Source organism: Leptodactylus fuscus, chromosome 10 (genome assembly GCF_031893055.1).
Source record: "Leptodactylus fuscus isolate aLepFus1 chromosome 10, aLepFus1.hap2, whole genome shotgun sequence".
Lineage (NCBI taxonomy): Eukaryota > Metazoa > Chordata > Amphibia > Anura > Leptodactylidae > Leptodactylus > Leptodactylus fuscus.
The window spans coordinates 34,077,448-34,199,343 of record NC_134274.1 but is presented as its reverse complement, the minus strand read 5'-3'; the positions used below and the strand labels follow the sequence as shown (position 1 = coordinate 34,199,343).

Sequence of the window (121,896 nt, the reverse complement as noted above, 5' to 3'; positions counted from 1 at the left end):
ACTTTTAGCAGCATTTATCTGTGGATGACACATATTCCCATTTTAATATATTGATAAATCCTAATGACAGCGATTATAGTACTGGTCCATACAGCATAGTGCTCAAAACTGACATGTAAGGGAATGCAAGGGGTTTTATTTATTTTTTGGCTAGGTGCAGTTTATAGAACTTGACCTAAAACTCATAATCCCCTCCCCGACCATAACTGTGCCATACCACTACCACTACTGTTGTATTCACATCACTTTTTTTTACATCCAAAAGGGATGGCCAGGATTAAAAGGAATAGCGGTGTCATTTATAAAGTGTATGCCCAGCTTTAGGTTAGCCATACACATCGGACTATAAACCCCAGCCTCCCCATAAAGATGTATATGGAAACAACCTGCGGACAGAGACTACAGACAGCAGCTCATCACCCGGCAGTGCAAAGGATCATGTCTGCCAAATCGGCCAGAATGACTCCATACACATTAGACTATTGGTTGTATACGCTTTCCAACTTTCTGAGACTGCCCCGGTAGAGCCGGCAGATAAGGAGTGCTGAACCACATTAAGGCACATTGTACATCACAAATCTACATAAAGAAGCTTCCTGGGAAAAGGACAGATTTTCCAGCTTCCATGTTTTGTCCTCCTATGCACTGCGTCACTGATAAACATATATATATATATATATATATATATATATATATATATATATATATATATATATATATATATATATATCCACGTGTATCAGTGATGTCTCACAATGCGGCATATATCTCCAGACCTAGAACGGAGCAATGTGCCCTCTCCGGTCAGGATTTTCACAGATGCCCTACTTGGATACACGATAAAAATCAATGCTTATCATCTGAACAGGCGCCAGTGAGAAGGAACGGTGCCGATCTAGAACACTGTGTACACTAGTGAGATTTCTATCTTTATGACTGAATCCTTTTAATGGTGAAGTTTCAGTACTAGGTGAAAACTGAATTTATTACTGGGCTTGGGTCACTAGATTTGTGAATAAGGCTCAATATATAGAAAATAACCATCATGCTTTTTGTATAAAAGACATCAGCTGGTAAGGGAAAACTAAAAATAAGGTGAAAATAATACAGAGGGTGCTAAGCATAAGTATAAAGAGAACGAATATACAGCAAGTGATGTGATGTGGCTCTGTGGAGGTACATAAGATGAGGACTACATGGCAGGTCCTAACGTCACATTACAACATCGCACCTAGTGAACGTGAACATGGTTGATTTCTGACCCCACAATTGTAAAAAATCCAACCATAATGACTAGGCCAGTCACATTTGTGAGATAACTAGGTCTTAACTTCACCGTGTAGTCTTAAGGATCACTCCTGGTCCATCTGATATACTTGTGTTATGCCTGGTACACGGCCTTAGGGGGGAATTCCAAGAACAACCCTGCAACAAGCATAACTAAGACCCGGGGTGTTCCTTTAAGGTGATGTGCTTTCTTTCCCATTTACAAAGATTTTGGAAATTAGACTAAAACAATGGAAGAGAACAGAATTAAATATAAATAACACCATTATTGAGTCACATTACTGTCTAATGTCGGAGGAGTGAGGACAAGTGTGCTAGGAGTGACGACTGGTGAAAGTAGTGCATAACCCCTTACCAAAAAAGGGGGAAAAACGGCATCTGGGCATCATTCCTCCTATAGCTGGCAGATGTTCCAAAGCCTGCCATTATTCCCACAGAGACATGCATTTGGTCCTCTGCAGACCTGAACGCACATGTCTACGGTCTATCGGTACCAGTAGGTTGGACCAGGCTGCAGTTTGATGTCTGGTAAAAACATTTACATGGTTACCAAAATGGAAAATAAAAAGTGCATGTTTTTTGTTTCTCTATGTATTCTTGAAAACTTAGTGTACCGAGTAAAAGGTCCATTACAAAGGTTTATTGCATTAAATATTTTGTTTGTATATTAAATATTACCCATGTCTTGCGGAAAAAAAAAAACCCTCAGTGTCCTCCGGAAAACAAATGCACAGATTTGGGTTTAATTCTTAATACTGACGAGAGAAGGACCGGTCTGCGTTTATTCCCCGGCGTTAAGGTCGATGTGCAATTCCCTGGGAAGGATCCTCAGATTATACTTGTCTGTAGTGGTTCTCGATCCTAGGACACAGAGTGTCGCTCTGCTTGGTAGAGTGGTTTCATGTAGTCAGGAAGGTCTCATTGGTTAAGTTTTGGATGCAGGACTATTTTTGTCACCTTCTTTGTAATCCTTCATTAGTGATGTGAAGACCTGCAATACAAAATGGTTTCTAATCAGAACCTTTGGACTGTGTCGTGCCTATGCAACCAATGAACGCGGATCCCCTGTAACAGACCCCCAGGCCTTGTGCTGTCCATGAAAGGCTGAAATGAGAATACCTGTGTAAGGCTAAGGCCCCACATTGCAGAAAAACTGCTTTTTTTGTTGCAGATTTCGCTGCTTTTTTTTATTTTTTTTTAGTCAAACCCAAGAGTGGCTGAAGCAGGAATTGGAAATATCCAGGAAGATGTTCTACCTCTCCCTTATATTCAATCCATTCCTGACTTTGGCCCAAAAGACCACAGCAAAATCTGCAAAAAAAAAAAAAAAAAAAAAATCAAAAAATAAAAATCACCTTTTCTGCAACATCGAGCCTCAGCCTAAAGGTTTTTCATTTCACCTTTGATTCAGAACAGCACATATTGAGTTAACAGTGGGAGGATGATGCCATCATACCCATACCAACCCAATGATATCACGTGATCTGTACTATATTGTCCATCGGTCAGTGTAAGAGCAAAATGGACACTTTAACCATGTAGAGCATCACATACTGACAAACCTTTAAATAGGTGAAATAGAGAGATTGAATTTTAACCCCAACGGTTCTATAAAAATGTTCCTACACATGCTGTCACTTGTAGTCCTACAAAGGCCTGTGCAGGTTCTCCAACATACTGGACTGCCAATGACCTGAAGATGCATATCCACAGTGGATGGGATATTCAGATTTTTTTTATCCTATTTTCTTTGCTGCTGCTATTAGAATTCAGGGATCAGATAGATACAGTAGACACATGGATTGTATAAACCTGGACACTGGAGATGTTCATTGACTTTAGGATCATTTTGGGCATGCACTGTGACTTGTGCAGAGGTGCGGATCCACTACACACACACACGCGCATATATATATATATATATATATATATATATATATATATATATATATATATATATATATACACATATATATACACACACACACACATACACACATATATGTATATATAAGAATTCTGCCTGTGATAATGAAATCACTGCTGAAAAATGATCCCGTCAGAATTCAGAATTTGTAAAATCTAGACCGTGACATGACAAATAAAAAAAAACAAAAAAAAAAACACGAGAACAAAATACCTTAAAAAGTTCAACACAATTTCTGATGACACATTCCCTTTAACAATACAGTGTGCATAGCTTACAGAGACATTCATGGGTGTAGATGAGCGGGGCGGGTGTACAAATAACCTTGTGGTAGCAATTACAGATCTATTGTGTTCACATGAGGACACGCTTATTTGCAGTACTTATTGTACAATTCCTTTTAACTTATTTTAGCATCTTAAAAGAAGATGGGTCAGTTTTGACAAGTCTGCTTTAGTAAATTTTATTCCCCCTGAAACAGCAGCTTTGGAGCATCTTTTACTCCATTACTCCTATTTAATGGGGAATCCATATACTGAAAAGTACAACACATTATGTACAGTAAACCCCCCATTCTTCCACTGACCTGGGTCCACTTTTTATTACTGTTTTGCATTTGGATGGCCGCTATGCAGCTGAAGAGCTTCTCAGATGTAATGTCGTCCGGCAGTTTTGTAAGGAACTGTGCTATATGAATAAAGTCCATCTGTAAAAGGATATCTTCATACAGCCTCAGGATTCCCAGAGCTGTCCTAAATAAGAACTCCTCGCCATCCCTGCAGAACACATCCCACACTCGACAGGCAAGATCAAGTGGCAGCGACTTACTGTACAGCGTGAAAATCCTACAGGCAAAAAGAAGTCAAGCACATTCATTCACACCAATCACTGTATAAAGAGAGCAATGTATGAGCAAAACTAGTGCAATGAAGGGCTGGGACACTGTCAACTGCGCTGGTTGTATTCTAACCCCATAGCTGAGGATTCCGGGACGTTACACACATATGACAAGCAGATAGCACCGTCATATGTATATGGCTGACATTGGAGGCTGCACAAGGAAAAGGGTGACCGTAAATTTACCGACATATGTGACTGGTTTATCTAAAAGATGGAGAAGTTTTTCTACGTCGTCTTCTCATTCATAAATACATTTCTCATTTATATACGCGAAAGAGGATGTAAAAGGATTCTCAGGCCTCCATATAACGTACCAGTCTATCAGGTAGAGGTCTGGTGTAAGACTATAGGAATTGAAGTGCAGGAAAAGTTTGGGGAGATTCTCTTCAAAGAATACTTCAAAAGCTGCAAAGTATTTCAGCATCTAGAAAAAAGAAAAGGAAAATGGAAGATAAGGGTTTATAGCGAGGAGCTGGCGGTCAAACACAATTATTGAGCCAAGGCATGTGATCATATACTAACCTATAGCGCTAACATATACTGGAGAACAGTCAGTCATTCCACCACTATATCAGCCCTGCACCACACAGTGATTTTTCCTTATTAATTGGTATCCCCATTGTTGAGATATTGCCGTGTTTATCAATCTGGAGATGAGCTCTTTAGAGAAATCAGGATGTAGTCCCTTATTTCTAAGGTTGTGGCCTCATTACGGAAACGTAGCTTTTTTTGTTGTTGCAGATTTGGTGCGTTTTGTTGAGCCAAAGCCAGGAGTGGATTGAAGAGTAGGGATAAATATAAGAACTTCCTATATACTTCCCATTCCTTTTGTAAATTCTTGGCTTTGGCTCAAAAAACCGCAGCAAAATCTGCAACAAAAAAAGCTGCGTTTCTGCAACGTGGGGCCTTAGCTCTAAAAACCTCATTTGCGTATTGCCGAAACAGTGGCACCAATGCAGGTGACCCTAACCTATCTATCTGCAGGGCTCTGTTGATATGCTGGGGTCTCATAATAGACTCCCTTTAATGTTTTTAGTAATGTCAGCAAAGCAGAACTCCATACAGTGTTGCCCCATTTTAACCAGTGATTGGCTGAGCATTTCTTTAGTGTCAAAAAGGTCCAGGAAGTCATGGGGTAGTTTAGGAAGGAAGAGGAAAGGACTCTGTTTGGTATTGTTTATTTTTTTAACCCATCGTGAGCAATTTCTGATGGACAACGCCTTTAACACATCTTCATTACTCACTAAGTCCTATGCAAAAACAAACACCCAAAACAGAAATAAAATGTAAAGGGCATAATGCCATTTCGATATCCGTATGGGTTACATTATTGATAAATGTATCATCGCCAGCGTTCGGATAACAAATGTATCAGCAATCAGAGAAATTATTTTCCTCGGAATCACAGAAGACATTGTGTCTTAGTAAAAGGCTCCTTTATCAACCCTGCCAACTCAGGAAGCCAAAGAGTCCGCTAGGAAGAATGGCTCTGTGAGTGTGTATCACATGACGGAGATATTGGTATGGCGTACCATGCTGTGATCTACCCGGAAGAAGGCCAGCTGGCATGGCTTATTGAGGAGATTTGCAAAGGCGATGAATGCATCAGCTTCTTCCAAGTTAAGAATGAGCACTGCTGCGATGAAGGACATGCCCTGGACCTGCACAGGGAAGAAGAAAAGAACAGAAGTGCTTCATTAATAACAAGCTACGTCATACTAACCCGGGCGTGCAGCTGTACAGATTATGTAACCACTCCAATAGATAGGAATGATGGCTGTATACTGTAAACAGGATGCACGTGTCACAACTACACACTTATTATGTAACTGGTAACAAACATTCAGCCCTATAGTACCCCTGCAGCAAATAGACTGCTGATAATCTGCAAGAGAGCGATAAAATGCAATGGGCCAAGGGGCGCTACGTAGTCAGGGATGAAATTATCTTCTCTATAACATTTAACATCTCAGGCAGATTGCAGGGAAATATATACCGGCCCAGGGATCGGCTCTTCATCAACTAGCTGCAGACTAGGATTGGGAACCAGCTAACTGGGGGTCCAAACTGCTGAAGAAAGCAAGTCTGGGGTCTTCTAAAGTCTGTCGAGCCAACAATGCTGTTAACACCACAAGTGATCTGTTATCAGTAACAACTTAAAAGCAACATGTCATCAAAAAAATCTCTTTATTAATGTTAATTATTTCTGGAAGTATAAAAAATTTTTATTTTTTTTTTCATTTCCCGCCCTTGGCCACTAGAGGGAGCAGCGTCTGTGTACATAGGAGTGTTAGGCGAACCCCATCTCCTATGCGGTTACATATCCAAGGGAATTTGTCAGCAATAATTTGTTATAAACTTAATCTCTGTTTTCTGTAGAGGGGATTCTACAGTTTCCAAATATGCCACAGTTATTTAGTTTTGCAGCCCCATTTTCATGTAAATCATGGTGTTATGCATATGAGGGAAAAATTGCACTGGGGCCATGTCTTATCTTGCCTTCCCTGGCCTAATATAAAATGTATTTATCCGGGACAACCTCTTCACGCTCTGCAGTGTCAGGCAGGGGGCGACTCAGAGCTCCAATCAGAGGAAATTAGAAAGTGAACAACTGCACCAGATTCCTACAGGTCTGAAAATAAGACTGGCACATGTGCATGGCATGACTGTCCAAAATCAGATGCCAATCTCTGCAAGCTCGCTCCTGGAGACAAACTTGCCCTTGTCTAACACCCGCCCCGAGTTCTGTGATGCTCTGTCTGTGCCACCATTGCCATCCCAGACTTTGGGTTTTTTTTTCCTTCTTCCTGCCACTTACGTAATTTTTCTGCTCTAGCATCATGGTACCCCCCCCCCCCCCCCCCTCCTCAATGGCTCCCAGGCATTGTGCACACTCCGGACATAGTGCCAAAGCCTGCATGTGTGTATGAACAAGAGTACTGGATAAGATGCGTCATTACGTGGCGATGACAACTTGTATGTATGGGCAGTCCAAAAACCCTGCCAAATATCTTCAGTTTTGAGGCTTGCCGAAACATTTGCAGAACATACACTTGTAATGGATATTTTTATCTATAATGTTTTTTGTGGACTGTGTTTGGCAGAGCTTGAGAAAGGCCTGGACTGACTTATTAAGTAAAATGTTACATCTTATTAGCCAGTGTACAATCTGTATACGTTCTATTCTCTAAGCTATGTACAGTCAGTGAGGTGAAGGCCAAGTTCTTTCCTCCAAGGACTCCACTTGACAACAGGGAGGGGAGGTGGAGGGTTGGGGATGAGTTTGTTTCATAAGAAATCTGTTTGTGCAGCCAACATCAAACAGATTTATAAAGAGAGGATGAAAACTAAGAATAAATCGCTCCTAAAACCAAGGGGATAGTTCAATTGCTTACATAAGCAATCTGTCAGTGGCTTTCTAGCCACTAAACCAATAACATCACCAGGTAGGGGTAGATGTGGGGATTCTCTTAGATCACATACTTTACATGCCAGGTCAGTGGTCTTAAATACTGCAAGAGCTCAAGTTCACCTTACTAAACCAGGCCGCATGCACCCCACTGAGTGCTGACTTATGGCTCTGTCCGTGCCCGACGTGACCCTTTTTGGCACTGGAATCTCAAGTTATTGCTGCACAATCCTGGGGCAGGACATACACAGTACTCTCACTTATGTAGTCAGGTATTGCACAATATTTGCACAAGGTTTTAGTGCCAAATGGAGTGGTGTGCAGCAATGATGGAGTTGCAGAGCGCCACTAAGAGGGTGCAATGAAGAAGTAATCTACTTGTGTTTTCAGCCATTTCAGGCTGGGGAGTGGTTGAAAAGGCTCAGTAAATTAGCCCCTGTTCATTGCCCAGCAGTCAAAAAAAGGAATAGATGTTTGTTTGCCATTGATTATATGGCACTGACACACACAGCAGCAGCAAACAATGGTTGGCTACCATTGGTGTGCAAGGTTTTTGACTGTGTATAGTTGCTGCAATGTGTGTCTGTACCATTACTTTGGCTATACAAGCAGATATACTTCAGACAATAATGTAATCTGTATGAGAGGAGGGGAACAAATGATCACTGAAAAGTGTACGTGATAGTAAATGTGCGCCAATTAACTGTCCTATAAGCCAGGAGTGGGATCAAACCACTGAATCTACTCCTGGTTTTGGCTAAAAAAAAATGCAGAAAAACCTGTAGTAAAAAGGAAAAAGAAAAAGCAACAAAAAGTTAAATGGTTTGTTCAATTCACATTTGTGAGAGTAGTATCAGTGTATTGAAGTAATTTAGTACAATTGGTATATGAGTGAGCTCAGAGAATCCCATTTACATCTATTTATGTAGCCAATATGGATTCTGCTCTCTAAAGGTGGATGGGTGAGCTGTAAATACATTGTATAGACAAAGAGAAGGGGCGATAAGTAGAATTACCATAACATAGGTGAAGTCTGGACAGTGACTGAGGAAGGAATGTAAGATGGTAAACAGACACAAAGCTGCTACCCTCCACACATTTTTATTATTTAAAGAGGACCTTTCACCACCTGGGGCACAAGCGGTGTAATACACTGCTAGAAAGCTGACTTTCACGTTTTGTGCCCCCATGGAAGAGGTATCGGTGCCGGTACTGTAGCTCTTCACTGTCAGACGGGCGTTTCTGAGAGTCAGTAACGCCCTTCCTCACAGAAGTGTTTATAGCACTGTACTTCGAGAGGGGGCGTTGCTTCTTGCCCAGTGATGACACTAAGCAGTGCCCACCAGTACTTGTCTATGGACGAGCACTATTAGGAGGGGAGGAGGCGTTCCTCACCACTCTCACAGTACAGTGCTATAGGCACTGCTGTGAGGAAGGGCGTTCCTGACTGACTGTGAGAAACGCCCTACTGACGGTGAAGGGCTACAGTACCGGCACTGATAGCTCTTCACCGGGGGCACAGATCGTGAAAGGCAACAGTGCGTTGAATTCAGCACACTGTCAGCTTTCTAGCGGTGTATTAAACCGCATGTGTCCCAGATGGTGAAAGGTCCTCTTTAATAGTGCTGCTCGTGGGGCCATGAAGATTACAAACCACTGGTCATCTCTCTCCAAGCCTCCTTTTCCAGCAGCGGCAATTATTCTGTATTTCTGTATTTGTGTGAGGGGGAATACAGCAGCCAAGCACAGGCCTCAGTGCCAACCTCTTCACAAATGGCACATGACTACTGCAATGTGTTTTTTGTAAAGAGTCGACTGCTGGCACAAACAGCCCAGAGACCTGGACTCAGATGGGCGAAGCTGCCGCCACTGGGTTTGAAGGCCAGGCGCTATTTAGTAATAAAAACACAAGATGCACAACCCCTTTAATGTGAGTGTTCAGCTTTTTTCACAAAAACACAAGCGTAAAAAGAAGTGACAGCAAATAACACAGAAAGAAAATTCAGCAATAAGGGTTAACTCAGGGAAGAGGCGCTGCCAAAATATGAGACACACACATACTTCATATAAAGACACAGCACAATAGTAGAAAAGCTAAACATACATAGCCGACATCTGGTCTGTAACACGTGTAGGCCCCCAGCACACTGTGCAGCAAGTCGTGATACGGTCCCCCCTGCAACAAGAAAGAAAATTTGGTCAACATGCCTTTATTTCATTTTTTCATAGAAGTATTCAGTACTGAAAGGTTACGTTCCTTATCTAAGCCAGAATAAAAAGAAACACAAAAACAAACCAGAGTAAATCAAAGCCTATTCAGACAGCACAAAACCAGACTGACACATCCTTACAGGATGGGTGTGTATTGTGAGCAGGAATAATTCAGTTCTCTGTGTCTGAATACAAAGAATTTGGCAAGACGGGACTTGGGTTTACACACTGACAAAAGGTTACTGGTCCTTGTAGCTGCAGGAGCCTGTACGCTGGCGATAACCTTATACTGTGAACTGATCCAATATTACAGGCAAGGGAAACAAAACAAATACAAGACCGTAAGATTACATTATGTGTTTGCTCAAACTTCTGAGGACCCGTCTACTCTCCTGCCAGCGCCAATGTCATAAATACTTGTATTCTCCACAAATTTAAAGTGGACCTCCAGTTATTAAACAACTTTGTATAAATGAATAGTCCAGGTGAATATAAGAAACTGGGTCATATAGCTTATTAAGGAAATAAATCTTCTCCACTCAGGTTGCGTTAATATCTACATAGCCTTTGAAAAGGGGAGGGGGGGGGGGGGGGTAACCAAAAAGAAAATACACTGATATTGCTGGTACTACACTATGCAATCCTGAGCGCTTTTAATACTACTAGGTTGTAGATAAGAGGCTACTAGTGAATAGAATGAGGCAATAAAATCAATTAAGCAGCAGCCTCCTACTCCCCCCCCTTCCTTCTCCATAGAGATCTTTAGCAGTCAGACTGAAGATAAGGAGAAGGGGAACAGCTTAATAAGCGGTGAAGGAAACAGATCTCCTTAATCCTACTAATATTATAAATGTGAAAGTTTGTGTGTTTGGATGTTTGTGAGTTTGGATGTTTGTTCCTCAATCACGCTAAAACGCCTGGACGGATTTGCGTGCAATTTTCCACAAACATAGTTTTCCCTCAGGATTGAGTCACAGGCTACTTTTGGTGCCACTAAACAACATGGCTTCCTAGCAGGAGACTCACAAAAGTAGGACTCTTAGCCCCAGCTATAGACTCACATACACTGCCTGGCATTTCCTGCCTCAACCTGCCTGCACACTCCTTACTGTCACCTCAGGAGTAGCCCTCACTCTACTCACTCACATTTACATATAGCTTTCCACTATACATACACAATACAACACATCACATTGTAATTACATGCATCTCCTATCACCGCTATATACAGTACCTAATACATATATACTCCTGTACACAGGCTGTATATACTATATAATTACATGTATTACCTATCACTGCTATATACAGTGCCTGATACATATATACTCCTGTACACAGGCTGTATATACTATATAATTACATGTATCTCCTATCACTGCTATATACAGTGCCTGATACATATATACTCCTGTACACAGACTGTATATACTACACTCACCGGCCACTTTATTAGGTACACCATGCTAGTAACGGGTTGGACCCCCTTTTGCCTTCAGAACTGCCTCAATTCTTCGTGGCATAGATTCAACAAGGTGCTGGAAGCATTCCTCAGAGATTTTGGTCCATATTGACACGATGGCATCACACAGTTGCCGCAGATTTGTCGGCTGCACATCCATGATGCGAATCTCCCGTTCCACCACATCCCAAAGATGCTCTATTGGATTGAGATCTGGTGACTGTGGAGGCCATTGGAGTACAGTGAACTCATTGTCATGTTCAAGAAACCAGTCTGAGATGATTCCAGCTTTATGACATGGCATTGCATTATCCTGCTGAAAGTAGCCATCAGATGTTGGGTACATTGTGGTCATAAAAGGATGGACATGGTCAGCAACAATACTCAGGTAGGCTTTGGCGTTGCAACGATGCTCAATTGGTACCAAGGGGCCCAAAGAGTGCCAAGAAAATATTCCCCACACCATGACACCACCACCACCAGCCTGAACCGTTGATACAAGGCAGGATGGATCCATGCTTTCATGTTGTTGACGCCAAATTCTGACCCTACCATCCGAATGTCGCAGCAGAAATCGAGACTCATCAGACCAGGCAACGTTTTTCCAATCTTCAATTGTCCAATTTCGTTGAGCTTGTGCAAATTGTAGCCTCAGTTTCCTGTTCTTAGCTGAAAGGAGTGGCACCCGGTGTGGTCTTCTGCTGCTGTAGCCCATCTGCCTCAAAGTTCGACGTACTGTGCGTTCAGAGATGCTCTTCTGGCTACCTTGGTTGTAACGGGTGGCTATTTGAGTCACTGTTGCCTTTCTATCAGCTCAAACCAGTCTGGCCATTCTCCTCTGACCTCTGGCATCAACAACGCATTTCCGCCCACAGAACTGCCGCTCACTGGATGTTTTTTTCTTTTTCGGACCATTCTCTGTAAACCCTAGAGATGGTTGTGCGTGAAAATCCCAGTAGATCAGCAGTTTCTGAAATACTCTGACCAGCCCTTCTGGCACCAACAACCATGCCACGTTCAAAGGCACTCAAATCACCTTTCTTCCCCATACTGATGCTCGGTTTGAACTGCAGGAGATTGTCTTGACCATGTCTACATGCCTAAATGCACTGAGTTGCCGCCATGTGATTGGCTGATTACAAATTAAGTGTTAACGAGCAGTTGGACAGGTGTACCTAATAAAGTGGCCGGTGAGTGTATATATTACATGCATCTCCTATCACTGCTATATACAGTACCTGATACATATATACTCCTGTACACAGGCTGTATAACACATCACATTGTCTGTATCACAACATACACAATATAACACATCAAATCACATTTGCTAGCCCACCAAACTTTTTAAAGCACTTTTACAGTTTCACACATCTGTGTCCGCCCAATACTCAACTCACCGCAGACGAAGTCGCGGGTAAAAGCTAGTAAGAAATATTACAAAGTTTCTTAGGTCGACCTGCAGCATTCATTTATGAGAAGTTGTTTATAACTGGAGGCACGCTTTAATCTGGAACATCCTATCCTATACCCCTACCGTTCTTTTGTTACTCCTACTACAAATTTAGAAACAAATTGACAACTGGGTGTTAAGAGCACTACTATGCTATTCCATAGGGTAAGAGACAAAGTCACTGGGACATATAGCAACATTGGTTGCTAGAAACAACAAAGACAATTTTGCTCTTAGATTTGTAAATCTGCACCTGGCTAGTAAAGGCATGTGGCTTAGAGGAAAAAGGGGGCATGTTTTATAAGAAAGGGTGCATCTAAAAATGTACCATAATAAATGGTCTAAAGTAAAGCAAAAGGAGTCAGATTTAGACCAAATCACAGAGCTTGAGTCATTTGGGACATCGGATTGAGTTCTAAGCTGTGTAATAGTTAATACAGTAAAAGGCTGTGTATTGGGCACATAAACCGGCCCGACCACGGCTCAGCTGAGCAAATACAACGACAGCGTTTCCTGGCTCAAGCACGACTCTGAGAATCCAACCTTAAAGCTAAGTCCCCATATAGCAAAAAAACAACGCAAAACATATTGCCTCCCCCCCAGTGTTTTTGTAGAGGGTTTTTTTTTCCTTCCTTCCCATATTAAAGCTATAGGGAGAACACTTACGACTCACCAGCTAAAATGTGATTTTCAAAAGGCAGCTTTTCTGCAAAGTGTGGATGGGATTAACCAAAATCTCATTCACTTTGCTGGAACTGTAAAGCGCAACATTTTTTTTTCCAAACAGCCAAAAATGCTGCATTTCCTCCACAGGGCATCGTAACCCAGGGCCGGGGCTCCGTTTGGCGTAAACTCTGTGGCAAAAACCGGAGTGATTTACAGTCCCTGCAAAGTGAATGAGATTCTAATAAATCCCATCCACACATCGCAGAAAAATACCTGCAATGGAAATGTTATGATCTCTGAAACAGTCACGTTTTTGGAAACCGCAGCATGTGAATTATACCTATGGAAACAGCAATGGCTTCCCTATAGGTACAATTGAAGCAGAAAGTCCGCAGGGGAAAAATCTGCGGACCTTCTGTGAAAAGTAGTGCGGGGAAAACTGCATTGCATTTCAGCCGTGGTTTCTCCTGCAGTGCTTTTTGGCTGCAGCCTGCTACATGAGGTCTTAGTCTAATGGGGTTTTCCAGGACATTTAACACACTGACCATGGGGGATCATTAATTGAAAATCACTGAGGATCCAACACCCTGGAGCCATGTGGATCACCTGTTTGAAGAGGCGATGGCGCTCTCTGAACATGGCTTCCACTGTTATTTAAAAAAAAAAAAACTTAGAAAATGGGCACAAATTCCATAATAAATTCCCCTCCCCCCCATGCTCTATTGAAATAAAACTGTTTAACCCATTAACAACCAGGCTACAATTAAAAAGAAAGAAAAGAAAAAAAAAAAAAAAGAAATGAATAGGAAACAGTTACCTTCTGGAAAATATACAATGACGGGAATGTTCGGGATATGTCTAGTTTAATTAGCTCTAGGCTGGCTTCTCTGTCAGCGACCGACACCCCGGCATCTAAATGTAACACAGGAAGACGTGTCACTGGATATACATAGGACAGTTCACTAAGTCAAACGAGCATATCAGTGCAGATTATTAAATGCTAAATAAATCAATAGCTCCGACGTCTCATACATCAGTGGCGGGATCGCTGGATTTATCTGCCTTAATGTCGGATAAATCAATAGCTACAAAGACACAAGTAATTCATTCCAAGGGTAAAAGACTCGCACTGAGCAGTCGGGGCAGAGATTGATCACTCTATAGTCAGAATTAAAGCAAGTGGAAACACATGCCAACAGTATTTCTAATTTTTTCACTTGCAAGTGGCATTTCATTGGCACCTCAATAAATACAATGCACTAAGAACTATCCTAAAAGGAGAATGCTCGCCTTCCAAGCCTCTTATACACAAAAGCATTACATGTGATAGATACCCTGGGTGGAAATCCAAATAATCTGAGACCATTTCTAATGTAATGCCTTTTCTGCAGACTCACACAAACCATAAGGTAAAATAAAAAATCAGGAAATGGACATACACCAATGGGCTAGATGAGGAAGATTATTATTATTATTAATTGATTACCTGATTGGTGATAAAGGTTAGACTGGTGGGGGTCTGACTGCCGACAACGCACGGCTGTTTCTGTCAGTGCCATAGACTTTCATCAGAGAGTCAGGGTACAACAATCTCTACTATCGCCCCATTTATACCTCTTCTTGTTATGATGAGTGACCCCCAAGGACTGAATAAGGCATTTGCCATTCAGTGGTGGATAACCGCTATTAGGTGGAACACCCCCTTTTAAAAGGAAAAGTCTTCCATAAGCCCTGCTCATATAAAGAGGACATTTCACCAATGCCAGTACTTTAAATCCTTTAAAAGATACCACACCACTGATTCCAGTGAAGCTGCAATGTTTATGTAGCCCCCACCGTTCCCCAGCTTGCCGTGTAGTTAGCTTTGATGCCTAACACACCAACTAGACAATTTAAAGCCAAGTGGGTGGTGTCTGGCAGGAGCAGACAAGGGGGTGTGACTCAAAGGTCCAATCAGAGGCACCCCAACATGTCTGTCCTGCTGGACATCACCCCCTAGACGCTGAGAGTCTAGTGAGCTCATCAGGCACCGAAGCCAACTGTGCGAGTATCAGGTGACAGAAGCTAATGAGAGGATGGTGGAGCTGATGAAAGGTCCTCTTTAATGTTTTTAGATAATACATACTTGGTTACATAACAGTAAATTCACCTTCAGATTCATTTTCAGAGGTTGTCTCACTGAAGCTTTTCCAGCGCTCCTTAGCTCTAGAGAGAAAGATTTCATAAAGTTCTGGAAATCAGAAATAAGAGTTAGTATAAAGGAGAACCCCTCCTGCATTCACGAGAAACAACATACAAGAAAGATGCCACCCAAGGGTTCAATACAATGGATATGCTCACCGGGTGTGATATTCAGCTCATTCCCTATAGCCAGGCTCCACACTTTGCCACGTACACTGGGTGGTAAGCCTTGCCACCAAAGGTCTCGAACTTTCCTTGTATTTCTCCTGGAAGAAAAGAGGAAACGAAAGATACAGTCATTAACCCAGATGTTCCATTTAATGCTGAAGAAAGCTGAATTCAATGCCTAGGAACATTTCTCACACATGTGGTTTCACAAAATCTGAACAAACATGAGTTTGCTGTCTTACAGAAACGCAGTTACTGACCCACAATTTTTTTTAAAGGGATTCTATCATTAGAATCCCTTTATCTATAAAGTTCACATCGGAGTAGCCTTTAGGAAAGGCTATTCTTTTCCTACCTGTCTTTTTCTGATCTGCACTGCCATTCTTGAGGGCGGTCCCGTGCTCACCGAAGACGCTCCAGGGACACTTCCGCCTTCTTCTGCTTGACGCCTCTCCACTGCATCATCAGCCGGCAACTGCGCATGTCAGGAAAATGGCCGAACTGACATGCACAGTCGCTCTGCCGGCTGACAATGCAGTATAAAGGCGTCAGCAGAAGAAGACAGAGGCGTCGCAGGAGCGTCTTCGGTGAGCACAGGGGACGCCCACTGTGCTTTCTGAAGACTCATTTGCATAAGGAATAAAAATGAAAATTCTCAGGAATGGCGGCGCAGATCAGAAAAAGAAAGGTAACAGAAGAATAGATTTTCTTAAGGCCATTCCGGCGTGGTCTTTGTAGATTATAATGATACAATATCTTTAAGCACAATTTAAAAAAAAATAATAAAAAAATTAATTAATTTGGAAAATGAAATATTTACCGATCTTCACATATTAACAATAACCATAATCAAATAACGAAGAAAAGATATTTCTGGCACTCAGTGGAAACTTTTTATGTGTTTATTTTAAGCATCCAGAGTTATACAAATACATAGACGTTTCGGTCAGCAGACCTTCCTCAGTACAACGGATGCAGGAAGAGTGAACACATGGTGTTTAGGAAAAGGTCCAGTGTTCACTCTTCCTGCATCCGTTGTACTGAGGAAGGTCTACTGACCGAAACGTCTATGTATTTGTATAACTCTGAATGCTTAAAATAAACACATAAAAAGTTTCCACTGAGTGCCAGAAATATCCTTTCTTCATTGAATATGGCGGTGAGATGCCTTCTCTGAGCACCTAACTTATTGAATACCGAGTGACGGATCATTATATTTAAACATAATCAAATAACATTATAGAGAGTATGGGTGGTGGTTTACTTTGAAAAATGCCATAAATATTACTTAACACACCACTGAACCTACAAAGGAATGATAGACTAGAAATAGAATTTCCCTTGCTGTTTGTCAGTCTACAACATTTTCGGCAACATCCTAAGAGTGTTAGAAATCCTGTAGAAAACATTAAAAAAAACCCATAAGGGTTAATCTCCTGCTAAGGGCAATGGCTTAGTCAAGGGGACGGGATTCCATGTTCCATTTCACTGACCCATACACTTGAATGAATGGGTTGAACCACAAAAAGGGACAGGTATAGGACCTACTCCATATTTTGTGTCTCTTCTACAGCCTGGACACACGTCTGTAAAAACATTGAATGTGTGTATGGGCCAAACACAAATTAATGGACCTGCAATTGCGGATAATATATAGCAACAAACTACTGTCGTGCAGATGGAGCTTTAGGTAAGTAGTGTTCTGTAATGTGTCCATTGGCCGATGTACACCAATGGATGGCTATACAGTGACAGTCAACACATATACATGTTGGGAAGCATCCTGGTGTATACTACTGATAGACAGATCAAATTCAATGGAAAGAACTCACTAGTGGAGAAGACAAGAAAAAAACAATGTTTGCTGAAGTGACAGTAGCTAGGCCGGCGAGCTCAGGAAGCGTTCACACTACCGTCGGTGTCCGACAGCTAGTGTCCGATGCTAATGTCCGCGCAAAATCTTGCGCAGACATTAGCATCGGACACCGACTGTTGTGTGAACGCCCCCTTACTTACATAACCAGTTACTGTTCCAGTAGGCTTCCTTATTGAGTAAAAAATCACTGACTGAAGGAGGAAACCATATTATAAGTATTATCTAACACCAGCCAGAAAATGATCGAAAAATGGTGACAAATAACTTGTGAGTAGAGAATGTGAGGTGTCTATTTAGGGGGCCGCTTTCACAGCCTGCCAAGATGCCGACCAACCACGACGATTTACATCACTTATACAAGGTCAGACGCTCTGTTCAATGTGGATATCATGGAAAAACTTACATCGCATCCCAGTTTGGCAAGATTTCAGTGTTCCAGACAACCATGGCACTTGCAATATTTTCTTCTTGCTTGAATCTTTCCTTCATCAGTTTCTTTCTTCTTTGTGCCTCTTTAACCTCTGCCGAGAGAACATAATGGGGTAAGGTTTTATCACAGGGCAGATGCTACCAGATGATATGGGAGATATTGTTGACCATCAGCAGGGGGGCAGTACCGATACTCCTTTCAGCATTTCATAACTGCTTGCAACAAGTACAAGGACGGCAGTGAACTATGAGACAGCACTTAAATAGTCAATAACTTTTAAAGGGATCCTATCTTTCAAACACATTTTTTTCTGAGTAACACGGAATAGCCTAATGAAAGGCTATTCTTCTCCTACCTTTTGTTGTCTTCTCCGCACCGCCATTCCATAGGAATCCCAGTTTTTGTTAGCATGCAAATGAGTTATCTTGCAGCACTGAGGGCGGGCCCCAACGCTAAAATAGCACTGGGGGAGTCCCCAATGCTGCGAGAGAACTCTCTCCAGCGCCACCTCCATCTTCATCAGCAATCACCATTTTCTCGTGGCCTGTGGGTATGCGCAGTCTGCTCTGCCTGAGGACCGAGGCCTAGAAGTCTGAAACCTGCGCCGGATGAAGAGGCAGTTGCTGACGAAGATGGGGGCGACACTAGAGAGAGTTCTCTCATATCATTGGGCCCGCCCCCAGTGCTGCAAGAGAACTCATTTGCATACCGACAAAAACCGGGATTCCTACGGAACGGTGGCGCAGAGAAGACAACGAAAGGTAGGAGAAGAATAGCCTTTCTTACGGTTATTCCAACGTGTTACTCAGAAAAAAAATGTGTTTGAAAGATAGGATCCCTTTCAGCAAACTTTGCTAAAATCATTAGTTCAGGTGAATATAAGGAACTTTGTAATATATTTTAATCAGGGAAAAAACGCCCCTTCTCCACTTATTTGGCTCTTCCTCTTATGCTCCCCCACCCAAATGACTTTCACTCTGAAATCTCTGCTGAATCATGTCATGTTGTCCTGAAAGAGCTGATCTGTGGGATTCCTGGCTGCAGGATACCTGCAGATCTAATATTGCTGGCCTAATATAGGGAGCTGTATAAATAGAGATTCCCTAACATTTTTATGCTCAGAACTTTTAGTAGAAGTAGAAGCATCTTGAAAATCATGAACGCCAAGGGAATTTAAAATACGTGCGAACCAAAGGAGAAATAAACAGTCTGTATTATTGGCTCCATAGACAGGATATGGACTGAAGTAAACATTTGTCTGCATTCTGCTCAAGGAGTTACAAGGCAAGGTTGCCAGGTTAAGCAAACCAGAAGTTAAAGTGAAGTATCTTCCTCATGTAATTGGAAAACCTTCATTATAGAAAGGGGCTAATGGAAAGCAATGTACAGTATATACTCGAGTATAAGCCGAGGCCCCTAATTTTACCACAAAAAACTGGGAAAACTTATTGACTCGAGTATAAGCCTAGGGGGGAAATGCAGCAGCTACTGGAAAATTTAAAAAATTAAAATGGTTTTTGGATGCAGTAGTTGCTGGGGAAGGGGAGGGGGTGTTTTGGTTGTCTGTCTGCCCCTTCCCTGAGCTTGAGGACTGTTTTTTTTCCCCCAACTTTGAATTCAGTCTGGCTAAATATAGGGTATCTGCAGTGCGCCTATTAACCCCTTCCCGACAGAAGAGGAGCAGATCCCCTATATTCAGTAGCCCGGGCACTTTCAGACACAGGGATACCTAATGTGTTTTTACAGTCATTTTCTACTTTTATATGTATTCCAGGGAAAGGAGGGATTTAGAACTTTTATTTTATTTTTACATATTTTAAAGCTTTTTTTTTTTCTCCACTATTTTATCGGAGATTCTATATATTACTATTGCGGCTGGTCATAGACCCCCCTCCTCCCCCCCCCCCAAAAAAAAAAAATGTATTTTTTTTTTTTTGCTTGACTTGAGTATAAGCCAAGCGGGGCTTTTTCAGCACAAAAAGATAATATATATGCAATGGTTATGGTTCTGTTAACATGCCATTCTCTAAACCCCTTACCATTTTTTTTTCACATTTTGGGTGCAGCCCTATTAAACAGGCAATCCACGTCTAGAAAAACACAGCTGTTTTCTTCCAAAAGCAGCACCACACCTGTCTATGGACAGTGCACGGTTTTGCATGTGAGCCCATAGAAGTAATTGGAGCCAAGCTGCAATACCACACACAACCTTTAGACAGGTGTGGCATTGTTTTTGGAAAAAACACAGTCATGTTTCTCTAATCCCTTTAACTTCCCTTCATCTCGAACCTTCAGCAATTTCGCTGGTAACATGATCTGAAAACCGTACAATTATCTGTAGATTCAGCGAAAATATATTCCTTATAAAGGCAGCTGAAGAAACCCTGTCATTTCCTCCAGCGCTGACTCATAAAGCAGTGCCGCTCTAACAGGCAGGGAATACATAAAGCAGATACGTGAGCTTTCTGTAAATGACATTATTTGCCATCGCCAGGCGGCCCCGTGACAGCTCCTTGAAGAAAGGCTTTGCGTTCTGTGTGGGCAGATCGCGCTCGCCGACACTTAGAAAGAGACTTTTAATCAAAATAAATTTCTCTGTTAAGTAATAGCCCCTCGGAGTGATCCAGAAAATAGAAAGGTCAGTGAATATTTACCCATTATGATTTATTTCCCTCTTCTCCCTGTTCCCCATCATTACGTTTTTATGAACTCTGCCTGTAAGATGCTCTACCGCTGGGTGAGGATGATGAACTAGATCGAGCAAGACATGGCTCCCAGCAGAGCTTCTCTATGAAAGCCACATGGGGTGGACAGGATTTATATTAGTGCCAATTGAGTCTTCAGCTGTGTGCTGTAAACAGTCTCTACCCAATAACGCTTTACCCATCACAGTCTCTAATTCCAGCTATATTTCTTCCTTTTAATGTCTCCCATTATTCCGGCGCCATGCACGGTGTGTGGAAAGCGTCCTCCATATTTATCTCAATAAAAAAACAATGTCTTGATAGCAAAGTGGAAAGTAAAATGATGGGGCGAAACAGATACAGTCAGGCAGTGCTAAATCTAATACAGAGTAGAAATGGTGATAGGAAACACAAAGACATCGCAATATAGTTAAACAGGTTATGCACCTTCGGAATACTGATGGTCCATCCTTAGACTAGGCCATCAGTATTAGATGTAAGGGACACCCTGGACCCCTGCAGATTGGTTGTTCCCTCCCCATGCAAAGCATAGCGGTGGATTTGGGCAATACGGTGCTGTCCCATAGACCTCCACAGGAATGCTGCAATACCTAAACCCGCCAGGTGCAGGATGTGAGGAGGTATATGTGACATCACAGGAACCACTGCTGGTGATCATGTGACCGCATCAGGAACAGGCGATAGGGGGCTAATCCGGTAATAGCCGTATATTACAGTTGCTTCAGATGGCATGAATATTTAGCTGGTGCAGTATACAGAAAATGTCTGGGTCCTGGACATTAGCGTTATCCAAATGATTGGTGGGGGTCACAAGAATGATGGACTTCGAATAGCTTCAGCAGTCCCATGCAAGTCAATGACGCAAGTCACCTTTGCTGACCACTGCTGCATTCACATTAGCGAGCAAAACACCCTCAAATTCATGATCGGTGGGGACCAATCGCTGTTGCTTGGCGAAATAAACCGTGTAAAGCAGGACATTGAAACGGATAAAAGCAGCCATACTTACTGATCTCCCCAACACTTCTAACTCAAAACTTCCAGGGTCCCTACTGGTCTCTATTTCCTAGTACAGACTGCCAAAGGAAACGGCAACGCTGCTTCTTGTGTTTGATTTCTGCCTAATCTCTGTCCTTTGTCAAAACTTTTTCACCGCTAGACAGCAAAGCCGCATGAAGTCTTTACAAACAGATTAAAACGCTATACAATAAGATGGAGTAATATTTACCTTACCAGTCCTCTGCCACTCCTTGTTTACTGGGCATTATTGATGACCTGCCGCTCTGACTTGTGAAAACTGTAGACAAATACCTGCTGTAACAGCGACACGATGACAGAAGTATACGGAGAAATGTCGGCACAGGAGTGGCAGGGGATCGGTAAGACAAGTATTATGCCTCCTTTTCATATTTTATACCAGCTATCTGAAAAAACAATATGATCTTGGACAATCAAAGGGGTTGTGAAAACTTCAGAAGTTATTGCCTGTCGATAGGGCGAGGGGTAACTTCAGAACTGGTGGGTATCTGACGGCTCAGACCACCAAACTGATCCCAAGAACAGGGGTCTGGTTTCACAGTCCTGAGCCAGAATAAACTCTCTACAGAAGTCCCAAAAGTAGAGGTGTGCTGTACTCAGCTATCTCCGGAACTCCCATAGAAAGGACTAGGCCTGCCGCTCCATGAGGATGGGGGAACCGGAACCCCAGTCTTGGTGGGGGGGGGGGGTTCTGAGTGTTAGGAAATACTGCTCAGCCAATCACTGTCTGAAGCGAGTTACCACAAGGGTCCCTGAATGTCGAGAGGGATGGGGAAGAAGAAACCACTGGGAACTTCAGTTGTGCCTCTTTTATTAGGGATTCCATAGCATATATTCAAGAAACATGCAGCAATCTCCATAAAATAGTCTACCCAACCAGTAAATAACTTACCCCGTACCTAACAAATTTCATCGTTCTACTGAATTTTCTGTATTGCAAGAGAAGTACTAACAGACAAACCGTACGTGTCCACAAGCAATGCGGCAGATTATAGAGCTGAAACAAGCTCAGCGTGAAATGAGAACAATTACCCGGCCTGCAGTCAGGATAAAGCAGATATCTAGTAGCTGGCCTTTGGTCTTGGAAAGTCTGCTACATTAGTCTCAGTGCAATGCATCTGCGGTGGGTCGTATCAGAGGGGCTGGAGCCCAGAGCTTTCATTTCATTAAATACTCTGCGCCCATCAATACACAAGGCATTTATTACAGCCAGTGACCTGGTGACCCCGTCATGGTAGTTAGCAATGTTTCTCTATCGACCCGCGAGATAAGAGCAGGCGGTTCAAATGGTGAAATCCAAAATGGATGACAATAAAGCTATTTATATGACTGCATATTGTATAAGCCAGAATTACAGCGATATCCCCTTCATGTAACGAAGAACAGGCCATAAAGGAAAGGTGTACAGAAAATTATGGCAAAGCTATTTAATTTTATTCATCTCATATAACCTTGCATAAAACTGAATAGTAAGGCGGATATCGAGGTGTTAAATGGTGCTAGTAATAAAATATGAGTATTGAAAATGACATTTTATAACTCGTAGTCTCTCCGGTCCTGTATACAGTTAGTCTATGATCCTCTACCGCCTCCAGATCTGTGGTGGCAGCTAATACAGTTTAATGGGATAGGTCTCATTGCCGATTAGGGTCTAGAGCTCCCCTATTCCTTCTCATTGAATGTCTGCAATGAGGGGGAGTATGCACCGTGCTGCTCCATTCAATGTCTATTGGGCTGATGGAAGATACCAGCCGCTGTACTTGGCTCCAACTTCGTAGGGCCCATAGACATTGAGTCGAGCAGCACTGAAAGGCTCCACTAATACATACAATCCAGTCAATACATGAGAAGGACTGGTGGGATGAGGACCCTTCTTCCTTGTACTAGTGACTGGACCCAGCGATTTATCTGGAGAACTGGTAATAAATGTCCTTTAAAAAGGCAAAAAGATTGAAATTCCCTTTACATTGATAAGACAATCTGGTCTGATACACACAAGTGTCTATTTAGCAATGGTGCCTAGCCACTATACCGTGTACAGTGCCACCTGCCTTCATTCTTTGCACTATGGAGTATGCAGTTGCAAACAGCGGATCTGTGTGGGGGCTGGCTGGCAAACCTGAGCCGATCAGATATATATACACCGTAATCTATCCTACAAAAACAGTTGTACAGAGTAGTAGTACAGTGGGTGCAAGTTCCAAGTGATCAGGCATATGATCACATATAGATAATGCAGCAAATGAACAGCACTCCAAAAATAAAATTAAAAAAAGGTGACGATTTGTTCCATAGCAACGTTTCGGTCCAAGAAGTAAGAAAGGTCCTGCACTTCTGGGACCGAAACGTTGCTATGGAATAAATCCTCACTTTTTTTTATTTATTTATTTATTTTTGGAGTGCCGTTCATTTGCTGCATGATCTAGATAACAGATAGACTCCATTACTTTTTGGGTCACAGCTTATTAGCTAATATAAGCAGTAATACACAGTTATTATTACAGGGAAAATACTACTTTAATTTAGAGACACAAATGTGGAAAAAAGCAAAACAAAAACAACTTTAAATAAAAAAAAAAAAAAAAAAGTCCCACCTCTTTTCTTTGCTTCTGCTACCATCTCGTCATACTCCTGTCGGTGGCGCATGGTTTCGTGGACGGATTTTGCTGGAAGATTTCTAGAAAAGCAAAAGTTCTGCTGTAAATAAATCTTAAACTACTCTTAGAGTGATATTGTACAATGACATTCCCCCCCCCCCCCCCCCCGTTAATACTGGTAAATTCAGGCCCTGTCCACATCAATGCTTTCTGCTCCGCCAGTATCTGAACACAATGCAATCTGGTATCAAAAGCCATAGAACACTAATATAAACCTGGCATCCATCACAATACAGGGAGAACGGTCCGAGGAGGGATCTAGAATATCGGTCATGGTACTAATAAGAGCAGCGGTTATGATGACAGAGAGTTAAAAATGTGGTCCTATGTGCAGAAGGGTAAGAGAGAATGGAATAGATGGCCTCCCGATTGGTGGAGACTTGAATGAAGGCGCAGAGGTTTAAAGGTAGTCTGTCACCAGATCATATCTACGCCACCCTGGTATAGGTAGGGCTCAGTTGATATGAATTTGTGTCTCTGAAAGGGCTCGTCATCTCCCATTGAAGTGAATGGGAGCCTTTTCGCAGGTGGATTTTGAGTCAGATTCTGCGTCAAAATCCGCCTGCAAAAAAACTGTGTGTGAACACACCCTGTCGTTGATTGATGGACTCCATTGACTATAATAGGATCCTCTGGGTGTCTGTGCTTTTAAACTGCTGTATGAAAATGATTGCCTTTCAGCACTTTCTCGTCTGTCAATTTTCGACAGTCACTGCGATGGAGACTTCAAACTCAGTGCAGATGTGAATCCGGACTGAGACAGTCTTTCTTTTAGACAGTTTAATAAATCTGCCACGGAGTTATTACAGCAAAAAATCTTATACTCACGCAGGTCGATCTTCTAATATAAGAGCTGTTGTAGAGAGTGGTTCGATCTCAAATTTTTTACGCCTTGCGGATTGGGTTGGGACTTTGCAAGTCCTCCCTGTGCGTGCTTCATATTCCTTCAAAGAAAAGAAAAAAATGTATAGCTAGAAAAAGTAGAAAACACAAGCAGATAGTGAGGGAACACAGACACGGGAACAAACAATACTATTCGGGGCTGACACAATCGTCGCACTCATTGACCCAAACACACGTGTCCAATATTCAAATGTCCTTATGGTCAAAGAAGGGTCTGAGAGTCCCGACCCAAAGGTCCCTTTAAAAGCGGCTTACTTTCCACAGAAAACCATACAGCTATTGGAAAGCGAGCAGTCCTCTGATGACATCACACTTCAACAACTTAATTTCACCCGTATTTAATTGAAATGAGCAAGCGCTTTCCAAAAGGAAGGACAATTTTCAGTGACTCACATCAAAGCGATTTTAATCTACTCTGCCGATTAAAAGCTGAATGTATTCTCTTTCACAGATACAAAATGTTCCCTCTTTTTCGGCATTCGCTGTGTGTGATTTCCTGGTATAATTATGGAGCCTAAAGGACTGCAAAATAATGACTGCAATGAGTTACTGCGGCTTCTATAGAGGTTTGTACCTAAAGGGGCTACTGCACAATATAGAGGATGGTATATCACAATTTAGCAGATTTTTATGGCCATTTCCCCCCTAGGCTGTCTGATATTCGCTTGCATCTGTTCAAAACCAACTGGCGCACATGTCAAGCATAGTCATAGTGCCCAATGGAGGCCATTGAAGTTGTTTACATCAGTTTGCTTTAGGGCACTGCAGAAAAGTGTACCATACAATATCCCACATATACTGCCGTCCTGGGGTATATCTACAAGGGGTGCAGAGGTAGCAGTCGCTACCGGGCCCTGGAGCATGAGAGGGCCTCACAGGCCTCTGCCACCATCCTCTATAGCATAACGTAGGTTAGGCGTGCCATTAAAAATTTTGCATTGTGGTCCGGGAGCGGTTTTGCGGCGGACAGGTAGAAGATGCACATGGGCGGTCACTTTGCAAACCCATTCAAGAGAATGGGTTTGAAAACTGACCGCCGGGTTTCCGTCTCCTGTCCAATTTCTCGGGGCAGAAGACGGGAAGCCGCCAGATTGGCTAAAGCGGAGACTGGGCGCAGATGTGAACCTGCCCTCATCATCCCTGCAGCCATCTTTAACCCCCTGTGTTACAGCACAACCCCATCCCTCGCAGCCTCACAGTCCCCATTCCCCTGCTTGTACCAGCTCCTCACGACTCCCCCATCACTAGGCATTCTTCCAACCACTTTCTGCAGGGTCATTTCTTCGTCTTCATGTTCAACAAAAACTATTATTTGCAAGAAAATCTGTTTGTACAGTGTTACAGAGTAGGTCTGTAACAGATCCCATTCACACAAAGACTCCGAGCACTATTTCCATAGCAACATTCTGGGATTTCTGCCAAATGTATGGTTAAATATTTTCTAATATTTAGGCAACATTGTCCAGAACATGGAGAATATATATTTTTCCTTTCTGTGAAATACACTGAACACATCTATGACAAACGTATCGCACTGAACGGTCCCTCAAAGAGTCGTGTATGACCCCGGCCGCGGCCACATGTCAATTCTGTACTTTTAGTATCGTAATCCCTAAAACCGCATTAGGAAGTGTCTGTCTGTCTGTGTGTCTCTCTCTCTATATAGAGTGATATATAAAAATAAACAATATTTCAGCAAAAAAAAATGCCTCTCTTTCAGTTCTTCGTTTTCTTTGTCCTATTTGACCAGGGGGATATTCACATGATTCTATTACTGATCTGTAATTTTGACAGCCACCATACTTGATCCTGCTCCCACTTATGACTTAGCAGTGACGGCTTCTATACACTTCTACCCAATATGTATGGCAAACCATATCCTACATGACTCTATAGCAGGGGTAGGGAACGTACGGCTCTCCAGCTGTTGTAAAACTACAACTCCCAGCATGCATACTGGCTCTGCTGTTCTGGGAACTCCCATGGAAGTGAATGGAGCATGATGGGAGTTGTAGTTTCACAGCAGCTGGAGAGCCAAAGGTTCCCTACCCCTGGTCTATAGGATTGAATTTCGGCAACATAAAATTCTACTATTTGGTCTTTCCCTGTCATTCCTCCCGTCATGTCCGCTTTAGTATACATTTGCATTCCCCATAACATAGCAAAGCCAGGACAGATTTTTTTCATACACTATGCTGCCATTTCTATGTAACGCCTCCGGGAAATATGTATATATTGTCAGAGACCGTAACCATAGCCTCTGGGACATGTCTCTACACAATCTGACAATGTTCATTTAGGCATGAACAGGTCTTATTGACAAGAGGATGGTAAACAAGCTTACTGATCTTGATTTACATTACCAGGGGGGATAACTGAGGAAAAACACAGTGCAAAATTCTAACCAAAGACGCTCCAACCCTGCTATTCCATGAGGAATCCAAGTATGTACTAAACCATGAGAGGTGAAAGTGGAGTACGGAGCTGACAATGTATTGCGGCCTCAGGGATGACAACATTAACATTCAGCCAGGCAGACTACTTCATTCTGCAATGTCCTTGAATGCAGTTTGTTTAATCTTGTATAAATCACAGTCCTGTTCCCCTTCTTGCTCCTGGCAACACAAATATGATGTCCCTGGTTTATTAGAATGAGGCCATTAGGGAGGCAGCCAGAGGTCAAGTGGTCCCTCCCTGTGATAGATTCGGCTGGGATGAGCTCATTCCCGGCGTATCACAATAGGATTCACACTTTCCAGGCTCGGAGGGGCGAGTCAAGTCCCAGCTGCAGCGAGACCCATCACTAAGGATCAGCCGAAAAGAGCGTGCAGGAATCAGTAACTCCTCAGAAGTCTTACCTATGACAGGTGAAGAGGAAATGAAGAAAAAGACAAGACTACAAGCACATGGGCCTAGCTCCGCTACAATGCAGTATCATCACAGACACATGGATACTTGCAAGAAGTTTTCAGTATTGGTAGCCTCCTCTGAAGACTCAATTTCACAAATGGGCAGACAACAATGTGAATTAGGCTCTGTACACACTGCGTGGTAGTCAGTAGCCTCTTTGGCCTCTGTTGTGTGACTGCAGCCCTTTGGATATGTCCAGCATATATTTCATCAATTCTATGAAGGGGATATTGCCAGCTAACAAGTTTGGATCTCTGATTATTTACCTGAAAGCAGGATTTTCATTTTATGCAAAAGTGCATATTAATACTATAAGCTTTCAGAACCCCTCCCCCCCAGAATAAAATGCCATTTTTAGAAAAAAAAAAAAAGACTGGGCAATGAATGGTGGCTATGATACAATTCAGTTGACTCAGTCTGTCGCCAAGTCTAAAAAGCCCAATGACATTTGATCTTTAAGTCTGTTCAGTCATCCCACAGATATAAGCCTATTAATTGTTGATGCACATTAAGGTTTATTAGCCAAGTGGGCAGAAACATTGTGGTTTCTCTGGGGGTGGGGTCTGTGTGTACTGTATGTCATGCAGTATTACCATCCACTTGGCTAGTATACCCTAATTGACTAAAAGGGCTTATATCTTTGGAATGGCTGAACAGATTTGGATACACAAAAGACCAAAATTCTCAGGGTGACCGCACCGATCAAATGAGGCATGTCACTGGGCTTTTCACACCTGGTGACAACAGATCTGAAACCAACAAATACTAAGGATTCTGGACTATAAAATGTTCTCACCCCACCATCTCCAGACTGGAATATGAGGTTAATACCTAGATGGAGGTTTCCAGGTCCCCGATATGAATGTTGCTGCATACTCCTCTCTTTTGTAGGTTGTTCTGTATAGGCAATATGTTTGTTTGCTGACCTAGTATTATTCTGTACTACACTGTGCGACAGCTCTTACACATCTGTATACGTCTTCTAAAGTCTGTCATGAGGGCAGCAAATTAGTAAGTGTGCTGTTAATGCAATGTATTCCATAAAAACATAGGCCCATATTACTGTCCACACACTCAGTTATGTACAGTCCTATGAAAAAGTTTGGGCACCCCTATTAATCTTAATCATTTTTAGTTCTAAATATTTTGGTGTTTGCAGCAGCCATTTCAGTCTGATATATCTAATAACTGATGGACACAGTAATATTTCAGGATTGAAATGAGGTTTATTGTACTAACAGAAAATGTGCAATATGCATTAAACCAAAAATTGACCGGTGCAAAAGTCTGGGCACCTCAACAGAAAAGTGACATTAATATTTAGTACATCCTCCTTTCGCAAAGATAACAGCCTCTAGTCGCTTCCTGTAGCTTTTAATCAGTTCCTGGATCCTGGATGAAGGGATTTTGGACCATTCCTCTTTACAAAACAATTCAAGTTCAGTTAAGTTTGATGGTCGCCGAGCATGGACAGCCCGCTTCAAATCATCCCACAGATGTTCAATGATATTCAGGTCTGGGGACTGGGATGGCCATTCCAGAACATTGTAATTGTTCCTCTGCATGAATGCCTGAGTCGATTTGGAGTGGTGTTTTGGATCATTGTCTTGCTGAAATATCCATCCCCGGTGTAACTTCAACTTCGTCACTGATTCTTGAACATTATTCTCAAGAATCTGCTGATACTGAGTGGAATCCATGCGACTCTCAACTTTAACAAGATTCCCGGTGCCGGCATTGGCCACACAGCCCCAAAGCATGATGGAACCTCCACCAAATATTACAGTGGGTAGCAAGTGTTTTTCTTGGAATGCTGTTTTTTTTTGGACGCCATGCATAACGCCTTTTTGTATGACCAAACAACTCAATCTTTGTTTCATCAGTCCACAGGACCTTCTTCCAAAATGAAGCTGGCTTGTCCATTGTGCTTTTGCATACCTCAGGCGTTTGGGCATGCTTGCAGAAACGGCTTCTTTCTCATCACTCTCCCATACAGCTTCTCCTTGTGCAAAGTGCGCTGTATTGTTGACCTATGCACAGTGACACCATCTGCAGCAAGATGATGCTGCAGCTCTTTGGAGGTGGTCTGTGGATTGTCCTTGACTGTTCTCACCATTCTTCTTCTCTGCCTTTATGATATTTTTCTTGGCCTGCCACTTCTGGGCTTAACAAGAACTGTCCCTGTGGTCTTCCATTACCTTACTATGCTCCTCACAGTGGAAACTGACAGGTTAAATCTCTGAGACAACTTTTTGTATCCTTCCCCTTAACAACTATGTTGAACAATCTTTGTTTTCAGATCATTTGAGAGTTGTTTTGAGTAGCCCATGATGCCACTCTTCAGAGGAGATTCAAATAGGAGAACAACTTGCAATTGGCCACCTTAAATACCTTTTCTCATGATTGGATACACCTGGCTATGAAGTTCAAAGCTCAGTGAGTTTACAAAACCAATTTTGTGCTTCAGTAAATCAGTAAAAAGTAGTTAGGAGTATTCAAATCAATAAAATGATAAGGGTACCCACATTTTTGCACCGGTCAAATTTTGGTTTAATGCATATTGCACATTTTCTGTTAGTACAATAAACCTCATTTCAATCCTGAAATATTACTGTGTCCATCAGTTATTAGATAGATCAAACTGAAATGGCTGCTGCAAACACCAAAATATTTAGAACTAAAAATGATTAAGATTAATAGGGGTGCCCAAACTTTTTCATAGGACTGTATGTGAGGAGGATCTGCCAGTTCTAGGTTAGTAAATACTAGTATTACCAATGAAATCATTCTGGAGCATCTTTTCCCATAGCTCTACATTCAGTTTACACTCGGTTATTCCTACGGATTAAACAAGCAACTGGGTGTTAGCATTCTCCCTGTCAATATGGCGCGCCCCTACAGTGTCTGATCGGGTCAGTGCTCATTGGAAATTGTTAGGATATGATGGATCCGACACAGTGTTACAGCATATGACAGAAGAATGCCTTAGTGTGTGAAGAGACATGTCCTATGACAAGGGGAATGGTAATGTTAGCTCATTCATAAACATCTACTAGAATGGGCATGTTAAACATGGACAAGTCCTCTCTAATATAGAGCACAAGTCTATGGGAGTTAGATCGAAACTCTAATCCACTTACAGTACATTAGGAGTCTGGCATTATGCTCATACAGTAAACACTGGCCCGGATTAACTATTGTGGTTACAATTAGATACTGGCGGAAACGTGGCAGAACTTTAGACGTGTGTTTGGCTTGTGTCATAACATTCTGGCTCACAGTAAGCCAACTAAAAGATGGTATATACGTAGACTAGATAGTCGAAAGATTTATCATCCAGTATTTTTGACTTTTTAGTTCCCCTATTAGTAAATCTGAGCCATTGTGTGCATTTGAGGACCAGAGAACTGGTCAGTGCCTCAGTGGGGAGCACATAACTTTACACTAAAGCTGTAGAATATACACAGGCAAAAAAGGGAACCCGTTAGGTCTGTTTAGGAACATAAAATCCCCACAGGTCCTTATGAACCAGTGTCCGAGTGTCCAAAATAAAGCGTACAACCCTTACCTAGCATCTATACAGTTGTTCACTGAGGCCAGAGCAGTACACCTCAGATTCAGTGAGCATGCATCAGACCTCAGGGACATGTACAATAAAAACTAAGGTGTACTTCCTCAGCTTCAATGAACAACTGGGCAGACACCGCAAATAAGAATCATCTTCCTCATCTCTATGTAAATATAATGAGGGGGGGGGGGGGGAGTTCCCCACTGCAGCATAGAAATAGTTACAACAGGGCTATGGCACATTAAACTACCGATCTATAGGGAACTGTGGCTGTTTTAGGGTCTCAAATCAACTGGACTGATTCCCTTTAAAGAGGACCTGGCAGCTTTCCTGAGTCCTGACATGTCTACTATTCCCATAATATAACAATTCCTGAGGATCCATTCTTATAGTTATACACTGTGCTACTCTATTAACCCCCCCCTAGAAATGTAGGACTAAACTGACACCCGGGTGTTACCAGCTGCACTCACTGACACTCCGATAAGAACTGCCAGTGCCAGGCTGTGAAGGAACAAGGAACGGTAACACTCTACTGTCACTTTATTCAGAACACAGGAACAGCACAATGCAGTATTAGAATAAAGCTAATCTTTACTAAAATAGTTCCCCCAGGATTGGTGAACGTTGTGAAGCTTTGGATCCACACTGTTACTTACATACGACCTTCCCTTTAATTTAAAGCATGTGCATATAATAACACTACGATTTCCCAGGATGACCCAAACTGATAAGAGAGTAACACGGTGCTAACACAGATATAAATGATGATCTGGATATACACTGGATCCTAATGCACTGGCTGGAAGTGTCGTCATAGGAGCAGGGGAACTGTATAGTATACCCCAAGACTTCACACTTCTGGTATTCTTCCTTTATACAATATACACAGAGGTGTAACTTGAGGGGGCTCAATCACACCCGGGCTGAGGAGCTTTAGGGGGGCCCATAAGCACTAGTATAACATGGTTCATAATAATAATGGTAATAATATAATAATATATAATAATGTAATAATGGTTCATCTATCACTGGGTCCATAAGCATGGGGGTGCAGAGGTCACCATCACCATACTAAGGCTGATTCAACTTCTTTGATCACCTTCTTGAATTCTTCTCATCACTGGCAGTTTGTGCATTGTAAATTTATTACCCCTGTCCTCTGGTGAACTGGATTGAGAAAATTTATGATACTTAGTCTTCCTCTGTCAAAAAAGAGAAAATTAACCTTTTCATGCCAAAGGGAGCAACTGGTCAGAGTATAATTAAGGATGGCTACTGCGGAGGGAGAACATTTCTGTGGGGGTCCCCCAAGCTGGACTTTCACAGCAGGGGCCTTAAGCCTCTAGTTACGCCACTGAATATACATAAAGGTTTTACAGGTTGTATATAAAATACGTCAATAGGTTTGTATAACGAATAAAAAAAATTATAGCAATACAGTAAACCTATAAACCTATTTATACCAAAACTGATATTTAATAGTTACCTGTAGTATATGAAGAGCGCGATGGGGGACATAACATACTAACCACATGAACATCCTGCACAGCTGCTAGCAACATTCATATTCAGACATGACTCTGTGTCAGACATGTAATATGTCTCTATTATATTGTAGTGAAGACTATATACGCTAGGTATATCATATGGAACGGCATGATGCACCATGGAATTAATGGTGCTATATAAATAAATAAATAAATAAATAATAATAATGATGGATGTTTGTTAGTATGGCTTTGATGGATTGGAAAAGTAGTAAACATGCTTAAGTGAACAGTCCATGCACAAGCAAGACCCGACTGTCAGACAGCCCATGCATGGAGCAAACAGTGACTAGGAAATGAATATATTAAATTCCATACCCCTGTGTTTAATAGATTTGGCGTGGAGACTGAAGAGAGACTGCCAGAACTGTCATCCTAATGAGAAAAACAGAATTCAAGCCTTAGTGACACCAAACATAGAAGAGGAAAAGAAACACAGACAAATCAGGAGATCCGAAATCAATGCTCACATTTCTAAAATATTGAATGCACATTACAACCAATAATAGGGTGGCTTCAGTACCCCCTCCCCAAACCCTGAGATGGCATCAAGGGCTATTCTTGCTACTGGATGTCATCCACTAACCCTGAGGTTCCCAACTTGTGGTACATATAAAGCCTAAATTGGGTCTGTGTGGAAAGACATTCATCTTAAAGGGGTATTACCATCTGGGCATTTACAGCTATATCCACATGATGTGCACCATAGATGGAGGCCCCAGCTCTGGCACCTGAATCTATTGTGAGAATGGTGAAGAGAAGCTTACTTGTATAGCACCATCATATTCCGCAGTCACTGTCCCCATATAAGGGGAATCCACAGTCCCTATCAGTAAGTCTTTGGAGTGTGGGAGGAAACCCACGCAAACACAGAAAGAATATACAAACTCCTTGCAGATGTTGTCCTTGGCAGGATTTGAGCCCAGGACTCCAGTGCTGCAAAGTTGCAGTGCTAACCACTGAGTCACTGTGCTGTCCAAGATGGGCGTGCACGCCATGGGGCTTTGTGCTGGACTATTTTCTGAACTCCCAAACCATTGAATAGAGAGAACCTTGTTTTTCCCATAGACTTTGCTACTTGTAAGCTTAGACCTGTCAACACTTCTGAAATGTCTGCTGTCAGATAACACTTGTCCTCTCCATCTCTCCTCATATCTGTAATGTGCTGTTCCTCTATTGTTCCTCCTAGAAGTTTATGAATGATCTGGGCGTTTCCATAGACTGTCCAATCAGAGTTGAAGGAGTCTGACCATACAAGGACAAGAAGAATCGTAAAGCCCAGGTGTCAGTATATTTCTGACAGATTTATGAGAGAAGATTCTCCAGAATTGTTACTTCATGGCAAATACAAGTATTCACCTACAGACACGTCAGGAGAGCTGACAGAGCTTCTTTAAGAACCTGTAATATTACATTCAGGTCTTACCAATATTCTCTACACCTGCTGTAGACAAGAAGTAACAAGTCCAATATTCGCTCCACAGGGCTCTATCCACCCAATGGCGGATGCAAAAGGCAGTCCTTTAGGTACAAGTCAGTCTAGTATAGTTTGATATATCGGTATATTTTATTTTCATGGTATTACATGGCAGCTTCCTGTTTTTGACCCAAACATGCTGATCCAGCAATGTTATGTATAGTAAGTATATTGCTTAATCGGTTCCCAGACTTGAGCTGAAAATGGAAAAGCAGCATCACTTCTTCTGAGAAGACGATAGTATATAGATACATTTATATCACCACCTGTGTCCTTGTATTGTATTAATGTTCTTATTCCTCCATATGTGATGCATTACGGTAACATTGGTCTCCCCCTTCTTTGTTCCTTTTACTATCTGCTATTTTTATCATGTCATTTTATTGATATCATTAATACATTGATACCATTGTATAACTGGTGCTTCTGTTTTTTGACAACGTGCTCTCTGGTTAATACTGAATACACCATACATATACGTTTGTAGCCGGTTAGCATTGTGTATTTTGTCCTGTTTATCAATGGTGGGGTTGATAATAGAGCACGGTGACTAAGAGAAGGGATGGTTACGGAATAGTTTATGCAATGCATTAAAAAAAGTTGATAGCAAAATTGAGAGACGCAGTATGGGGGGGGGGGGGGAGAGAAATAAGACCTCTGCTACTTTTATAGAAGGACTGTGTTACAAGCATCTGTCCCTTTGAAGACCTTTATAGGGACCAGCCCTGGGACACTTGAGATGCCTCTCCCACTCTTCGGACACATTCCAAAATTCACAATCATTTCCTTTCCAAGCCCTGAGTGAAGCTGGAAGAAGTTAAAACCTGTCACATTTACGCGTCAGTCTGAGTTTCGAGCTGCTGGTAAATATTTTCTGTCACAGCAGGGGGGGGGACCCCTGAAATAGAAATAGCACCGAGCGTATCCTATAGAGCTGGATAATATTGTACAATGATAAGGAAGCCCCATCATAGAAAGGACTGCTGGTATCTACATTAATTCCCATCTAAGTGGGATTATTAAAGCGCATTACTACAAGCGAACGGGCAGAGCGGCCGGCTACTTACTGCAGCGCTCATGGACAGCGGGCTAGCACAAATGGTTACCACTTCTTATTAATAAAGGATATATATATATATATATATATATATATATATATATATATATATATATACCATTAACTGAATGATTTCTCAGTCTGTAGCACTTCGTTCTTTCACAAAAGCTATAGGCTTAAAGGAGTTTTCTGGCCAAAAATTTTTTTTTTCTTTTCGAAAGGTCTGTTAGTGCTAGTAATGGGTTAATAAGTACCCCCAAATTCCTTTAGCAGTGTTTGAAGTGATTTCTGAGCGACTCTGGGAGCTGCTGCATCCTCTGCATTTGTTTACATGGTGTAACTTAGGAGGAGGAGAGGGGGTTTAGTTTAGGGGTTAATTCTTCGTTTACCATGGGCAACCCCTTTAAGCCCTAAGGCCCACAGTGTGCAACACCTAGTGTGCAGGCCGAGGCTCTCCAGAGGGGGTGTGTGATTATAGAGCAGGTCCTATGCTATTCCGGGACATCTGAACAGATCAGCTGGCCCTATAGACATGAGCGTATTAAGGAAGAAACTCAGGTGACAGAGTGCACCCCGCTGCAAAATCCCATCCAAATTCTGCTCTGAATCTGCCTTTTTTTTATTTAATGGGAGGCAGAGACCAGAACAGTAGGCTGAAGATAAGATTGTCCTGTCTGATCTTGTGGTGGATTCTGCGGGGGAGAGACGCTCTTGCTGAAGAGCCCCATCCATCTAAGGCTGGTCAAAGAGTAAAAGCTATGATGGAAAGCCCAGGGCTGGAAAGTAGAGAGGAATTTATGTTGGAAGACCGTCTCAAATTCCTCTTCTTTTTCCAGCGTGTGAATTGAGTCTTATAGTCTTTTTGAATCCAATTTGAAGAAGGGACATGAAAGATATTGTTGGACAAGAAGATAAAAGGAGGGGGTCGACCCCATGAGAGTCCAGGCTGCAGCTTCTTGAGGAACACACTGTCTAGGGTTGGATGGACAGACAACTGATAAGTCTAGACAAAAATAAAATAAAGACTTCATGTACTGACTGCACATGTGGATATTGTGGCAGTGGGATTTCGCTTTTTGGCTGGGGGTATTCCTTAATCGACTACAGTTCTACTCACTAACCAGCACCACATGTTGGTCAGAGTGCTTTGATGTTCAAGTGAATGGAAGGATCATTCACAGGGCATATGGCTGTGCCAGTATGTACTAAACACGCAAGTGCGGCTTGATGGCGTTCAATAAGCAACATACCGTATGGTCAGTCAGTATGCAACGTCCAGAAAAGAGAGGATAGAAGGTAAGGACAGGTTAGGATTATGAAGGACACCATAGCCTGTTTATTGCCTTTACATAGCATTATGAGTATGATGTAGAGACTCTTGTGTATACTTTTTTCAGCTGATGCACCATTTAAAGGGGTTGTTCAGGACACTGATGCTGAGCTCTACTTCCTCATCTCAGGCCAGTGATCACATGGCCACAACGCGGATGTCTCCGCTCTGGATCAGCCAGTTTAGCTGTTGATGGTTCATACAAATGATCCCACAGTCGCATCACGGCCGCTTTTTATCAGGGAAGGTGATGCAGCTTCAGCCAAAAGCCTCCTGATGGTGGTTTGTTTCTCCTTGTTAGCTCTTACAAGCAAGAGGCCTTGGAATCAGCATTCCCTTGTAAGAACCAACATGGAGATGTCACCAGATGTCACCTGCAGATTGATATTATCCAACATATCTGAACTTACCCTAAAAACCAAATCCAGAAAGCGAAATGAAAAAAAAAAAAAAAAAAAAAAGGAGTTTGTGGGAAAAAAATGCAGATGGAATATATCAAGACAAAGCTTGGTTAAACAACGTGTTACATGTATACATTTGTAACGCACTTCTGCCGATTCCATCTTCTAGATACAGTCAGATAATAAAGAGGAGACATGGATAGTGTCAGCATTTCTTACATTTACTAGACAGGAGGCCGCTCACCTGCTGAATGATTTTACAGTCTTTCTGAGCATTCTCTCTAGGAGGGACTTTACCAAACAGCTTCCAGCCGGGAGCGCTCGCTGCTGGGGATTTCAGGTCCTTTGATCTTTTAGAAAAGAAGTTCCTGGAAGGGGAGGAAAGAAACAAAGTAGTTTAAAGGGCTGTTTTAGTCATCCACCTACATAAGACATCAATGAAAGCAGTATACACAGATTCCACCAGTCAGGATGCTTCACATAATACAATACTGTAAAGGGGGTAGCCAAATAGAAAATAACAAGAAAGCTCACATCTAAATAGAGATCGGCATCACAAGATAACTCGTCAGTATCTGATCATCGGGGGCCGACACACAGACCTGCACCGATCACGTAGCATCCAGGCTAATGTACAGGATGGGGCCATAAGGAGATAACCTCTTACTCAAGTAACAAGTGCAGCGCCACACTGTATAGCAGGGACACAGGAGTACTGCAGCTTGGCAACTATTCCTCGTTTTGCTTCCACCCCAGTCCTATCCAGTATCCTCTAGTCTGGTGTCCAGATGCAACCAGTTCAGCTGATCTGTATGGGACCTGTATGCAGGACCCCCACCAATCAGATACTGATGAACTCCTTCGGAAATAAGTCATCAATATTAAAAAACCACCTGGGGTCCAGAAAACTCCTTTAACACCCATTGTTTCACTTCCCTGCCAAGAGTGTGACCCCAGCCTCAATCTAATATTCACAGCCTTTCAGAAGATTTTTTTTCTCCTTTTTTCAATCGAGCCGCACATTAATGGTTTATTCATTACCATTTCCATCAAGTGTATCTGGACAATGACAAGACAGCTGCTATCTTTCAGCATGTAGGAGCGTCTTCAGCTAAAACTCTTCATGGGGAACAGTCCTTCAAGTGATTCCTGAATAGGCCAGGTGTCGGGATTATTTCTTCTGCATGAAAAGTACGCTACGCCTCTACTTTCTGCAAATATACACGTAACCACCAAGGTGACATTTTTTTATTTAGGGCTAAATGAGACATTACAGAGTCTCTGAGGTAGAGGGGCGGCACAGGAGGTAGCACTGCTTATACGGCGGTCTGGCCATTTTTAGTACTAAAGGTTATTTTAATGAAGGAACATCTCCATGGACCAATTCAAAGATGTGGCCATAAATATTCAGCATGTACCATCCCATCTCAGATCTGGTCACTGTAATTACTGGACTAACGTTTTATGATGTCTCGCTGGAAATTCAGGCTAACAAGTGCTTCATTAACCAGTTCTGGGTCACACTTCAGAGCTGCAGTTCTTCCAAGAAATAGGTCATCAAAATGATGAATTGACTTTTCCTCCTTGCTGGAGAGTGGTATGTGTTTTCTTCCCAAATCCTTGTGATCTACCACAGCTATTTCCTCTATGAAGTCTGAGTGAAACCATGTGTCAAAACATCACCGTCCCATGAAGTTCTGCAGAAAGTATGTGGCGCCCGAGGCGAGCCCAGAACGTATCCACACTTTTTTTTTTCATTATTATCTCTCCTTTATCTTGTCAAATCAATTATGTGAATTTCAGAGCCTATTCACACACGTCTGACCCCCTCGCCACTATTCCCTCCGGAATAGTACAACACCAGCAGGGAAAAGCTGATGACAGAACTAATATCTAATGTTTCCTAGTTGGTGTCGGACAGATAAACACAGCATGTAACTTTCTCTGTCACTAACGTAACGGACCAGATGCACTTTCCACAAGCACCGACCAAATCCGTAAATCATCATCTATCATCATGTGTATGGGAAATGTATGGGGAGGATTGGGCATATTGGTTTTAACATGTCCATTCCTTGTGTTCATAAGTGGGATAAGCTGCTGTTGCACCCCCCCCCCCCCTTCCTGAAAACACATACACACTGGTCAAGCATGGGTTAAACTACAATATGGCAACTTATAATGAGTATGGCCACCCTAAAGCAGCACTCCAGTGCAGACACAGCTTTCTATCACTGCATCCAATATGGCTGGACAACCTCTAACATGCCCATTGGTCTGCAGGTAGGGTCTTATAGATCAGGAGGAGCTGAGCAGATGCCATAACATTTTGTGGGAACATATCCAGTATAAGGCTAGCTTCAAATCTGTCTAGGTGCAGTCTGTCTGATATCCTAGGAGAAGTAACGGAGATGCCAGGGGACACTGAACAGACCCCATTATAAGCTGTGGGGGGGGGGGGGGGGGGTCATTGGGCATGACTTGGTGTCCACCCTTAGAAGGATCTGTCTTACTGTTCAGTATGTTCCTACGACTGCAGCGAATAAAAGACTAACATAACGCTGATGTGTACTGACTCAATAATTCTCCCGTGACTGACATCTATCTCTGTATGTATACGGAACCAAGATGGCCGACTGGACTAAGAGGGGACAGGAATGTGAATGAACGAACTAGAATTTATACTAAATCTTTCCCCCATACTATATACCAAAATGACTGACTGTGGCCGGACCGTATTCTGACATCGCACGAGATGTCCTGCCAGGATAGACATCTGTGCAAATAGGAAAAAGAGATGTCCTGTATAATCTTGTAATGAATGAGGCCAGTCAGAGGATATGACACGGAATAATAAAAATGGACGACTTCTACACAGGTTGGGCCGCACATTTCTGGAAACCTGCAAAATACATTTCTAATAAAAAACAGCAACGTTTATTGGGCAAGTCCTGGAAGACACAAAAGGGAAGCGATTCGTTCTTCACTGGGACCCGATAAGAGGTGAACTATGAGAGCGAGGATACAGGGTTGGATCGCTTGCCCCACAGTTTAGATAGTCTTGGCCCCTTTTTCTACAACTTCTTATTTGACTGGAGAGGGCAGACCAGGCAATTCTGCCTAAACAGAAAACTCACATTTTAATCTTGTTTTCAGTTTTTTCTTAAAGGGGTTTCCAGGACTTTCATGTGATAAATGAAGACCTGACACCTGGGACCCCTGCCGATCAGCTATATAAGGAAGCTGCGGCGATCATGAGTATGGCAGCCACATCCCTGGCCAATGACATTCATCAGTCACATGGTACAGCAGCAGCTCAGTCCCATTCAAGTGAACAGGTCTGAGCTGCAATACCAAAAATCCTACGTTTTGACGCCGCTGTGTTTGAATCCAGTGAAGCTCATCTGCGTGGGTCCTGGGTGTCAGATCCCCACGAGGTCATCAATATTTAGCACTTCTTTAGGCTACGGCCTCACATTGCAGAAACTAAGCTTTTGGGGGGGCTACAAAGGGAATGGTAAATATAAAGGAAGCTTCTTATACTTCTACCTTCTGCTCAATCCACTTACTGCCACCCATCTACTGACTACAGTGAGCAAACTGCTAATACTACCCTATGGAGAGTTCGGGAGGGGTAGGGAGATCACAATTCTTTTTATAGGTAAATTTACCACATGCACTTAGAGCATCATCAATGGTTTATACAGTAATAACTTTAGAATTAATTTTTTTTGTAGACCTTGGGAATGGTAAAATATTACAATATTTACAAATATTAAAGGGGTTGTCCAAGGCAAAATGGCTAGGACATCAGTATCAGATCGGAGAGGTGCACACCTGGACCACATACTGATCAGCTCTTTGGCCATCACAAGCTGTATCTAAGGTAACAGCTCCTACTAAAGTGAACAGGATCAGAGATGCAGATTCCTGGCGCCACTGCCAACGTGTATGTCTCCATTGGCAGTGGCGAGGACCTTCAGCTCAGTTTCCATTTACCTAAGTAGGAGCAGAGCCTCTACTGGATGTATATACCCTGTGTGCAGTTTCTGGTAGTCCGAAAAAGCTGATCGAGCGGGTCTGAGTGTGGGAGCCTGGGCCGATCTGATGCTGATAACAAATCCTGTGAATAGGTCTGCCTGTTCTATAACATGCAGCCTGCAGGTCAATCACAGAGCAGTAGCACTAAAGGACCTCCCCCTTCCAGTTCCTTCCAGTTTTCTGTGCTCCGTAGACCCTGTCTCGTGTATAAGCCGAGGAGAGCTTTTTCAGCATGATACTCGAGTATATACGGTATATATAACATATAATATATATAGATATTTGATCCACCATGTAAGATTACAGAAGAAGGGTCCGACCGGATACATTTACACAGCTGTTATGTGCTGCACTACACAGCAATGTGCCTTTACCATTGTGTATTAGTCTAAGATTAAGTTATCACATCATGGATCTGCCCTTGGAGTGTATTTACATGACAACCTGTAGAAGACATTCATGGCCAAAACTTAAGATTCCTGACCTGGATATGTTGCAGATCAGCACCAACATTATTCCAATTTAATGATTTTCCACATAGAATCCAGAACCCAATTTTTTCCCACAGCTAGGACAAAAATCTGAAAAGGGATATAAGAACCCTGAACATAAGAATAGGCCCGCAGCACTGAGACACATAGGTCAGCGTAGGAGCTGTGTACACAAAACGGGAGGATGATTTTTAGTAGAATTACTAAATGTGCTAAGTTCTATTTTAGATAAAGGAGAGAAATAGTAAAGCCTACAGATTTAGAGACACTATTAGTCTAGGGCTCCACATCAACTCTGGGCACGTGACCAAAGATCACCATTTTGCCCTATGACTCCTTCACCAATGTAAGTCCGACCTAGTCCACACGTTGTGACTTCTAGGTCGACCACTGTTCGATTTTTTTTGCAACAACACCCAGTAGACTGCAGTGTACCTCCATTGACTTAAAGTAGTGAAAGAATCAAAGGCGATTTTTTAGTTGCCTAATGGAAGTTGTAGCCAAAGTCGCCATGTAGCTCTAGCCTTAAAGGGATTTTATCATTAAAATGACATTTTTTTCTCACTAACAAGTAGGAATAGCCTTAAGAAAGGCTATTCTTCTCCTATCTTTAGATGTCTTCTTGGCGCTGCCGTTTGGTAGAAATCCGGGTTTTCTTCGGTATGCAAATGAGTTCTCTTGCAGCCCTGGCGGTGTCCCCAATGCTGCAAGAGAAATCTCCAGCGCCGCCTCCATCTTCATCTGAAACGGCCTCTCTCTGTCTGCATCTTCTTCCGGTGCTGGGTTCAAATTTCAACGCATATGCAGTTGGCTCTGCCATCGGGTCTCGGACAGAGCCGACTACACATGCTAGCGGCCATTTTTTTGTGGCGGCACACAAAAAAAATGGCTGTGGGCACGTGCAGTTGGCTCTGCCCGAAGCCGCGAGCATAAGCGGCCACAAAAAAATAGCCTCAGGCATGTGCAATTGGCTCTGCCGAGGCCCGATGGCAGAGCCGACTGCGCATGCATAGAAGTTTGAACCCAGCGCTGGAAGAAGACACAGAGAGAGGCCGTTCCAGACGAAGATAGACGTCGCTGGAGATTTCTGTCGCATGGCATTGGGGATGCCCCCAGTGCTGCAAGAAAACTAATTTGCATACCGAAGAAAAACAGGATTTCTACCAAACAGTGGCGAGGAGAAGATATCTAAAGGTAGGAGAAGAATAGTTTTTCTTAAGGCTATTCCTACACGATAGTCAGAAAAAAAGGGTATCCAATGATAGGATCCCTTTAAAGTTTATTGGCAGCAGCTTACAGATGGCACCTGAGGAATAAATCACATAGCTGGATATATAAAGACATATAAAAAGCATATGCCAAGAGACTATCTGAGTATTCCTATGGTCCTCGCATTTTTAAGCTAGAGCTGAGCAATAAGATTATTATCTGGGACTGGGCTGCAAGTTGTTTCTATGTAAAATAAGCTTTAGGTATAATACTAGACGTAACCCAGCACAAAGCCGATTTACAGACAAGCAAATCTTCATATACGAGACACTTTCCAATGTGAATAGATGAACAATATATCTGCATGGCCAGACAGGGCTTATTTCTCTGGGAAACTCATTTCTTTATCGGCGGGATCTGTGAATGAGGGGGACTATGTCAGTGATCCCTTTCCTGCTACAAACAATGGAGAGACTTATACACAGTAACACACCCTGACAATATCATTCCAAGACACAGATGAATTCTAAATATTATTCCAGAAATGTCCTCGAGGGCTGAACCGAATATTCCTTCTCGGCTAAACAATTACTTCTATGACACACATCCCATAAAAGAAAGGGATTTCTCATACGGAAGAGGGCACAATATCTCTGCTTGTCTGAATGACTATATATACTGTATACTCCCCCCGGGTCTTCTAGGATAACTTGTGAAATGGTAGTTACATGTTCATGGGCCTGTCTTGTGACTCCATCATTTTGTACGCTCAGTGGACGCTCTATGAGATGTCGGAGAAAATTTAGATCTCTAGTAACAAATGGTTACCCTCTTCACCCCAAACCAAGGCAGTCATATGCAATCCACAGAAATCCCCTTTAAGAAGAGCCCCAGATTTCTGGCTTTTAATCTAAATATGATAAAATCCTGCTTGGGGAGAATACTTGTGTGGTTAGATAGTGGCCCGATCATAACCCAAGAGATATTCAATTATTCTGCAACATTTTATTAGGATACGTATAGTGTTAGAGAGAACAATAGTCCAATTTGGAACACGCAAACTCCATGTGTAAACTCAACGGACTAAGGCCAAATAACAGAAAACGTAGATGAATTTTGTTCCTTGCCAAATAGAGATGTGGCGGCTTTCTCCAGATAATGTGATGGCTGTGCTTGTCGGGCTCGTGTATTCGGCCAATCTTGAGCCATTCAGATGCCTAGACTGTATTCTATCAATTACAGCTATACTGTCAGCGTCTGAATGGGACAATTTGCAATCCATTTGGTTTTATCTTTTGTAATTTGCAAATCATAAACGACGAACAACCCATTATAGAAATGCACAACATGGAGAAAGCAGTAACTAACAGTGAATGGAAGAATGACAGGAGAAAACAAAGCGCCGAAAGCGATTTTAAAGGGAACCTGTCTGCTCCTTTATCGACCCTAAATCGATCACAGTGGCTGCTGCATCAAGCTCTGTAATGTCCCCAAGTCAGTTCTCTGCAAATTTACCTGAACTAGTCACGGCGGCTACTTCGGCTTTCTAGTCACGCAGCTTGCTCAGTTATCTCAGAGCTATAATACACCCACAAGACATGACCAGCAAGCTTCCCCCTCGTCAGAAGTCTCCCTCCTCTCTCGCTAACTGTATCTGAAATCTGGCGCAGGCGCAGTTACGGTGATGTCTGTTCGGCCATTTTACTGTGGCCGCTTACAGGCACAGTACGCTCCTGTAAGCGACCACAACAAAATGGTCAAACAGACATGCGCAGTCGACTCTGTCCAAAGCCCGGTGGCAGAGCCAACTAAGCATGCACAGGATTTTGATCCTGAACGCAGGCTCGGCCGGGAGATGACGTCGAAGATGATGCAGCAGAAAGGCACAGAGGAAGAAGAGAGAGGTGTTGCTGGAAAGTCTACAAGCAGCACAGGCCTGTGCTGTTTGGAGACTTATTTGCTTACCGGAAAAAAAAGGAATATCAACGGAACAGCTGCGTGGAGCAGAATTATAAAGGTAGGGGACGAATAGCCTTTTTTAAGGTTATTCCAAAGTGGCATTACCTCAAAAAGGGATTCCAATGATAGAATTCCTTTAAAGACGACCTTTCATGTCCTTGGGCACATGCTGTTTTATATACCGCTAGAAAGCCGACTGGTCTCACCAGAGTCCATGTTATGCCAGGACATTGCCAGCAGAGAAATACTACCATGGAGCACCAAACAAATGCCACTGTGCAGTGCACATAATATAGCCTGCACCTCACCAGTCACAATGCCAAGTCTTACCAGTTAAGTCCACCTCAATCTCTAAGAAGGATAGGTCATCAATACAGAAATTGTGGACAAGCCCTTTAACTTTGGAATCCCCTCTTAGCAGATAGACCCAAAGTGTGGAGGAAGTGATGGTGATTCCTAGAGATATGTCACCATTTCCTATAGTGGGGTAACTACTTGGGCAAGTCTATGTCCACACATGGTGGCAGAATTCTGACAAGAACCTGTAGTAAAGTCTGTATGGGTCACAAGCAAATTGTGCCAGGGATTCATTGTGAATTTTACTCCAATACCTCTAAATAATTAAATCCATGGTGAAAACTTGCAACAAATGAAAATGCTGTGGATGCCGGAACAATCACGGGCACAGTGCGAGGAACAACTTCAGTGCCAGCCCAACTTGAGAGCTGTCAAAACGCCAGAGCAGCTGGATCATCAACGCCAACAACACAATCATTATATGGCGTCCCAGTGAGCTGCTGAGATGCCGGAACAATCACAGGCACGGTGCAAGAAACAAGTTCAGCAGCAGGACAGCTTGAGAGCTGCCGAAACACCGGAGTAGGCAAACCATCGACGGCAGCAATTGGCTAAATTTAGGCGGATCATACACACCAACAACCGACAGACGAAGTCGCGGGCAGAAGCTAGTAGCTTATATAACCGAGTGTAATCTTTTTTAACTACATGTGCATAGAAAATGCTCATTCATGTGAATAGTTCTGTAACGTAATCCGGATATGCAGGGCACAGTCCATACATAGCTTCTATACCAAGAGAATATTTTTAATAAGGAAAAAACTAATAGAGATCGGGCCCAGAATAATCTATCTTTCTGTGACACAAACAAAACCGCAAATTTCCACAAAATGCCTGAAGAGTCAACCCTGGAAATTTCCATCTGCACAAAGAGCGATGATAGAAGCAGAACACACAACTTTCCCTGCTCTGGTAAACCTCAGGGTTATTTTCCAGCCATGATAACTGCTAAGGACATTGTGGATGTTCTCCAGTGTCTGCCAGTTACAAAGCCCCAGTCTTCTGCAAAGCAGGATTTTTATTTAGTGTCAAACTGCAAAGTAACAACGTAACAACCTCCAACTAAAAACAGTTTAGAATATAAGATACAACAACGTAACCACCACCAGTTTAGAACATAAGACAACAATGTGACAACCTCCAAATATGGCTCGCTTCACAACTGCGACTTGCAGTTACCCATTCCACATGAAAAAGGCGAAGAGAAAAGCGTTGCAAGCAGCACTTTTCACTTTCCCCATGAAAGTCTATGAGGTCCGCAGGTTTCTGAAGGCAACCAATTTTTTATTTTTTTTGAGCAAATTAGGTTTCCATTTGGGGAGTCCCCAATAGGGCCCCCCAAATGTAAACCCGAACACAGACGTGAACCTAACGTATAAAACAGTTAAGAGTGGGTTCACATCTGCGCCTGGTCTCCGCTTTCGGGTTTCCGTCTTTTGTCGAGAGAAACTGGACAGGAGATGGAAACCTGGCGGCCAGTTTTCAAACCCATTCACTTGAATGGGTTAGCAAAGTGACCGCCTGTGAACGCCTTCTGCCTTTCGGCGGCGAAACCTGTTTTTTTTTTTTGTTTTTTTTGTTTTTTTTTAACTGGACACAAAGTCCTACATGTCCGACTTTGTGTCCGGTTAAAGGGATTCTACCACTAAAACGCTGTTTTTTCTGCTTTAGACGTCAGAATAGCCTTTAGAAATACTGTTTTTTACCGGTATACTAATGAGTTCTCCACAGCAATGAGGGCGGGCCCAGCGCTCAAACGGCGATGGGGGTGTCCCCACTGCTGCCCGAGACCCTCTCTCCAGCGACGCTTTCTTCTTCACCTGCATCCTCCCCTTCTCTGTCTTCCTTCTTCGTCAGCTCTGACGCCTGCACAGTCGGCTCTGCCAGCGAGACACTGGTAGAGCCGTCTGCATATGCCGGCCAGCGGCCATATTTTCGAGGCCACAAGGCAAGACTGCGCAGGCGTCAGAGCTGATGAAGAAAGAAGACGACAGAGAAGGGGAGGATGCAGCTGAAGAAGAAGGAATCGCTGGAGAGAAGGTCTCGGGCAGCAGTGGGGACGCCCCCATCACCGTTTGAGCGCTGGGGCCCGCCCCCATTGCTGCGGAGAACTCATTAACATACCGGTAAAACACGGTATTTCTATGGAACGGCACAGAAGAGACCACGTCTAAAGGTAAGAGACAAATAGCTTTTCTAAAGGCTATTCCGACGTCTAAAGCAGAAAAAAAACAAAGTGTTTTAGTGGTAGAATCCCTTAAAAAAAAAAAAAAGTTTCCCCGCGGAGAAGCACAAGACGCACACGGGCAGTCACTTTGCAAACCCATTCAAGTGAATCGGTTTGACAACTGACCACCGGGTTTCCGTCTCCTGTCCAGTATCTCTTGGTAGAATACGGACACCCGAAAGTGGAGACCGAGCGCAGGTGTGAACCCACCCTTACAATGTAATGTAACAATGTCGCAACCTCTGGAGATAAAACAGTTTACAATATAATGCAACAATATAAACAATCCGAAAACTACAAAACAGTTACAAACATTTAATGCAACAAACTGGAAAATAGAAAACGGTACACACCGTATTGCGGTACACACTCATACTTTGTAATACACTACATGAATGGGAAGTAGTTACAATACAATACCACACATGGCCTATGGACAACAGTGGAGCAGAAGATGTTTTTGGGTTTTTTCTTTTTTTAAGTGCACTTCAAACAACTACTTCAAAAGGATTTTCCAGCTTAATGTACTTAAGACACGTTCAAAGTCATATGCCTAATATATTTCTGTTTCAGACCTGCCCAACTTGTTCCTTCGGCCCCGTCCTAGTCATGCACTACTGACACATTCCCACAGACACAGACTTTCATGTCTGACTCCCGGCATGTGTGGCAAGTGGATCAGCCTCTGCCAGATCTATAACATGCACAGTGGAACAGGAGAGTATATAAATCATTGTGATGGACGAGACAATATGGCCACAACGTCCTCTGACTACACAAGTATGGACATATAGATTGGCTGTACCAGTAACTGCTTACATAAAACAGGATCAGATCACACCTGCTTGGAGGGTCTGACTTTGGAGCTCTGTATAAAGTAGCCATATATACTGCAGCTCTTTCTGAGACTCTGTTGAATAACCAATGGTGACATGCTTGCAGACACAAAAGAAGACCAGAGTGGTCACCAGTAGAGATGAGCGAACACTGTTCGGAACAGCCGTTCCGAACAGCACGCTCCCATAGAAATGAATGGAAGCGGCCGGCATGCAGGGGGTTAAGCGGCTGGTCGCCGGCAAAGTCTGTGTGCCAGGTGCTTCCATTCATTTCTATGGGAGCGTGCTGTTCGGATCGGCTGATCCGAACAGTGTTCGCTCATCTCTAGTCACCAGCATTACAGCATAAGTGGAATAGCAGACCTCCAGATTAAAGAGGATCTTTTACCACCACCAAGTCCAGATCTTTACATAAGGTTCCACTTATTCCAGCACTGTTAGAATTTTTTCTCTAGCTCCCACCATTCAAGAGTAATCAATGCTGTAAGTTTTGGTGCCCGATATACTATTTAGACTCTGTACTGTCAGAAGTGTGGAGTCAGGCAGGGAGGTGACTCTGACCTCTGACACTGGCTGCCTCTGATTGGAGCTCTGAACCACACCCTACATCTGACACTGCCCTTCTGACATTACAGAGCTTACATAGCACATCGGGCACTAAAACTACCTGTGTTTGTTGCTCAAGAACGGTGGGGAGAAAATTACAACTGGCGCTAGGTTCACACCTGCGTTCACGGTCTCCGTTCTATGGTTTCCGTCTTCTGCATGCAAGAAGACGGAAACCATAGACCGGGTCCGGCCGTGAGCGTTTTAGGCTCTCTGCCGCGAAACCGGATTTTTTTTTATCCGGACACAGAGTACTGCATGTCCGACTCTGTGTCCGGATTATAAAACCCGGTTTCGCGGCGGAGAGCGCAAAACGCCGAACATCTCTCTCACCCATTCAAATGAATGGGTGAGAGAGACTCCTGCAGGTTTCCGTCTCCTGCCTCTGTTTTTGGCAGGAAACGGAAACCTCAAGTACGGAGAGGGCAACGCAGATGTGAACGAGCCCTGTGCTGGAATCAGTGGAGCGGTGACTATTAAAAACTTAAATTGATGGTGGTGAAAGGTCCTCTTTAAATCTATTGTTCTAAATCTTAAAAGGATCTGCTGACCTATTAAAGGATAGGTTATCAATATCAGATCAGTGGAGGCTAACATTCTGGGATTCCTACTGATCAGCTAATATACAGAGAATGGAGCAGAAAGCAGACAGAACAGTTCTCAGTGTAGTGGCTACTACTATTCGGGTAGGCTAACAATATCATATAGGTGAGGGTCTGACTCTCAGTATCACTGACAAGGCTGCAGCGCTCCGCCCCATCAATGTTTCCATCAGTCCATCAATCTGTAAGTCACCTTCTTAGTAAAAGTGATGGATCAATGTGAATAATTCAACTAAAAGCAATGTAGCGTTTATGGCCTTAGTATGGGTCCAATTCTTGAACTGAGCAGCTGAATGGCGTGTGGCATCCCTCTGAGGGTCACTTGTCCTTTATTGTTTACCTATGTATAGAGCCCACAAATACAGTTTTGCAGCTCAGCCCCATTCACCTAACATGACTCCTGTATTCAACTGATCAGAGTCCCAGAAAAAAACATATAAATAAATTATTCTCAGCCCTCATGAGCCTGCTTTTATTGTCATTTTCAGTCAATAGATCAGAAACGCTGTACACCAAAGGAGTTAACAACTCCAACCAGGGAAAGAGAGATAAGTCAGGAGAAGTGATCAGCGCTGCGGTCACCCGGACTCTTATCTCAGCCACTACTTGGTTGGCAGCAGAAGAAGAAACAACAGGGCAATGAATCGCTTTTCCTGGCATGGCATGAAAAACAAAAGCGCTGAATGTTATTCCCTGATAGAGAGCGTTAGTCAAACACAAGCAGCGAGATTTCCTTACTTCTACCTGTGTCAACTACCCAAACTGATGCCTGAGTGACAGCGCATGGCACGGACAACAGAAGCGCGACGCCTTGATGTAGCGTTCATAGAAAATACCATTGGCAGGTTGGTAATGACTGACGGTTTCTTCCCTGTTCGAGATCTAACGCTTCTACTTTAGAAACAATACTATTTAGGTAACGCATCGGCATAGAAAGGATTCCATAAGTCCATAGACATGGCGGGAGAAATCCCAGGAGTCAGGTCATCAAACTACACAAAAATGCACTGCTGGCCGTTCTTGAGGGCTTTTTCCTCCATAAGAAAACAAGGGGAAATACTTTTACGTGGACAGACAATGACCTCAAATGTCTGCTATCAGATTAAGCCTACATTCACATCTGCACCAGTGTCGCTCCGGCACAGAGTCTAGCTGAAACGCTCCCCAACAGGTATCAGAATAGTTGGATTTCAAATGGTCTGATCCTATTATTTCTCATGATATAGTTCGCCACAGATTCTTAACAGATGCTTGCCACAAGAAACATGGCGGCTGCCATGAGATCATACAGCTATATGTATTTGGAAAAAATATCCTCCTCACTTAATGGTTAAGATATTCTCCATATGTTACGGCAACGTCATTGTAAGAATAGTTAGCAGGCATTAAGGGGTGCTCTGCACTACTTGTCAAGCGTCCCTGTCACAGCTGCTGCAGCGTTCCCTCCAGGGTTTTTCCAGAAGGCTATGAACAGCGCCAAAATATTACAGACACTTTCTGAGCCCACAACCCAAGCCGAAATACCAGGCGGCATCTGTCCTAAACCGGGTTTCAATATCTAAGGGGGTTTATATGAAATTCCTTACACAGTTATTTGCTATACGTCTAGAGTTAATGTATTTCTCTACTAGGCTCATCCTTCTGCTCTATGAATTCGGTCAGCGACTAAGTTTTAACTGGTGACGCGACTTGTACCGCAATAACAGCCAGAGAAACAAAAATGTGACAATGATTGATATACTGGTATGTCCCCGCCGTCAATAGTCGCACTTGTTACCTGCATGTAGGATGTGATCTGTACGCATCGGCACAATCCTCCGACACAAATCTGCTCCACCACGTGCCCTAATAGGGAGATGTTCTCACCTACAAACCTCACATAGTGTACCCAATAAAAAATACTACAAAGCTGAAGTGACCTGTAGAGGGAATTTACTAGGCCCTGGACTGTGCAGTGACGTTTTGCATCTTCAGATATTTTATGAAATGTTTCGCCCCACTCGCTTCCCTTTTGAAAAGTAGATGGGAAATTGTGCGTGGTCGCCCTAAATAGGCGTACATCAGATTTATCGAATATGACTGAGGCTGAAGCCCCACATTGCGGAAACTTAGCTTTTTTGTTGCAGTCTTTTGAGACAAAGTCAAGAATGGCTACAAAAAGAATGGGAAATATATAAGAAGTTCTTATACTTCAACCTTGTGCTCAATTCACTCCTGACTTTGGCTCAAAAAAATAAACAAAATCCGCAACAAAGCTGTATTTTCGCAACGTAGCCTTAAAGACATTGGGCAGTGAAGCCATGGGCGGACAGGGACTCCTATCATCAGAGATCACTAGTACAAGTTCACTCATTGGGTTTGGACAGGGATATCTGGTGGACGTACGTAATGGATTTTTCAGCCCACGTTTCCTCAAGTGCATGGGGTGGAAAGAATAAATTTATGGGCAGTGGAATTGTATAGACTGAAAAAACCATTTGCTATTTATTGTGTAAGCACAGTCCTACAGGGAGACCTGTCCATCACCGAGTAGGACCGCCCACTGGACTCCTAAACATAAAAAGAGCAGATAAAAGTTATACTTCCCATAAAACTATATATCAGCCAGACCAGCTACTCCATGTACAATAAGACAGGTTCCTAGAATGTGTTAGGCTGGTCTTACACGGCCGTAATGCTGGTCCGCAATTGAGGGTTTTCAATTGCGGACACATTATATTCAATGTGGCCTCTTACACCACCGGATATTTTATCCGTGGTGTGGCCAGGCTGCAACCGTGGTCCGCAATTTATAGAACATGTCCGTAATGGCCGTGAATTGCAGCACTGCACAACTCGCCCATAGAACTCTATGGGCGAGTGCGGCAGGACACGGACGTCTGCGGAGTCTATGTTGCCAATCAGCAACTTGCAGATCGTATATTCAATACGGTTGTGTAAGACCAGCCTCGTTTGTAGATGATTTACACGTCAAATTTACTGTAACGTACGCCATAAAAGTGGAGGGAGAAAGGCTACACTCAGACAACCAACGTACAAAACTGCCATGAAAAAAGTCCATTTGTAATACCCATCTTGCGCCCGTTTTCACGGAATTCTATACATTACAGTGTATGGCTAGATTGGTGTAAACGGACAAAATTAGGACATGTCAAAACTGTAAAAACTTTTCCCAGACAAACGGACCCAATAAGATCAATGGATCCACTTTTAATTTGATGTAAAACAGACCTGAAAAACAAAAAATCCTTTTTTTAAAAAAAAAAAAAGCCATTACCCATGGAATGGGATCTGCCAGGTTTCCATCCAAAAATGGGGAATGTAAACTAAGTGCTAGTGTGAACCTAGCCAAAGACTGTAAGAGGAACAGATACAAAAAAGCCCTTACAAACGGATACGGCTGCTAGGCAAAAACATCACTGTCATGTGTATAAGGTCTACCTGAAAGCTACACCAATCCCTGACATGGGACATCCCACAGTAGACTAGAATTACTACAGGGAGTCTGTCAGCAGAACCCAGCCCCACAGATAGATTTATTCAGGTAGCAATGTTTCCTCCTTGTGATTCGGGGCCTCTGTTGCTGAGCTATCAGCAATTATTTGTCCATATGCAGATGAGCTCTCGGGATCACTGATGCAACACCCTTGTTGCTCCATAAAGCTCATCTGCATATTGACATAAATAATGCTATCTCGGCAGTGGAGGCCTCGAGTCACAAAGGGAACACCATTAGATGTAGGCGACTAAGCGGTCTATCTGCGGTGCTGGGTGGATATGCTAGGTTCTGCTGACAGACTCCCTTTCCAAGGCCACAGCCTCTTAATAATGCTGTGCATGTGAATAAGGCTCGGTGAGGTAAGACCAGCGACCACTTGTTAATTCTCATATTATCCGTATCTGTCACACGCTAATACACAGATATTCCTTCCAATGTCACACAGTAGCTTGTACAACAACGGAGTATCCTTCCATTAATATTAATACCCGTGGTATAGCCCTTCCGTGAAGGTCGGACCCGCGAACGTCAAGGGACCACTGTAATACACTAGCTATCAAAATTATGGGAACTACTACTAAATCCTGACAGGTGACACCACACATTAAAGGGTTTTTGTGATCCATTGTATAACAGATACAGCACAGCGCTATCCTTTCTGTTATAAATAGAAGACATAGCTCTAATATGAACAGAGCCCAAGGACTGTATTAGGGATCAGTATGGTACATATGGTGTCCAATGTTCTGGGGCCATACTGTACACTGATTTAAGACTTTGTGTACTGCATGCTGTTAATGGGAGCAACTATAAAGACACCCCCTGTGCAGGTATACAGGGCCTATAAATACTGCACTGAAGTACATATAAGCTTCCTAACATTTGTACCATTATATGGGAACAGATCCCACCACTAGTGAAAGTTACCTAAGGACACTCGGAATAGGAAGCTTATGAACTCACAATGCCGTAATAGGGCACAAGGGCACGCTGCCAACAGAGATGAGTAACTTCATTACCCACCCTCAGCGCTGGAGAACTGCCATTACACCCGGATCGATATACTGGAAATCAACAGAGGACAATACAGCCCACCCAGTGGGCCCAGTACACACTGTATACAGTACTGTCACTCTACGCCCAGGCACATGACCGTGACCACTCAGATATCCTCACAGGGTGAACGGATACTGCTGAGAACTTCCCACAGGGATACAGAAGTGACTTACATTATATGAAAATCTGTATCTACAGAACACTGCTGAAAATCACAGATCTTAGTTCTGTTTATTGGAAAGCTGGGTGACACTGGGGATAAGGGGGTAGGGTCTGATGGCTGGGACCCCCCAGAGATCACAAGATTGGCATCTCTGACACAACAACAGGTCATTGTGCCAGAAAACTGGCATAGATGTGATGATGAATAAGGCTTGGGCACAACCCCCCATCACACGACCCTAGATCATCAGATTGTCCTGCAACTACTTTACCAATGTAAGTCACACTGTGGCCCCCAGGTCGCTGCCACTTCTAGTCTAGCGCTGCTGGATCGTTTCTGCGCCTAGATGTCTTAGTACTCTGGAGGTCGCAATGTGACTCCATTCACTTACACTGGAGGAAAAGTCACCTATTGTGAACAGGGGAGAAGAGTTTTCGTACCAATATAAGCTCTGGTGTTGTCACCCAGCTTTCCTAGAGCCCTGAATAGCAGCCTAAATCTCTTGTAGGTGAACCACTCCCATCTAGCACGGTGACAATTCATCCACAGTCAGGGCTCACACTGGTGCGGTCACCCAGCTTTCCTAGAGCCCTGAATATCTGCTTAAATCTCTTTTACATGAACCACTCCCAACTAGCAGGGAGAGACAACTCCTCTACAGTCAGGGCTCACACTGGCGTCACCCAGCTTTCCTAGAGCCCTGATTATCTGCCTACATCTCTTATAGGTGAACCCCTCCCAACTAGCAGGGTGACAATACATCCACAGTCAGGGCTCACACCGGTGCGGTCACCCAGCTTTCCTAGAGCCCTGATTATCTGCCTACATCTCTTATAGGTGAACCCCTCCCAACTAGCAGGGTGACAATACATCCACAGTCAGGGCTCACACCGGTGCGGTCACCCAGCTTTCCTAGAGCCCTGATTATCTGCCTACATCTCTTATAGGTGAACCACTCCCAACTAGCAGGGTGACAATACATCCACAGTCAGGGCTCACACTGGTGCGGTCACCCAGCTTTCCTAGAGCCCTGAATATCTGCTTAAATCTCTTTTACATGAACCACTCCCAACTAGCAGGGAGAGACAACTCCTCTACAGTCAGGGCTCACACCGGTGCGGTCACCCAGCTTTCCCAGAGCCCTGAACATCAGTCTAGATCTCTTGCACATGAACCACTCCCAACTAGCAGGGAGGGACAACTCCTCTACAGTCAGGGCTCACACCGGTGCGGTCACCCAGCTTTCCCAGAGCCCTGAACATCAGTCTAGATCTCTTGCACATGAACCACTCCCAACTAGCAGGGAGGGACAACTCCTCTACAGTCAGGGCTCACACCGGTGCGGTCACCCAGCTTTCCCAGAGCCCTGATTATCTGCCTACATCTCTTATAGGTGAACCCCTCCCATCTAGCAGGGTGACAATCCATCCACAGTCAGGGCTCAGACCGGTGCGGTCACCCAGCTTTCCGAGAGCCCTGATTATCAGCCTACATCTCTTGCACATGAACCCCTCCCATCTAGGACGGTGACATTTCATCCCCAGTCACACCGGTGCGGTCACCCAGCTTTCCCAGAGCCCTGACGTGAATGTCCCCGGATCTGTCCCCCCGCCTGACGCCTCCTCCTGTTACCATGGAGACACGGCCGGCACCTCACCTGGAGAAGAAGTCGGCGATGCCCATCCTCCAGGGTCTGTCCCCATCTTGCTCCTCGGGTACCGGGCTCCCCCCCTCGGCGAGGCTCAGTCCGTCCGCTAGATGGTCGGGGGCGCTCTGCCGCCGGCTCACCTCGTACGTATTCCGGGAGCTGAGAGTCACATCCAGGAAACGGAAACGATCAGCGTCGGCGGAGACGAAGTAACCGGCCACGGTGTGAGCGCTGAGCGGGGAGGAGTCGGAGCTGGAGGAGCTGACAGGCGGGGTGCCGGGGGGAGCCGATGCGGAGCAGCACTGCCGGTGACAGGCACAGCCCGGGCTCACTCCACCATTGGGCAGCTTGACATCCCGTCCGCCGCCGCCGCCGGGCTGAGGAAGGTAGCCCAGGTCTCCGTTGGTCAGTCTCATGCCTGGGGCGCTGATGTACGGCCCGCTCTCCTCCTCCTCAGCTTCTTCCCCCTCCTCGGTCACGTTCTCCCCGCAGCGGCCGCCGGCATCCTCCGGCCCTACCATTTGCTGCGCCCCCCCGCGGCCTAGAGGAGCTGCTGCTGCTGACTGGCCGGCCCCCGAGAGCGCTGCAGGGGCCGCCGCCGCCGCCTGGTCCCGGTGTAGTGCTCCGTGGTGGTGGGCGGCTACCGACTGCTTCACGAGTACATCCCCAGCCCGGGGGTCTGAGAGGAACGGCCCTGCTGCGCAATGTCGTCACGTGATACGTAAACACGGAAGTCCTTGGATTCCCCGGCTCCGGAGCAGTCTGGGAGTTGTAGTTTGTTATGGCCGGCAATGTCTGTGCTCAGGACTGGAGTCTGCAGTGTTGTCCCCCGGCCTGGGCTCTCTAGTGTGAGCATTGGGGCACAGTTATAAAGAAAAGTATAAAAGCAGAACGGTCTTAGTCATAGCAACCAATCACCGGGTAGCTTTCATTTTGTATTCTGCTCTTGAAAAATGAAAGCTGCATTGTGATTGGTTGCTATGGGCAACTAAGATAATTTTGCTTTTAAACTATTTTAATAATTCAGCCCTATTGTGTTATGTCACATAACTTACGTGAAGAACATAGAAGAAATAAAATCTCATAAGAAGTCTCTATTCAATAAGAAACAAAGTAAAAGTAAAGCAGAAAAAAACATTTCCCTAAGGCGCTCAACCAATCATGTCACACCTTTCATTTTCAAACCTGCCCTAATAGAATGAAAGCTGAAGTCTGATTGGTTGCTACAAGCCATGTGTTGCAGAACCAGTAGAGTGTCAATAAAAATGGACACCTATTTATTCCCATCAAAACATTTGACAAAAACAGATGATATTACTATAAATTTCGCCCACAGAGTTTTGTTCCTCCGGCACCAGTCGCAGTTTAGGCATTTTTTTTATGTAAAAAGTAATGGTTTTAACTCCCTCATGTTTTTTGTTTTTTTCTTCTCTACCTTCGTTTTTTTATTTTTCCCTCAACATAGTGAAAGCTTGTTTTTTGCAGGATGAATTGTATTTTTTAATGCCACACATGTAACTAGAAGTTGCTGTGCAAAATCTGTAATAGGGCTATCACTTACCATGTCCTATGTATAATGCTGGTGTCTTTGTATGTTGTAGTAAAGCCTTTGGGCCCCCCCCTCAGCCTCCAGGGCCCGGTTGCAACTACTACGTCTGTACACTCTATAGCTACCCTTATGCCACTCTGTAATAGTTCATATAACTTGTTGAAAAGCTGCAACAATATTTTTGTGGAGTGGAATGTGAAAAAGCAGCAATTTTGGTGTTTCTTTTTTTTTTTTTTTTATGGCCTGTGCCTTGCTGTAAAAATGATGGTGGGTTAGCAAGATTCTGGCAATATCATCACCAATACAAGGGGGGGTCTGTCACCAGAATACCACAGATACAGGTTAAGTCGGACCATTCATGTCCTCATGCATATGCAGTTTTGTATTCTGCTAGACATGTAGGCTGTCCCAGAATGTGCCCCAGAGATGGAGGTATCGGTGCCATTAGATTCAGCACCAATGTCTTGCCACTGTCAGAAAGGCATTCATAGCTCATAGTCATCGCTGGGCGGTAAGGGACGCCCCCTAGGACAGTCCAGGGCTATGGATGAGTACTGCCGTGGACGGGGAGGCGTCCCTCACAGCCCAGCGATGATACTAAGCTATGAAGAACACCCTTCTGACAGTGGGGAGATATCGGTGCACCGATACCTCCAGGACCGGGACACATACTGGTAAAGACGACAGTGCACTGAATTGTTGGCTTTCTAGGGGTATATAACATCGAATATGCATGAGGACGTGAAAGGTCCTCTTTAAGGGCACCTAAATCAAACAGTGTTTTCCCCTTGTAAATCGCTGCCTCCATTGCTAGATATTGCAGTTGTTGTCAATACAGTCTTTAGAGTCATGAGAGCATTGTCACTTGCCGTCCCTGTTTGGAGCATCAGCAACTCCCTCATTGCTCTAGACAGCGATGGACGGCGATCCTGTATAGATTTCATGTTTTGCTTAAATAAATAAAACCTTACTTCGCCATATTTTGAGACTCAGAACTTTCTTCCCATTTTGGTGTTTGTTTGTTTTTTAATTTAGATTCTCTTTATTGATTTTCCGAATATAAACAGGACAAAACAACTAAAAACACAGGAGGGTGGACCAATAGCCAAGCCCTGGTAAAAGAGACAGACATAAGTTGTCCCTCTTCACCCACTTTTCTAACAGGTTTAACAAATGTGGCAAGCATTTGTAAAAAGTGGACTTGTCATGTTTTGCACCCTAGATTCAGTGGTGATGATCCAATAATACATTTTTCCCTACTGAAAGTTCTCATTCTGATGATCAATATGGCACCATTATAAGCTTTTGTGTGATGCTTCATGGTTGTTTCTTACACCAGGGGTTGGCAGATGCCTTATATGTATTCACATCCACTTGGATCACACTTGATAGATTCTACATCTGCTGTATGATCACAGCGACAAGGGATTTTCTGGTAACTCTGAGTCACCCATGAACACTACAGCACCTGCTAAGAACAATTGTGCTGGGGGATGAGACATACAGAACAAACATGTGTTCTTGGTTTGTGATTCCCCCGTCTCTGTATTATTTATAAGCTACGGACAGACCGCCACCCTGGAATTGGGTATATACATTCCATGGAATATTAATATTGTAGATTATAAGCACAGTGTTACGTATAAGACAATGACTTATGTACACTACTGTATTACGTCTATAGGGCCTTTGCATGACTGTAGATATGGTAAGTCCTCGCTTTCTATAGGCTATCATCATGTTTGACTTCTATTATGAGGATGACATGAGTGTTCACCTTATTTCCCATGCTGCTGTGTCCTAATTTATTTGCTGTGTTCTATTTATGATGACGTGTCATGTGTTTTATTCTGATGATGTCACTATTGTTTAGGCTAATCATTAGGTAGGGTTTTATTGGGATGAGGTCATAATACTCCATGTCTTGATTTGCTGTTTCAGCATTGTGCTATTGTAAGGACATCACTATGATTCACATCTTTATTCATAGGCTGTGTTGTATTGTGATAGTGTCACAATGGATACCTTTTTCTTTTAGACTGTATTCTGTTTTAATGATATCATCACATTGTGTATATTACTAGGATACCATGGCAGCGCTGGAGTCCTATGTTAAAATCTGATCAAAGACATCTACAAGGAGTTTGAGTGGATATCCTATGGGCACTGGTGTAGCAAGTGTCTTGTAGGCCTGGGTGCAAAATTTTGTCACCTCCCCTGGGCTAGTATGTATAGCGGTCGGAGAACTAGGCTTTCCCCGACTGGTGTCATACTTTTACAGGGCCCGGCCATCTCCAGCTGGCCACGGGCCCCATACCTTTCCGGTCCCTGCGACCATGATCGTTACGCCCCTGCATCTGGGTACCCTAGTTTCCTTCCACAAGAAATACTGATAAGAAATGTAGATTGTGAGCTCTATGACTGATGACGTCTGTAAAGCACTGCAGAATGCTGGTGCTAGAGACATAACTTAAAACTCCTGGGCCCCAATGCAAAATCTGGCTCCTGCCTACCTTGTGCCATTTAGAGTAGTGGTATACTTTATGTGGCAGTGGACCTTTGGGGGTCCAGAGCTGAGGAGTGACTGCTACCGTTGCACCCCTATAGTAATGCCCTGGGTGTTGCTATACAAGTGCAAGAAAAACATAAATAATCTTACCACTGTGTTTTCTGTTTTCCTAGACTATCATCCAGGATTCTGTTTAAATCGGATGGAAACCCGACGTTAGTGTGAACATAACCTATGTCCTATTGTGATACATCTGTGGTGGAGGCTCCATCGAAGATGATGCAAAAATCCCAAATGAAGTTGCACAGCATGCTTTGTTATATTGTCTAGCAAATTGTCCGCAAAGTTATTCTAGTCAATGGGATGTAATAGATCCTATGATGTAATACAAAGCTGACCTGCCAGTGAACCTAGTCTTACTTGTTGCTTCATTCATATTTTATGTCATGGAGTAGTGTAGAGCATAGGCCGAAGACAAGAGTGAGGTAAACACCATAATGAGCTTCCCTCGTTTCTCTAACAAATACTTCACCGATGTGCAAATTTATCTGGCTGGGTATCAATAATGAATAATCAACCCTTACATGGAATCTAACAGACAATAGGAGGAAATGGATGGTTGTAGCCCCTTTGCTCATAATGGTCATGCAGCTGCATAGGCTGTACATCAGGCATGTCAAATATGCGTCCTGCGGGCCGCATGGGGCCCTTTGCAGGCATATCTGCGGCCTGCACAAAAGTCTCAAACTTTGTCTCTAAACTTTACATGGTATTAGTGATCAGTCCCCTAGGCCCTAGCCATTAGCTGCTGTGTGCGGCCCTCGCAACAACCTCTTGTTACTCATGTGGCCCTCGGGGTACCTTGAGTTTGACATGCCTGCTGTACATAATAAAGTGCACATATAAAGGGGAGACTGTCAGCAGAACCCAGCATATAAACACAGACTCACAGATAGGTTAGGGGCACCCATATCAAACATTGTTTTCCTCTTGTAAGGCCTGGTTCACATCTGCGTTTTGAATGTCTGTCTGGCCATTCCTTGGGCTTGAGGACTGTTTTTTTCCCCACCCACTTGTAATTCTTGCACTTGGGGGTTAATAGGGGCACTGCAGGCTGGAATGCTCCTATTAACCCCCAAGTGCAAGAATTGCAAGTGGGTGGAAAAAAAAACCAGTCCTCAAGTCCAAGGAAGGGCTAGACAGACATCCAAAAGCCCCCCTCCCCCTTCCCCAGCACCCCCCTTCCCTGCACTCCAACCCTTCCCCAGCACTCCAACACAATAATGGTGTCTGCCAGCTTTGACTGTGGCGCCATTTTACCGGCAATCGCAGGCACCCGGAGCAAGCTTCGGGGCCTGCATCCGTTTTTATGACAGCCGGGAGCCTTCACCAGCCTGTCATTCTATACTTTCTATTGTAGGCTACTCTATGTAGCCTGCAATAGAAATGCCGGATTTTTGCGATGCATTGTATTATTGATCAGACCCCTAGGGGGTCTAATAATAAGTACAAAAATAAAATTTAAAACATTAAAAAATAGAAAAAAATTTAAAAATAAAAAGTATTAATTCAAATCACCCCCCCCCCCGTCCCTAGAAGACATATAAAAGTATGTAAATACTGTGAAACACCTACACGTTAGGTACCCCTGTGTCCTAAATCGCCCGCTCTACAAATCTATAACAATATTTTTCCCGCACAGTAAACACCATAGCAGGAAAAAAAAGTCAAAAGTGTCAAACTGATGTTTTTTTTACTGTTTTGCCTCTAATAAAAATTTGAATAAAAAGCGATCAAAGCAATAAACAGTCCCCAAAATGGTAGAACTGAAAAGTATACCCAGCCTCGCAAAAAAAAAAAAAGATGCCCTATGCATCGTACATGGAAGTATAAAAAAGTTACAGGTGTCAGAATATGGCAACGTTATATAGGGACTATTGGGGGAATTATTAATACAAGGGGGTATTATTAATAAGGGGCACTATTTAAAAAGGACCTTTCATCAGTTGGGCACAAGCGGTTTTATACACTGCTGGAAAGACGACAGTGCGCTGAATTCAGCGCACTGTCGGCTTTCACGATCTGTACCCCCCGCTGAAGAGCTGTCGGTGCCAGTACCCAGTGCCGCACCTCACATGAGGCGACCTGAAGCGACTGCTTCAGGCGACGCTACACCAGGGTCACAGGGAGGGCGGCATTTTTGTCCTGGACTGGCTTAGGGTCACCGTCATTGAGCGGTGGATTGGGGAGGCCGCTGGAGCAGCGCTGCTCCAGCGGCCGCCCCTCACGCTCAGGCAGAGAGCAGGTCCTCCCCCTGCCTGCTCTCTGCCTGCTAAAGACGATCGCTCCGTTTGGCCCTGCCCCCTCTGCTCGGCACCGCCCCCTCCGCTCGGCCCCACCCCTCCGCTCCGTCCCCTCCTCACACTCACTATCTGCACCTCACACTAGGCCATCCATTAGCTCCGCCTCCTCCAGTGACATCCCTGCTCTCGTGGCTCCGCCCACGCTGTGCTTCACGTAGTTGCCTCCATCAGCCAGGTCATCTCAGAAATGGAGAGCCCTGATACAAGTTACAGTGGGCAAAACTCCCCCTGTCTGCCCAGACTGGTCCTGAAGTCTCCCTCCTCTCACCCCAACTACTGGTCATCTGATCAAATCCTGAAGCCTGGAGTCCTTCCTGTGCCCACTGGTTCACCAGCTTACTCAAGTAAGCATCAATACTATGTAACTATGAATGCAAGGAATGGTATAAGATGTATTTATCCTCTATTTTTAGGAGCGAGGATAATACCTGATTGGTCGGGGTCTGACAGTTTAGACCCTCATTGATCCTGAGGACAGGGGTCTTTATCCTTCTGCTAGGAGCTCAGCCTGACTACAGCCAGCCTGAATATAGGAGTGTCACCCACGTTCCTATTCTCTTCAATGAGAACGTCACAGATAACTGAGTAACGTGGCTTTGTATATCCACCAAGTGATGAACCTATATTCAGGCTGGCTGCAGTCAGGCTGTATTCATAATGGGAATAATGGTTGCCATAACCGTTAATCAGTCCTTAGAATTGGTAGGGGTCTCAGCGGTCAGACACCCATCTATCAGGTATTACCATAACCCCTAACCAGTCCTTAGAATTGGTGGGGGTGTCAGCGGTCAGACCCCCATCTATCAGGTATTACCATAACCCCTAACCAGTCCTTAGAATTGGTGGGGGTCTCAGTGGTCAGATCCCCATCTATCAGGAATTACCATAACCCTTAACCAGTCCTTAGAATTGGTGGGGGTCTCAGCGGTCAGACCCCCATCTATCAAGTATTACCATAACCCCTAACCAGTCCTTAGAATTGGTGGGGGTCTCAGTGGTCAGATCCCCATCTATCAGGAATTACCATAACCCTTAACCAGTCCTTAGAATTGGTGGGGGTCTCAGTGGTCAGACCCCATCTATCAGGTATTACCATAACCCCTAACCAGTCCTTAGAATTGGTGGGGGTCTCAGTGGTCAGATCCCCATCTATCAGGAATTACCATAACCCTTAACCAGTCCTTAGAATTGGTGGGGGTCTCAGCGGTCAGATCCCCATCTATCAGGTATTACCATAACCCTTAACCAGTCCTTAGAATTGGTGGGGGTCTCAGCGGTCAGACCCCCATCTATCAAGTATTACCATAACCCCTAACCAGTCCTTATAATTGGTGGAGGTCTCAGCGGTCAGACCCCCATCTATCAGGTATTTATCCTCTATCGTAAGAATAGAGGATAAGTACTGTATTTCTCATGGCATAAACTCTTTAAGGCTACGGTCCTACGTAATGGGCCGCAGTGAAAAAGTGTTGCCGGAAAAACTGTGGCGGAAATGCATCATAGTTCATAGTTTTTCCCACCGCACTTTTCACAGAAATCCCACAGAGTTTTCCTCTGCAGACTTTCTGCATCAATTATACTTATAGAGAAACTGTTTGCATAGGTAGAATTGACATCCTGCAATTTCCAAATCCACAATGGTTTTGGACATCACACCTTGGGTATTTTTCTATAAAATGTTGTGGTTTTTGCTGTGACATTTTCACTGCAGCAAAGTATAGCATTGTGGAAATGCAGCTTTTTTTTTAGCCAAAGTGAGGCGTGTATTTTTTTTATGTAGATTGTGAGCCCCACATAGAGCTCACAATGTACATTTTTCCCTATCAGTATGTCTTTTTGGAATATGGGATGGAAATCCTTGCAAACACAGGGAGAACATACAAACTCCTTGCAGAAGGTTTTTTGCCCTTGGCGGGATTTGAACACCAGGACTCCAGCGCTGCAGTGCTAACCATTGAGCCACCAGGAGTCTATTTAACAGAAGGGTATTGTCTAAGAACTTCCTATATATGGCTCAAAAAAAAAAAAAAAACGCAGCAAAATCTACAACAACAGATGCAGCATTTTCACAACGTGGAGCCTCAGGGGCTCTCTAACTTATGTAAAGAGATGTCCCTTTGCTGCAAATAGTAGTAGGGAATATTTGCTTGTTCCTTTCTATTCCCAATCCCTCCAGATGTTTTCACATGACTATTCTGTTTGTGTCAGGAGATCACTGCAGCCAATGACTGGCCTTAGCAATATAGTGGTGGCGACCTCTATGGTCAGTAATTGGCTACTGCGGTCTACTGACACAGAATGATCATGTGCTAACATCTGGAGAGATGGGCAATGGAAAGGAACAAGTAGTGGCCACTGAACCCAGAGGACCAAGGGAATGTGACTACCCCCCCCCCCTTCCCCTACACACTATTTACAGAAAAGTGGCATCTTTGTAATAGAGTCGGACAACCCTTTATTCACAAAAAATGTATGTTGTTGTTATTGATAAAAAAAAAAACTCCGTCTGAACTAGGGTATGTTCATATGGAGACATTTGGAACGTATTCTGCCTCAAAATCAGCTCCATATTCTATCTGAAACCTACCTCGCGTTCATTTCAATGGAAGAAAGAAGCAGAAATGTTCTGGTGGCTACATAGGAATCCCTGCACTAGCTAAGTTTCAAGGGTTATTCCTTGCCAGATTCAAATGAAGCCACTGAAGTAACTCACCATCAATATGCCTGTGAGTAACCCGATTGCATTGAAGTGTTAGATAGGGGTGGGGGGTGGCAGGGGGAAGCAGGAGCTACTGGGAAGCCATTGGGATTGACAGACAGTTTTTTTTCTCGGTGTCTCTCCATCCTTGACAGACAGTGAATGTGCGAAAGGACCTTTCTCCATAATGGGTCCATGTATGGTCTTATTTTTTTTGTCTGAAAATGAGCCTGTATGTAGTACAATGTTACTGACAGCTTCACTGTAAAGTTATTTAGTAAGTTATGGTCTTCCCTCCATAGCACTGACCTACTCTCAATTTCTGGCATGAGATATAGAACATTTAGTGTGGGATGATAGGAGCATGTGAAGCTACTAGGATGTAAACTCAAAATGTTATTTATTTAATTGTTTTTTTTTTTTTTTTTTTTTTGGGGGGGGGGGGCGCCTTTCTATAGTCCGCCTCAGGCAGCAGAGAGGCTAGGTTCACCCCTGCCCTGGCGGTATTATATACAGCTGAATTCAGGGCACTGTCAGCTTTCCCAGCATGCGTCCCAGTGCCAGAGATATCGGTGCACTGTCACCTTTCTAGCAGTATATAATATCGCTGGTGCCAGAGAGTGTGAAAGGTACTCTATAAGTTCCAACCACTTTAGGTGGCCAGCTACGCAAGTATTTTCATCTCAGCCAAGTCTGGCTAAACTTGGTATACAATACTAAAGAACAACCAAAAATATTCTTTGCACATTCCATAAGCCACTGCTGTGTGCTTGAGAAAAGGGCCACAGATCAAAACATTGCTGGGCATGTTTGTTCACACAGACCTCCTGCCACATGTAGCATCTGTTCAGCACCGGTCTGTCAATTATTTTAATGGCCATTGTGGGACTATGCATGAAGTCTAGAAGACAACAGGTGACTTCTTAGAACAACAGTGGAGATCTTAGATGATCTCATTGAAAAGAATGGGAATGTGGATTAATCCGTCTACCACTGACACCCCTACAAAATACATCTGAAGACAGATTGAATACACAAGGAAGGGGGTTAGTTAAAAAAAAAAAAAACATCGATCGGCAGAGGTCTTAGGGTGCATGCACACTACGTAACGCCGGGCGTGTATGAGAGCCGTACACGCCGGCATTACAGCAGACTGCCGAACACTTCCCATTCGCTTCAATGGGAGCGCTCGTAACAGCGGCGTTTACGAGCGCTCCCATTGAAGTGAATGGGAAGTGTTCGGCAGCCCTGCTGTAACGCCGGCGTGTACGGCTCTCATACACGCCCGGCGTTACGTAGTGTGCATGCACCCTTAGAAGTCAGACTCCCATGATCAGGTATTTATCCTGTGTCCTAAGTACAGAAAATTAATAGTTTTTGTGGCATAATCTCTTAAAAGTTCATGAGGTTTTTTTTACTAACCACTATGTACGTAATCACATTGCATGTATGGCACTGTTATTTCAGTAGAAACACGTCTTTGTTGTTTTGAAGCATAAGTGATTTACAAGCGATTTTAGTGGTGGTAGGATCCCAGCGCCCTCTCCACTGTAATTTGTCGCATTGCAATTTGGAAGAATTTGATAGACTTTCCCTCCTGATAATACTCGTCTATGGACGAGCTGTGTGAGCAGAGGGAGGGGGCGTTCCTCCCCGCTCCACAGTACAGCGCGATAGGCGCTGCTGGGCAGAAGGACGTTCCTGGCTAACAGTCAGAAACGCCCTTCTGACACTAAAGCGCTACGGTCCCGGGACCGATAGCGCTTTACACCGGGCACGGATCGGGAAAGCCGACAGTGCGCTGAATTCAGCGCACTGTCAGCTTTCCAGCAGTATATAAAACTGCATGTGCCCGATTTGATGAAAGGTCCTCTTTAAGGTTAATAAACTGCATTACCCTAGTGCCCAAATAATCAGATCTCCCCCCTCTCCACCCATGGGCACCATTACAAATTTCATTCACTGTGGGAGTAGGTGAAACATATTTATTAATTCATTTTTGATTATCTAAATTCCCAATCTAAGCTAGGTGAAGATCCAATTACTTAATATTTACTAAGTGCTTTGGTGCTTTAGAGACCACGTGTGAGCCCCCCAAATCTTCTAAACTTAATGCCTTCTATCTACTGCATTGGAAAAATGCTATATACAGTACTGGATATAAATGACATCACTCATGAGAGTGCAAATATTGTTATAGAACAGTACTTGAGCGCCACCTAATGTAAGAGAAGGATTCATCAAGGTAAGATTTAAAGCATAACTAAATTTGCAGACAACTTTGGCAGTATTTGTGTCATTATTACATATAATATACTTTATTGAGAAAGTTTGACTCCTTTCTTTGAAATAATGCATTTTTTCACTCTTTATATGCAGCTGTATATTGTCACATGAGCGACTCTTGAGATTTTTAACCAGGGATAGAGTCAGGTGCCAATGGCAGGACCTGGTGGAGACTATCTGGGATGTCAGGTCAATCACGATAGAAGGTGAGTGGCCCCAGTAATACATCATAAACCAGTGACAACCCATCCTCTGCTGCATCGCCAGAGGGATCTACTGAAGAAGGCCTTCTGTTACTTCAGATGGTGTCAACACCAGAAGGAGGATTATGATGGTGTTGTATGCTGGGTTGCGACGGAAGGACATATAACCTGCCTTCTCCAGCTCATAAATACCCACATCAGGCAAGAGGCGGCTTCTCTGTCGGTGTCGCGAACAAAAGGTAGGGAGGCATTGCCAGCACAACAAGATCCACTTGTTCTAGACATTAAGGGTAAGGCCGGGTTCACACGGAGTATTTTGGCTCGTAATGTGGTACGTAGACGCCGCGGGAGCTTTTGCGGGCCGTATACGCTCCCATTGTTTTCAATGGGAGCCGGTACCGTATACGCGGCGCTATTTTGGCCCTGATTTTGCGGCGGCCGCAAAATAGCGCCACGTATACGGTACCGGCTCCCATTGAAAACATTACGTGCCAAAAGACATCGTGTGAATGCACCCATAGGGTGCATTCACACTGAGTAAACACTAGCTTATTCTGAACGTAAAACACGTTCAGAATAAGCGGCGTCTAAAGCAGCTCCATTCATTTCTATGGGAGCGGGGATACGAGCGCTCCCCATAGAAATGAATGGGCTGCTTCTTTCACTCCGTGCAGTCCCATTGAAGTGAATGGGGAGTGCCGGCGTGTACGCTCCGGCATGAGCAGAGCTTGCCGTACACGCCGGCACTCCCCATTCACTTCAATGGGACTGCACGGAGTGAAAGAAGCAGCCCATTCATTTCTATGGGGAGCGCTCGTATCCCCGCTCCCATAGAAATGAATGGAGCTGCTTTAGACGCCGCTTATTCTGAACGTGTTTTACGTTCAGAATAAGCTAGCGTTTACTCAGTGTGAATGCACCCTTAGTTCACATGGCAGGAGATGAAGAGAAATTCCTCTTTATTTTCAGCCGCCATTTTCTGCCTGCAAGTGGAAAACAATGGGAGGCAGAATCTGTGTGGCCTATGCCGTGGATTTGTGGGCGGAATCCACCCCTACATTTGTGGCAAATTCCAACAAATATGGTTTCAGCAAATAAAGGTTAGTCATTGTGTAATGAAGAAGTATGTCACTTTCTAATATACAGTATCAATTCTGTATCAATTATTCATGGCTTGGAAGATCTACTTGCATTTATTCTATAGGAACCTTTATGGTTATGCAGCATCTCAGTGGATGTTACTAAACTGTTTTTGCTTGTTTTAGATTATTTTGTGTGCGCTTTCTGTATATAATTATATATATGTTGTTTTGTATTGTGTTATGTGTATTTTGCTATTTTGTTATGTCCCCCCCTTAAACTATAGGCCTAGTGCAGCCCCCTGCTTTAGAGGACTTGGTTCATCCCTGGTCAGTCAGTCAGTGGCCTGGACTAAGCTGTGGTGACTGGAAGTCTCCAGAATCCATTGGATTAGTTGTGTGTTAGCAGCTGTGCAAGCAAGACCATACACTGAGCCTACTGCAACCTCTGAGGGAAAGAGAGTGAGACGTCAGCTACAGCCCTGAGACAGGTAAGAAATATTGTCAGCCCCATAGAGTGGTAAGGGTGCATGCACACTACGTAACGCCGGGCGTGTATGAGAGCCGTACACGCCGGCGTTACAGCAGGGATGCCGAACACTTCCCATTCACTTCAATGGGAGCGCTCGCAAACGCCGCTGTTACGAGCGCTCCCATTGAAGTGAATGGGAAGTGTTCGGCAGTCTGCTGTAATGCTGGCGTGTACGGCTCTCATACACGCCCGGCGTTACTCAGTGTGCATGTACCCTAAGAGTGCACATCTCCGGGTTTCTGGTCTCCTGGAACTTCATTGATTCAGCACCCATAGTTAGCCTGAGTTCACATGGAGTTTTTTGGTCAGGAATTTGGTCATGAAAAATCCAATTCATGAGGCGTTTTTTTGAGGCAGTTTTTGAGGTGTTTTGAAGTCAATGGGAGGTGGAAAATCCTCTTGGCGTTTTTTGAGATTTTTTTTTGTCAATTACGTGTAAAAAAAAAAAAAAAAAAAAACGCCTCAAAAAACACTAGCAGTTTTTCCACCTCCCATTGACTTGCATTGAATTCCTGAGGCGGAATCCACCTGACGAATGGACATGTCTCTTCTTTTTTCCGCTAGTGGAAAATCCACTAGAAAAAAAAAAAAGCAGATAAGGGGGAGTTCACACTACCGTCATTGTCCGAAATGTAGTGTCCGCTCCAAATCTCGCACGGACATTAGGAGCGGACACTAGCTGTGACCGTGACACTTTTCATTCATTTAAATGGCTGCCAGTGACAGAATGATTTTTTTCAGGCTAAATATCCCAGTAATATTCTTCTTGAGATACATAATTGACTGGCATACGCAGTACAGATACTGTAGCTCTATATATGCCAGTACATGTATGTTTAACCCTTTCCCAACATCCATTTTACTATTACGGCGAATGCTGGGTATTTAAGTATGGCATCAAGCAAAGACCCAGCGGCCATGCTCATCGTGGGCGTTAATCCCCCACTTTAATTGAAGCTCCATTTTCCTGGTGATTCATAGGTGCCGCCATTTTGGGGTGGATGGCTGGCGCCGGGAGTGAGATTTGTTATCTTTTGAAGGTTCCCAGGCTTGTCATTGTATGAAGTTTACTACAAGCTTCTCTATACAACCTGTAATAGAAGCAGTACTAATTTACAATGCAATGCAATGTGATGTATTAATGATCAGACACGGTGGGGTGGGGGTGGGTATAAAAATGGCAGTAAAAAAATTATTTCTGTAGAACTTCAATAAAGTGAAACACATACACGTTAGGTATTCCTGTGTTCAAAAACTCTTGGTCCACAAACCTATGAAAATATATTTTCCCCTATGTGGATGAATGCTGTAACAGGAAAAAAGATCAAAAGAGCTAAACCCACGTTTTTTTCATTTTGTTTCACCATAAAAATTTAATTAAAAAGCAATCACAGAAAAGACACCTTATGCATCTCCTACATGGAAATATAAAAAAGTTATAGGTGTCAGAATATGACAACTCCAAGAATTGTTTTTTGTTGTTTTTTTTTTGCAAAAACTAAAATATTCTTCTGGCTGCCTGAGCACACTTTACAGCAGTAAAAGAGTTCAATTACAAATTTTACGGCAAACAGCTGTCTTTCATTTTCTTAGCGTATGTTCACATGTTTTTTTTTTGGTTTTTATAAATAGACATGAAAATATATTCATGACTTTTTACTGAAAACCAATAGCAAAAAAAAGCTGCAAAAATTGTCACTATCAACAGTACTGTTATACAACACCAGGAACATATCTATAGGGGGTGCAGGGGTAGCAGAGGCTACTGCGCCATAGACCTTGAGCGGTCCCCAAAGGTCCCTCTACCACTATTCTAAATATCACAAGGTAGGTAAGGGCCCCATTACAGATTTGGGTGCAGATTGGGGTGCAAAAGCTTCAAGTTACATCTCTGAGTATACTGGGTAAATGAAGGTGTAAGAAGGCATGTGATGACTGTCGCACAATCTCTCACGTAAACCTGGAGCTGGCCCCGGCTGGAAAGTAAAGCTTTCAATATTCTGGTTTGTTTTTGTTTTTTTGGTCAGTCAATGAAATGTTGAATTATATAAGAAGAAAACTAGAAGGCAGGAAACTGCTGAACAGATGGCAGGTTATAATGAACACATTGCTATGAGGATATTATTTCCGGTAAGGGACTGTGTTTGCTTTCCTTGGAGCAGTAGTGGTCATGGTTGTAATTTGGAGTACGTTATTCACTCGGTTTCCATGAAATTAGACCTTATGTATGTGCCGTAGGGAAATTAGATTATAAGGTCTAATGGGACAGGTCAAATAAATTAATTCTTTCTCTGTAAGGCCGAGATTTCATTGGGAATATTGAGGTCACACGATTTGAACCATAACGTGACCAAATAATACATGAGAATACAAGAAGATAGTCTCCATTACGTCCACCATGACGGCTACACAAGGAGGTTGACCTCTGACCCGCTGTAGGGACAGGAACTGAGAGACTCGTTAAATACACCACTCTCACCATCATTCACCAGTGTTTCCTGTCCCTACACAGGGTCGGGATGAGAGGCTCTCCTCCGTCTAGGGGATAGGTAAGTATTACCACCGTCCGGCCCTCGGTCGTAGTCAAAGGCGCCTGCCTCCCTGGGCCATTAAGGACACGGGTGTATCGCTCCGGCCTGCCCCCGGGTGGAAAACTCCCCCCTTCCACCGGTCTGTTAGGGATAATGCAGGGGGTAGAGTGGATTTCTGCTCTGGCCAGCACACAGGGGAGGAACGGCCAACCTATGGGTATTGGCGTTCCAGGATGTGGTGTACATGAGGCCGGGCGCAGTGGCGTGCATCTGTATTCCCAGCTACCTGGGAGGCTGAGGCTGCAGGTTCACTGGTTTCCAGGAGTTCTGGTCTACGCAAGGTGATGTTATTGTATGAATGCTGGGCAGTGAGTGAACGAGACAGCATTCCTGCAAGGTATGTGGTGTATCACTGTATGCTCCAGCATGTTGCTCTCTGAGGCACGGCTGTTGATCACAGATCCCCTGGCTGCTTCCAGCTCCTTTGGTGTTATGAGTACTTGGAACAGCTGCTCTGTACCTGAGGTTTTTTTGTGTTTTTTTTCTTTTAATGGGGCAGAGAGTAATTTGGGCTTCCTTTCTCCAATTTTAAGTAGAGAAGTTCCCATAGGAGCAAGGGTGTATCAAAAAGTCCCAGGAAATGTCCACTTTGTAGGAATGGTAGGGTAGGGTATGTTATTATTCAGTCTACCTGTTCTGATAATAGAGTGGTATTATACATTTTGCCTGTTCTGATAAAGGTATATATACATTCTGCCTATTCTGCAGCTGGGGCAGTGTCCAGATCCTTTCTAGTGAGAGAAGGTTCTCATTCTATCCTTCCTGGATTCTGAGCAAAGGGTTATCAGTTCACAAAAGAACATTGAATTGGTAGCTTTATTGGATCGCTTTCTCCTCTGCTAGGCACTTAGGGGAGATTCAGTCCCCCTCTATTAGGGAACCTTATCTTAGAATCAAGAGTGACAGGATTCTTTAAGGCTAGATCCAAATTTTATGCCGAAAGCAGTGTCCGAGTTCCTCAGAGAGCAGGTTATAGTCCTCCCTCCAGAGAGGGAGTGGCAGGCTATGGACGTCAGACGGGCAGTGGTCGCCTACTTGTAAACTATCTCCTCCGGGAGGAAGGACGTCAATTTATTAATTAAAATTTGCGGGCAGAAAAAAAGGTAATGCTTCCAAAACTACCGTTGCAAGGTAGATTAAGGTGACAATCCCACAGGCTTTCCTTTTAAGGAATCTACCAGAGCCAGGGAACATCAAAGCTCACTCAACTAGGGCAGCTTCCTCCTCTTGGGCTCAGAGATGGGAAGCTTCCCAGAGGCTGCCACTTGGGCTAGTTCGCAGACCTTTGCTAAACGCTACAGGTTAGATTTGTGTTCGGTAAGTGTTTTAGCCTTTGGACATAAGGTCCTTTCGGCGGTAATCCCGCCCTAGAGGTTGTAATCTGGTATATCTTCTTGTGTAGCCATCATGGTAACCGGAGTTAGACTTATTGGTAACTCTGTTTCCATGTAGTCCACCATGACGGCGTCTTATTACCCTCCCTAGTTAAATACAGTCCTATGAAAAAGTTTGGGCACCCCTATTAATCTTAATCATTTTTAGTTCTAAATATTTTGGTGTTTGCAACAGCCATTTCAGTTTGATATATCTAATAACTGATGGACACAGTAATATTTCAGGATTGAAATGAGGTTTATTGTACTAACAGAAAATGCGCAATATGCATTAAACCAAAATTTGACCGGTGCAAAAATATGGGCACCTCAACAGAAAAGTGACATTAATATTTAGTACATCCTCCTTTTGCAAAGATAACAGCCTCTAGTCGCTTCCTGTAGCTTTTAATCAGTTCCTGGATCCTGGATGAAGGTATTTTGGACCATTTCTTTCTACAAAACAATTCAAGTTCAGTTAAGTTTGATGGTCGCCGAACATGGACAGCCCACTCTCAAATGATCTGAAAACAAAGATTGTTCAACATAGTTGTTCAGGGGAAGGATACAAAACGTTGTCTCAGAGATTTAACCTGTCAGTTTCCACTGTGAGGAACATAGTAAGGAAATGGAAGACCACAGGGACAGTTCTTGTTAAGCCCAGAAGTGGCAGGCCAAGAAAAATATCAGAAAGGCAGAGAAGAAGAATGGTGAGAACAGTCAAGGACAATCCACAGAGCACCTCCAAAGAGCTGCAGCATCATCTTGCTGCAGATGGTGTCACTGTGCATCGGTCAACTATACAGCGCACTTTGCACAAGGAGAAGCTGTATGGGAGAGTGATGAGAAAGAAGCCGTTTCTGCACGTACGCCACAAATAGAGTTGCCTGAGGTATGAAAAAGCACATTTGGACAAGGCAGCTTCATTTTGGAAACAAAAATTGAGTTGTTTGGTTATAAAAAAAGGCGTTATGCATGGCGTCCAAAAAGAAACAGCATTCCAAGAAAAACACATGCTACCCACTGTAAAATTTGGTGGAGGTTCCATCATGCTTTGGGGCTGTGTGGCCAATGCCGGCATCGGGAATCTTGTTAAAGTTGAGGGTCGCATGGATTCCACTCAGTATCAGCAGATTCTTGAGAATAATGTTCAAGAATCAGTGATGAAGTTACGCCGGGGATGGATATTTCAGCAAGACAATGATCCAAAACACCGCTCCAAATCCTCAGGCATTCATGCAGAGGAACAATTACAATGTTCTGGAATGGCCATCCCAGTCCCCAGACCTGAATATCATTGAACATCTGTGGGATGATTTGAAGCGGGCTGTCCATGCTCGGCCACCATCTAACTTAACTGAACTTGAATTGTTTGTCCAAAATACCTTGATCCAGGAACTGATTAAAAGCTACAGGAAGCGACTAGAGGCTGTTATCTTTGCAAAAGGAGGATCTACTAAATATTAATGTCACTTTTCTGTTGAGGTGCCCATACTTTTGCACCGGTCAAATTTTGGTTTAATGCATATTGCACATTTTCTGTTAGTACAATAAACCTCATTTCAATCCTGAAATATTACTGTGTCCATCAGTTATTAGATATATCAAACTGAAATGGCTGTTGCAAACACCAAAATATTTAGAACTAAAAATGATGAAGATTAATAGGGGTGCCCAAACTTTTTCATAGGACTGTATGTTTATATAAGACAGCATACTGTAGTTTATATTTCGCACCTTTCCTTTGTAATTTGGTAAACACTGATGAATGGTGGTGGGAGTGGTGTATTTAACGAGTCTCTCAGTTCCTGTCCCTACAGAGGGTCAGAGGTCAACCTCCTTGTGTAGCTGTCATGGTGGACTACATGGAAGCAGAGTTACCGGTAACGCTGGGTTCACACCTGCGTTTGGGGTCTCCGTACTATGGTTTCCGTCTTCTGCATGCCAGAAGACGGAAACCATAGACCGGGTCCGGCCGTGCGCGGCGGTGAGCGTTTTGCGCTCTCCACCGCGAAACCGGATTTTTTTATCCGGACACAGAGTACTGCATGTCCGACTCTGTGTCCGGATTATAAAACCCGGTTTCGCGGCGGAGAGCGCAAAACGCTCACCGCCGCGCACGGCCGGACAGCTTTCTCACCCATTCAAATGAATGGGTGAGAAAGTCTCCTGCAGGTTTCCGTATCCTGCCTGTGTTTTAGGCAGGAAACGGAAACCTAAGTACGGAGACCGGGCCGCAGATGTGAACGAGCCCTAAGTCTAACTCCAGTTTTAGAATGCTATGTATTCTGTTATTACCATGTACCACTGGTGCACCTTGGCTTTCCGCTGCCTGAGATAGAAAGTGAAATGGAGCTTAGCCCCGTTTCCCTGAGTCTGAGCGAAGTATTTTCATCCTAAAGCCATTTGCATTTTGCCTATTTAGCAAGATAGCCATCAGCATATATAAATAATGTGACCTGGGAATCCTCTGAGTTTGGAGTCCGGTCACAACTGCGACCAATGTCTATAGCTCAGCACCTCTTTGAAATCCATCAAGACTATTGAAAAACCATTCCAGGTGACCACCTCATGAAGCTGACTGAGAAAATACCAAGAGTTTACAAAGCGATAGAATGAAAAGGTGTGTCCATACTCACCTACCCACAGTCCTGGGTTTGGACAATTAATCCTCTGTTCCCTCTGGTTCTCAGACTGCTTGGGTCAGAAGTACAAGAATTCAGTTGATTAGCTTTAGACTTTACTGGTTGGACCGCTTCATGCCTCCTGATCCTTTGACGTGCACAAATTTGTGCCGTGTCAACTAAGATGCCATTATGGTTTGGCATTGTACCCAACTTCATGTCTAATGAAGGGGTTGTAACCCAAAACGTCACATTCTGTTCTTAGATCTACTTGAACAGTGGTGATACCTTTGGATAAATACTCACCGATCTATGTGATCTAGTAAAACAAAAAAGCACACTGAGTAGAGAAATTCCTGGTGTGCGGTTCCATTCTTTCTTTAACTGGATACTACAGGTAGCAAGGCCATATTTGTATCTTTATCTGCATTTCTTACCTATCAATATATCTGGTATTTCCCAATGTAATAGCAAATAAGTAGATTTTAAGCAGGTATATGTGCCCAGATGTTTCCTGGGAAGACCAGTTAGCTTTCCTTTAGGTGTACCAAACCCAAGTGATGTGTCCAGAAAGGAGATATATAAAGGTTTCCTTTATGCTTCTCTCTTTTTATTTATCCTCAGACCTGGTTCACATCTGCTTTCGGTATTCCACTCGGGGACATGGAAACGACACAGACCCCTAGACTATAATGGGGTCCGTCTGGTTTCCGCACGGTGTCCGCACGAAACATACGGAGAGAAAAGTACTGCTTGCAGTCTATGGGGTGTGTGTGGTTTCTTTGCTAACCGCTTTTTAATGCGTTCGTTATTCTGTTAAGGAGCTCCCTATGTGGACTCCCCAAATGGAATACCGAACGCATATATGAACTGGGCCTCACATACACGCAAACTTTCTTCTAACATGTTTGCTAAAAACGTATACTACTTGTACCAGTAGAGGGCACTAGAGTTTCATTCAATAAGATTTACCAAGCCGGACTGATTGAGCTGAATACTTTCTAGGGCTTGTTCACATCACCGCCCGGTCTCTGTTCATACAGGTTTCTGTTTCCTGCACAAAATAAAGCAGGAGACTGAAAGCTGCAGGACTCTTTCATACCCATTCATTTGAATGGGTTTGAAAGATGTCCGGCCGTGAGCACCGGTGAGCGTTTTATGCTCTCTGCCGCGAAACCGTTTTTTTTTTAAACCAGACACAGAGTCGGACATGCAGTACTCTGTGTCCAGTATAAAAAAAAAAACGGTTTCGCGGCAGAGAGCATAAAACGCTCACCGGTGCACACGGCTGGACCCGGTCTGACAGGTTTCCGTCTTCTGCATGCAGAAGATGGAAACCTGAAAACGGAGTCCGGGCACTAGTGTGAACCCAGCATTAGACGTATTTCTCCTACAATAATATCTTGTGAATTAATAACAAACACAAATAGTTGCAGCCCCCCAAGGCGCCATGCATGTCAGAATCAGATTTCCTACTCTGACAGATGAGAGGAAGGTTTGATGGTCATTGATTCCTATTTTAATGAAGTGCGGGGCTATTATTGATCCCTAAGTTTTGGATGAATGACTGCATCTCTAATTAAATAGTCGTAACCTTGATAATCCCAAATAAACATTCATGTAATTCTGCAAATGCTTCAAACCTTCTATCTCCAGATATGTGAGAGGAGAATCACACACCGCTAAAGCTGACACTATAGGTTGGGAACGGATCAGAAGGCTGAATATCCATCTGGATCAATATTCTTCAAAGACTCCTAGACTATCTACTGATGTGACCGGGTAAAATTAGGCAGCCACACATTCTCTCCACTATAACCATGAATGGACAACTGTGTACTACATGACTATACTGGATCTGGCGCTTCCTTAGCGATGGCCTCACTGTTCAGTCATGGCTAGTTATCATGAATAAATCGGGCCTGATAAGTACCTCATTATGGAAAATTCCAGATTATTGGACACTAGATTAATATAAAATCTGCCGCCATGATTGTGTGACTAATTTTTCTGTTTAGGTGTTTTGTGCTTAGTCTTTCCGTCCAGTCTACTGAGACTACAGCTCATTGTAAGGACTCTCACATGAATGCTTTGTCTATTCGAACATTGTCTGTAAAAAAAAAAAAAAAAAAAAATTGGACAGCACAAAGTTAGAAAACTGAGCAATTCTAGTGAATAGCTACAAAATTGTTTTTTTGTTTTTTTTTCTTCAAAAGACTTATTGCGTTCTTTTTTTTTTTCCTCTTCTCATCTCGAACATTGAACTCTATGGGGCCGTGAAAAAAATGGACTGCACATGGACATCATCCATTATCCACTAACTTAGCAAATCATATTGACATGGAAACTCAGAACCTTATTGCTCAGGCACTTTCCAGTACGAGGATCCAGAGACTAGAGGTAGGAACCCGTCCCTGCGATGAGGGGGAACAGCGTAATGGGAAGAGTACAGATAATGATTGGGAGTGCTGAGCAGTGGTGTTGGTGCCCACCGGCCTCCTGCACTACATGATGCATTACACTGTGCCCTTTTAACATAAATAAATGGGCTGTCCGTGTAAGGCAGGACTAGATTTGGGTTCGGCTGATTTTCATCTAATATGTGTGGACAATATGTCTACCCCTAAACAACAACTCCAACAACAATGTTGGAGCCATTCAGGTTTGTAATTTCCCTATTTTTGATGTCTGTACACACTTATAACATAGGTTATCTTCAAAGAACATCTGTATCAAATGTCGCCAACAAATGTAATGCATATGGTGGAACATAGATGTGAAAGAAATGCCTTTCAAGTCACGACTGTGTGTCAATAAGAGATGTTGAGTGTTTAGATTGCTGTCATCTGTACTTGTGAGGAAATTCTTGCTACATTTCAGCTGTTATCTGTACTGTCAGCAGGACTTTTTATCTGAAATGCAAAAATATATCATGCTGAAATATTAATAACGGAGTGTAGAAAATATAAAATAATAGCTAACTCGTAACCATATCTAGTTAACCATATATGTCCATCTATGAGATTAGCATGTCCCTAGAAAATGGAATAGTCTATTTCTATTCTACTAATGCTTTGTTTTCCTAGATGTTCTGAAATCCCATAAAAGCCATAAAGGACTAAATATTATATAGCAACAGGAAGCCAATTATGCTTTCTTACTTTGCCAACAAATGAGGCAGCTGTCCAAGGAAATACAGGTGCGAAGTTAAATATATTCCTGACAGCTGTCCAAAGCATTGGAGATGTTACCAGATCCTGGAATTCATTTATAATTGAAGATCATTTCCATTTGGAGCAGCCAATGCACCTTATATAGAAAAGTATTCTATTAATATATGCTGAATAACGTACGTCACAGAGGTTATTCTCTTCAGGACATGTTACTGATGTACTTTTTATGTATAGATAGCAAATAAAAGTCCCTATAGATCTACCCTGCGTGTAGAGACAGGGCGTAGTTATAGTTCGTGCAGAGGTCGCTATGGACCCTGGAGTCTAGGGGGTCCAAGGCCTTTCTATCACACCAATGTTATACACAAAATATTGTTAGAGGGGTCCTGGTACAAATTTTGCACTGGAAAGCATGGGTTTCAAGCTATGCCTTAGTATACAGTTCAATATAAGCCGGTCTTCAATAGCGCTTGCTTCATGATTGTATGCGTGTAAATAAATGAAGGACGTGTATATGACACGAGATCCCAACTACAATCTCTTTTGAATGCCCATTCCTCTTAGATGGACATGTCCAAATATGTGTGACATAAGATGACCAGCTTTGCAAAACAACATTGTTTTGTGATATTCTGTCACAAGAAGTCTATCTTATATATCCATGAGTGGCTACCCAATGTTTTTTTTGAGAACTTTGTGAAAATTAGGCATAACTCTCGCCTTCAATTGATTAGGATTGAGGGTCATTGGACTTTTAGAGTAGTGCTAAAGTTTGCCTGATGTTAACTATCTCAAATCTGGCACTACTAAGTTGTTTACAACCAGGCATCTTTTGCAGGGATCAGCTTGTGTGAACATGTGAGTACATATCCTGTTTTCCATCGTTTTTGTTAGACATTTCTAAAGGTGTGTAGAATTCGGAGAAGTCATTAAATAGAACTCCTAAATAATGCTCCTTTCACATAAGGACAAAAAGATGCAGAACAAGAAGTCTCAGGGTCAGACTTTAAATGAGTGAAAGCTATTTGCAAACTGGTTGCCAAGAGAAATTGAGTGCTTCAGTAACCCAAATTATTTTAGACAATTCCCAAATATAATGCAGGCAAGATAAAAGACAACACCTGTATTTCATTCCTGCATTACATTTAGAAATTTCCCTATATTGATCTTTAGCTGGAGCTCCTTCATTAAAGGGGCTCTATCAGCAAAATTATGCCGTATGAGCCCCACACATGCCTGAATAGCCTTTAAAAAGGCTATTCAGGCGCCGCTTATCTTATTTTAAAAGCTCCCCCCCTTTTTAAATAATACCCTATAAACGATTATTAAAATCATACTTACCCGTGCACGGTAGGCGGTTCGTGCACTGGTGGACGTCATCTTGCTGGCACGCCTTCCTCTGTGTCTTCTTCCAGCGATGTCCTCCTGGGCTCGCTCTTCCAAGCCTTCATCTTCTTTTTTTTCCAGAATGAAGAAGTTCGTGAGCGTACTGCACACGCTCCGGTGCCATTTTTGTCGTAGTTCTAAGTTCCTGTACGGGAAGTACGCTCATGAACTTATTCATTCCAGAAGAAAAGAAAATGAAGGCGTTGAAGAGCGAGCCCAGGAGGACGTCGCTGGAAGAAGACACAGAGAAAGATGTGCCAGCAAGATGACATGCACCAGTGCACGAACCGCCTACCGTGTAGGGTAAGTATGATTTTAATAAACGTTTTAGGGTATTGTTTGAAAACGGGGTGGAGCTTTTAAAATAAGATTAGTGGTGCCTGAATAGTGTCCCCAGTGCTGTGAGAGAACTCTCTCCAGCGCCGTCTCTGTCTTCGTCAGCAACGTCCTTTTACTTCCGGCGCAGGTTTCAGACTTCTAGGCCTGGGAAAAGCAGACTGAGCATGCCCACAGGCCATGAGAAAATGGCCGCTTACACAGTATTTTAAGCGTCCATTTTCTCGTGGCCTGTGGGCACAAAAGGAGGAGAGAAGAGACAGCATGTGTGAGCAAGAGGGGGGAACTGGGGGCAGATGTAGAGGGCAATTAAACTGAAGGCAGATGAAGGAAGCTGGTGGAAACTGGTGGCAGATACAGGGGGACATTAAACCGGTGGCAGAAGAAAGGGGACATTAAATTGATGGTAGATATAGTGGGCAATTAAACTGCGGGCAGATGAAGGGGGGCATTAAGCTGGTTACAGATAGAAAGGACATTAAATTAGTGACAGTTGAAGAGGGACATTCAATTGGAAGGTGAAGGGGTATTGAGCTTTGAGCAGATGGAGGGGAACATTCAGTCCAAATCCAAACTGGTGGGAAAATATTCATGAATCGATTCTCAAGGTTCCTCCATCTTTAACCTTCGTATGCCCACTGCAAGCAATCTCTGGCATCAAAGGCTGCAGTAGTCACATGTCAATTCATGCTATCAACCTTTAAGCCAAGATTGGTGGGTGGCCACTGGAGCACTGACACCTGAGTGGCAGGGTACTGTAGAGGTGAGTACTGATTTTTTTTTTTTTGGTTTTTAAACAATTGGATGATCACTTTTAAAGGTTACTTATAGATAGAATTACATAAAATATTATTATGTAGATATGTTGCTTTATTATTTATACCGATCCTCAGCTGAAAATTTTATTATAGTACAGAGCTGTATTCCCAGTTCTGCTGGCCATTATTGGAACAAAGGAACCCTCCATGCCTAGGTTTAGCTGGAGTCCTAGCATGCATTGGGGCGGTGGTTAGGCCTGGTTCACATCTGCATTCGGTAATCCGTTCGGGGAGTCCGCATGGGGACCTCCGAATGGACTACCGAACGCATTAGCAAGCGGTGTGCAGTAAAAGCACAAGGACCCCATAGACTATAATGGGGTCCGTGTGCTTTCTGCGCGGTGTCCGCACATAACTTGCGGACAGAAAAGTACTTTACGAACTACTTTCCTGTCCGCACAGTCTATGGGGTCCATGAGCTTTCACTGCACACCACTTGCCAATGCGTTTGGTAGCCCATTTGTGGGGGTCCCATTACCGAACAGATTACCGAACGCAGATATGAACCGGGCCTCAGGGTAAAGATGACATTCCCAGAGGCCACTTTACAGCAGGCGTTATTCTGATGATTGACTATTCATGGAGTCACAAGTGTCTCTATTCCCATCAAATATAGTATATATGTTTATGCATTATAAATGAAATGTATCATTGTACCTTTGAAGTGTGTTTAAAGAAGAAAGAAACCAATGCAAATTCAATATACTGTGTGTGAACAGCTTTTATTCTCACACCTCAAGGAAACCTTTCCATATGGATTGTTCCTCAGATCCACATGGAATAAAAAATAAACATAGGCTTTAAGAACCAGCACTGTACTTGAAAGGATCCGCCATTCTTTACATTTCTTTTATCTGTTGACCATCGAATTTAGGGTTTAAAGTTCAGAGTATTAAGCTGTATTTTTCTGCTTGAAGAAAAGGGCACTGGATATTAGCAAGCATCTTACACACGTGGACAAAATTCTTGGTACCCCTCAGTTAATGAAAGAAAAACCCACAATGGTCACAGAAATAACCTGAATCTGACAAAAGTAATAATAAATACAAATTCTATGAAAGTGAACAAATGAAAGTCAGACTTTGCTTTTTGCTTCAACAGAATTTGTTTTTTTTTAATTAAGCTCATGAAACAGGCCTGGACAGAAATGATGGTTCCCTTAAAGGGGTTGTCCAGGATAATATAGCATTGTAACAGGAGACTAAACACCTCCCCCCACTTATTTTATAAATATTTAATATATATATTGCTGGAGTGGTCATGTGATCGACCCGGGCACATATTCAGGGGATCTTGTGATGATCCATTTAACTGCTTCTGAAACGGAGCGTCACTGGCTGTATCCCTGCCACCTTCCTTCCTTCCTTCTTCAGCCTTCTCTTCCCGTCCCCCACCCTTCTGCAACCCTCCCGTCCCCTCACCACACCCCGCCCCAACATACCTGCCATCCCTGCCGGAAAGGTAAAGGCTAAATACTGTACTCAAGGGCCTTATGATGTCATAAGGTCACATGACAGGGTAGGCATGTCTTTACTTGTAAGAAACTTCTTCCACATGAAAAAGAGTTGTATTCTGTGCAGTGGAATAACATGAAGAGATGTAGGGTGCAGGGTGTACTGTGTGTATGAGTGAGAGGTGTGGGGTGCAGGTTGTACTTTGTGGGGGGAAGAGATGTGGGTATAAAAGAGTAAAGTAATATATGATGTGAACCTCCTACTCCTATCTTCAAGGTTTTTCTCAGGCTGCACCAGTTCTCTAGAATGTGCTGTCCCAGAGAATCAGATAAATTCTCAATATCCTCTTTTAATTATGGTCTGAAAAAAAACTATTTTCTAAATAGGTTGTTATCATTTTTAATTAATTGACTTAGCATCTCATCCCTTTAGCATCTCATCCCTTTATTCAGCAATATTTCATATCTACATGATCTCTTACAGCTGCCACCTCACTGACGCTCTTGTCAAACATCTTCTAGTCAGGGGACAGATGAATTGAAATGAAGGGAGAAGCTTCCATCACCAGTTTCATGTGACTATATTGACATGCCTCATAAGTTTCAGAGGACAGAAAGAAGAACAAATGGTGCAGTGTGCTGTGGCAAATGTACATCTAGTAGACCAGCCCTTCAATCCCTCCCACGCATGCCCTCTTTGTACCCAACACAATAGAATGCCCCCTCAGTGCCCCAATACATAATAATGAAACCTTGAGTGCCTCCACATGAAATAATGCCCTCTCTTAGTGCCCCCACACAGGATAAAGCCCTCCCCCCCATGGCCCCACGTTAGTGTTATGTCCGCACATTAGTGTTATGTCCCAAACAGTAACATGCAAAAATAAGTCCCTTCTCCAGAGATGTCCGTAGGTCCTCATAGTGTCTGCTCTTTTGTGTAGTGACTTCACTACATTAAACCTGACTGCATTCAAGCCATCACCAGCAGAAATGGGGGAATGGTGGAGCAGAGATCTGGTGACTTCACCATTGTATTCTACACTTTCTTAGGATCCAGGTAGAGTTGAAGTTGGAACAGGACATCCACCTCAAAAGGCAACACCTGCAATGTGGGACTCCGTCACTATATCCAGAATAGTTCGGAGGTCTGTATTGGATCTCATTGCAGCACTATTTCTTAAATAGTTAATATTCAACACTAGTTGCTATTACTCCTATTACAAACACTGACTTGTCATTCTCCTAAGACAATGTTCTTGTCTGTTTTATGTTGGGTTTCTTATCTTTAATTGATTATTGCATTGGTTTTCACATTTTCTCGTTGAGCTCAATTTACATAACATGTGCAGCCATTTCAGCATTGGCTTATTTGCGGCCGCCCCTGAGACCAGGTATTTGCTTTCTCTGTTTATACTGGTTTAATAAATTCCCAATACAAGTTTATTAGAGCATCGATCCGACTCCCATAGAGCTGTATTGCGAGTTTACTGACCTTTTTATACAGGAAACACTCAGTTCATCAGATGAAAAAAGAGGAGGTCAGTGCTCCAGAGAGGAACACATAACTTCATATTAAACCTGCCAGGAACAATTGTCTTTTTACTGAAGTTCTTGTTTAACTAAACTTTCAGACAACCTTTCATTTTCTGACAGTATTTGTATCATTAATACATTTTGTAATATACTTTATTAACAAATTTTGCCTCCTTTCTGTGAAATCTTGAATTTTTTCGCTCTTTCTCTTGTTTCTATATTGAGATCTGTTTCAACCTCTTACTGAATGTTACTGTGTACGAGGTTTTATAAGATATAGAGAAAATGAGGGTAGGGGAGTCCCAATTCAAACAGATATATCGGACATTATAAAACATAGAAACTTGCTTTTGGTGTCATATGAAAGAAGAAATTCTATTTTTTTTTTTTATAAACTATTTATATGCAGCTGTATAATATACATGCTATAAAAATCCCAATCCAGATTGTGTTTTCAATCAGTGATATCTCTGGAAATAACTTAGCTAGCACCGCTACCTTAGTGTCATATGAGGAATCTCCCCTTTCACTCTCCTTTTTAGTACTACGATCAGTGAAAATGAGCCGATAGACACAGCACAATGAGAAACACGTTTTTTTTAAACATGAAATAGAGTTTGCAATGGAAATCAGACTGTACGACGGACACACATTGCAGAGGGATTTTCTTTGTATCATGCAGTGATGAATGAATCATTGAAAAAAATCTGAAGGACTTTAGAACTACAAATAAAAAAACACATACGATTAATGCAGACAGCAAAATTACAGGCTCCGCTATAAACATTTCCGAACTTTTCCGCTATGATTTAGTACGTCTTCAAAATGTCAAATACAAGGGCAGACTTCTTTCTGTATTTGATATATTATGTGTCACTTTTTGTGTAGTCTATTATTAAGCTGCAGCCAAATAATGTTACCATCCTGGACTCTCATGCTGTAGGGATCCTAGAAGACGCATTACTATTGCCATATTATTTCTCAATAGAAAGATACTACCTGTGAAGATGGCATGTAATGGGGGATAACATAAAAAGTAGGGGAGCACTTGTCCAAAAGCTGATCTGTGAGGTTCCCAGGTATCGGACTGATCATATATGATGGCTTATGTTAAAGAGGACCTTTCACCACCTGGGGCACATGCGGTTTTATACACTGCTAGAAAGCCGACAGTGCACTGTACTGTGAGAGGGGGAGGAACACCTCGCCCCAGTACTCGTCTTTGGACCACTACTATCAGGAGGGGAGGAGGCATTCCTTACCACTCTCACAGTGCAGCGCAATAGACGCTACTATGGGAAAAGGCGTTCCTGACTGACTGTCAGAAATGCCCTTGTGACGGTGAAGAGCTACGGTACTGCACCGATAGGGGGGCACTGTTAAATATTATATATTTACAATATTCTCTAGCAGACATGGGGTTAACACTCTACTGACATCATATCTGTTGTATTTTGGGTACATGGGTGCGGTTAGAGTAAACCATAGTAGAAATCTCCTTAAAGAGCTGTAACATGGAAGGTAACACCCACTCTCATGAACATAAATGAGTGACAGACACACACGTCGGGGTCGTCATCGTCATCCATGAGGGTCATTCATGAGGGGAATCCATGGGGAATCTATGGCAGGTCTGTCTGCCATCCCTCTCTGTCATCCTGGACAAGATGTCGTGAATATCCCAGATGACCAGACCAGATGACAAGCATGAACCAAGCTGTAACTACAAGATATCCAGATGATTTAACTTCTCTGAAGATGTAAGCTATTGACAGTTGACTGATATTTGTGTTATTTGGACATTTTCCCTGTTCCTGTGTTTTCCTTCAAGATATTAATAAACCTCTACACTGATTTATAACAAGCTGACTTCTTCCTATCGTGGATAAGGCCTACAACACGTGACATAAGTCTATCCCACAATTTCAAGGCCAGGTACGGATATTTAACAGTGGATACAAGTCTCACCGGCAAATACAAGATATTTAACAGTGGCGAGCCAGCACGGTCGTTTTTTTCCTGTTTTTCTTGTTCCATTCACTTGCAATTAAGGGGGAAGAGAGGAGTATTTTGCAAGTTGTATGAATTGCAAGATTCAGGAAGACTTTGAAAAAGAACTTATATTGGTGAGATACAGATGACTGTTGCACGTGTTATATGATACGGAAGCCTGTGTGAGGAAAGCCTGTGAGGAAACACAGAAGGACCACAAGTGCCAGACGTACTGAGACGTTCTGATGACAGGGACCAACTGTTCCAAGGACAAGCTAAAGGTGAAGCTTTCTACAGTGGTGAGTAAAGAATTTACTTTTAAAGTATGGAAAAAATAGTCATTGTCTAAAAAGTGTAACTGTGAGTTTAAAATTGTGTCCAGTGACAGTATAGAGAGTATATGGCAAGATTTATATACACAATGTGAACAGGCAAATTCTAAGATTGAAAATAGAATTTGTTCTACAAAAGAGAAGCAGGTATTTAGGAATATAGCTTCTTTGGTAAAGATTTTTAATGACGTGGTAACAGAGAAGAAATTAAGTAATAGTATGCATAAATCTGTTCAGACAGATAATGAGAAATCTCAATATGTTGATAAAGAGCACCATGTGGCACTAATGGCCATAGATGGTGAGGAACAAATGATACAAGAAACTAAACTGAAATTAAAATCTCAAGAATATTTGATCAATCTGAGTAAAGCCATTCCCACATATGATGTAAAGATCCATGTGTGCAGAAACTCAGAATTTTTTGAAAGCCATGCAGAGAAGTTTGATCTAAATATTGAACAGAGAAATAAAATGTTTAAATTATGGCTTCCTATTGATTTTACAGAACGTTTGTCTGCAAAAATGTCTTATGATAATGAGTCAAATGAATGGTTAAAAGACAGTGATGTGGAGAGATTAAGGAAACTAATCTGGTGCACTAGAGGTGACAGCATGCCAACACCTGACATACTGAATGAGATAAAGATTGGCAAAAAAGAATGTACTTTTGCTTTCATGTCTAAATTTGAGAGAACATACAAAACTGTCATTCCAAAGGTGAACTCTTCATCTATGGTGAAAAGTTTTGTTAAAAAGTTCAAATTCTTGGATGCAGTCACCCTTGCCAGTGCCTCAGATAAGAAGACTTTATTTGAAGCTGCTAGTTTATTAGACATGGCCAGAACACATGAGAGACAAATGGCAAAAGCAAACCAAGTATGTCCAAAGCAAAAAGCAAAGCCTATTAAAAGACATCTGTCAAATCAGGTTATAGTGTCCCCTATTTATAGGAGGGAAAGTGACAAAATCTATGAGAAACGTAGGAAATTACATGTTGCATATAAACCATATGCCATGCAGGAAAATCCACAAATTGAAATTCCAGTATTAACTGAAATTAAAGAATTGCAGCCAACCAAATCTATTGATAGTCAAAAGATTGTATCTGGGAATGTACCAGTTGTCTCCAAAATGTCAGATCTTTTCAGTAACCCAATGGCATCTGACCTGTCTTATATTCTTAGGAAAAGGGCAAGCTTGGCATTCTCTCATGACCTGGCGAGGCTATTATGGATGGACGTGTTGACAGGAAGTTCATGGGTTTAACTTAAAAATATATATCTGAAAGGAGGTCAGGGGTCGAATTTAAAAGTATCTCTGAAGGAATGACTGTCTACTGAGTTTTACTTACGTACTATTTGGCTATGTAAAGAGAAATCCCTTTTATATGAGGAGAAGTCCAATGATCAGGTATAACCCACATGATTATGTGATGATGTTCATAAATAATCCTAATTATGCTATTATGAATAATACTATGGATCATATTAAATTCTAAATAAATATATATTATTATATATACACACACACAGGAGGAGAACCTGATGTGTGGTGACAGATTTTTGTCATAGTCCACTCTCTGGAAGCAGAGAGAGGAGGAACATGTTATATACAATATATGAATATGATCAAATAGTACTAGGAATCCATAAAGTTATTAAACTTTCCATTGGTTAAAATCATTATTGTATTAATTTGGTTTTTGCTAAAGTTTATCTATTTTTCTCTTCAGATATAGATATATGGAAAAATGCAGCACTTCAATCAGTGATGTCCATTCATTCATTCTTTCCTTATAGCTAAAAGAATGCATGGAGTGTCTAACTATTAATGAGTAAACAAATTAACATGGTGTGACTAATAACAATGCATGATAAGTGATAGAAGTTATGACTTACCTTAAGCATGTTTTACAATAGTTTCATGTAAAGTCCATGTTTTTAGGATTTTCAAGTTATAATCCATTGTGTATGAAGGCATGCAACTAGGCATGGAGCTCTTACAGTGAATCAATGTCCGTTCATGTGGTCAGTAGATTGACAGCAACACATTATGACCTGTGACCCTGATGGGCTGGTCAGTATAAGTGTTATGTGTGTTATGTGTCGACTGGTGTATACAACAGATCTGTGACATCACAAATAGGCCTAAGAAAATCAGGATGCATCCAACAAGGAAAAAGAAACATCTATCCAACAAAAAGACGTCTATTTTCTATTTTCTTTTTCTATTTCTTTCTATTTTCTATTTTGTATCTTATGTGATCCTCTATATTAAATTGGGTAATCAGCAAATATATTTGAAATCCATCAAAAGGAACCTCATATGTTTATACCTACAGGAAAACCAAGTGTTCAAGTCACATGAGCTGAGAGAAGAGGTGACAGATGCAGTAGGGTGAAGGTTATTTTAGTTTGTGAATATTTTGTAGCAAAAGAAGAAGCTTTTGACTAAGATATAGATAAGCTCTTCAATATATTTGTTCAAACCTAACAAAGAATAAAGGTTTATTGGGGTAATTGGATCATGGGATAATAAATATATTAGTTATGATGGAAAATCTAGTTAGCTATAGCCAGTATTGTATTATTGTTTTATTGTATTATTATTCATTATGTATTCTTACATGTACGCACACACTTGCATACACTTACACACATCAACATCCACAAACATTGGGAAAACAAACATTGGGAAAACATAAATGTCTTATATGCAAATGAGATAAGCTAATCATCTTCATGAAAGGAGAAGTATAATATCATCAAAGGATATGGGATATCAAGCGAGATAGTCTCTGGTTTATTCTTTAAACTTCTGATTATAGGATGTGACATATTATGTTTTATATACTTATTTCATAAATATGGTGTTCACATACAGCCAGTACACAAGAATATATACAGTTCACAAGTGTCTCTATTCTTGGTATTGGAGGTATCTGAAAGGTTAAAAAGGTCACAGGAGTCTGTGAAGAGACGAGGTGTTAAGAGGAAACTTTAGTCACATACGTTTCATGAATAAAGGGTTAATATTGTGTCTCAGATAAAGAACACAATGATATTTAATAAAGTGACGTTCAAAATAAAATTATTTCTTATTAAAAAAAGAAAATAAAGTGACTAAACTTTAGAAAATGTATGATAAGTATGATAACACATTCATATAGGAACATATGTTTAGTATAATTGGTGAAAAGTTCTAACTAAAGAATAAATATAGTGATTGTCTATAGAATGGTAATTAATAATGAGATCACATTATATTTCAAAGTCATGTTGCAATTTGTCATCACAAGTAAAGTACACATATATATTCATACATATAGATATAAAGATATATGTTGATATATGATGTATATATACAGTATATTACTATATTCAAGTTTGATAAATGTATTGAATATCAATATTTTTATAAGTCAAATATAAATATTGATACAATATAAAGAGAATTATTGGATATAAATGAATGATATGGTACACTGTGATATTATAGTTTAGTTAATTGCCTAGTTTGGCTTAGTTATTAGGGAAAGAAAACTTATCTTCAATCAAGTCCAAGATTATGATAAAGTTTGATATCAAATGTTAATAAAAAGACTTTAACAGTTACAAGAAGAAGATGTGCGGGAAAAGACAAAATCTGAAGGTATGATGCTATATGCTTAAGCTTTATGCCAAGGACTGTGTTTAAAAATTATTGCTGGAGTTTGGAACTTTTGATCAGCTGATGATTGGACAGATATAAAGATGTCCTCATCAATGTTTGGTGGAATCCTCTCTATTTCAAGACTTCAAGTTGTTTGGTGAGCAAAAGGGTTATGAATGATAAAACCCGAACACAGATATTGTGTATCCAAGAGACTGAGATTCCAGGACTGAACCTTACTGACAAACAGCAGGGATGATGTCAGAATTCACACTTGCCTTGCTTTTGCAGTATTGCTCCAGAAGTGTCACATGATTCTACAGTGACAGGTGGTCAAGGGAATTACCAAAGGAAACCCCTCTACAGTCTGTCTTGGTGAAATGAAACATAACATATGGACTTTGTTGTTATATCAATATCTTCACAATATGAACTTTAATGGACAATGTTATAATATCTGCACAACACGGAGGAAATCTATAAAGGACTTTAAGTCAAGAACTACATTTGTGGTAATAAGCCTTCTATTATGATGGAAGAAGATGACCAGAAGACCAGACGATGAAAGAAGAGCCTGCATCAGGTGTAGGTTAGATAGTGGATCAAATTGTTTCCATCTTTGATCACAGTTTACCATAACATACCATAACATAACATTTATTAATGACAAAATTTATTGCAAATTGATGAAATTATTGTTATATGGAAAATTAATGAAAATTAAGTTCCAGTATTCAGCAAAGAAGAAAGAAGATATAATCTAATTGTATGAATATTGTCGTATGGTATATCTTGAGAGTTCAAACAGATATTTCACTCTCAAAAGGGGGAAATGTTAAATATTATATATTTACAATATTCTCTAGCAGACATGGGGTTAACACTCTACTGACATCATATCTGTTGTATTTTGGGTACATGGGTGCGGTTAGAGTAAACCATAGTAGAAATCTCCTTAAATAGCTGTAACATGGAAGGTAACACCCACTCTCATGAACATAAATGAGTGACAGACACACACGTCGGGGTCGTCATCGTCATCCATGAGGGTCATTCATGAGGGGAATCCATGGGGAATCTATGGCAGGTCTGTCTGCTATCCCTCTCTGTCATCCTGGACAAGATGTCGTGAATATCCCAGATGACCAGACCAGATGACAAGCATGAACCAAGCTGTAACTACAAGATATCCAGATGATTTAACTTCTCTGAAGATGTAAGCTATTGACAATTGACTGATATTTGTGTTATTTGGACATTTTCTCTGTTCCTGTGTTTTCCTTCAAGATATTAATAAACCTCTACACTGATTTATAACAAGCTGACTTCTTCCTATCGTGGATAAGGCCTACAACACGTGACATAAGTCTATCCCACAATTTCAAGGCCAGGTACGGATATTTAACAGTGGATACAAGTCTCACCGGCAAATACAAGATATTTAACAGGCACAGAACGTGAAAGCGGATTTCAGCACACTGTCTGCTTTCTAGCAGTGTATAAAACCGCATGTGCCCTAGGTGGTGAAAGGTTCTCTGTAAGGATACTTCATCACTTACCCAAATACTGATCTGTGGGGTTCCCAGGTGTTGGATCGCTCACAATAGAGTTGATTACTATGGCAGGCCACAGAGTCTACTGTATGTGTAGGGCAAAACTCACAAGATTCGCCTTGTCAAAATTCAAGAGGTTTAGTCACCAGTTTTGTTTGACATCCAAACAAGAAGTGTCATTATTATACTATTGGGAGATGTCTCTTCAGACCCCAGTGTGTAATAAGCAGAGACCCAAGAGAAGTAGACAAAGATAACAAAGAGCATTTATCACCTCCCCTGAGCAACATCAAGTCTTCTTCAGGCCTCCTGAATGACGTCAGGGACCACTGAGGCCTGTGGTCACATTGGTGTAATAGCACACAAAGGCGAGCATTGTGTTTCTAACTTCACAATTACAGGCCTAAGAGGTCCCTGAAGTCATTCATAAGACCAGAAGAAGAACTAAGAGAAAATGCCAAACCTCAAGGGAGATGAGTAACATTGTTACACTGGGCCTCTACTTGTTATACTTTGGGATCTGAAGAGCCCCAGATTATAATAGTAGCTCATGGGTGGTGAACCCCCCCAAATTTTATGTTTCCGAAATTTTGGTAAAATTCATATAGAGAACCAGTCAACCCTTTATATGTGCCACTATGGGACATTATACTGTTTGGAGGGGCCTCTATGGGACGTTATACTGTGTGGGAGCCACTATGGGATATTATATTGCATGGGAACATTATACAGTGTGTAAGGCCCACTATAGGACATTATTATGTGTGGAGGGGCCACTATGGGACACTATACTGCATGGATGACCACTATGAGTTATTATTCTGTCACAGGGAATTTTGGTGTGGAGGAGGGGGCCTTAATTTGACCCCGCATATTGTATTTCAACTAGGACAACTATTACATGCACATATCACTCATCACTAGAGAATTTCATTGGATTTTCTGAAAAGTTTCTTTCTATTTTTATCATGATATTTGTCAATTCATTTCACCATAATAGATGTAATAACCATTATACACAAGTTAGAGAGAAGGAGATGTGGTCACCTCCTTAATAGAACCGCATACAGAACATCCTTGAATGATGAATACAGAAACACACAGAAAAATATTTAGAGTGAAACACTTAACAGATATTTTTTCATTGGTGGAAATTCTATGAAAATTAATACATTGTTCCATCTTTCTACTTCAAAATGTGAAGGACAAATACAAGAATGAACTGATCATAAGATAAAAATAGTCAGCACAGCCAAGACTGAACTACATATACGGGTTACCATGGCTGCTATACAAATGCAAGCAAAAAATTACAACAACTACATGAAAATGATGCTCTTCTCGCTCAACTAGAGCATAATATTGTTGAAATATACTTCACCTGATTCCATTGTGCACAAGCACAAAGAGAGGGAAGTATTTGTAGTATATGGTAAGCACAATATGGCGGAATTACATTTCCCCTGAATTCATTCAGAGGCCAAGGCCCTGAGAGAGGCGAGTCTTTGTAGTGTAGGGTCCCATCTGAAGATGTTGCCTTGTCAATTTGATCAAAATCTGAGTGAAGAACCTGATTTTCATGTATTGTTAGATGCAGTAAGCATAGCAGTATTGCTCTTTGCTCTAGCGGAGTGCCGTTGCAATTTTTCCTGAGTGAACTAATCATAACATTGTGTTTTACCTCTATTGCAGCGAGTTTGGTTCAACTTCTGAATATGTTTACTTAGCCCTTTCCAACATCCACATTACTATTAGGCTGCGTTCACACTGAGTTTTTTGGTCAGGAATTTGGTCAGGAAAAATCTGCTCAGGAAAATTTCTGAGGCCCTTTTTTGAGGCGTTTCCTGGAGCATTTTTTTTAAAAAGAGTTTTACACCTGAAAAAATCCATGCAAGTCAATGGGAGGCAGAAAATTCACCTGGCATTTTTTGAGGTGGTTTTTGTCAAAAATCTTCAGAAAAAACGCCAGGCGGTTTTTCCACCTCCCATTGACTTGCATTGAATTTTTCAGCCGGAAAACGCCTGAAGAGTGGACATGTCGCTTCTTTTTTTCTTTTTTAACAGAAAATCTGCTAGCGGAAAAAAAAAAAAAAAAAGCAGGTTACATAGGACTGTATGGTGAGGTGTTTTTTGGAGGAGGATTTTTAGGCAGATTCCTGACCAAAATTCACTTCAATGGGAGAACTCGTAAAACCCGCTGTTACGAGCGCTCCCATTGAAGTGAATGGGAAGTGTTCGGCAGTCTGCCATAACGCCGGCGTGTACGGCTATAATACACGCCCGGCGTTACTCCGTGTGAATGTGAAAAGCTGTGATGCATTTCTGCTGCAATTTTTCCCGCAATGCTTTTTGGCTGTGGCTCGCTACATGGGGTCTTGCCAATATATATAAATATAACAATTGCTAAAGGGGGTGTCATCCAAATTTATACCACCTAGACAAGTGTTTGGTGCATACCTCCCAACCGTCCCGATTTCCGCGGGACATTCACGATTCCGGTGACATGTCCCGCGGTCCCGGTTGGAAGGAGGTATGTCCCGATTTCAAGTCAGATCTGCGTCCAGAGGACGCAGATCTGAGTTGAACACATACGCGGCTGAAGCAAGGAGCTGACACAGGTCAGCTCCTTCCTTCGCCGCTTCCGCCGGCTACTGGCTTGTAGACGCGATGTGATGACGTCACATCGCGTCTACAACTGTGCGCCAGTGAGAGAGAGAGGCGCGCAGAGTGCAGCGGGGGAACGAGGACAAGGTAAGTGTAATGTGGAGGTTGAATGTGAAACTGGGGGTAGATGAAGGAGAGGACGGCATGACACTGGGGTCAGAGATGGAGAGGACGGCATGACACTGGGGGCAGAGATGGAGAGGACGGCATGACACTGGGGGTAGAGATGGAGAGGACGGCATGACACTGGGGGCAGAGATGGAGAGGACGGCATGACACTGGGGGCATAGATGTGGGGACATGAATCTGGGGGAAGAGATGGGAGACATGAATCTGGGGGCAGAGATGCAGGGGACATGAATCTGGGGGCAGAGATGCAGGGGGCATGAATCTGGGGGAAGAGATGGGGGGACATGAATCTGGGGGCAGAGATGGAGAGGACATGAATCTGGGGGCAGAGATGGAGGGGACATGAATCTGGGGGCAGTGATGGGGGGACATGATTCTGGGGGAAGAGATGGGGGACATGAATCTGGGGGCAGAGATGGAGGGGGGACATGAAACTGGGGGCAGATGAAGGGTGTATATGAAACTGGGGGAGAAATAGAGGGGGGACATATAATTTACGGGTGACTAGGAGGATTATACTGTGTGCGGGCACATGAAAAATTAACGAGTGGGCGGAGTCAACACAAAAGTGTGCAGGATAAATTTGCCGCAGCGCGCGTAATGCACCGCACATTTTGACCCTCTTTCAGTTCTTCAAAAGTTGGGAGGTATGTTGGTGTCATGTGAAAACTGTGCCAGAAATGGAAAAATCACTAGTTTACAACACAGTTGAGAATATATATATTCTCAAAGAGTTTTCTGCATTTTCATGACTATGAGAATTGTAGATTCACACTGAAGGCATCAAAACTCTGAATTAACACAGGTGGAATTATATACTTAACAAAAAAGTGTGAAACAACTGAAAATCTGTCTTATATTTTAGGTTCTTTAAAGTAGCCAACCTTTTGCTTTGATTCCTGCTTTGCACACTCTTGGCATTCTGTGAACTGTGTACTGTGAGCAGAGGGAGGGGGCGTTCCTCCCCGCTCATACTGTACAGCGCTATAGGCGCTGTTGTGAGGAAGGGCGTTCCTGACTGACTGTCAGGAACGCCCTTCTGACGGTGAAGAACTACGGTATCGGCACCGATAGCGCGTCACCCAGGGCACAGACTGTAAAAACCGACATTCAGCGCACCGTCGGCTTTCTAGCAATATATAAAACCGCATGTGCCCCAACTGATGAAGGGTTCTCTTTAAGGTGTAGTTTATGATGTTTTACAAAATACCGTACAACATTTTAGTGTATCATTTTTACTTAGTAAATGAATTGAGTCATCAGATAATGCACAGCTCAATATAATGTAAAATCTACCGCTTAGTATTATTCTGCTATAGAAATATGAGACAGGTTCGCCATTTATCACATTTGTTTCTTTAACAAATTCTTGCTTTATTTTGTGTCCACTCGCTTTCATTGCTTTTTCCAATGGAAATTCCCCGTGACTTTATTTCAGATGCTGTCATACAGTACAGTACTATGGGCTGCCTGTTCCACTACAATGCACAAAAACGTCAAGGGAGCAATTGCCATTGGCCTAGTTCTTTCATGTAGAATGATCAGTTGGCTCTTTGCTCACAGGTGTAGAATGTACAGTAGTTTCCTTTAGACAAAGCGTCCTTGGCTGCTCCCGGGCGCTACAATGAAAAACAATACAAACCGCTTAAATTCTATTTAACAAAACAACTAAACCTTGATGGCCTGTAAATTGTCTATGCTACTATTACTTTCGCAGCATCTAATGGATCTCTCTTAACCTTGTTTGAGGTACCGAACCCACCAGTTTCATATGCACATTCACCGAACCCTTCTTTAGTGATAAATCAAACATGATTTATTTCCAAATTCAAGACATAGGTACATGTTTTTTACTGGTACACAAAATGAACCGTGCATTTGGCCTAGGGTTCGATCGAACCCTGGTTAAGAACCACTGTTTTAGAGTAAATATTCTTTGGTTTATTCCCAGTTGATGTCACAGAAAAAGCAGGCATTGATGTATAGGGAGCTACCTTCGAAAAGGTAGCATTAGAACAAGTTCCTCTTTTTCCACCAAGGAGGACTTTTTTGCATATTCTTTTCCTAAATTCTCATAGGAAATTATATAATTTAATAAGTGCCTGTACATCATAACTTAGCCTGATTATACCATTAGGTTTCAGGAAAACCAGGCGTTGATCTATAGGGAGCTACCTTACAAAAGTTGGAGCTAGAGAAAGTTCCCCTTTTTTTAAACCAAATAGGATTTATTATTTTCCCAGAATTCTAAACAAGGCATGCAAGGTCTGGTAAGTCCCTGCATGGTGGACTGATAAAGTGTACTTGTAAGTGCACTGCAAAGTGGCCTGTTAAAGGCAGCATTTTAAGGAGACATAGTACCCCTTCTGACATAAAGCCAAGCAGAATTTCCTTTTTCCAATTATAGATCAAATTTTATTAAAACTAAAAAAAATGTCCATGTGCTGTTATTTAATGAAATATTAATTTCATGAGATTTTATTAAAGATGGTACCTAACTGGTAATGGAGACAAAAGTAAAATATACTGGTCCCCATGCAGGGGGTAGCATGGCATCATACAACAATAGTTTCTAAAATGCAGAATGTAAAAAACAAAGGGAGGGAAAATAGGCATAATAAAAGAAAAAAACTAAACTGTAATATGAACGATAGGAAAATAATCTCCTAGGGGAAAAATTGGTATGATTGTGTTATAAGGCCTAAAAAATATCAGCCAATTGCAGGATTCCTTTCCCGGAGTTGAAAAGCTGTGGAAAGTGGGTAACGCTAGGTTCACACTATCATTTGGGTTTTCATTCTTTGGGTCCAGTTAGGTACCCAGAAAACGGAAACCCTATCCGCTTAAAAAGTGGTTACCTATGGAGAGCCACAGATTTTATACTAAAATCGGTGGCAAGAAAAGTCCTGCTTTCAGGACTTATGTCTATGTCTATTTTAAGCAGAATGCTAGTGTGAACCTGCTGCTCCATTGGCTTTACCAAGAGTTTAGTTGGGGACAACAGGGCATATGCCTCAGGTGCTGATTGTTAAAGGGGGTGCCTGCACGCTACTTTGCCTTGGTCAGAGTGCTCAAAGGGTTTTTCCAGGGCTTATTAATGGATTACCTATCCTTAGGAAAGGTAATTAATTAAAGGCTGGCAGGGTCCAATATCTGGGCCCCCATTTGATCAGCTGTTTGAAAAGCTTGCAAGTAGACCACCATACATTTGTACAGTGGCTGCGCTATGATATTTCAGCTCAGCCCAGTCACTTGAGTAGGGCTGTGCTAAGATAAGGCTAAGTCACCAATGTACATGACGTCACATGACCTGTGAAGCAGAAGCAGCACTTGGACGGCAATCTGCTGCTTCAAACATCTGATCCGTGAGGGTCCTGGGTGCCAGATCCCTATTAGTCTGTAATTAATGACCTAAGGATAGCTCATCAATTAAAAAGCTGCAGAAAACCCCTTTAAATTCTGGGCTAGGGTAACAAAAGTTGTCTTTGCCCTAGGTGCAAGAACGTTTAGCTGTATCCCTGGGTGGGGTGCCGCACCAGTACTCCTGCCGGACATTGTTAATTGGCGTTATGGCTACCCACATCTGACCATTACAGACAGTCACTGACTTCAGGCATCACATGTTGTACCATCATAGAAGTCATGCACCTTCGAGACAGTTAATGAAAACCAACAACATTGAGTCCTTAAACTTTACAATGTAGTTTATTAGCATTGTGGTCTTGTAACCTTGTAACTGACTGTATAACTCCAGTAGCAGACAAAAGACCTGTACGCTGTCTACACATAATATGCAAAAGGTGTAACAACCCTCGGGTCCTTATAGCTTATCTAGATTCAGCGAATGCTGAACAGAAGATGAAGTGAAATCATCTCTCGCCCTGCGCTGGACATTATTTTGATTGGAGTAGGCGGCAGACAATGAATTATACATATCTGCTCACCAATTTCAATGCAAAGTAACAATGAGTCTTGATTGAGAGCGCTTCATTAACTATATGGACTATATAAAATGTTGCATTTAACATCATTCATCAGCACATGGTGACATTTACCAATTAGCTAAAACATTTTGGCTGTGATGTTTTTTAATAAGACAATGAACATTAACACGACGCACTAGAAAATGAAGCCATGTTTTCATTTTGGGCAATAACATATTAAAGGAACACTCTAGAAAAAATGGTTATCACTGAGTTATGCATAGTGCAGGGCCTGAAAGGGTGGCTCAGACAATGCCGTCCCTGATAAGTCATGGTCTACCATTTTAGAACCCAAACTAGGCATCATTTTTTATAGAATGTTACTTTTAATATATGTGACAACTGCAGTCATAGACGCTTACTTAAAAAGAACATTTCACCGCCTTCACCTCTTTGCATCCTTCAATAGGTGCTGCTCCTCTGATTTCAGCACATTTGGAATATTTTCCTCTAGCCCCCACCATTCCTGAGCAATCATGTCTCTTAGTCCAATCCTTCTTGCTGCGTCAAAGTGTCATTACGTCATAAAGACCCACATGACCACTGAGGCCCAATCACAGGCTTTAATGGTGACCCTTGGACATGGGACTTCCACCAGAGGTCTGAAGAGGATTCGAGGTGACTGCTGGACACCAAGGTGACATGAGTACAACTGTTTATTATTTCTACTCACCTTCCCTGGGCCTCAACTTATACTCTGGGGTCTGAGGTAGTTCTGGGCGATTAATCAAAAAATAACTGAAAGATCAACCAGGAGAACTAATGGGATTTTGTTCACAATGGCTATTTGGGTTATGTCCATATCGAAGTCCTATTATTATACTCTGGGATATCTCCACACCCCCAGAGTATAATAATTGGAGGCCCAGGGGAGGTAATCAAACCTAAAAACAGTATTACTTACCTCTCCATGGCATTGGCACAACTCCAGATGCTTCTAACTAATGTCAATGATCTGTGAGGCCTCAGTGATCCCTGACATCAGTAAGAAGACCCAAAGACACCAGGGAGTCACACCAGAGCCCAGTACAGGTGAGTAACACTTTTTTTTTATGTTGGATCACCTTCCCTGAGCCTATCATTATACTCTGGGGTCTGAATGGACCTCACCCCTGTGGCGATCACTAACTCAGTACCCCTTATGCATACACCACTGATTTTCAGGCTATCTTTATAAAGGTATGGGATTGGGAAATAATGTAATTCCTTCGCAAATTCAGCAGTCTTCCTTAAAAGCTGTACCACTGTTTTTCACATTTTCTGTATTTATACCCTAGGGACTTCAGCTGAATTGTAGCCATACAGATACAGGATTCTAACCATGAATTATCCATCACTTACAAGTCGAGTGAATTCACATTTCTGCTTTTATCTCATGTTTCTATTCATTTTGATCTAAATACGCTTAATCATTTATTTCTCTCATTTATTTCCACCCTTTATCTGCTTATCTTTTGTTCCTCTTTAGGATTTCTTTAGATGACAGCTTTTGTATTCTTCACCGGAGTTTTGCTTTAGTCGGCCTTAGTCGGCCTTTTCCAAGGCAAACACAATACCTTTATAACAACCATTAGGCCATGTTCACATGCTGTGAATGCCTATGGAAAATCTCCACCAGAATAACTCGAGCAGCTCTGATTTTATTAGTTATTTATATTATAATTTTTTTCTTTTTATAATACTTTTATTAATTTTATTTTTTTTTTACATTGACAGGAGTCCAGGCTACATCCTAATGAGATAACCGTTTGACTCCCACTTTCAAGTCTACAAGAAAAAAAAGCAGAACTTTGGAGAAAATGCCTTCACATACTATTTTCTTATCCACATTGGACAGGTATCATTATTAGTAACATGATGGATTTTATAACAGATACCCAATGGACCTCATTGTAGTCAATGGGATCCATCGGGATCTGCTTATGCCGGTCATATCATGGATATTTCCCAGTTGGGATTTTCACTTTTCTGTTCCTAACTGAACAAAAAAAATGGAAGTTACGATACAACAAAGATGTGAACACAGTGTTATCAGATTTCAGAGCAATATGAAACATACAGCTGTCAATATACTGTATGTGCCTGACCCTAACTCCAGGGTGTGTGCAACTGCAACGATCGAACATCTTTAGACCTCAGGCATATCAACAGATTTGGTATCTATGTTGTATTTATACAGAGTGTTCCATCAGGTACCATCACATAAAACAGGGCTCCGTAAGGGGCAACACGGTGGCTCAGTGGTTAGCACTGCAGCCTTGCAGCGCTGGAGTCCTGGGTGTTCGAATCCCGCCAGGAACAACATCTGCAAGGAGTTTGTATGTTCTCCCCAGGTTTGCGTGGATTTCCTGCCATTGTACAAAAAACATACTTAAATGAAAGAAAAAAAAAAAAGTACATTGTGATCCCTATATGGGGCTCACAATCTACATTAAAAAAAATAAAAAAAATGTCATTGTACAATTCTTTCAGTTATGCACATATATAACATTCAATGAATAAGGTCACCATTTTTTTATGAAATAAGAGGCATATGGAGATTCAGTAAGGGTATATTCACACGGCGGAATTTGCAAAAAATGTTGCATGTCAATTATTCCTACGGAAACGCTGGCATTTTCCGTATAAGTATAATTGAAGCAGAAAGTCCACAGTAGAAATCTTTATGGCTGCAACTCGCAACACGGAGCCTTAGCCTCAAGGTGTTGTCAAGGCTAGGATAGGCCATCAGTATCAGATTGGTGCCATTTGTTGTATAATAGCATCTCTAGAGTACTACAACTCTGTTCCTATTCAAGTGAATGAGAACAGAGTTGCAGTTGTTCACATCTGCGTTGGTATTCCGTCCAGGGGAGTACGCTTAAGGCCCCTTCCCGAACGGAATACCGAACACAACTGCAAGTGACTATAATGGGGTCCGTGTGCTTTCCGCCACTGGGATCATGTGGACAGGAAAGTAGTTCACAATCTACTTTTCTGTCCGCATGATTCGTGCGGTCAGCGCGTAGCAAGCACACTGACCCCTTTATAATCTATTGGGTCCGTGTGCTTTTACCACACACCGCTTACAGTTGTGTTCGGTATTCCGTTCGGGGGGTCCCCATGCGGACTCCCCAAACAGAATACCGAACGCAGATGTGAACGAAAGGTTACAAAGGGCTCCTTCTACAGTTTGGAGCTGATCAGTAACAGAGCCTGGGTAATCCCTGTCCTGCTGCATGGAGCCGTTTATAGAGAGATCTTCTATTTTTTTTCTCCAAGCAACATCTGAAGCTCACAGTTGCAGGCCTTTCAACATATTTCTCTTCACTGCAGCTGTACCCTGCTGGTTAAAATTGGAAAATCTCAGTCCAAAAATTTACATATCCACCATCCATACATTGTGGATAGCCATCATGTCTAAAAAAATTTATTGAGATGCCCATACCCATTACTTGAAAGCCAACCAAAACTACCAATTTGTTCAAAATTGGCTGAAGATCTCATTGACAAAAAATGATAGAAATGTCAGATTGCTGCCAAACTTGGTATGCAGTTATGTTTCATGCAGATATGTAAATGATTACAGGTGTGGCCTGATTATACACTGGGTCTTGCCACAAGAGGGCGCAAAAGTGCACACCCATTACCCTATAAAAAAGCTCTCAGAGGCTACTTTTGGGAAGTGTATCTCTGGAAAACATGGTGACGTATTTATACAGAAGAATATGGACATATAGATCTCTATTCTGCCATATTCCATATGAATTGTACCATGAATTGCAATGTTATAGCCCTTTTCTGTAATACAGTGGCACTATACATCTGCATGTGGGCTTGTAGCATGTGATACTGAAGACTAGGTTTGTCTCCATATAGGCTACAGACAAAGTTTGCTTATACTGGATGTTATCATGTGACTGCCATCTACCATCTCATAAAAACAAAAGTATACAAAGAATCTACACAAAGTTCCTATTACAAAACAAATATTGACAAAACTAAATTGTCATCGGATAAAATAAAAACAGGAAATGTATATTTCGAACCGTCCCATATGAGCCCATGCAGACACAAAACAGAGTAATTTTAGACGCTGGATTCATGTGGCGCACCAAGCCTCAAAGCGAGTAGCAACATGCGGCGGTGACAGAAAATTATTAGTCAACTAAGGCTCCTAGCAGAAAGCTCCAAAAATAAACCGCAGAAAACTAGAGACTTTTCTCCAGGGAGAATAGCAAGTACAGTCACAAGTTTAATTTTACTTCTGTGTCCATGAAGAGTAACAGGGCTGTGAAGTTGTCAAATCTTGCATCTAAAAGTCATGGCAGCGAAACATTCACTAGCCCAAACCTATATGACATACAGCGCACATACTGCTTATCTCAGCAGTAAATAAGGTCTGCCTGGCATGTGCAATGTACTATCTTAGGCACTAAGATATGTCATGTAACGGAAGAAAGCTCCATGCTTCAAGTGTTTGACAAGTTACAGCTGAGGCTGAAAGCAGATAATGATCTGGCTCTATCGAGCAAAAATAAGAATATTCTTGAGGAACTATTGTTTCTGTTAAGGTCCTTATAACCTAATGTTCTTCTGCAGCACCGCTAAGACTGCGTTCACGTGATGATGTTTTAATTCTAGTAATGAGAAGCAGATTTTAGGCTTAGTTTTGGTCTTTAGGTTCAGGCTATTTCACCTGTAGGCAGTGTTTAAATTGGGCTGGAACGTGCCATAAATACAAACTGTCTTTCAGATCTTTCCGGTATAAAGAAATCAAAGACTCAATAATGGAATGTGTCTGAAGGCTTCATACACATTCGATCATTGAGGCTTTGATACCTGAAGCGGAATGCGAAACATAAAAAGCAACGTTACTTGCCTCTCCTGGGCCCCGGAAGGCTTCAAGCCTACTTGGTGATGTCCCAGACGTCATGTGGGCTTGAGTACTTACGTGTCCTGAAGCAAACCCGGCTCAAGTGATGTGGCTTAATAGCGGGGGATCACTTTATTGGAGGAAGTTATGTAGACCGGGCTGGGGTCGTGAAAATAGGTGTTACCTATGTTAAATGAAGAGTGCGTGGATGCCCTCCCTTAATTGAATCACCCATGATATGGACGTGATTTAGGGGAGTAACCGTTCAATGGAGGCATGTGGTAAGGGTGGTGGCTGAGAATGAAGGAGAGGCATGGGTGCTTCTGAGATGGGTGATTGGAGGCCCAGGAGGGCGGAGTAAGGCTCTATTTAAGGGTGTGCACTAGCAGGGCAACTCGCCACTGACATCTAAGTGGTCCTGCTGGCGGTCAGACAATTTCACCATTTATCATGTAAAAAAAAAAAATCAGTTCCTACTGATGAAATTTTGCTGTATTGAGCCCCTGATTAATCTAATTGAGAAACAACGTGTAGGGCTATGTTCTATACACCTATTTAGCTGAGTGTTTGATATTGTGTTTTGTTGGTGTGGTGCTTGGCCAGTAGCCTCGGGCGGGGAGCGGGGTGTGTTGTTGTCCGCATGAAAAGTCGGACATCTTTAGGAACGGACACTTAAGGACAGGCACGGACTGTAAAAGAACGCACCCGATCTCCATTTAAATCTATGCAAAATGTCACGTACACAGCTAGTGTCTGCTGCTAATGTCCACGCAAGATTTTGAATGGACATTAGCAGCAGACACTAGCTGTCGGAAACCGACGGTAGTGTGAACACCCCCTTAAACATTCAGCAACCTGTGGGGATTGTTTTTTTCCGCTTGGATGTGAGGTTGTTCATAGTATTTATGAGACCAGCACAGAAAATATTTAATAAAAGTGAAGTTTTATCTTAAAATTGTTTTTTGACCGAGGTCTCTTAGTAGAGATTTTTTTTCTCATCCGTGTTTATTAGAATCCCATCCACTTTGCCCGTAATATAAAACACCGCGACTTTTCCTGTGGCGGCATTTCCATCCTGTGGGGCCATGACCTTAATCTCTGTTGCTCTCATCCATCATAGGCCATAAATAAAAAAAAAAATAAAAAAAAAAATGATGGACTATCCCTTTAATAGCAATAGCAAAAATGCCACTAAAAATACTATATCTTTATTGGTAAGTTTCCATTCAATAACTTTGTACATTTGATCACGGCACATAAATTCCTCAGTCACATCTATCGCTAGGTTCACACCTGCGTTCAGCACTCCGTTCTGTGCTTTCCGTCTTCTTCATGCCAGAAGACGGAAAGCACAGACCGGGTCCGGCCGTGAGCGGCGGTGAGCGTTTTATGCTCTCTGCTGCGAAACCGGATTTTTTAATCCGGACACAGAGAACTGCATGTTCGACTCTGTGTCCGGATTAAAAACCCGGTTTTGCGGCGGAGAGCGTAAAACGCTCACCGCCGCTCACGGCCGGACAGCTTTCTCACCCATTTAAATGAATGGGTGAGAGAGACTCCTGCAGGTTTCCGTCTCCTGCCTCAGTTTTGTGCAGGAAACGGAAACCTGCAGAACGGACACCTGGGCGCAGATGTGAATGAACCCTATGCTGTTAAAGATCACAGATGTATTAAAGAGGATGTTCATCTGTATTGTGGACTAAGGCCAGTGAATTTCAATGCAACTTTTGAGAAACCAGTGGAACACTATATTTCCCCCTTCCCTACCAATAACCTTGAGATTTCTGTATAGAGATGTGAATTGTGAGTATATTCATAAGCCCCATCCTAAAAACTCGCCACTTAAATGTCAACTAGAGGACCTGAGTTCATGAAAAAACTAAAGGCGTCAGAATAAGGAAGCTGAACACACATCTCTGCCTGCCAGTCTAGATTTAGGCATACAGGTAACACAAGGCCATCCAAATGCCATCCGCTGACAAGGAAAGTCTAATGTAAAAGACTTTGACACTTAAAAATGATGCAGAACGCAGAAAGTAAGTATTTGATGCATGCCAGCATGTGTGAGGCCCTAGAGACAGTACAAAGGGATGAAAGCATTATTATCACTCAGGATGACAAGGCACAACGTACGCATTTCTACTAAATACAAGGAACATGAAACAGACTCTGAAGTCTCATTATAAAATGTTACAGAAAGTTGGTCTATAATAAATCATATGTATTCATCCTAGGAAAGAATTGTCATTCTCTTGGCTAAATATAAGCCAGGCTCTTCATTGGCCAAAAACAAGCAGTGAAGCTTTGGAAATCTTCATGCTGATCATCTGGAAGGAGTTTAACTCCTTAAGGACGGGCCCCACATTGCGAAAATTCTTCCTTATAGCTGCAGCAAAAAACGCTGCGTTTTACAGCAATTGCAAAATGAACGGGTTCTGGCTAATCCCATCCGCACATTGCAGTGGAAAGTCGTTTTCAAAACCTTGACCATGTTCTCATCCCTTTATCATAAAATAGTATGCAGCCAATGGGACTAAGCTGCAAAAAGGCCATATGACAAATGTAAAGTGGAAGCTGCGCTCACCCAAGAGCCACTGTGAACAGCTGATCTGTGGAGGTCTCCAGTGTCAGACCCCACTGATCAGATATTGATGACCTATCCTAAGGATCTCATGCTAGGTTTCTTTATGGTTACCATGATCTTTTAATTTTTATGGGGGGCTCCCCAAATATCATCATTGCACAAGGTACATGAATAGGACCATTCATCCCCTCAACCAACTCTAGTTCTTAACATCTGGGCACCTTTCCACTCTTTCCAGTGCAGTTGCAATTTTCTTTCCAGAGCCCAAGTTCCTGAACAATAAGTGCAGTTAGTTTTGATGCCTGATATGCTATTTAGGCTCTGTATAATCAGGCGGGCAGTGCCAGGTTGGCCTGTAATTTAGAGCTTCAATCAGAGGTATCCAGTATTAGAGTTCAGAATCGCACCACTTTACCGGCTTCTGCATGACCCTGCCCACCTGACAGACTCTAAATAGTATATGAGCACCAAAACTAACTGCATTTATTGCATGGGAATGGTGGGGACTAGAGGAAAAATTCCAACTGTACCGGAATCGGTGGAGTGGTGCCTATTAAATAATGCAAAGAGTGGTGGTGAAAGCATCAGTAATAGCAAATTCCTTGCCCTCACTCTTATGAAATAAGCCATGATAACAGATACATAGATATATGTATATATATATATTGTGTGCAGGCAGGCAGAGGGTGAGGTTGTGGAGGGAAGATATCTCCATTAAGATGGATCTTCTCCACTTGGATCCATATCCAGGTTTTGGATTTGATTATGGACCCAGGCCCGAAGCGCTAGTCCTGGGTTTTGTTACAGGAGCAGTTGGAGCCTTGACCCCATCCAGACAGGAAGGTGGGGCTTAATCTCCTTCCTGCTGCTGACAGTGGAACCTGAGCACCAAACACTGTGACTATGTGGAGAACCAAAACTGGAGACAAAGTGCCATCTTGGTGAGCCTCGGAATCTGTTTTCACAGAGACTGCTTTGTGATGATTATTGTCCTCTAAGTAAGCCGTACTGTTTAAGTTGCCTTTTTTTTGCTGATGAAAGCTATTTTGTGTTTGGGCTTTGTAAACTGCACCCAATAAAAACACTAGTGTAGTGTGAGTCTGCAGAAAGCCTATATGCATCTTACTTGCCCTGTAACCAGCCCCCCAGGGCCCCGAAGTTACTATATATATATATATATATATATATATATATATATATATATATATATATTAGAGATGAGCGAACAGTAAGATGTTCGATATTCGATTCGAGTAGCCCCTCAATATTCGACTACTTGAATCGAGTATCGAGCCCTATTATAATCTATGGGGGGAAAATGCTCGTTTCAGGGGTAGGCAACGTTCAATCAAATTATACTTACCAAGTCCACGAGTGAGGATCGGGCTGGATCGTCTGTGCAGACTTCTCCTTGCAGCGGACATGCGCAGTCAGCTCTGCCCAGGCCCGATGCCTGGCAGAGTGAATTCAGAGCCGGAAGACGCCGGGGGGAAGCTGCACGGAAAAGACTTCTAAAGGTAGAAGAAGAACCAGCGTTGATTGGCCGACTGTATAGCATTCAGCCAATCAATGCTGGTTCTGCATCGAACTTTTCCATTCGAATAGCGAGTAGTACTCGATCGATACGAGTATTTTGAATATCGTAGTATTCAATCAAATACCTACTCGATGGAATATTACTCGCTCATATATATAGTTACAGGACCAGGGGCAGAGTGGTAGAAGGAGTGTACACTTCTCCCAGGTTCCTGTCATACACGTTCTAGATGCAGCTGAGAAAGCTGTGTTCATTGCTGGAGGGTTCTACCAAAACCATGGTAGAAAGTTCTGGCTGCTGGAGTGGGGAATATTGGGTGCGTCTCTACTCCACTTAGCTGCTCCACGTTTTGAGATGTGTGGGGCTGAATCATTGTATCCAGAGATGTGTGTATAAAAGGGCAGTCAGCACACAGGTATACGGCTCTCTCTGCTCCTGGGAAACCAAGTGTGAGTAAACCTGCTGTATTTTGGTGTTTAGGGAGCTGTGCAGAAGGCTCAGCTCTCATAGTTAGGATACCTGTTGTTGAAGGTAGAAGCCGGACGGCTAGGACTTTATTTTGTATTATATTTTGTTTTTGTTTTGCCTGAAAAACCCTAATAAAACTGGTTGCGGCCAGTTGCACCATACTTGGCTGGATTGGACTTTCATTTTGTGCCAAAAAGTGCTTGAGACAGCAATCCCTGAGCTAATCCCGTATATATATATATATATATATATATATATATATATATATATATATATATAGTGTGTGTGTTATGGAGAGTGCATTGGGCTGGAAATCTATCACCTGTTATTAGTACTGTTGTCAGTGTTATCCTTTCATCATGTTCAGACTGTTTCATCTGCTATTCCCAGCACATCTGTTGTCAGGCATTAACTGTAATGCAAGTAAAATATACAAGAAATGACAGTTTTTGCTCCACATAGGATCCATATTCTGTCCATCTTCACAAAAGATGAAGTCTAATACATTAATCATACATAAAAATCCTGTTAGAAGCTATGAAAACTTCTGACAACTTTTCTGCACATCATCTGGTTACAAAAGGCAGAATAAAGATTTAGTATTGACTGTGATGTTAAAAAACTCAGTTCACACATGCAGTTTTTTCAGCCAAAGTCAAAAACAGATCACAAAGAAAGAGAGAATTTTAAGAATGCTTTTGCAGCTTTTGATTCCGTCTTGATGTTGAGTTGCAGCTAAAAATGGACCCTGAAAGAAGAAATCCTTCCTTTTTATATTTCCAAAAATCTCTGGTTCTCTTGTGGTGATTATTTTTTTTTTCCCGCCATATTTCCTTTATATTTCCAGGAATTCCTGGTTCTCTACTGGTTTTTCTTTTTTTCCGATTTAAAGTTTTATTTAGAGCCATACTATAGTGAGGAAGCAAGAACAGGAATCAAATACAATGGAATGAGAAATATAAAGGAAGGACTTCTACCTCACTTTCCTTCATTACTGTCCACTTCCAAAAAGTAATGGACCCTATCAAGGACAGGGATAGATAGATAGATAGATAGATAGATAGATAGATAGATAGATAGATAGATAGATAGATAGATAGATAGATAGATAGTAAGGTAGACAGATACATAGAAAGACACAGATAGATACATAGACTCGTAGGGTCTGCACCATTGCTGCTACCGAGATACCTTCACTATAATAGATGCCTAGATTGATCATTAGATACATAGAAAGACGTATACATAGCTAGATAGATAGGTATATCAATAGAATACAGTGAAAGATTTTATATACATCTACATAGCATACAATCTATTTCCCAGAAGCATGTGAAGAGTTCGCCTAAAGCAAATCCTCTCTGAGGAGTTCCTGGATTTTCCTAGCCTTGCCCCCAGAAAACCTTGTAAACTGAAATTCGTAATTGGCGCTAATCCATTACAGTAGGATCTCTATGGGTGCTGCATGAGAAAGATAATTGTACAGCAATTATTAAATGTCAGTCTTGTGTATTCCCTTAAGTGTTCATTATAAAGTCCGTTAACCCTCTGCAATAACCAGTAGCATCAAATATACATAGTGAGCATACTACAGTTGTTGTCCAGAACAGTATGTAATAAGAATCATCATGTGATGGGATTGGGACATTAAGGCGGCATGCACTGAGCAGAGATCATTTGAAGGAGAACACAAGGAGAACTCAAATTATGTATTAAAATCCTATGTAACAGGAAAGCATGGGATACAATACACTTCATTAAGGAGGACCTTTCATGTCATCAGGCACATGCGGTTTTATATACTTCTAGAAAGCTGACAGTGCGATTAATTCATTGCACTATCGGCTTTTCCCTTATGTACCCTGGTGAAGAGTTATCAATGCCATTACCAATAGCTCTTCACAGTCAGAAGGGCGTTCCTGACAGTCTAGCTGGGAACTTCCCTCTTGACAGTACTGTCCATAGCACTATACTGACGGTGGGGGCGTTCCTTACTGCCCAGCCATGACACTTAGCGGTGAGGAATGCCTACCCCTCCTGACAGTACTCTCCCATAGACTAGTTCTGGTGGTGTGGGGTGTTCCTCACCGCTCAGCATCATGGTTGGGCAGTATGGAACGCCTCCTTTGACAGTATAGAGCTACACACAATACTGTCAGGAGGGGCGTTCCCAGATAGGCTGTCAGGAATGCTACATTTTAAAATGGCTTAAAAATAGTGTACTATACTCTCAGGGCTTCTAGGTCCCTATCTATCTAATTTTTAGCTCTCTAAGGCAAACACAGCCAAAGTTACGTCTAAATGAATCTGACATGTACCGTCTATGGAAAAACAGTTAATAGAGATGAGCGAATAGTAAAATATTTGTGGCTGTTTATGTGAAAAGGGCCCACACTGTCGATATGGAGTTCTTGGTATCATTGTAACGGTTATGGTGTAACATTGTCCGAAACATTTATACAATACAAAATTTGTAAACGACATATTTTTAAATAAAATTTTTGCATAAAACAAAATTGTGATTTTTTTTACCCAAATATGTTTTGGACTATTTTCTCTATAATTAGTATCGACGATCTGGGCCCTTTTCACGTAAACAGCCACATTTGTTTCGAGTAGCCGCTCAATATTCGACTATTTGAACGAATATTGAACCCCATTATAGTCTATGGGGAAAAATGCTTCATTTCAGGGGATGCCACCATTCGACTCAGGAGGGTCACTAAGTCCACTATGACACCCCAGGCAATGATGCCAACACCCTGGAAAGCAACTGGGACAGCAAAGGAAGCATGCCTGGGGGCATCTAACATGCACAAGTCACTGTATTACATCGGGATCCCTGTCAGCTTGCGATATGAGGGAGCTGACTTTTTCCCATAGGAATGCATTGACCAGAGTTGATTGGCTGAATGACATACAGAGTACAGTATTCGACCAATCAACGCTGGTTCTGCTGGAGGAGGCGGAATCTAAGATCTGTCCACAGCAGTTTCCATTCTGGTCCGATCTCAGATGTAGCAGTGCTGACACAGTGATACCGACCAGATAGAGCCCCAAAGAGCTGTGTGAGTAACATTCCCCCCTAAATAAAGGTTATCCCTAGCTAACCCTGCCTGTACATCTATCCCTGTCTCACAGTCACATAGTTCAGAGTCTCAAATTAATCGAATGTTAAATTCTCCATTCGTCTAAAGTGGAGGTCACCTGATTTAGCCAGCCAATTCCTTTTTCCTATTTTTTTTTTTGATCCATTGTCGTAGTTCCTGTCCCACCTCCCCTGCGCAGTTATTGGTGCAAAAAAAGCGCCAGGGAAGGTGGGAGAGGATACAAATTTTTACTGAGTTTGCCTTGTGGTATTCGATTGGAATCGAATACCTCGAACGGCCTGATATTCAATCGAATATCTATTTGATCGAACGGTGTTCGCTCATCTCTGATAGTTAACAGAGGATAAGAACCATAAGTACTTTAACCATATCCTGCGCTGACACTCTCTTATGCTATTTAACATGCAAAAAGCTCTAAAAATTATTTTTGGGAAAGGAGCTTTCCCATGGTTTTGTAGACACACATGATGGCTATATTGTAGGCCTCATTCACACATCTGTGAATGTGTGAGATCAGTTCTATTCACAGACAGTGCCCCACGACCTGTTCATTTGCGCCTGGCATGCTGCTCATGGTTTATTTCTTTTCACGTCTATGAAAATCAGATCCTTTTTTTTTTATTTCATTTTCTTTATTTGGTATGTCTCTGGGTCATTGAAAAATGGATGACACATGGATGCCATCTGTTTTTTGTTTTTTTTGTTTTTTTCCCCCACAGGCTCATAAATTTTCATTGATGTGATGCCTCTGTGACAAAAAACAAAACAAAACAGAAAACATGCTTTCTTCATTTTTTGAGGATTTTTGAGGGTGTTCAAAACCCTAGCACCCCTAGATGAGTTTAAGATGCCACAGCATTCAGATAAGCGCTGTGACCTCTTCATTGCTTATCAAGCAGATGCCATACATGGATACATACATACATACATAGATCCATACATACAGTACATGCATGCATACATACATAGATCCATACATACATACGTACATAAAGGCTGTGCTTGATATTGTAGCTCAGTCCCCCTCATTTACATGGGACTGATCTAGAATGAGGCCATGTGACATGATGCACTGAGTTCACAGACCAGAGAAGTGGAAGCAGTGCCCACCCAGGCGGCATGATCACTCCAAACAGTTCACTGGCAGGTATGCCATGTTTTGGATCCTATTCAATATCCTAAGGAGAGGTCATCATTGGCTCATACTGGGTTCACACTAGCGCCATGGTCTCCGTTATTCGGGTTTGGCTACACATGTACATTGAATATAATGTTGTTTCGAAACTGAGAAAGAAGTCCTCCATACAGGACTTCTCTGTGCTGATTTTTGGCAGTTTCTGGAGACACTGGCGTAGATGTAAACCCAACCTAAGATTGGACTATATATAGCCTTTATTTTCAGAAGCCTATCTGAACCCCGTCTAACATCACAAACTGCCTATTACCCAAAGCATTGGAAAGTAACTACTCATAACTCATGAATAACTGAAAATACCAATCCAATTAAAATGTTCTGTATAATCCGAATTCTAAAATAACCAGAAATTTGAAAATTAGATAGTTTCGAGGTTAAGCAGGCACAATCTCCCCATGTCCTTATTGTGTTCTTCCATATCTGCATCTTTTACCGTTTTCTTTATTTTAATTATGGAATTGTAAATGTATCTCCTTGCAGGACCCTTCATAGCAGAAGGACCTGTCATAGCAGAAGGACCTGTCATAGCAGAAGGACCTGTGGGCACATGACAATTCTGGGAAGAACCTATAATCACTAAGGGTCAGGTATGGATATTAATATGCATCTATATTCTACTTTCAGTCTGGTTAATAGTATGCTTCCATGTCCTACAGAGTAGAATCAGTTTCTGATTTCAATATTGACAGGTAAGTGCTGCCAAGGGTGCCATATTTGACAGCAGACAGCTCTAGGAGAGCTGGGTAGGACACAAGGAAAGTGCTAAGGTCTGGGGAAGTTATACTCTGATATTTTAGTGGAACCAACAAGGTGGATGCCCAGGTACATCACTATTGAACTTTAAGTCCAGTGGTTTGAGAGTAATCTGTGGTTTGAAGGGTGTCAATGAAGAACCAAATATAAGACTGCCAAAGCCCATAGAGAGAATGCACCCAATGTAATCAAAGGTATCTTCTTACTAACAATTTAGAGACGGCTACCAAGACAGTGGTGGCAGCCAGGGGAGTAACTTGAGGGAATGCAGAGGGTACAGTTGCACCGTGGCCCAGGAGCCTTAGGGGGCCCATAAGCCCTGGCTTCAATATTGAGATTGCAACTTCCATCTGGCCCATAAGCCAAGGAGACCCACCGATAACCCTAACCACACTAAGGGGGATTAAACTCCTTAGCTCCCATAACTATCAAGAATTTGCTGTAGGGATGCGGTAGGGGGCCCCGGACAGATGATTGCATCGGGGCCCACAAGACTTTAGTTATACCGCTGGTGGTGGCTATTATACAGTTTGTTTAGATGGCAGTGGGTCCAGGGAGACAACTAATAGAGACTCAGAAGCTTTTGTTTTACTGTGTAGTAGGTTTGAAGTATATTGCTTAGAGGAGGAAGGATACCCCCAGGTCGTGGAGATATTTAGAAACTGAGGGGTAAGTGAAAGAATTAGCTACCCCTTCAGGTGTAAAAAAAGGCCATTTAGATGGGAAGCCAACACAGCTAACCATACAATGTGTACAGAGAGACTGGGAATCTGGGCCTTCCCTACCAATAGCCCCTTTAACTCTTACAGCTGGTCCAGATTTATGTAAGCCTTTGCCTCAGATACTCACATTGCCAGGGGTACACTTGGGGTAGGTCCTGGTACCTTATAGATCCTCCTCCATACTATTAAGTGATGTGAACCGATAACTCTTTCAATGGATTTCTATAGTTAGTGCAGAGAATATTGGTATTATCTGAATTATCTACAGACTCCGCAGAAATATTACAATAATTAAGGCCAGTCTAGCCTTTACCACTGTTCATGCTCAGTCATAGAATGAGGCAGTCAGTATTGTCAAACTCAACATCCATTAAAGTATAATAAAATAATAAGGTATTCCATGTTAAATAATCAGAAACCTGAATGTGGAAAGTACAGAGAAATTGTTGTGTGGCATAAATTACATGGCGCATTATCATTTTAATGCATTGCAAATGAGAAAAGTTAGCAGATTCATGTGTAGTTTTTAGAAATGAACAAGGATATTTGTGGTTAGTCAATGGGGATTTATTATAAAGGAGATGAATAATATGGTGCAGGGATTTTTGTTATTGAGCAAATGCTTTCAGAGCTCTCCCCATGGAAACTTCATCTAATGCTATGAATGACACAGAGCTGTGGGACTTGGGAATACTTTTTCAAAAGCAAAAAAAATCGTTCAGATTTCAATGGTTCCTCAGATTCCAATATTTTTAGCCTACAGTACAAAGGACTTTCTGGCATGCCAAGTGAAAAGCCACTATTAAATGTAAGCAGTGCGACCCATTACGACAGCTCATCAAAAGGGGCGTCAAGAGTTGGCCATCACCAATCTAACATTGATGGTCTTCTTCATTTCAGCAGTTAAAAGGTTGAAACTAGAGATGAGCGAACAGTGAAATATTCAATATTTGATAATCATTTTGAATACCCCCTCAAAATTCGACTATTCGAATGAATATCGAATCCCATTATAGTTTATGGCAAAAAAAGCTTTGTTTCAGGGGAAACCACTATTCTACTCAGGAGGGTCACCAAGTCCACTATGACACCTCAGCAAATGACAATACCTCTGGAATGCAACTGGGACAGCAGGGGAAGCATGCCTGGGGGCATCTAACACGCCCAAGTCACTATATTACGCCACTAATAATGCGGGAGCTGACTTTTCCCATAGGAATGTATTGACCAGCATTGATTGGCCAAATGCCATACAGTGTACAGCATTCGGGCAATCAACGGAGGAGGCGGAGTCTAAGATCGGTCTACATCAGTCTCCATTGTGGTCCGATCTCAGATGTAGCAGAGTTCAGTGCACAGCAGGAGGTGACTTTTTCCCATAGGAATGCATTGACCAGAGTTGATTGGCCGAATGCCATACAGTGTACAGCATTCGGCCAATCAACGCTGGTTCTGCCGGAGGAGGCGGAGTCTAAGATCGGTCCAGCGCACAGCTCAACTCTGCTCTGCAACTCTTTATGAAGTAATAAACTAATACGAAGACATTAGGAGCATGTACTGTGAACTACAATGAGAATTACCAGCTCTTCAAATTTCAATAAAATCAAACACATCTATTATTTTTTTTACAGACATTGGCCAAAGGTCTGCAATTTTTATAGACTATGAGCGACTGTCAGCAAAACCGACTGCGTGACAAATGACAATACCTACATAATAACCTTTGCACAGTTATTATGTTACTTAACTATATACGAAAAACAAAAAAAACTTTGCAAGTCTTCAGTAGGTGATACCTTTTTTAATGGCTAACTCATAATGATGACAGAATATGACGTTTCAAAGCTTTCCTCTGAGCTTCTTCTTCAGATATAACTAAAAAACACTTTCTAGAGGCTGCATATTTATGTATAACAGGACACATAGGGATAGGATTACAGGAGGGAGGGGGGAAGAGGCTTATTACTATATACTTATAACAACAAACAATCAATTACCAGATCCCCCAGTTCTTATCTTAATGGCTGTCTTAATGATGTGTATAAAAAGACATAAACCCACGTGAGATGTTCATCCCATTGTCCAACGTCTGGAATAGGGTCATGGCCTTGTACTCATAAATCAGTCGCTGTTTCCTTGATTTAAAGTTCCCTTTTAAGATCAAGATTTTCATGTCATTGGTGATATTATGATCTTCTTGGCAAAAATGAAGAAGAAGCTCAGAGGAAAGCTTCGAAACGTCATATTCTGTCATCATTATGAGTTAGCCATTAAAAAAGGTATCACCTACTGAAGACTTGCAAAGTTTTTTTTGTTTTTTATATTTTATAACCACTGGCTAACACGGTACCAAAACAAACATTTTCCTTTTAACTATATACGGTGAAATAAATTCACTGCATAAAAATATAAATGCAGTACATGCCGAACACGATAGGATTTTAATGTAAAAAAAAAAGACTTAAATGAATTTAGAAAATACTTTCCTGCAATTTAACTAACAGATGCAGTGCAGACTGTCTTACCCCGCGCCTTGTTTAGCGCTTTCATTTATATTCAGCAAGCGCATCAGAACTGCAATCCGTTCTGTTTTTCTCTGATGTTTCTGACTCACTCTCATACTTTAAAGGATTGCAACCCTGAGGACCTGTGATCAGTTTTTCTTCAATATGTATGCACCGTGAATTTTGCACACAGGTTTCATGTCCTCTTTCTGCTTCTATTTTATATTCTATCTGACTTTAGCCATTGCACCACCTCCCCCTCCAATTCCTATAGTAACTAAAAGGGTTACAGTATTCAGGATGTCAAGTGAATGAGTGAATTCTGTAGTCTAAGGTAAGAGCGTCATTGTTGTTGTTGAAGGTTTCTTAATTTCTTTCCTTTTTTATTCTTCAAGTACATTTCTTTAAAAATATCAAAACAAAATACATTTCTGTACCCTTTTTTTTTTTTTGCTATATACGATATACGCCCCTTTATGGTTCTGTATATGATGGAAGCCATGGTGCAGAGATGGCCCCATATTATGAACAGTTTTTAACACTTTACAGCATGTTTGTCAATTCATTTGACTTTTCAGGATAAAGTGCCATGTATGTACATGAGGAGTAACAGGATTTCTGGTCATTTTATGATTTCTATTTTGCATCATAAGGCTTAGGCCCGGTTCACATCTGCGTTTGGTATTCTATTTGGGGAGTCCACAGGGGGGCTACCCTCCCTTCTCCCCGAATGGAAACCTATATCCATTAAAAAGCAGTTAACTAAGAAACCACATGGACCCCATAGACAATAATGAAGTCCGTGTGGTTTCCGCACGAAACTTGCGAAGAGTGAAGTGCTGTTTTAACAGAAGAGGAATGTCTAATATTTTTAATTCCTTTACAAGCCACATCGGATTTTGGCTCAAAAAACGCAGCCCCACTCATCTTGGCTTTGCCTGGTATCTGTGTGTGACCTTGGCTTGTTTATTGCACCTTAACCTCCTGCCATGACCTTTTCCTTGCCTGACCATGGATTCTGCATGCCGTTGACCTCTGCCCTGTTTCTGGATTACTTGCTCGCCTGACCCCTGGTGTCACACACCAGTGTCTCTTAGCCCTAGTTCAGCTGTCACCAACACCGGGACAACTCCAAGAGGTAGTCACCTGCAGCAAATCCCTCATGGACTACCATAGATTTCGGTCTATGGAGAGATCCATGAAAACAGATAAAAAAAAGGAAATATCCTATATTTTGACAGCCTTTGTTGTAACTGTTGTTGAATATATTTTTTTTTTTTTTTTATTTTGACAGCCTGTCAAAAAAATAGTGTGTGTTTTAAAAATAGCCATGTGGCGGCTGCTAAAACATGGGGTCACACAGCCATTTTTGACATATGTGAATATGGACTTATACTTGAAAAACCTGAAAAATCCCATGACCATCTCAAAGTGTCATAAAACATAGAACAAAAAGAGGCCCGAACACCCCCATCAATAAATATAATAAAGTTTATTAAGCATTTATCAAAAACGTCATTACAGATATATAAATATCAATGAAAAATAGGGGGCAAGATGATATAAATTCCAACACAACAAAAACTGCCTAGGCAGCATCCCTAATAATCTACAGTAAATAGAACCCACCTCCACCAACTACACTTCTTTGATAGCTGCTGCTATCAAAGTATTCACAGTCTGTTTTTTTTTTCTTTTTGTTCTCTAGCCCCCACCGTTCCTGAGCAATTAATAGTTTTGGTGCCTGACAAGTTATTTAGTCTTTGTAGTGTCAGGAGGGTGGTGTCAGGCAAGGTGGGTTAACAGAGAGCTCCAATCAGAGGTGGACAGTGTCAGAGCTCAGAATCACGCCCCCTTGTCTGCTCCTGCCATCTAACAGTACAGAACTTGAATAGAATATCAGGCACCAAAACTACCTGTACTTATTGCTCAGGAATATTGAAGTCTAGAGGAATAATTTCATTTATGTTGTAGAGCTTATTAAGTAATGGCAAAAGGTGGTGAAAGGTCTTCTTTAAAAGGTACCAGTTTAAATTCAACTTGTCCCACAAAAAATAAACCCTCAAACGGCTATGGCTCTTTTATGGCGGGGACATTAAAAAAAATTTATCAAATAAAATAAAATAGCTACGTATTTTAGGAAGGGGTTATTTGGCTCCCGGTACAGATGGCCACCAATTGTATTACGTACTTAAATTTTATGTTTATACTGCTGCTACTTCTACTAGTGAGACATTGAATTCATTTGCCGAACCTGATTTACCATTAACCTGCATATTCTAAACCAATAATTCGTAGTCTTCAGTGTTTCCAGCATTGTAAAGAGAACTGTCTGGATTAGGATTTATTCAGAAAAGGTTTTTGTACTCATATAGGCTGTTTCATCCTTAATAAGCAATTCCTATTCAAGACGAGATCTCATAAATGTTATTAACATACAGATGGGGATAATTTCTCTTACTTTTTTAAGATGTTTAATACTGCATTTTATCAGCCTACTGACAAATGAGTAGTCATTCTTAAGATGTATTTTCTTGTAAAATCTCTTAAAGAGCACAATGTGTATATATTACAGATGCGTATTATACGTGTTTTCTCTAATAGGTGCAATGGGTTTCCATATTTCTCTGGTCGGTTTATGAGGATTATAATAATAACTACTGTATGTGCCATCCCACAGCATCTATAGCAATAAAACTGCCGCCTTGCAGACCCTAGCCAACACTTACCTGGGCAGAGAATGATAAAATAAAGGGGGAGTTCTATTAAGATAAATTTATTTAAAACTGCTGACAATTAAGTTAGACATTTTTTCAAAAATAATTCATTAAAAATGTGGCATATTTTAGAGGCTTGTGCTAGTAATCTAACTGGTGACAGTCTATGGTCTTGATTGCTTGCCAATGGATATTACCATGAAAACAGGAATCTCCTATGGTCTGGTACATTTTATAAAACAGCCATGGTTTAAAGGGGTTGTCCAGGCTAAAATTTTATTTATTAATTAAACTGAGGCAAACTCACTTGTCTCCGGTACCTCACCACATAGTCCATTCCTGCAGCTCCATTGTTGTTTTCTGGTGGAAGTCCAGGCCGCACATGACCTCTGAGGTCAATCAGTGGCCTCAAGAAGGGAACCAGAGATGTCACCACCTGTAACATCCTCTGTTCCTTTCCTGAGGCTACTGATTGGGCTACTGATTGACCTCAGCAGTCATGTGACCCTTGAGGCCAATCAATGGCCTCAACAGAAGGGAGCAAGGAATGTACCTCTAGCGGGAAATTTGAGCTGCAGAACTGGACTGCCCTGGGGGGAAACCAGAGTATCAGGGACAGGTATGGAGCTTTAAGGGATTGGTGGCAGTGAATAGTCATGTTAATTATTTTATAATGTGCTGAGGACCTCAGAATCTTATCATTAATATTCCTTTTATAAGCGCTACTGCTTTTATTACTGGAGTGGCTGTCAGGAGAAGGGCACCATGCTTTTTTTTTTTTTGGACACATAGAAGATACTTTGTTGCCGTGTTCTGGCTTTATTTATAACATAATAATAGACATACATGCTTTGCACTACAATTATTAAATGGTCACTAAATTATTAACTAACCAATTAATTCAATAATTCATGTGCTTCTGGATAAAAATGTAATTTAATTAAAAATGTTGTTGCTTTCTTCCTGAAAAACTCTCTAAAGTTCTCCCTATTAGATAATTTGCAGTTCACTCCTTATTTCTAGGGAAGTCCCATCCATAGATACATTAGATAAGCAAGACGTCTTCACAGTGAGTGAAAAGGGAAGGTCTGGTCTCTTCACATAATGAATGCATTTAGGAGGGGCTAATTCTCCTCACGGACTCCACAAAGCTGCAAACAGCTGAAAGTGATCATTCTGCATTGTCTCAGAATGTAAGAAAAGTCTATTTATGTACTTGTATGAACTTCAATCTTCTGTCTGCTTGTATGATTACAGATAGGATATTATTCACAGACAACAAGCAGCTTTCTAGGCTGTGCTCATAGATTGCTCTTTTCTTGTGTCAAGGATCTTGTAGTCTGCATGTATTTGCTGTCCATTTTTCCTAAATGTCCTATGGTATGCTCACTTTTCTCAGCTATTTGTTTGCAATTGTATAGTTAGTTACTAGAGATGAGTGAGTACTATTCAAAACGGCCGTTTCGAACAGCATGCACCCATAGGAATGAATGGAAGCGGCCAGCAAGGAGACTTTGCCGGCAGCCGGTCGCTTAACCCCCTGCGTGCTGGCTACGTCCATTCACTCCTATGGACACAACACCACATGCAACCCGTAGTCAGATGAGGTGTTAGAAGATAGCCACTATGCTCTATTAACCCTGCATAATCCCTTTAATCAGGGGTCATTGTATTCTCTGCTGATGAAACTGATAACATATCTACAGTGTGGTACAAAAATATTAGGCATGCATGGGAAAAATGCTAAAGTGTTAATAGTTAATTTTGTCAATTAGCAAAATGGAGTGAATGAAGAAAAGAGACATCTAAATCCCATCAATATATTGCTGCCTTTTGCCTTCCATCAATTTTTCTAGATACCGTATTTTTCGGACTATAAGACGCACTTTTTTACCCCCAAATTTCGGAGGAAAATGAGGGTGCGTCTTATAGTCTGAATGTGGGTGGAGGAGTGGGTTTGCAGCATGGCCGTGCTACTGCCACCGCTGGTTTTCTTCAGCGGCAGTAGCGCGGCAATCTGCAGGCCCCGGCAGCTAAGACAGTCCCCGGCATCTGCTATAATAGACCGGCGGATGCCGGGGACTGTCTTAGCTGCCGGGGCCTGCAGATTGCCGCGCTACTGCCACCGCTGAAGAAAACCAGCGGTGGCAGTAGTGCGGCCATGCTGCAAACCCACTCCTCCTCCACAGGTCCCGGCAGTAAGTTAGCCCCGGGCCGGTCCCCACCGGCCCCATACCTTTAGTGATGCAGGCCGGCTCCTGCACGGCAAGGCCGCAGGAGCCGACCTGTTCCGATGACAGCCGGGTTCTAATGAAGGCTCCCAGGCCTGTCATAGCTATATATTACTATCGCGGCTGGTCTATGACCCTCCGCGATAG

At 42.4% G+C, this 121,896-nt stretch overlaps 1 protein-coding gene across 2 annotated transcripts; it reads right to left on the bottom strand.

Moving 5' to 3' along the window:
- Positions 1-640: 640 nt before the first annotated feature.
- Positions 641-56,986, bottom strand: TBC1D12 (TBC1 domain family member 12). Of its 2 annotated transcripts, XM_075257940.1 has the most exons (14): positions 56,270-56,986; positions 37,811-37,934; positions 33,620-33,676; positions 25,199-25,314; positions 24,308-24,390; positions 17,944-18,061; positions 15,656-15,762; positions 15,465-15,545; positions 14,133-14,227; positions 9,628-9,699; positions 5,647-5,775; positions 4,429-4,538; positions 3,801-4,059; positions 641-2,278 (listed from the first exon to the last, which is right to left on the bottom strand). In XM_075257940.1, the coding sequence occupies exons 1-14, from the start codon at positions 56,779-56,781 to the stop codon at positions 2,213-2,215; spliced, it is 1,929 nt and encodes a 642-aa protein (XP_075114041.1). In that variant the 5' UTR covers positions 56,782-56,986; the 3' UTR covers positions 641-2,212. The 2 variants fall into 2 exon arrangements, with proteins under 2 accessions (XP_075114041.1, XP_075114042.1); XM_075257941.1 differs by lacking the exon at positions 33,620-33,676.
- Positions 56,987-121,896: the final 64,910 nt, after the last annotated feature.

What these genes read in the sequence shown, in the direction of transcription:
- TBC1D12 (XM_075257940.1), bottom strand. Translation starts at nt 56,781, where the DNA reads ATGGTAGGGCCGGAGGATGCCGGCGGCCGCTGCGGGGAGAACGTGACC. An exon ending in ATCGCCGACTTCTTCTCCAG is followed by an intron (nt 37,935 to 56,269) that starts GTGAGGTGCCGG and finishes CTCCCCTTCCAG; the next exon opens with GAACTTCTTTTCTAAAAGAT. An exon ending in GTAATAAAAAGTGGACCCAG is followed by an intron (nt 2,279 to 3,800) that starts GTCAGTGGAAGA and finishes TTTGTATTGCAG; the next exon opens with GTCTTCACATCACTAATGAA.